This window comes from Panthera tigris, chromosome A1 (genome assembly GCF_018350195.1).
Source record: "Panthera tigris isolate Pti1 chromosome A1, P.tigris_Pti1_mat1.1, whole genome shotgun sequence".
NCBI classification, from domain to species: domain Eukaryota; kingdom Metazoa; phylum Chordata; class Mammalia; order Carnivora; family Felidae; genus Panthera; species Panthera tigris.
The window spans coordinates 195,083,506-195,199,292 of NC_056660.1; the positions used below are offsets into that span (position 1 = coordinate 195,083,506).

Consider the following 115,787-nt stretch of genomic DNA (forward strand, 5'->3'; position numbering starts at 1 on the left):
TCACCATTTTCACTCTACCTATTAAATTTACGTACCAACCCTAGAATAGTCTCTGAAAGTTCAAAATCACAGTGGATTTCCTCTCCCCACGTCTGCCCCTCCTGCATTCATCTAACTAAATGGCACCTGTATCCTTTCAGTTGCTCACAGCAAAAACCTTAGCATCAACCTTGACTCTACATGCCACATGCACTAAGTCAGCAAATCCTACCAGCTGTGTCTTCAAACTGTGACGTCACATGCTCTCCAATGTAACTCTCCTGGGCCAAATCACCATAGGCTCTATAAAACCCTAGGATGTTGCAGTAGCATCTAAACGGGTCTGGAAACCACCCTGGCCCCTGGCCCCACCTGTTAGTCCACGTTCAACACAGCAGCCAGAGTGAATAAGGCATTCTTCCACTTCAAACTCAAGGTTTTGAGCTTGGTAGAACAAAAAAGTACAAACTCCTTACAGTGGCTTGTGAGGTCCTACATGACATGAACCTACATGATGTGAAACCCCACTACTGCCTCCTTGAATTCATCTATTACTTCCCCATGCTCCCTCCACCCCAACCACGCCAGTTTCTGCTGTTGCTGAGTCACCCAGTCAGGGGTCTTCTCAGGGCCTTTGCATGGGCTGTTCCATCTGCTTGGAAAACTCCTCCCAGATATCTGTATAACTTACACTGTCATCACAATCAGGCCTTTGCTCAAATATTTCCTTCTTAGTGAGGCTTTCCCTGACCACCCTACTCAATGGTGGAAAACTGCCGTCCCTAAGCACATTTCCTGTCCCCTTGGCTACTTGTTTGCTTTTTTTTTTTTTTTTTTTTTGCATAGCACTAAACACCAGCATAATGATATACTTTATTTTCTGACACATGACACTAGAACATAAGCTCTGTAGTGCAGGGATTCTGTCTTTCTTTTTTTAATTGCTGTATCTGCAGAGCCTACAATACCTGATAGTAGGCACCTTAATTTGTTCTATTAATGTTATCCTTTTCCTTATGTATGTACCTGTTGATCTTCTAGCTTTTTTTTTTTTAATATACCTATGCCTCTTTTTTGTCATAAGCCAAATATCGTGCTTGCCTTGAGCATTCTTGTTCTGTTGTTTTCTCTACCTAGAATACTCTTCCTTCTCTGTGTGCCTTCTCTAGAATTACTTCCCTGCTCTCTCCTCCCATCTCTCCCTTCCTCTCATCTAGATGTGACCTTGATCCACAGCACTGTATCTCTTAAAAACATTTACCTCTTCCTTCTTTATGGGGTTTTGTATGTGTGTAGTTCAGTTACTGGATTGTAGACTCCTTCAGAGCCAAATTCTGGACCCCTTCGCATCTGTTTTTCCTTTATTTCATCAAACTAAAAACAATCAGAGCTGAGATGCTTGTTCAGTTGCTATACTTAACTTTGTTTATCCTCATTTTCTGGTGGTCAGGGACATCTACAGCAAAATGTATTTCACAGTGTGAGACACCCACACAAGATAATGACTTTAAGTATTAAATGAAAGTAACGTTAGGGGTGCCTGGGTGGGTCAGTTAAGCATCTGACTCTTGTTCTCACTTCAGGTCATGATCTCATTCTCATAGTTCATGGGATCAAGCCTGTGTTGAGCTCTGCACTGACAGCGTGGAGCCTGCTTATAATTCTCTCTCTCTCCCTCTCTTTCTGCCTCTCTTTCTCAATATAAATAAACGCTAAAAAAAAAAAAAAAAAAAAGAACATTAGGGGCACCTGGGTGGTTCAGTCGGTTAAGCGTCCAACTCTTGGTTTTGGCTCAGGTCATGCTCTCACAGTTTGTGAGTTCGAGCCCTACATCGGGCTCTGCACTGATAGTGAAGAACCTGCTTGGGATTCTGTCTCCCCCTCTTTCTCTACCCATCCCCCACTTGCATGCACACTCTCTCTCTCCCTCTCTCTCTCAAAATAAGCAAACAGTTTTTAAAAAGTAACATTAGGGGTGACTGGGTGGCTCGGTTGGGCGTCCGACTTCGGCTCAGGTCATGATCTCGCAGTTTGTGAGTTCAAGCCCCGTGTCGGGCTCTGTGCTGACAGCTTGCTCAGAGCCTGGAGGCTGCTCCAGAATCTGTCTCCCTTTCTCTCTGCCCCTCCCCTGCTCACACTCTGTCTCTGTCTCTCTCATAAATAAACATTAAAAAAAAAAAAATAAAAAGTAACATTTAATAGAGAATCAACCAGTGAAAAAATATTTTCCTCATGTTTTTATCCCTATCCTTCTGGTTAAATCAAGGAAAAAGTATCAATACTCATGTTTGTAACATCTAAACACTTCCTCTTCTTTTTTAAACCTAGGCTTCTAGTTCAGAGTCTGGCAGACAACAGTAGCTACTTACTTAAAAAAAAAGCTGTTTCATTTTCATTGTATTTGTTTTTAAGGCTGCATCTAAATATGTGATACTATTTTCCATTTACAGAAGTGATAGAAAGTTTCCTCTTAAACTTTATTTTGAAATGAAATCACTCAGGAGTTCTGCTTCTGCCCATGATACGGGTATCTGGAAAGTGTCACCCCCCGCCCCACTCAAAAAAGAAAAGGTGGATAGATGAGAAAGTCATAAATTTTACTGGATCTATCAGAGAGCTGATGTGGCAAAGCAGCCAAATAGCTTGAATTCCAAGGCGGGGGGGGGGGGGGCGGCGGGGGGAGCGGGAGGGACAGACCCCTCCAAGGAGAGATCAGACATGCACAGCATGGGAGGAAGAAGTGTTGACCATTATAAGCAGGTAAGAGGAAATCAACAAAAATCTTAAAGAATTGTTTGAACAGTCATATTTGGGCTAACAAAACAGTACAAAATCCCTGGGAGCCTAAAACACTCAGGGAGCTTGCATGCATTCACAAGCTCTTTCCAGAATCTCCACCAGGTATTCATGAGAAAGACCTGCAGGGAGGGGAGAGTGCTGGAGCTCTACAGGGCCTCCTTGGTTTGGAGGCCACAGAAGAGATCTGCTGCTTCTGTAGGAAAGGCCCGAGAGCCTGCCTCCTCCTGCCCAGGCCCCTCCCTCATAAGGAGAAAAAGGCCACTGGGGGAGGAACAGAAAATCATGTCTCCCCAGGGCACAGGTAAAGACCCACTGCTGCTGGGGCACGGTAAGAAAAAGCTTCTACTCTTGGGGGCAGAGGACAAGATTCAGTCCTGAGCCCCAAAAATCTATACCAACCAATACCATTAAAGTTCTACCACTGCAGGAAGGGCAGGAAACTCTCCCTGACAAGGCCGACTACAGGCACAAGTCACAGTTTGGCTGTCATAGACAGCAGGGGCAGGAATGTTAAGAAAAAAAACCACTCGTGAGGCCTGGCCACAAAGGACCCACTAAAGACGGAAGTTGAACTGGAACAAAGAACCTCCAACAAATTCCCAACTACCAACCTAGCAAGGAACTAATAACAGCTGCTGGGGGAAAAGCAAGGCCACAGAGACTCACCACTAAGGTTCGGGTGTGCAGGACAGCTGAACGCTAAGGATAAAATATGAACACTTGAGAAAAGTTCTTCAACCCCATCCTAAAGCACAAAATAATGCTAGAGGATACGAAATCTGTAATGCATGGAAGGCAACCATAGCAACAACAAAACCCAGACCCAGTTCAATTTCTGACTGGATTGACCAAACCCCACACACGTGGCCTGACAGATCTGCCCACTTCCCAGCATCTACCTCAGTCTACTGCTACATAAGCAATGAATGGCATTCAATAAAAAAAATTGAGTTACACAAAGAAGCAAGAAAGAAACAACTCATTTTTCACAGACAAGACAATAAGACCGTATACAGATATGACCCAGATGTTGGAACTATCAAGGATTCAAACTCTGATTGATATGTTGAAAAAAGTAGTTGAAAATATGGATAATATGTATGAACATGTTTCAGCAGAGAGGTGGAAACTGTAAGAGACAAATTGAAATAAAAAACAGGATCAGAGAGGAAAAATATCTTTTACAGGCTTATCAGTAGAATTGTCATAGCTAAGGAAATAATCAGGAAACTTGGAGATCGGTCAACAGAAATTATCCATATTGAACCACCTCCTCCTAAAAAGGGAGGAAATAACACCACAGTTTCAAGAGCTATGGAACAGTATCGCGTGGTCTGATATGTGTAATTGGAGTCCCGGATAGAGAAGAAACTAGGCAGAAGAGTAAAGAAATGATGTCTAAGAATTTGCCAAACAGCAAACGATAACAAACCATAGGGGCACCTGGCTGGTTCAGTCGTTACAGCACGCGACTCTTGATCTCTGGGTTGTGGTTTTGAGCCCCATGCTGGGCATAGAGTTTTCTATACAAAAAAATTGTTTTTAAATCTTAAAAAAAAAAAAAAAGATAACAAACCATAAAGAAGCTCAGCTAAATCCAAGCACTTTGCCTTACAGGAAAATATACACTTACCATATGATCAAGTAATCCCACTCCTTGGTATTTACAAGTGAAAACCTATGTCCATGCAATAACATGTATGTGAATGTTTATAACGGCTTTATTTATATTCACTGAAATCTGGAACAACTCAAATGACCATCAACTGGCGTATGGATTTTTTTTTAACTCACCCGGTACATCCAAGAATCTCAGCAATGAAAAGAACAAATTGCTGATGCATGCAACAATATGGAAGACTCTCAAATACTATATTGGAAGAAAAAGAAATCAGACCCAAAAGGCTATAATAGGACTCCACTTATGATTTTCTGGAAACAGCAGAACTATAGGGACAGAACAGATCAGTGCTTGTTAGGACTGTGTGTGAGGAGAGGGGAATTTACTTGGTCACGAGGAAACTTTTTGGAGTGATGAAACTATTCTATATTTGTAGTGAATATATGTACATATGTGAATATATGTAAAAATTCTATACAACTATACAACTAAAAGGTAAACTTTTACTGTACATAAGTTCAACCTGATTTTTTAAAAACTGTGGTGACTTAGGGGCGCCTGGGTGGCTCAGTTGGTTAAGCATCTGACTTCAGCTCAGGTCATGATCTCACAGCTTGTGGGTTCGAGCCCTGCATCGGGCTCTGTGCTGACAGCTTGGAGCCTGGAGCCTGCTTTGGATTCTGTGTCTTCTCTCCCTCTCTGCCCCTCCCCTGCTCGGGCTCTGTGTGTGTGTGTGTCTCTCTCTCAAAAATGAATAAACATTAAAAAAAAAACCAACTGTGGTGATTTGAACATAATAGGTATTTTAATGATACACTGTAAGTGTACAGAATGCTTGAATTCCTAAAATATTGGCAGTGCAGTAATGAGTTGTTCAAAAAACGATGTAACGATGCGTGTGTTGATCCATAAGACCCTTTAAGTTTCAAGAGGGAAAACACTACTATTGTCTTTGGATTTGTGGCTTCACCATTTATTAGCTACACTACCAGAAGAAGCAAGTTAATTACTCGCTCTAAGCCTCACTCTCCTTTTCTATAAAACAGGTACAATCACACTTGCCTAGAGGGTAGTGGTTTGCCAGATACAATAAGGATATCCAGCTAAATTTGACTTTCAGATAAACGAGTCATTATTTTAGTATAAATCTATTTGGGACATATTTATACTAAAATATGGTTTGTTGTATATCTGAAATTCAACTTTAGACGTTCTGTGTTTTTGCTTGTTAAAACAGGCAACTTTACAGAGTTTATTGTGAGAAATAAGACACTGGCACGTCAAGACGTTCGCCCAGCGTTTGGCATAATAAACGCTCCACGGAAGCTAACGCTGTTTGAATCCCATCCCCTCATTCCTTGCTTGTTCCTCTATTCCTTCGCTCAATTTTAAAATAAATCTATTGTATTTCGGCTCTTCTTCCTAAGCACGGACCAACTCAAAGAAAGGACCAAGGAAACCCACCAGGCCGCCCAATTGTTAAGCGAAGAAATTCCGGGCGACGTCATGACGCACGAGGCCCGCCCCCCAAGGGCGCCCAAGACGCATAAATAAGACGTCAACGGGCCGGGAACCAGCCTCGGGGCCTGACGGGATTGTGGCGGTCCTCTCTCCCAACTCGGAAGCCGCCACTGCCTCCAGACGCTCTCAAGATGGCGACTTCTCTGGGTTCCAACACCTACAACAGGCAGAACTGGGAGGATGCGGTGAGTATGCCTGCCGGAGGAGGACGGAGAGAGGCGGCGAAGCCGGGCCTCTTTGGGGCGGGCAGGGCCGTGGCTGTGGATCGGCCGAAGGAATTCCGGGAAGGAGCCAGCGCTGCGGCCTAGCTCGGCCAAAGCGGGAGGCTGGAGGGCGGCCCTCCTTCGGGCTTGGAGGGAGGGGGCTTAGCCAGGGTCCGGGACCTGACCCCTTCCTACCCCTGCCCTCTCCTCTCATTTCGAGCTGGTCTTTTTTTCCCGCCGCTTGCCGGAAGTGCAGACAGCGCCCCCTCCCGCGACCGGGCCCGTGCAGAACCTCGGGTTCCTGCCCTACCCTGTCCCCCACCCTCGCTCCTTGCCTCCCCTCCCTCCCCCTTCCCCACGAGTGTGGCTGAGATGGCAGGGTCTTCCGAGCCTGGCTTTCAACCGGATTTCCCACTTTCACCAGGACTTCCCCATTCTGTGCCAGACATGTCTTGGAGAAAACCCATATATTCGAATGGTGAGTAATCGCGTGTGAAACGAGAGTTCTTCAGGTTCTGTCATTGTTGTGTTACCTACACGCTGTCCGTGAAATGCTTCTCCTAGCCAAGCCAAAGCAATGATGCTCCTTTACTAACCCAAAACACAGGACTATTTGCAAAGGACTGTCATGCTTATTCTGTCTTTGGAACTCAGCGGCATTCCTGAGATCCAGGAGTCATAACAACAGCTAATATTTGTTGAGCATTTATCTAAGAGTGAGGTGTATTAACCAGGCAAATACGGTTTATGTTTTTTCGGTATGGCAAGCAAGGAGCAGAGCTTGGGTATAAATTCAGATAGGCTGACTCCAGGGACCTTAGCAAGGAAGGAGGAGAAACTTGGTGTCCTGATTCCTAATCCAATGCCTTTTGGCCACTGCACCTTGTAATCTGTTTAGTGTAAGGTAACCCCATCCTTATAAATAAGGGTAAAATCACCAGCAGTTAACATTTAATAATTAGAATAGGGCTGTGTTGTGATCCATCTCAGAGATCTTGATTGACTGTATACAGACTGTCTGCACAGGAGGGTTTAATAGGTGCCTCTGACTAAACTTTGTAAAATGGGGTAGCCATAGCTACGTCCTCCATGATTTGGGGACTGTGGACACTATTAGGAATTTTAGTTCTTAAGCGAGAACTTGGGAGCCAGAAGTGCGCGGAAGAGTTGTGGCAGTGGAAACATACATATTTACCCAGTATTAGATCCATAAGATTCTTAAGAGAGTATAATTCATAGCAGGTAGTTAGAATATATCTCTGTTATCCCCTGCCCGCCCCCCCCACCCCCCAAAAGAGGTGGTCCCCACATACACATACACACCTCATTAGGATGCCGGGGATCTGCAGACACATTTCTTAGATTGTATTTAGGGAAGGAGAAGACATCTAGTTTTTTTCTTTCTGTAACCTGCTGTTTTCTGTTTTTTTCTGTTTCAGACCAAAGAAAAGTATGGGAAGGAATGCAAAGTAAGCATGTCTGTTAAAGAGTAATGATTTGATTTGATTTTCCTTTTCTTTTCAATTTGCTGGGCTTTGAGCTTCTCCAGTAAAAGTCAATGCTTCACAGACTTTCGTGTATCATTTATGTACTCACTGACTGTTAGCTGTTTAGTGTGAGAGGTAAGAAAGTGAGGCCTTTAATGTAAAGGTTCTTAACCTGGCATCTGTGAATGGGCTTTGAACCCTCAGAGATGGTATACTGAGTGTTGTTGTCTGACCGTGCACATGAGGATTTAAATTTTTTTTTGACATTGATTTATATTTGAGAGACAGAGCACGAGCTGGGGAGGAGCAGAGAGAGAGGAAGACACAGAATCCGAAGTGGACTCCAGGCTCTGAGCTGTCAGCACAGAGCTTGAGACAGGGCTCAAACTCACGAACTATGAGATCATGACCTGAGCCGAGGTCAGATGCTTAACCGACTGAGCCACCCAGGAGCTTCCAAGTGAAGATTTTAGCAGAGGAGGAAGGTCATAGCTGTCATAAGATTCTTAAAGGAGTATATGGCATTCCCCACTGTCCCCCCAAAAGATTAAGGGTCATATGTTAATGATGGTTACCTCTAGTGTGGGGAGGACTTTGACTTTTGAGTATTTCATTTCTGTACTGTGTTAATTTTTTAACTCCTGGGGATGGGTGTGCTAAATGGAATCGAAATGTCAGATGGTGTTTAGACTACATGATTGCTAAGATCTCTTCTAAACCCTAGAGTCAAGGATCCTTTCTTTAAATCCCCTGTTGTTATTAAATCCCCTAGCTTGATTGGCCAGACCAGCATCAGGGCTCTTATTTTGTTTATTTTGTTTTCCAGATCTGTGCCAGGCCATTCACAGTATTTCGCTGGTGCCCCGGTGTCCGCATGCGTTTCAAGAAGACTGAAGTGTGCCAAACCTGCAGTAAATTGAAGAATGTCTGTCAGACCTGCCTCTTGGACCTAGAATATGGTATGTTTGCCCTAACAGATCTAAAACTATGCAGATGCAGGTGCCCTAGATGACAAATTAGTTGTTTTGTTTTCTACTTCTCACCCCATCTCCAGTTCTGACCCCCCTTTGGAGTGCCTTTTGTGCTCTGCTTCTCCTAGGAAGAGGAGAATCGTGCCAGGCCATCCTAGAGCCCTTCCGGACAAGGGGAGGAACTTAACTTAAGGAAAAGTTGGGAATTAATCAGGACTGGCCCAAGCCTCTCTGTACATCTGTGTAGCCAAAGTGAGGCAAAGGCATTGTTCCTATGGTAGATAATCTCTTTGCCTTGGGCTTCTTTCAAAATCCAAAGCTCTTTCCCACAATCCCTACCAGAAGCATAGGCTAATTGTGCTTTAGATTTCTGTGTTTTGGGGACTGATGTGCTATAACTGCTCCTATTTTAAAAGTAATTTGGGAGTGATTTTTTTTTTTTAACTACAAGTGACTTTTTGTTTATGAGAAAAGTACTTTTTCAGTAAGAGTTTCTACTATACAATAAAATAAAAGGGAAAATATAAGTTTATGTATGTTAAGAAAGTTAGCTGCTAATCAGAGTCCTGGTCATATATTGTTTAATATTATTTACTTACACGTTTGTTAAAAGAAGTGTTCTGGTTCTGGAATATAGTGACTCTTACTGACTATGACTATCCCAAGGATCTAGAACACCAGCCTAAAAATAACCTACTTTTTATGTTTATTTAAATAAATCCTATTCCAATAAAAGCTAGGTACTTCATTAATTACAGGTCAAATCTGACCATAACCAAAGTTTGTCATCTAAAAGATTTTCTTTTAAAACCTTCATTTCAAATATCATGACAGCTTAGGAATTTCGACAGTTGCATAGAATGCTCTTAGGTAGTTTTGGCCTGATGGTAATAAAGATTTCAAATAAAAATAAAGCCTCTGGGGACGTGTGGGTGGCTCAGTTGGTTGAGCATTGGACTCTTAATTTCAGCTCAGGTCATGGTCTCATGGTTCATGGGATTGAGCCCTGCATCAGGTTGGGATTTTCCCTTTCCCCTCTCTCTACTCCTCCTCCCCGCTCACTCTCTCTCTCAAAATCAATAAACATTAAAAAAATAATAAAGCCTCTGATACCTAGAAAGCTGGAGGAGAGAACAATGATGTTGTATTCTATGTGCATGTTCAATATGGATTTGTTTTAAAATGTATCTTGAGGTTTTTTCCTCCTTTCCTTTGTACCAGGCCTGCCCATCCAGGTTCGGGATGCAGGATTGTCTTTTAAGGATGATATGCCAAAGTCAGATGTCAACAAAGAATACTACACACAGAATATGGAGAGAGAGGTGTGCTGCCACTTTCTTGATGTAATTTTATATTTGGTAGAATCCTAGTGGATTGATACAGTCTGTGTAATTTACCTTTTGAACTTGTCGTCCCTCTGTAGATTTCCAACTCTGACGGAACACGGCCAGTTGGCATGTTGGGGAAAGCCACATCCACCAGTGACATGCTACTCAAACTAGCCCGGACCACACCCTACTACAAAAGGAATCGACCCCACATTTGCTCCTTCTGGGTAAAAGGAGAATGTAAGAGAGGAGAGGAGTGTCCATACAGGCAAGAGCTGAATTCCATTTTCATTATTTGCTTTTAGATAATTAGTCATCTAAGAAATGGGAGATGCTAGCTTAAACTATTTCTGCTTTAAAATCTACAAGTTTAGGGGCATCTGGGTGGTTCAGTCGGTTAAGCATCTGACTTCGGCTCAGGTCATGATCTCACAGTCTGTGGGTTTAAGCCCCATGTCGAGCTCTGTGCTGACAGCTCAGAACCTGGAGCCTGCTTTGGATTCTGTGTCTCCCTCTCTCTCTCTGCCCCTCCCCTGCTTGCACACACTCTCTGTCTCTCTCGAAAATAAATATTAAAAAAATTTGGGGCGCCTGGGTGGCTCAGTCGGTTGGGCAACTGACTTCACTCAGGTCATGATCTCACAGATTGTGAGTTCGAGCCCCATGTCAGGCTCTGTGCTGATATCTCAGAGCCTGGAGTCTGCTTCGGATTCTGTGTCTCCCTCTCTCTGCCCCTCTCCCACTCACGTTCTGTCTCCTTCAAAAATAAACATTAAAAAAAATTTTTTTTAATACATATTTTAAAAATGTAATTAAACAAGTTTATGCAATTAGTGTCATATATCTCATTTCTTAGGGCTATTAAATTTAGAAGAGCTTGATTAAATTGTTGTTTTTACTTGTAATGGGACTTTTACTCGTAACCAAGCCTTGGGAAACTAAGTTATTATGCCATATAATACGATGTTGACTCTAAAAGTTTCTGCCTGAGAAGTATGTCATGGTTTAAATCTCAGTGTGTAGTTGAAATCAAATGAAGGCCAGACCTCTAACAGGTATGTGAGTATGTTTCAGTCAAGACCGCCAAGCGTCTGGATCAGAAGTTCTTGATTGGGGGGGCGCCTGGGTGGCGCAGTCGGTTAAGCGTCCGACTTCAGCCAGGTCACGATCTCGCGGTCTGTGAGTTCGAGCCCCGCATCAGGCTCTGGGCTGATGGCTCGGAGCCTGGAGCCTGTTTCCGATTCTGTGTCTCCCTCTCTCTGCCCCTCCCCCGTTCATGCTCTGTCTCTCTCTGTCCCAAAAATAAATAAAAAACGTTGAAAAAAAAAAAAAAAAAAAAAAAAAAAAGAAGTTCTTGATTGGGTCTTGGTTAACCACACACCCACCAAAAAAAAAAAAAATTATCTATACTTTTTTCTGGGGCTGGTCCACAGCCTTAATGAGACTCTCCGTGGAATGCAGGACTTCAGGTTTGTTAAGAACCATTGCCCTAGAGAAGGGTAACCATGTTTTGATTACTTTTTGTTTTGAAGCAGAGTGTGCCAAAAGCATTTCTTTATAAGGAAAGTCTGTTACCGTAGATGGTCATTTAAATGGCTTTTAGGAGGCTGGCAAGTGTTTGTGTGATACAGTAAATCCTTTTGGTGTTAGCTTTGTTGTGATAATTATGTTTTGGTATGGCCATGGTTTCTAGTTCAGAAGGCATTTCAGGGTATATGTACGTAGCTACTATTGGGTGATAACCTGTAAATTCTTTTCCTTTGTTTTACCTTCATGTGTTGTTCTGTCTTGAACCATAGGCATGAGAAGCCAACAGATCCGGATGACCCCCTTGCTGATCAGAACATTAAAGACCGATATTATGGGATCAATGACCCTGTGGCAGATAAGCTTCTAAAGCGGGCTTCAACAATGCCTCGTCTGGACCCCCCAGAGGACAAGACTATCACCACGCTGTATGTTGGTGGTCTGGGCGATACCATTACTGAGACTGATCTAAGGTTTGTAGATAAAATTTTATGAGCTCTCTGCTTTTAACTGCCCTGAAATACTTTTTTGGGCAAAAACACAGGCAACAGGATAATTCTGTACAAAGTACATTTTTCTTTAGCCTCTCTATAGTTACGCTAATTAGTCATGCTGACAAGAATTTTTATAAACGTGTCCTTTCTCTTGCCAGAATAGTAATGTTCATCGGCAGTGCTTATAGTGCTTACCTGATCCTTCCACGTGATAATAATCACGAGATTCTATTTGACCTAATAGGCAAATAGAGTCTTTTAAATATGGCACATATCCAAGAATGATTAATTATGTCAAGGAGGGAGACGTTGGCAGTTATAAAACTCTCATGGTTTAAATTGTTGGCTTTTTAAAGAGATTTCTGTTTGCTATGTTTATATTATTCTTGGCTTGTATTTTGCTTGGCCAATGGGACATCTAGACAGATAGTGATGGAAATTACCCCTTCCAATTACCCACTTATCTCCTATAAGTGTATAACCTGCCCTTGGTAGCCTGTCTCCATTAAACCCGGTCTAAGTGAGCTAGACAGTCCCTACTGCTGGCCGACGCTTTCCCTGCTCCTCCCTTTTGTTTCATTGTTGTTGTTGTTATATAGCCTTAAAAAACTTTTTTAGAGGTGCCTGGGTGGCTCAGTCAGTTAAACGTCTGACTTTAGCTCGGGTCATGGTCTCGCGGTTCATGAGTTGGAGCCCCGCATTGGGCTCTGTGCTGACAGCTTGGAGCCTGGATCCTGCTTCGGATTCTGTGTCTCCCTCTCTCTCTGCCCCTCCCCCACTCACACTCTGTCTCTCTGTCTCTCAAAAATAAATGTTTAAAAAGATTAAAAAACGGGGCACCTGGGTAGCTCAGTCGGTTAAGCGTCTGACTTCGGCTCAGGTCATGATCTCACAGTTTGTGAGTTCGAGCCCTGCGTCGGGCTCTGTGCTGACAGCTCAGAGCCTGGAGCCTGCTTAGGATTCTGTGTCTCCCTGTCTCTCTCTCTCTGTCCCTCCCCTGCTCATGCTCTGTCTCTCTCTGTCTTTCAATAATAAATAAACATTTAAAGAAATTTTTTTTTTTTTTTTTAATTAAAAAACAAACTTTTTACAATGTTCTTGGCTCATGAGCTGCGGGGCTGAGTTTGCCAGCCCCTTATGGAGGGTTTAGGGTCCCTATGAAACCTGGATACTGGAGCCTCTATTCCTCCATGGAACAATCCCTGAGATGTTTGTAAACCTTTATTTACTCACTATTTTTCTTATACTCTCTCTCAGTAAGTAGTACCCACAGTAGGGCAGGGTACTGGGGGAATTACCTGCAGGTAGTTAGGCAGATGACCAGGGGGCCACCTGCCTTGTGTGTGAGTGAGTGCAAGAATGAATAATCCACTGCAACCTCCTGGGAGTGTCATTAACTCTCCTGTTTCTCTGCCTGTATCCCTTCAGAAATCACTTCTACCAGTTTGGGGAGATCCGGACGATCACCGTCGTACAGAGACAGCAGTGTGCGTTCATCCAGTTTGCCACGAGGCAGGCTGCAGAGGTGGCTGCGGAGAAGTCCTTTAATAAGTTGATTGTCAATGGCCGTAGACTCAACGTGAAATGGGGAAGGTGAGAATTGGGCTATTTTACGATGTCTTTATTGAGATTTTCAAGGAAGTGTTTCATTATCTGGGGGCTAGTATGCTTTTGGTGAGTGGGTTTAAGTCAATAGGACCGTTAAAAACAATGTTTCATTTCTCTGACACTTCTCTAACACTGTGGACATTGGGAGGATCCTGCTTTGGAAATTTATTCAGGGCTTTGCCGTTGTAATCTCCTTCGAAGGTTCTTACCTTTTGTGACCAGCTATTATAGGCCAAATATAACGTCAGGGCAAGAAAGATTGGATTTGAGAGTTTACAAATGCATTAGACCTAGTTTCTGCCCTCTAGGGGCTGGTTGTCCATGGAGAATAGCTAATTGAAGTTTGAAAGTGATGATTGCATAAGAGAGACTCAAGTGAAATACCCTGAAGGTTCAAAGGGAGAACATGTTTCCAGCTTGGAACCAGGAAGGAGCGACCCTTGTGGGTGCTTCCTGTGTGCTGATTAAGCACTGCGCCAAACACACATAGGTCGCTGCTTCTTGTCCTTAACAGCATTTCCAGCAGAGTTTGAATCCAGGTCTTTCTGGCTTTAAAACATTTGCTTCTGTCTACTCTGCACAGTGGCATTTAGGGGAAAAGAGTATTCTCTGAAAAGGAGGCAAGGAGCAAAGGAACTCTATTTGGAAACACGAGAAGCAGAGGTGTGAGAGAAGGTGGGACAGAGTGCTGACATTGTGTGTGTGTGTGTGTGTGTGTGTGTGTGTGTGTGTGTGTCTATCTGTCTGTCGCCCAGGTCCCAAGCAGCCAGAGGAAAAGAAAAAGAGAAGGATGGAACCACAGACTCTGGGATCAAGCTAGAGCCCGTTCCAGGACTGCCAGGAGGTGAGTGCAAACTTCCTGCCTACTGGGTAGCTTGCTGACGTCAAATGCTCACCCTGCCCTGCTGTTCCTCAGTGTCAGGAGAGACCCAGGCAGGTCTCTGGCTACTGTAGCAACTCTTTTCCCCCAGCAGGAGCCCCGGGCTTAAAGGAGGTAGAAACATCGTTGCACGGTCTTCTTCCCTTTGACTGTTGGCTGTTTTCTCTTCTCCAGCTCTTCCGCCTCCTCCTGCAGCCGAAGAAGAAGCCTCTGCCAACTACTTCAACCTACCCCCAAGTGGTCCTCCAGCCGTGGTGAACATAGCCCTGCCGCCACCCCCTGGTATTGCCCCGCCCCCACCCCCAGGTAACATCCATCTTCTTTCTTAGTAAATAGGTCTCATTTAGCCCAGGAAAATCTTTGTGAGAGTCCTGTCTCCACACCTCATTATCGTGGCTAAATCCTCTGAGTTTGCCCCGCAGAGGTTTGCAAGTAAACCTGATTTGTTAGGATCCCTGATCTTTCGTTTTTTTCCCTGGCCTGCCAAGGAGGAGAAGGTTGCCAGTTTTCTAAAGATCTGAGTGTGTATGATCAGAATGGGAGTTACTGGATTATAGTGATCTCTCATCAGTTTGTCCCCTGTTTGGCTCAAGTTACATTTGACTTTATCTTGGGGTGGCGGGGGCAGTAATAAGCAGTTCCAGGACCAGCACTTTGTGTAGCGCTGCTCTAGGAAATGTCAGTGGCGATCTGTACAGTGTAGGTAAGTCACAAATAGCCGGTTCTCCTGTGGCAGAGTTCCCATACTCTGTAACAAAGTCCTGGTTTCTGAACACCTTCCATTCTGGTATAAGGCATTGAGGTTGGTGGTGACAGAGTCTGGCATCAGCCTGGTTCCTTCCTCACTTCCCAAATCCTGATTGCATCCTGTCTGGTAGGCTTGGCGTGTTAGGCACCAAAGGCTCAGATGACATAGTACCAGATCCGTTTGGGTCCTGTGGAGTTTTCTTTTAACCTGGTCTTAGGGGAAAGCTTTCTAAAGCCGAGGAAGTACTACAGGTGGACATGCCTAAGCAAGTCTGTGAACTGACATTTTCTGAAGCCCCTTGTCAATTTGACTTACGGCTGGGTGGTTTTGACCTTAGAAAGATTCACAGGTTTGAAAGGTTGTCCAGGAAACGGCAAGCCTAACAGATTTGTCCTCTCCCATCTGCAGGTTTTGGGCCACACATGTTCCACCCAATGGGACCACCCCCTCCTTTCATGAGGGCTCCAGGACCAATCCACTATCCTTCTCAGGACCCTCAGAGGATGGGAGCTCATGCTGGGAAACACAGCAGTCCCTAGCACACTATCAGCACGCCAGGGCTTTACGGAAGAAAGGGCGTTTAAAAATCCCAGTAAATGAATCTTGGAATAAATATATTTTTTCCTTCCTTTGTAGTTTCCGTGGTAGCTGAATGTGTTCAGATGTGGGCAGTCGGAGAACGACAGCCATGCTTTCCTACACGTGTTCCAAGGATTGATGGACCTCAAATAAGCTGCCATTAACACATCTGGTTACTACTATAACATTGCTAATAAAACTCAATGCCTGTTCTCCTTACTTGTATGGCGAACAAGCGACTGGGTGAATTGGAATGTCTAACGGAGTTACCATCCCAATTATATGTTCATTTTGTATCTTTTTTGGGGGGGAAAAATTGACCTGCGGTAAGATCTTTTTGACCATTTTTATGTCCATTGGGTACTTTTCCTTTTTATCATCTGAGAAAAGATTACTAGTACTAATCATTGTAGTGGCATGAGTGTGATTTAACACTTCGGAGGTCACGTTCTCAAGGAGACAAGTAGAAGCCAGCACCCAGCACAGCCCAGATCCTTCCTTACCTCTCCTCTCCTCATTTATTACTAAAGGCATCTGGCGGCTAGTTTCACTTCTCTGCCCTGCTAAAGCAAGATGAAAACAAAAACCGCTTTTTAGTCCTATCAGTCGGATGGAAACACCGATGTGGAGCTCTGTGTTGTTGAAGAAATCTGGCGTCTGGGATGAAATGATTTTAAAGAGCTTCCCGTAAACCATGTGAACAAACTGTGAAGTGAAAGTGGCGGCGTGCGTCGGGCTGGAAGGCTGTGGCCCGCAGCTGGGACTGTCCTCTAGCATTCACCCTCGTGTGTCTTCAGCGTCTCTCTCCTCGTAGTCCCCTGCTGCTGGGCAGAGGACTCTGTTTGGTCTTAGAATGTTTGGATATAACTGAATTGTAGACGGCAAAAATAATTTGACGTTGTGTTGTGTGTTTTTGTTTTTAAAAAATTAAAACGGGTCAATTTTCCAAACGTTGTGCTTTGTCCTTTGGTAGCTCACCTTGAGGTCAGTAGCAGTTAGAATCAGATTATGTATAAATGTAAGTTTTTGGCTTTAGACTGTTCCGATTTTTACCTCTGTATCCATTCTAGGATGGGAAAACGGCCCAGGCCTTTTTCGCAAGTGCTTGTGGTTAGTTGTGAGGTTGGAGTAAGAGAATGCACAGAAGGCACTTGGCACGGAGCTGCCGGGAGGTGGTTGACAAATGGTAGCTTTCAAAAGTCACTGCCATATTATCCAAGTCACTTTAAAGAGAAACAAGCAAAAATCATCCGAAAGTCTATTTTTCCTGAAGCCAATTCCATGTCACTTGGGTAAACGATGTATTTCTGGGATGGACATAACCCATAGGACCCTTTTTTAACTTCTCTGGAGAAAATTGTTTTTTCCTCTAGAGAGCTTCCTCTGGGTTGCTTGCTTTTTTTTATTTTTATTTTTGTTTTTTAAAGATTTCAAAATTAATCTAGAAGGACTTAGAAGATTTGATTTAATTTCTCATAATACCAAATGTGAATCGGTGAGGGTACTTCCAAGTATTTTGACACCGTTTGGGGTAGGGTTTGTCTCTGTTTTGGGCCTACTTTTGAACCTGTAAAAGATTTTTAGCCAATTTGTGAATAAGATGTGGATTACGTGTAGTGTTTTAATAATGCCAAGTTTGATTATTTATATCTGTACATATATATGTATGTAAATATATGACTCCAATTGTATATTCTTTTCGAGAAGGAGGGGATTCTAAATTTTCTGCACTCTCTGGCTGTGGATATATTTTTTTTTGAAAAGCATAATATGCCAGCATAAGTTGAAGTGTAGAAGTGATGCTGTCTTTCTTGAGTAAATCAGAATTAAGAGCGATTGGATTTTGACAAAAACTCTTAGGTACTTAACCAACTCCGTTTCCTTTTCCTCCAGGGCACACAGCTGGGGGTGCACTTGGTGAAAAGTAACCTTTGCCATTCCCAGACCAGGTCTGTAAAAACATCTCACCCAATCCCATGAATTCTTTTCCCATCTGGCTAAAGACACAGGAGGAGGATCCCTCCTCTGGAGGGAGGAAGATGGCAGAGTCACAATGGAAGGAGCCTGGGTTCCTTATCACTGCTTTGAGGAGGAGAGCGTTATGATGGGGGGAATTTTTGTTACAGTAAAGTGTTGAGACCTGGGGATTTATCTGTTACAGCAGCTAGTGTTACTCGAGTAACAGAGCTGTAGTTGAATCTCACCACAAAAAAAGAAAAACCCCATTTTTGTTGATAACGACTGTTGATAAACAGACGGGAGCCAGATGCTCTGCATTCAGATCCTCACTTCAGCACCTCCCAGCTGTGTGCCCTTGGGCACATTACTTAACCTCTGTCTCCTGGTCATAATGCCTCCCCTCCCAACCCTTCTCGTTGCCTGTGGTATTTTGGGCTGCTCCCCTCATGGAGGAGGCTCAGAAGGCACTGCATCATGACAACTAAATTAAGGCAGTGACTGCCCATGGGGCAAAGAGTGATGTGACAGATGTTTTAGACAAGTCAGCGAGCCACCACTGTAACCTGAAATAAATGGAAATAGAAGAGTCAAGGATGACACCCCCCCCCCCCCGCCAGGTCCCTGGGTTGGTCAGATGGGTGGAAGGGTGCCTTTTCCTGACCGAGAATGATGGTTAGGGGAGGACAGTGAGGTTGGGATGTAGGGGTAGGAAAATGAGTCCAATGTGGGGGGTTGGTAAGTTTAACTGGAAGACCTATGGAACTTCCCAGCCCAAAGGGAATCGGAGCTAAAGAAAGACCCCAAGATTTGGGAGTTGGCAATGAAGTAGCATTTGAAGCTCTGTGTGTGGAGTGAAATCCTGCAGGATAGGGATATAGAACACTAGTTCTTAAACTTCAGTATTTAAGTTCCTGCACTGGGTCTACACAAGTTGGTGAGGCAAAGACCACCCTCCAAGAAACACTAATATGAGATGAAATGGTTTTCTAAGATTAGAAGAAGCTACCCTCCTCAGAGATCCTGAAGTCTTTGTATTCTCCCTAACATTTTATTATAAAAATTTTCTAACATACAGAAAGGTTGAATTTTACAGTGAGCAGTCACATATCTACTAACCAGATCTACAATTAACATTTGGCCATATTTGCTTCAACACATACCTGTCTATTCCTCCATCAATCTGTTTTTTATGCATTTCAGAGTAGAGTGAAAACAGCATACTTCACCTTGAAGCACTTAAGCATTTATATAATGAACTTGAGTTCAATATTTGTAGATTTTCTAGGTAAAATTTATACAGATCGAAATGCACATATCTTGAATATGCTACTCAAGAATTTTGACGTTGTATCCATCTATGTGACCCAACTCCCTGTCAAGATGTAGAACATTACCATCATTCCAGAAAAATGTCCCCTGTTCTCCCTAGTCAATACCCTGCCCCCATCAATCTCCAGAGGCAACTACTGTTCTGATTTTTTTCACCATAAATTAGTTTTACTTATTTTAGAACTTTACATAAATGGAATCATGCATTGTGAACTCCTTGTATTTGGCTTCTTAACAACATGATGTTTTGGAGGGTCATCCAGGATGTGTATAATTCCTTCTTATTGTTGAGTAGCATTCCACTGTATGATTATACCATCACTTACCTTCCATTGTATGATTATACCATCACTTACCTATCAACTTTTTGCTATCATGAATTAAAGCTGCTTTGGATATCCTTGTACACTTTTTTTTTTTTCTTGGTGAATATATGTTTTTATTTCTCTTGAAATAGAGTGGACTTCCTGGATCACAATGCTGGTGCCCATTTAGTTTTAAAGGAAACTGTTGGAACTTTTCCCAAGATGGTAGTACCATTTTACATTCCCACCAACAAGAGTTCCAGTTGCTCCAAAACATCACCAAAGTTTCACATAAAAAGTCTTTTGACTTTTAGCCATTCTGATGGGCATATTGTAGTATTTCATTGTGGTTTCAGTTTGCATTTCCTTTTTAAGTAGTTGTTGGTTGTTTATAAATAATTTCTTTTTTTTTAATGTTTTTATTTATTTTTGAGACAGAGAGAGACAGAGCATGAGTGGGGAAGGGGCAGAGAGAGGGAGACACAGAATCCGAAGCAGGCTCCAGGCTCCGAGCTGTCAGCCCAGAGCCCGACACGGGGCTTGAACTCACAGACTGAGAGATCATGACCTGAGCTGAAGTCGGACGCCCAACCGACTGAGCCACCCAGGCGCCCCTGTTGGTTGTTTATATACCTTCTTTTGTGAAGTGTCTGTTCAAATATTTTGGCCATTGTTACTGGGTGTCTTTTTATTAACTAGTTATAGGAGTTTTTAAAATATATGTATGTTCTAGATGTTAGTCCTCTCTCAGATATATGTTTGCAAATACTTTCTTCACATCTGTGGCTTGCCTATTAACTTTCCTATTGGAAAGATGATAAGCAATTTTTTTTGATGAGCAGAGATTTTTTATTTAATGAAGTCTCATTTATTGTCTAGCATACAAAAAACATGTATTAGTTTGCCAAAGCTGCTGTAACAAAGTATTATCAAGTAGGTGGCTGAGCCAACAGAAATTTATTGTCTCACCTTTCTGGAGGTTAGACATCCAAGATCAAGGTGTTGGTAGAGTTGATTCTTTTTAAGGCTGTGAGAATGTGTTCCAGGCCCCTCTTCTAGCTTCTGGTGTTTGTTGGCAAGCTTTGGCATTTGTTGGCTTATGGAACTATCACCCCCTGTATCTGCCTCCGTTTTCACATGGTTTTCTCCCTGTGTATACATCTACTGTTTCCAAATTTCCCCCTTTACAAAATAAGGACACCAGTCAGATTGGATTCAAACTCACCCCACTGACTTCATTTCTTCTTTGTTGAAAAGCTTTTCCTTTGTTAGGTCTTCTACATTTCCGTATACATTCTAAGATCAGTTTGTTAATTTCTACAAAAACATAGGGCTATGACTGGGATTGTGTTGAATTTGTAGATCAATTTGAGAAGAATCGACGTCTTAACAGTACTGAGTCTTCCAATGCAGAGCACGGCACGTGTCCCCGTTGCGTGAAGTCTGCTGTAAGTTCTCTCAGGAGCATTTTACACCATCAGCGCACAGGTCTGATGCAATATTCGTTACATTTATCACTAAGAATTTTGCGATTTGCTCCTATTGCAGCTGGAATTTTAAAAAACGTACTTTCTAATGATTTCAGCTAATATATGAAACTGAGTGGGTTTCTGTATATCAACCCTGTATCCCGTGACCTTGCTTAGCCTCACTCAGTATTTCTAGTACCTTGCTTTATAGATTCCTGTGATGATCTATGTAAGAATAATATCTGCAAATATAGACCAGTTTACTTATTTATTCCCAATCTTCATGCCTTTTATTTCTTTTTCTTTTCTTTTTTTTTTTTTTACTGAACTGGCTAGCACCTTGAGTAATATATATTAAATAGAACTGGTGAGAGTGGACATCTTTATCTTGTTCCCAATACTGAAATACTTCAGCATGTTACCATTAACTATGATATTAGATGTAGATTTTCTTTTGTAGCTGCCTTTTATCAGACTGAAGAAGTTACCCTCCAAATTCTCTGAGAATTTTCACCGTAAACAGCTGTTGAATTTTGTCAGTCCTTTTTTTAATGCCTCGTATGGTTTTCTCTTTCCCTACGCCAGTGTGGTGAATTACATTGATTCTTAAATCTTTTAGATTAAGTTTGTTTATTTATTTATTTTGAGAGAACAAGCAAGCTAGGGAGGGGCAGAGAGAGAGGGAGAGAATCCTAAGCAGGTTCCGTGCTGCCAGAGTGGAGCCCAACACGGGGCTCGAACCCATGAACCATGAGATCATGACCCGAGCCAAAACCAATTAAGTCACTCAGGCGCCCTGACATTGATCAATTTTTAAATGTTAAAGCAACCTTGCATTTCTGGGATAAACCTAACTTTGTCATAATTTATTTCTTTTAAAATTTTATTTTATTTTTTCTACTCTTACTGAGATACAGTTGGCATTGTATTAGCTTAAGGTGTACAATGTGATTTGATACTTGTATTTATAGCAAAATAATTATCAAAGTCAGTCCAGTTTATATCCATTACCTCACATAGTTACATTTTTTCTTGTGATGAGAACTTTTAAGATCTATTCTCTTAACAACTTTCAAATATGCTATATTGTACCATTAACTATAATCGCCATGCTATACATTACATCCTTAGAACTTACTTAACTTGTAACAAGAAATTTGTACCTTTTGAGAAAGAATGAAAACTTGCCATTTGCAACAATGTGGATGGAACTGGAGGGTATTATGCTAAGTGAAGTAAGTCAGTCAGAGGAAGAGATATCCTATGTTTTCACTCATATGTGGAATTTGAGAAACTTAACTGAAGACCATGGGGGAAGGGAAGGGGGAAAAATAGTTTCAGAGAGGGAGGCAAGACATAAGAGACTCTTAAATACAGAGAACAAACCGAGGGCTGATGGGGGGGGGGCGGGGTAGGGGTGCAGGGGAGGGGAAAATAGGGTGATGGGCATTGAGGAGGGCACTTGTTGGAATGAGCACTGGGTGTTGTATATAAGCTATGAATCCTGGGAATCTACTCCTGAAGCCAAGAGCACACTGTATACACTGTATGTTAGCTAACTTGGCAATAAATTATATTTAAAAAAAAGAAAAAGAAATTTGTACCTTTTGACCACCATCACCATTTGAAGCCCTATGACCCAACATGGACATAATGTATCATAACATATATCTATATATGATATCTATCTATCTGTATCTATATATCTATATATAGATATATATCTATATCTATCTATCTATATACTGTTTTTTGTGTTTATGTTCATGAGAAGTATTGGTCTTGAATTTTTTGTAATGTCTTTGTCAAGTTTCTTCTGGCCTTGTAAAATATGTTTGGAAATGTTACCTCTTCCTCTATATTTTGAAAAAGTTTATGTAACATTGTTATTAGTTTTGTCTTAAAGATTTGATACAATTCACCAGTGAAACCATCTGGGTCTGGAGTTTTCTTTTGGGGATTTTTTTTTCTTTAGTTTTAAAACTTTATTTTGGAATAACTTGAGGTTTACCGAAAAGGTGCAAAGATGTACAGAGAGTTGTTATTCTTTACCTAGCTTCCCCTAATGGTAATGTCTCACATAGCCATGGTATCTTTGTCAAAACCAAGAAATAAACATTCGTATAGTACTATTAACTAGACTAAGTCTTTATCTGAATTTCACCATTTTTCCCTCTAATATCCTTTTTTCTGTTCCAGAATCCAACCCAGTCTACCACATTACAGAAAAGTACTGGTGAGCTATTTTGCAGCCTCTCTTGACTTGAATTTGTCTGATGTTTTGTCGTGATTAGCCTGGGGTTATAGATCTGGGGGAAAATATCTCAAGGAGAAGTGCCCTTATCATGTTATATCATTGATGATGTTAACCTTGATTACTCGGTTAAGGTGATGTCTTCCAGGTTTCTCCTTTGTAAATTTACTGTTTTTCCCTTCCTATGCTCTATATTTTGGAAGCAAGTCAGTAAGTCCAATCTATAATCAATAGGATGGGTTTTACATTCCACCTCCTGAAGGACAGGTTTCTACATACATTATTTGGAAGTCTTTTGTGGGGAAAAAAGAAGACTTGTCTTTTCTCTCCCCATTTATTTATTTATTCAATAATTTATTGTGGATGCATGGATATTTATTTTTTCTTCGAGTTTATAACTGTTTATTCTGTAGATTGTCTTTTCACTGTCTTGATAGTGTCCTTTGATGCATGGAAGTTTTGAATTTTGTGTATTCATTTTATAAAGTGTTTCATAGTAGTTAAAAATAGTGAGTATTCGGGGCGCCTGGGTGGCGCAGTCGGTTAAGCGTCCGACTTCAGCCAGGTCACGATCTCGCGGTCCGTGAGTTCGAGCCCCGCGTCAGGCTCTGGGCTGATGGCTCGGAGCCTGGAGCCTGTTTCCGATTCTGTGTCTCCCTCTCTCTCTGCCCCTCCCCCGTTCATGCTCTGTCTCTCTCTGTCCCAAAAATAAAAAAATTAAAAACGTTGAAAAAAAAAATTAAAAAAAAAAAATAGTGAGTATTCTCTAATTTGGCAGTGCAGTATTCTACATTTTAATTTTATTGTACAAATTTCCTATATTCCCTACTCTGATAACCAATCAATAATTAAAAGAACTGTGTTAAATCTTCCACTATGACTTTGGTTATATCCTTATGTAAGGATCCTCTTTATCACAATAATGCTCTTTGAAAGTCTCCTTGTCTGATGTCAATATGGCTGGAACACATTTCTTTGGGGTAGTATTTAACTGGTTTATCCTTTTCCATTTCTTATTTTACTACTGTGTCGTAGTTTTAGGAGTGCTGTTGTGAAAAGCGTAGAGCTGGAATTACTTTTGACTTAAACTGTTATCTTTAAATTGGTGAATTTTACACATTTACATTTATTGTGATAACTGATATATTTGAATGTATTTATACTACCTTATATCATGTCCCTTTAATTGCTGGTTTGTTTGTTTGTTTGTTTGTTTTTCATCCTTCCTGCTGTCTATTGAATTGATTTCTCTGCTCACCATTGCTTCTTAGACTCTATACTTTTATTCTGGATCCTTCCTAAAGCATGTTCTTTTGCTCTTTCAGAGGTTAGTGGGAAATTCTCTCACTACTTATTTGTCTAAAAATGAATTTGTTTTGCTCTCACTTCTTGAAGATGTTTTTCTATTATGGCTGTCATTTTAAATACTCTTTGGTAGGTAACCTAGCTTTTGTGTTGGGTAATTTGTAGGCAATATCAACTTTTTTGAAATTTCTCTGTGACTTTGGAGTTCTGCAGTTTCACTACAATGGTTCTTTAAAAAATTTTTTTAATATTTTATTTTTAAGTAATCTCTACACCCAACATGGGGCTCAAATTCATGACCCTGAGATCAAGAGTCATATACTCCACCAACTGAGCCAGCCAGGTGCCCCTCACTACAATGGTTCTTTTTTTTTTTTTTTTTTTTTTTTTTGACAGAGAGAGAGAGTGGGGAGGGACAAAGGGAAAGAGAGAGAGAATCTTAAGCAGACTCCATGCCCAGTGCAAAGCCCAACATAGGGCTCGATCCCATGATCATGAGATCATGACCTGAGCCAAAATTAAGAGTTGGATGCTTAATCGACTGGACCACCCAGGTGCCCCATAATGGTTCTTAAGTGTGGATTTAATATCCTTTCTCATGATAGGGTGAGAATTGTGTGAATTTATGTCCTTTTATCAAATCTGAGAAAACCCCAGTCATTAAAAAAAAATTTTTTTTTAACGTTTATTTATTTTTGAGGCAGAGAGAGACAAAGCATGAACAGGGGAGGGTCAGAGAGAGGGAGACACAGAATCCAAAACAGGCTCCAGGCTCCGAGCTGTCAGCACAGAGCCCGACGCAGGGCTCGAACTCACGGACCGCGAGATCATGACCTGGGCCGAAGTCGGCCGCTCAACCGACTGAGCCACCCAGGCGCCCCAAACCCCAGTCATTTTAAAACATTCTGGAATTCCTGTCAGTATTGTTGGACATTTTCATTTTATTCTCCATGTCTTTTAATTTCTCTCTCATACTTTCTCTTTACCTCTCTATGAAGCATTATGGGCACATCTGGTTCACTAATTCTTCCTTCAGTACATCTGATCTACCATTGATTTGTCCATTAACTATTTTTTCTTTTTCTTTTAGAGAGAGAGAGACAGAATGAGTGAAGGAGAGGGGCAGAGAGAGAGAATCTCAAGCAGGCTCCACACTCAGCACAGAGCCTGATATGGGGCTTGATCTCAAACTGTGAGATGATGACCTGAACGGAAATCAAGCATCAGATGCTCAACCAACTGAGCCACCCACGCACCCTTGCCCATTACCTTTTTAAAAAGAGGGACTGTTTTGGTAAAACCTAACACATGTACAGAAAAAGTACATAAAACACAGACGTACAACTAAATATTCTAAAGTGAACACCTATGTAACAATCACCCAAATTGTAGCAGAAATTGTCCAACTGTCCCCAGAAGCATTTTATGTGTCCCTTTCTGATCACCACCCTCTCTTTCATCCCGAATTTAACACCATCCTGACTTTTACATTAACACCTCCTTGCATCAGCAAACATCTATGTTTGTATCTTCCTTCCTTTGCTTTTGCCATTTTGTTTCCAAGGTGCATTAGTCTCTGGATGTTACCTGTAGCTGCAGCTCACCTACCTTCACAGCTGCAGGATCTAATGGCTGCTTTCCCGACATTGTGGCTATGCTCCGTCTGTGCCATTTCTATATCACTGTGCGATTTTATTTATGTAAGGAACAAAACAGCCAAAAGCACAGAATTTTATGTGAATGAGCAAAGAATAGGATTTTATATGAAGGGCTTCCTAGGCCCACAAATTACATGAAAGGCTAAATGGCCTGCTTTTTCAGGATCGAAATTTTACTTACTGTTGAATAAAGGTGCAAAATACAGAATAATGCACATAGTATGATCCCATTAAAGACATATTTTTGTACCTATGCATCCATGTTTCCTATGCATGTTACCTATGCATCAAGTATACCGGTTCAAGTAATTCTAGAATTCTACAAGGTCCACACTGTTACCAGTGGTTACCTCCAGTATGTGGGAATCAGGCAGAATGCAGGAGGCTGGGAAAGTCTATCTGTGTGCGTGGGAGGAGCTATGTGGGCAAATCTTTTCACATTTTATTTATTTATTTATTTATTTAAAAAGCTTTCTTTCTTTCTTTCTTTCTTTCTTTCTTTCTTTCTCTTTCCTTCTTTCCTTCTTTCTTTCTCTTCCTTCCTCTTTCTTTCTTTCTTTCTTTCTTATCTTTCTTCTTTCAACAACATCAGTGAAAGTCATATTATCAGAAGAAGAAAGAGTGAGAATTTGCTTTTGGGAGCAGCCGGCTCCGCTAGGCTCTCCTCTCCTGGAGCTGGGTGGCAGCCATCACCCTCCAGGACACAGCAGAGGCAGACACTTTAATGGTTGGTTTTCAGCTCGTGCAAACATGGCTTTAAACAGCAGCCCCCAAACTCAAGACAACACGTTAATTGCAAGCAAGTCTAATGGGCTGCTGGCCCCTTGAGAATGTGTGGGGTGAAGTAGAAGTCCAGAACAAAATGCAACCACTATCCCATGCACCCTGGGAATTAGCTGGATTTCTCACCTTCTCATCTCCCCAAGAGAGGGAGTCAGGGAAGAGGCAGAAGGAGGCGGGGTGGGGGTGGGGGGTTGGGGGGGCGGTGAGGAGGTAATTCATGTCCAGAGGGAAGCCCTGCAGTGATCAGAGGCTTTCCTTCAGGCTTAAGCTTTACCGACCCCAATGGTCTCTCGCAGACAACTTCTCAAGCTGCATCTGCTACAAAAACATCTCTTCCAGTCAAGAGCAGGGGCTGCACGGAATCTAAGAATGACTGAGAGCTTCTTAGGTATGTGGCCATCACTGTGCTCGCAACAACCTTACACAGGGCTTTTCGTCTTGCCCTCGTGTTACAGGGGGGGAGAGACAGCCTCACCAATGAGAAATGGCTTGTTCAAGTTCACACAGCTAACAGTAGCAGTTCATCTGGTCTGACTACCCAGCGTGCACTTTTTACCTCTAAACCCTAAGGCGGGACACCATGCTTTGATGATTTCAGAGTGAGTGGGCGTTGGCCTGGCCACCCAGTGCAGTGAAAAGGGAGAGCCACTAGAATTAGACAGATTCCCATTTTAGCTCTGTCCCTGAACAAGCTGCTTCTTTTGAGCCTGGATATCCACATCTGTAAAATGGGACCATACCTTTTCCTCAGGGTTGTACTGAAAATAAGAAATAGGACATGTGAAGAGTCTACTACCAGCCCAAGCACTGAGGCACCCAATAAAAAGCAGCCACCAGCACCATCGTCATCATTGTCCTCCCCATCATCACTTGAACTGAGAGGCACTCCTTTCTTTCCTTTTCCGAATGACCTAGAGCACAGCCCTTGAACTACCCCTGCTGGAAACTAGGACATGACTTACCCTGAGGCTTGCTCAGGATGGTGAGCAGAAGGAGAAAAGAAAGAAGGAGTCCTTATAGGTGCCCCACATTGCACCTGTCTTAGAAGGTGGCCAGAGGCGTGCCCCTTCTTTCCATCCCCATGGCCCCCTGCCTAGTCCAGACCTTGTTCTCTGTAGGCTTCCTGGCTCCCGGCCTCAGTCCTCTCCAGTCTTTGCCCCACTTAGCAAGACCCATCACTCCCCAGCTTAAAAACCGCCCCCATCTCCTTAGCAGAGTGCGCCCCACGGTGGCCCTCACCCCTCCAACACAGCCCTCTCCTTTCTCCAGAATACCTCCACCTGTGCACAATTCCGCACTTCGCATGTGCTGGTTTACTCGGCAGGAATGCCCTCCCCATCACTCCCTCTTCCCGTGACGGCTCTCACTCCTCTTCTGGGGTCCCACTCAAAGTCTCTGAGAAGTGGCCCAGAACCCCACCCCACACCCAGGGGTAGGGACCCCCTCCTCTGCCTCACGGCACTTTATTCCCCAGTTAGTATACTGTAGGGAAAATTAACACGATTTACTGCTTTCCAAAGCTATCTTCCCTACTGTCCTCTCTTCCTCTAGGCCACGGCCTGGGCTTATTCGCCACACACTCTCCCTGGGGCTGGCAGGGTGTCCAGTGCATAGTAGGTAAGTAGCAAATGTTTAGCACATGAATGAGGGCCAACTGCATCTCAATAAAAGGAAAAGCTTTCTAGTTATCAGAGTTATCCACAGGTAAACAGGTGCTAGTGAGCTCCCTGTCGCCGGAGGAGTGTAAGCTGGAGTACACGAGCAGGGAGGGGTGGTGGCATGGATGTGAATTCATTGGTGGCTTGGATTCCTAAAGACACAAACCATGGACGAGTTTCACTGGAGTCTCCTGGGAGTGTTGGTTACTAATAGAGATTCCCCGACTCAGGAGATTCTGATGCTGCAAGTCTGGGGCAGGCCAGAAATCTGTGTTCAAAACATCATCCCCGGGAAATTTGGAAACACACCCCATTTAGGGACTGTCCCCAAGTCTTGGCTCCAAGATGTCACCCGGACACCAAGATAAGGGAATTGAATATTCAGGCTGGGGCTACAGGTCCTCAGATTCGGGGAGGTTGCGGACCCAGCCCTGGGCCACTCTGTTGAAGCTGGGTCTGAGACGGAGGAGTTCTAAGCCACTGATGAGCTCCGGGACGAAGGGGGTGCCTGCCCTGGGAACAGTCTCCCCAACCAGGGGTCCTCCAAAGGGCACCGGGGTCCTGGGGAGAGAAGAGCAGCAGAAGAGGTGGGCTGTGTGGGAGAGGGATGGCAGAGCACTGACATGCGGGTCACGATGTGGGGCCCCCTCCGTGCCTCCCTCCATTTCCCCACCTATACCAGGCTTTGTACTGTCTTTAACAGGTTTCTCTGGCTCTGCCCATTCCCCAGTCTCCTTCTAGTGCGGATGGCTTGTTGCTTGGGAATGGGAATGAAATTTTCAAAGCTAGAATTGGCTGCTCCCAGACAAAACTCTAGGTACCCCTTAAGTATTAAGCTCCAGAAGCCAAAAGAGCTGGAATGGGGTTTTTCCTTGCTCTGCTCATCTCCCCTTAGAACAGGGGAGAATTAGAGAGGGGAGAGAGGATTAGAAAGAGCACTGAGAAGGGCCCCTGGTTGGCTCAGTTGGTTAAGCAACCGGCTCTTGATTTCAGCTCAGGTCATGATCTCATGGTTTGTGAGTTCAAGTCCCAGCTGCCGGTGCAGAGCCTGCTTGGAGTTTATAAAAGAGATGCACCATTTGTCACCCATAAGACTGGTAGGAAGAAATAATTTGATAAGGGGGCAAAGTTGATGAGGCGGTGGGGGCAAAGTTTCACTTAGATACTGCTGGTTGGAGGGTAAATTGGTGCTGCTCCCTTGGAGGACAATTTGGCAGGATCTTTTTCACCTAAACATGTGCAAACTCTGTCAACCAGCAATTGCACGTGTGAGCATACGGCTTAGGAAGGCACGTGCACAGACAAACGGATACAAGCAGTGATTGGTGACAAACCAGAAACAGCCCCTATGTCCACAGCAGAGAAATGGACAAGACAAATGTATATTCACATGGTGGAATACCATACAGCAGCTTAAAAGGCATGAAAAGATCTGTTTGTATTATGTAGGATAGATTTCAAAAGCATGCTGTTGAGTCAAAAAGGCAAGCAAGTTCCATGATGAAATACAAAGTATTAAAATGCCCACTATACATAAAACAATCCCATCCCCTATCGGAATGTAGCTGCTGGTAGAAAATGATCTGAAAACACACACCAACCTGACAACGGTATTCCATTTGGGAAGGGAACTGGGATTGGAGGATGGTGAACAAAAGGCCCTCTATTTGTAGTGTGTGTGTGTGTGTGTGTGTGTGTGTGTGTGTGTCTTTATTTAAGAGAATATAAGTATGTTATTTTTAAACTTTTTTCATTTTAAGACAAGTTAAAAAGCATTGCTTGTGTAGTGTTTTCCTCGAAGCCCGGGACCAATGGGAATGGGGGAGTGTTTGCCCCCCGGGGGTAGAAAGGCAGACCGCAGGCCAGGGCCTGGGTTCCAGCCAGTATAGCATTTCTGCCCGGACCACCCCGGCTGTGGCGGCAACAGCCAGGCCCTGTGGGAACAGGCTGGGCAGTTTCCAAGCTGCACAGGCCTCACGATTCGGCCCTTGACTAGAAGCCCAGAGCCCTGGATCCTGAGCACAGCTTGGCCACCAACACTGCTGTTCCCCCCCTTCTTAGCCTCAGTTGGCCCTTCTGTCTCAGACGGGGCCTGGGCTCAGGGCCCCCGAAGGTCCTCCTTCTGCTGATGGGAATGTGCTTCAGCCTGTCATAGCTGCAGTGTGAGATAGATGGGGCTATGACTCGACTTGGCCAGCCTGGAAGCCGGCGCCCGGGACTGAATGTCTGCAGAGGGTTTTAAATAGCTGGGCAGGCAGGAGCTGAGGGCCCCGGGAGGAGGGAGAACACAGTCTCGCCTGGCAGAAACCCCAGAACGTCTGCCAATGGCTCGTGGCTCACACGGTGCCTGTTGGGCACAATTCTTCCTGTAGGGGCCCTCCTGGCTATCAGCTGTTTGAGGGCAAGCACCTCCCTTCTGAGCAGTCTCTTTTCAGTGCTGGTCACCCCCAGTTGTCAGACGGTCTCCGCATGTGGTCTGGGCCAGAAGAGCTGGACCTTGGCCTCCTCCGGTGGACCCTCCCCTTTCTCACTTTAATGCAGCCAAAGCCAGAGGAGCATTTTTCAGAAATAGCATCAGACTGAAGAAGCCGACTGCAGTTGAAATGCATCCCCCAGCCCAAGGCCTTCCTCCAGTGCCAGACTCCTGTCTTGACTCCTATGATTTGTCTTTGGGCCCCTAGGTCAGCACACTAAGTTTATCCCTTTCAGTTCTCCCTAGTAGCTTTTCCAACCATCATTTCAGCCTGTAACTACTACTCCTAATACCAATAGCTACTGTTTATTGACAGCTTATTCCTTGCTAGAAACTTTGCCTATGACTTCTCATGCCAGCCTCACAACAAACTTATGAAGAGATTCTGTAATGATGCAGACGGGGAAATGGAGGCTCAGAGAAGTTAAGTCACTTGCCCAAGGTCACACAGCTAAGCAAGGAGTCTGCATTTAAGCCCACGTTGAGGCCCCATGCTCTAGATAGTACAAGCCACTCTTCTGTGGCTCTCACCTCTGCTGTCCAACGTTTCACTGCCGTCCCCCACTCTGACAGAGCCTCAAGCCATTTCTAGACCTCTTCCAGACCATTGATGAACATGAAGAAAAGGCTGAGCTGATCTAGGAGTAATGAGATCCAGGGCCCCCACCTAGGGAGGATATCCATCAAAGGGGTGGCACCAGGAGTGCGGGAGAATAAGACCCTGGGCTCTGGAGTCAGACTAACCCAGACTTGGATCCCAGCCCTGCTCTTTGCCTCGTGACTGTGGGCAGGTTGTTGGTGTTCCTGAGTGGGTCTCTTCACTGGCGAAATAGAAAACACTGAGGCACGTCCCCAGCCTGTTGTGTGCAGAAACCGAGATGTGTGACACATTCACCCATTCACTCCCTGTACATTTACTGCGGACCTACTATGTGCTGAGGCAAGAGTTCTACCGAGTTCTAGCAAGAGCTCAATCAACGTGTAAGTGTTCAGATAGAGCTTGGCATGTCCAAGGGCTTGGGAAATGCAGCCACTACTGTGTTGTGCCAGGCACCTGCACCCCCTAGGGACCTCTCCCCAAGCTGCCCATCCATCCTTACTTGTTGAAATTTCGAAACTCGGCAGGGCTGGGGGTGTGACTTCTGCCATTGCTCTGGTAGTCCCGGTAGCTGATGAACTCCTGCCAAGGACAGCGGTAGCCCTTGGGGATGGCCGTGTGGTTGAACTTCTCCGGCGGGACGCCCTTCAGCGGCTGGGCATAGCCTGGAGGTGGAGCAGGGCGTGTGGGAGGCAGGCAGGCTGGGGCACCCGGGGGGATTTTCTCCCTCTGCCCCCACGCCCGCCCACCTGGTGGATATGGTTGGGGGAGGGAAGTCTGGAGCTGGGGTAGAGGAGTGGGAGGGATGTAATGCCAAGGTTGCGCCAGCAAAGGGGACTGAGGCTTCCCCACCCCTGGAAGCAAGGAGGACCGGCATCTCAAGTCGGGGCGTAGACTCTGGCTGGCTTTGTGACCTTGGGGACGTTGCTGTGCCTCCCTGGGCTTGTGTTAGATCTGTGGAGGGGCGTGGGGGGTCAGGGAGGTGGACTAGACAGCCCTCTGGGCACTGTCCCTGCTCCACCCTGGAGCACTGCCACACTTGGGTCCCCCAGCCCTGGTCCCAGGACCCGGGGCTGAACTCACCTGGCGCCAAGGCGCTGGGGCTGCGGGGGCGTTCCGCAGGGAAGGCTGAGGGCTGGGCCACCTCGGGGCCCCCGGGCGTGGCCCGGAAGATGTGGAGCTCAGAGCTGCAGCTCTGCCCCTCAGGGCCATTGGCAACCTGGGCACAGGAGCGGGCGCTCAGAGGCCGCAGACTGGCCTGAGCTGCCTGGCTCCTTCCCCCGAACTCCCCCATTTTCCCAGGGGCTCCCTCCACGCTCACCTTCCCCTGGGCATGAAGGGGGCCGGCCTCCGCTGTTCCCGCTGTTCCCGTCACCTTCCCCTTGGCGCTTCGGTCCACCAGCTGTGGGCACAAATAGACCGCAGGGAGGCTCAGTGGGGCAAGGATCCAGGGTTGTCCCAACACCGAAAAAGGGAGGGGCGCATAATCTTAGCGCCCACATCCCGGGGATGTGGGGTAGGGGGGATGAGTTAATAGCGTAGAACGCTAAACTCGGTGCCAGGGACAGGGAGATGGGCTCTATATGTTAGATGCTATTCTAATATTGACCCTGGCCAGATAACCTTCCTGAGTCTGTTTCCTTGTCTGTGAGATGGAAGTACTGATGATAATATCAGCTCACAGGGCCCTATGAGCATAAAATGAGATGATACATGTGAAGTGTGTGGCTAGCGCTGTCTCAGGCACCTCGCGAAGGTAGGTGTTTTGTCGTCTTTACTCTTGTGCATCCTGTCACATCGTCCCCTCTCAGTCACCCCCTGTCTAGTCCAGAAATGGAGTGGCGTATGAGTGGAATGTCCCTGAGCGACTGAAACTACCTGCGGACTCCTTGAAGCCTGAGGATAAGCCGTTCTTGTCTCTACCAGCAGACTGTTTTCTGGCCTTTTCCTTCTTCTAGAGGCAGGAAGAGAAGGAGTTCTCTCTCTTAGGTTCTCTCTCCGTTCTCTCTCTCTGTGTTCTCTCTCTGAGGTCAAGCCCAAGTCTCATCTAAATCCTGCTCACTGCCAATTCAGCCCAGAGCACTTTTTGTAGGAGCCAGAGTGCCCTCCTCACCCCACAGCTCGCCCTGCCCGGTCCGCTCTCCGTTTTGCGTCTACGGAGAGGCGCCTAAAGAGGTAACGCTTTTCTAGGATCACACGGCAAGTCAGGGGCTCGAGCCGATGGGAACGTCACAGCCTTTCCAGCTGGAGCTGGAGGGGCTCCCCGGGGGCCAGAGGTCTTCATCTGACTCGCTGCTTGGCTCTAGGCTTGGCTCTAAGCTCACCGAGCCTCAGTTCCCCGGTAAGCACGGTGGGGGCTAACTCACCGCCCTCTGGCTGGCTGGAAATTCAAAGGTGAACCTCTGTACCCGGCGCTGTCTCTTCTGGAAGAGGAGGGATCCTCTGTTGTTGCGTAGCGAGAGCTCCTCCATCATCAAGTCCTGGGGCACACTCAGCTTCTTGCCCAGGTCCAGCAAAGGGACTGCTCAGAGAGGCCAGAGGGAGCTCTTACCACCAAACCCTCAGGGCACTCGGGGCTGCCAGCCTCCAAGTGACCTCCTCTGAGCAGCTCCAGTACCATGCCGCGGAATCTTAGCCCGCCTGGGGGGCAGAAATGAGCTCGCCGAGTTTAATGTGCATGTGTTTGACACCCAGTGAAACTGAGTTCTTCCAGATGTTCTCTGGCCATTTGTATTTTTTCCACGGATGTCCTCGGCAGCTCTTTGCCCACAGTGGTGGGAGCCGTGAGACATGGTCAGATTGTAGATATCTCCTAACGGTAAGCCATGGGTGTGAGCCATGCGAGGGGAGGAGGGGTACTTTCCGGCCTGAGCCACTGGCAGGAAGGCACAGCCGCTCACTGAGGCGGGGAGGGCAGGAGGAGGGTGAGAGGGGGCAAGATCAGGAGTTCAGTGTTAGACGTCTGTTCGTTCAGTTTTAAAATAGCCTTTTATTATTATAAAAATAGCATATATGTGCATTGAAGAAAGTTAGGAAATACAGATATAAAGGGGAAAGAGAAAAATGTCATTTCTATCACCTGGAGATGTCCACTTTTAACACCTTGGTGTGTGTCCGTTCATATCTTTTTTTAAAGACTACCTATTCATGTATGAGTTTTCAGCCAAAATGAAGTCATAGTTATACAAGCTTTGTGACTTGGTTTTATCAGTTGAAGATCTCCACCTGTACACACATGAAAAGATACTCAGTCTCACTCATGATCAGGGGAACACAAATCAAAACGGTAATGAGATATCACCTCACACCTGTCAGAATGGCTCACACGAAAATCCAGGCAACAACAGATGTTGGCGAGGATGCGGAGAGAGAGGATCTCTTTTGCATTGTTAGTGGGAATGCAAGCTGGTGCAGCCACTCTGGAAAACAGTATGGAGGTTCCTCAAAAAACTAAAAATAGAACTACCCTACGACCCAGCAATTGCGCTACTAGGCATTTATCCAAAGGATACAAAAATGCTGATTCGAAGGGGCACATGCACCCCCATGTTTATAGCAGCACTCGCAACAATAGCCAAAGTATGGAAAGAGTCCTAATGTCCATCAACTAATGAATGGATAAAGAAGATATGGTATATTGGAATACAATGAAATATTACTCAGCGATCAAAAAGAAAGAAATCTTGCCATTTGCAATGGTGTGGATGGAACTAGAATGCATTATGCTAAACGAAATAGGTCAGTCAGAGGGAGATAAATATCATGATTTCACTCATATGTGGAATTTAAGAAACACAACAGATGAACATAGGGGAAGGAAAGCAAACATAAGATAAAAACAGAGAGGGAGGCAGACCATAAGAGACCCTTAAATACAGAGAACAAACTGAAGTTGCAGGAGGGGAGGGGGGAGGGGGATGGCTTAAATGGGTGATGGGCATTAAAGAGGGCACTTTTTGGGGTTAGCATTGGGTGTCACATGTTAGAGATGAGTCACCGGGTTCTACTCCCGAAACCAAGACTGTATGTTAACTAACTTGAATTTAAATAATAGTAAGAGATCGCCACCTGCGCGAGTGAACACATTTTTATTTCACACAATCCCTAATCCATATTTAAATCCCCTTAATTGTCTGCAGAATTGGGCATATAAGGTTTGAAGAACCTCGACGACACCCAAACGGAGAAGCCGAGGAGGGCACCAGATATGTGAGCCTAGTGCTCACGGGACAAACTGACCTGAGATACAAATTGGGGCATCGTGGGCCTACAAACAGTATCTGTCATTGTCTTTGTTGTTTGATGAAGACTATTACATTTGCTTTTTTTCTCAAAGTTAGGATGAGTCGTCGTAGCCATGGAGAGGGTTTCCAGGCTACCCTTAATGGTTTCAGAGCCCAACAAACACTGTTACACCCTTCCCAACAAGGGAAGGCTTTTGGAGGCAAGGAGTGACAGAGTGGTGAGGGCACTGACAGGAAAGGGATACGGGGGGGACAGCGTGGCCAAAGTTGTCCATCTCTAAAATCCGATACACGGAGGTTCGTGTTCCAGCTCTATAAACGGTATGTAGAGCCGGAAGGCTGGATGAGATCACTGGGGATGTGAGAATGGGTAAAAAGATCCCAAGCCTGAGTTCCAGGCCTGCCGCATTCAGACGGAGGAGGTGAGGAACCAGCCACGGAGCCTGAGAAGGGGAGCCTGGTGAAGCAGGAGGAAATCCAGAGTGTGGGGCCCTGGAAACCAAGTGATGAAAGTGTTTCGGGGAAGATGGGTTGATCACGAAGCCACATGCTTCTGCTTAGTGAGGAGGAGGAAGGCCGAATACTGGCCGTCCTCTTTACTGTCATGGGGTTTTTATTGGTCACCCTCACAAGAGTAGTTTCCATGGAGTATTTGGGTGTGAAAATCTTACTGGAAAGTGTTACGAGAAAATGGACAGGGGAACATTATAGCCACACCACGAGCAAGCAATGAACCAAATCTAGGATGTGGGACATTTTATAGGGCAGCTGGCCTGGGTTCTTCAAAGGAGTGAATGACATGGGGAAAAAAATAGAAGAAGACAGGGCCGGGAGGGCGGGGGGTAGGGTGTAGATTAAAAGAGATTTAAGAGACGCGGCCACCAAATAAACAGTGGTCCTTCTTTGGATGCTCATTAAAACAAACTAGAAAACTGAAGAAAGTTGATGCTGGCACTGGTTACCAAGCCAAAGTTGCTAACAACTTGAGAGAGAGAGACAGAGAGAGAGAGGGAGAATCTCAAGCAGACTCTACACTCAGCACAAAGCCCAATGTGGGGCTCAATCCCACCACCCTGGGATCATGACCTGAGCTGAAATCAAGAGTCAGATGCTCAACTAAGACACCCAGACCCCCCTCTTTTCATTATTTTGGATGCCTCCTGAGCCTGATGAAATGACAGGCTCTTTGGGTTTTGCTTTGGACTCCAGGAATGAAAGGAGGGCCACGGAGATTTGCACTCTCTATTTTTGTGTGTTTGGAAATGAGCTTAATAAAATGTTGAAGACAGCGAGCGAGGAGGGGAGAAAGTATAGACAACAACGTTGAGGAGTTATGCTCTACAGGACCCGAGGCATCTGTAGAGTCAAGAGGTGTTTGTCTGTTTTTAAGAGGGAGAAGTAAAAGCATGCTTTGTGGCTGATGGGAAATTTTGACAATGCAGTAGAGAGAGGGCAGAATGGAAGAATGTCCTTGGGCAGGAGAGAGGGGCAGGGAGGGTATCTGGTGCCCAACTGGAAGGGGTAGCTTCAGACACGTGCACGGAGAGGTCAGCCACCATGTGGGGAAGAAAAACAGGGAACGCCGAACAGAGGTTCCCTTTTGGTTCCGTAATTCTCAGTGCAATAGGAAGCAAGGTCATCAGTTGGGAACGAGGATAGGGGAGGAGGCATTGGGAGTTTGGGGAGAGAGGTTGCCAACGTTGTGTAAGAGAATAGTACCGGACGGGGAGACAGGCCTGATGTGGCCACCAGGCGGCATCGAGGCCAAGGCAGGTGCTGTGATTCATTCCACTCGATGGGATCCAAACAGCCTTTTTAAAAAAGGAGGCTGATGATTTTTTTCATTCTTTCAGCAAATAAAGAGAGCGCACCTTTTACATGTTAGGAACAGAAAGAGATCCATTGTAGGGTAAGAGAGGCAAAAAAGCAAGTTTCAGAAGAATCTGTATTCTAGGATTGCACTCATATTTTAAAAAAAAAGTACTGTTGATGCACACATTGAAAAATCTGCATGGAGACGTGCCAAATATTAGTAGTGACTACATACAGGACATAGGAAGAGGAGGGCTGGAAATCACACTAATTTTTAACGAGAAAAGGTACTGCATACTTAAAAGCATGAAAGACTATTTATACCGAAATATATAATGAAAAGTCCCCTGGCATCATACTGTCAAATATTATCCAGATGAATTGACCTCGACAGTAAAAAAAAAAAAAAAGTTACAGATAAAATCAATTTAAGGAAACAATTCTATTTCTAGGCTCTCATTCTTAGGGAGAAAAGTTGAATAAGCATGCCTGAAGTTATGTATACAAGGATGTTTATGGCAGTGAGGGTTCAGATTGTGAAAACCGGGCATCAGTGTTGTGGGGGTGCTGCCCAGATGTCCTTTATCAGTGGCTCTGTGTCACAACTGGCCCCTTCTGCAGAGAGCTGCCTGGCTGAGCAGAAGTGCTCACAGCCCCCTCGCTGAAGGCAGGGTGAATTCTGTGGACTCTGGGGGCCTGGAGCCCCCACAAGGTCAGACTGAACCTGGGCTACAGATGAGCCCATATCCTGGCTTAGCAATTTCCCCCACCCTATTCCCCTCCTGTCATTTCCCTCCTCCTGAGAGTCCAACCTCAGTAAGTCACTTGCTTGAGAATCTTCAACTCTGTTCCTAAGGGTCCAACCTGAGATGAGCCTTCACGACTGCCAGTAAGGTGTGTGTGTACCAATATGCTGAATATGTTATGTGCTGGGGGAGCAGGGGGAGGGGATGGAGAGAGAAATCATAGCAGGAGGGAAAGAAGTCTCTGGAACGCTGCTAGTGGAAAAAAAAAAAAAAAACAAGCTAAAGAACCCAGCGTATAGTACTTAGCCCACATGTATTTGCGTTTATATAAATACGTTTGTATATGAACGGAAAATGGATTTACACAATTATGCTAACAGTGGTTATCTCCAGATGGTCCCATTACGAGGAACTTTCACTTTCAAAGTCATTCATGTCTGTTTTGTCTGAATATCTTATAAAATGGATGTATTATTTGTACAACCGTGTAGTAAGGAAGAGGGCTCTGGAGACAGAGATCTGGAGTCAAATCTCAGCTCTACTGACTACTACATCCATGATCACCTAGCTCCTCTGAACCTCGGTTTTCTCATCTACAAAACAGGGACAATAACATCTAACTTACAGAGTTGTTGTTTATGTGTATAACATAGAGCATAAAAGCCCTTAGCACTGGATCTGATGCAGAGTCAGTACATAATAATGGTAAGTGTTTTCATCATCATCACCTTACAGTGCTGTCTTCTGATGGTGAGACTATGAGATTTTTTTTTTCTTTCTACTTTTCTTTGGTTTCAGAATTGTCTTGCGTTAATACCCTAGCGATAGTCAACAACGTATACATTTCCAGTCTGGCATAAATGACATGTGTCCACATTTGGGGGGGCCGCAACTACTTAGACAAAGGGGAAGATAAAGCATTGCCTGGTTCTTCTAGTTAGAGCATCAATACCTCACCAAGTTGGCATATTTTAGCACTTGAAATCATGAAGTTAAAAAAAAGAAAAACTTGATGCCAACAAAAGGAGGCAAGAACACACAAAACAGGTTAGGACCACTCACATATAAAGTCATACGACATGGTTAGGGGAGCCTGGGTGGCTCAGTTGGCTAAGCGTTTGACTTCAGCTCAGGTCATGATCTCACAGTTTGTGAGTTCCAGCCCCATGACGGGCTCTGTGCTGACAGCTCAGAGCCTGGAACCTACTTTGGATGCTGTGTCTCCCTCCGTCTGCCCCTCCCCTGCTCGCGCTCTGTCTCTCTGTGTCTCTCAAAAATAAGTAGAACGTTAAAAAAAAAAAAAAAGTCATTCAACATGATTAAATACTTCTTAGAACCCTGCACGGGGCAAAACCGCAGTGGTGTCGATTGATGAGGGTTTACCGGAGCTCGGTTCACTGTCCGCGTGCACCAGGACACTTGCCTGAAAGGTGAATGTGTGGCCCCCCTCCAGGTCCACTGAATCAGAATCCCTGGGGGAAGGGGCTGGGACTCTGCATTTTGAACCCGCAACACCACTTCACTATCATTCACACTAAAGCCTGAGAGCTAGGACTTGGCTGAATTCATTTTTTAAAATACTTGAAATGCCCTGACGTAGGCCAAATGAACAGACTCCAGAATTACGCGGAGAGTTCCAGAAGGGGTCTTCTATGGTGATACACATGTGTTTTAGATGATTTCTTCATTGAGTGAGCTGGCTTTTAAGTGAAATGGTCTGAGTCACCCTGGGGAGCCTGCTCTTGCCAGCCTGCCTTACTCTCCCCGCCACCTTGTCTCTTGCCACAGGGGCTCGGTGAGACCCACAGTTATAGGAAGCAAGGGCAAGTGTACGGGGAGCTTGGGGCCACGGTTAGGCTGGATCTGGGACCAGAGCCCTCAGTGCTCAACTCGGGGCTGAGGTAAGGACTTAGTTGGGCCCAGGGCCCAGTCTAGGGCATTCAATCTCAGCTCCTGGGTGTGTGGGTGTCAGGGCAAGGCCCCTCCCAATGCTTCGGGAAACTTCCCAGCCCAAGTGGCAGATTCCACAGGCACTCCCTCAGGGCTGGCCTGGAACTCACACCTGTTTGCCCGGGCCTCGGGCCAATAGGCCTGCGTGGCTGCCCTTTGGGACCAGGAAAGGATGGGGTCAGAGGAACCCACAAGGGCTGAGTCCACCTTACCTGGTCCAGTGAGGTCCCCCATGGCAGCCATCACGGGCCCCTTCTGCTCCTTAGGGATCATCCTGTGGAAGAGAGATGCCTGCAAATGAGCCAGCCCTCCTCCATCCACCCCCAGACCTCCTCTTAGTCCCTGCCAGACCTCCTCTCAGTCCCTGGTCCACCCAGTCTCAGCCCTGAACCACCTTGGTCCACCCTAGTCTCAAGGAAGGGCTGTCTGAGCTGGAAAGGGCTTTGGGGCCTCTGTGTACAGAGGAGGAGACTGAGGTCCAGGGAAGGCAAGGGAGGTGTGAGAGGCCACACAATGTGCTTCACAGGTTGTCAGGGAGGCACTCTTTCTTTAGGGGCTGATCTCTGGGACATGAGGGGTAGGGGAGGTGGGGGTCTCAGACCACTGTCATCCACTCAGATGAGCTTCTAATCAGAGGCTGAAAGAAGATGGAAGTTTAAGTCAGGGAGAGGGGGGTATGGATGGGTTGTCAGTCTGGGGTCTACAAGCCTGGTCCTGTCCTTTTATCCCCAATACTTGGCTCGGAGGCTTGAGGGCACAGGCTGGTCCAAGGAAGCTGAGAGACCCATTGCCCCCCTTCCCTATGCCCCATCCCTCAGCTGACTTACAGGGGGCTCTCTTCTGCCTCACCCCTTCTCTCTTTCCTCCTCCATCTCACCACCCCCCCCCCCCCAGTTTGCATCTCATGGGACTTTCCAGGGATCTTGGAGGAGATTTACAAACAAAAAGAGATCTAGAGCCCCAGAGGATCCCTGCAGGCTCCAAGTCCAGATTCCCTGATTTGCCCCCAGGAGAGAAGGCAGAGCCCTTGAGGCCCCTGACACACTACCCACCCCTGTGCTTTGCTTCCAGGTTTTTCTACACTCCTTCCTTTGGAAAAAAGTCTGCCTCTATCTATACCCCACACTCACACATGGCCCCTGGTCAGTGGGCACTGAACTGGGCAACCTGGAGTCCAATCCATGCCCCTGACTTCCTCTGTAACTGTGTGCGAGTAGCTCTCCAACTCTGTGCCTCAGTTCCTCTTATGTGCCCTTATTACATAAGGAGGGTGGGCTAGATCATGGGATCCACAGATAGACTTTGGGGCATCCATAACCGCCCCCCCTGCCCCACAAACTGTGTCACACATGAGCATGTCTACAGGCTTTTGGGGGAGGGCCATGAGTTAGGGGAGAGTGCTCTGACCGTGACCACTCAGGAGTCTACAGTGCACGGGTCTGTTTCTTGATAAACACTCCCCTTACAGACAGGCACGGACATTGGGAAGGGCTCTCATCTTACAGACACGGACGCTGCTCCCTTCCACAGCCTAAAGATCTTGAAATGCTGTGCAGAGCCGTCACCTATGCCCACCTCGAATCCCAGCCACCCCTCCTCATTCAACCTAAAGTGGCCTAGAGCTTAGAATCCCTCCGCTCCCAACTCAGGCACTGAGCTTCCTTGAGGCCCCCGGTTCCCCAGCCCCTCCGCAGGGCCCTTCCTCTGCTTGGGGGCCAGGGCTCATGCTCTCTGCCTACGCCCCGAAGCTCCTCGAGCTCCCCTAAGATCCTGGTACCTGAGAGATGGAACCGAAGTGTGCAGGAGGGAGGGTCAGACTCTCAAGATTAGCACCTCTGTCAGGAAGCTGAGAGCTGAGTAGTCATGTAGGTGTTAGTGGTCCTCGGTCCAGTCCGAGCCGGGTGTGCCCTTGCAGCCGGCTCTGGCCTCAGCTGAGAAGAATCAAGAATCGTTCCTGCCTTGTCGTGGCTCACAGCCTTATTTCGGGCTGCAACAGGATCCAGGGACAGATGCTAAAAGCACCAGGCCCCAGGGAAGACAGGTGCCCCGGCAGCAGGCCCTTGCAGACAGAAGGGCTTGCACACACACACACACATATGCACACACCAAAGTCACCTGGAAATGCTGAGAGTCAGTTGCCAGTCACTTGAGCTTGCTAATTGTATCTTCAGTGCCTAGAACGGAGCCTGATAGGAATTCAATAGATATTTGTTGAATGAATGAATGGATGGATGGATGCTTGAATGAATGAATTCTCCCCTGATATCTTTGCTTGACTTGTTCATTTCTTCTTTCCTTTTTTCTTTCCTGCCTTTCTTTCCTCCTTCTGCTCCCTCCCTCCCTTCTCTCCCTCCCTCCACCTTCTCACATTCTCTAAGTCTCTCTCTATGGAGTGCAGATAAATATGGCAGGGCTCTGTCCTCAAGGAGCTCAGCCAGGCCCAAGTCAGACCCGTAAACAAGCCTTTGCGCTGCATGATGGGAAGTGCTCTGGGAGTACCCAGGGGAGGGTGCCACCAGCTTGGCCTGGGGGTGGAGGGGTGGGGAAGGCACTTCCCAGAGGAGACATTTGATCTGGGCCTGGAAGGCCAGTGGGAGTTCAGTGGGCAGAGGGGCACGGGCATTGCAGGCGGAGGCCACATTGTGTATAACAGTGTCAGGGGTCTTCAAGCAGAGCCAGAACTTGCCCCCAGCGTTGAGAGATGGGTAGGGTGGGGCTGAGAGATGAAGCGGACAGGTGGGCCAGATCACAGCAGGCTTTTCAAAAGGAAGATGTGCTTTATAAAGGGCTGTTGAAGAATTTGAAACAGTGGAATGCCGCGGTCAGATTGGCATTTTCCAAATATATCTCTGGCTGCTAGGTGGGCAGGGGGCCAGACTGGAGGCGGGAAGATTTTACTGTGCTCAGGTGGGAGATGGGGAGGCTGCACAGGGGTAGGAACAGAGCCCACGGAGAGGAGAAGGGCCTGAGGGGTATCTGGGGAATCATCAGGTCCTGCTAAGAGACTGGATGTGGGGAGCGAGGAAAACGCCACTCTGGCTTGAGTGACTCGGAAAGGTAAAAGGGGAACAGATTGGGGTGGCGACAGATGCTCAGCTCAGTTTGGGATAAACTTGATTTGAGGTGTCAGGAATGGGAATCACCAGTAGGAGACTGCGCCCAGGAGGGGCTCCAGCTGAAGATAAAGATTGGGTCATTTGCAGGGAAGGGTGGGACCGGCAAGGACGTGCTGGGCCCCGGGGTGGCCAGCACCTGTACCCATGTGCTGGGACAGACTATCCAAGGGTGCGTTTTTTTTTTTTACATTTATTTCTGATAGAGAGAGGCAGGGCACAAGTCGGGGAGGGGCAGAGAGAGAAGGAGACACAGAATCTGAAGCAGACTCCAGGCTCTGAGCTGTCAGCACAGAGCCCAACGCGGGGCTCGAACTCACAAACCGCGAGATCATGACCTGAGCCAAAGTCGGACGCTTAACCGACTGAGCTACCCAGAGGGTGTATTTCTGACACACTCATAGGAAGAAGCCTGGGCTCTGCTGTGGCCCGCAGGAGGTCCACGTTCTGCCCCTTAGGATCCTGCATCCAGCCTCTGCTGGGAGCTCCTAGAGAGGAAGGAGAGGGATGTTCCCAGGGCAGGCTCGGCCTCACCTGGGAGTGGGGCCACAATCCCCTTCTCTAGACAAAGGACACCCCCCTCAGGTGAGAAGCACCCAGATAACCTGGGTCTTGAGCTCACTAGGGTTATCTGGACTCACATGGGATCTCTTGTAGGGGCTTCTCTCCCTGCATGGAGCCCCAACCTGCCATGAAGAAACAGCCCCGGAGCACTGGCCCCTGACCTGGTTTGGCCCTGCCTGCTTCAGTGACAGTGTCTTGTGGTGAGGGCCTGGGAAATACCACCCTGAAACATCACCTAGCCCAGCTCATTCTGCACACACAGGGAAGCTGAGGCTGGATAAGGAGTGGCCTTATTCAGGGTCACCCAGCTAGTAGATGACAGGATCAAGATTTCAACCCTGGGACTTCATCTATGGCCTGGAGTTTTTCCATTGTTCCCCATCTCTCTTCATGGCCGCTACTCCCCGAGCTCCCGTCCCACCTGTATCAAACATTCTCATCCACCCAGAGCCCCTTGGACTGTTCCATGGGGAGAAGGGAGGGGCTTTAGACACAGCCGAAAATGACACAGGAGGCAGAAGCATACAGGAAGCATTTATTGAGGGCCAGAGATGAATTCTACAGGAGGCAAGAGGCAGAACACAGGCAGTCTCTAGTGGGTTAGAGAGGATAGGGGCTGGGAGAAGGCAGTGACAGGGAGAGAACAGCCAGGAGAACTGAAGCTTCTCAAGGCTGCCTCCTGCTGGTTCTTTGGGGGAAATGCAGGCAGAAGTGGATTTGCTATGCTTTGGCATCAGCCAGGGGCCCAATAGTGTCTTTTCTCTGAAAGAGGCCCTTAGCCCCAGTCTCCCATGCTACAAGGAACCCTGAAACAGATGGGGACTTTGGTAAATGTGGTCACTCATCATTGACCAAGCAGGAGCACCCTTTTACCTTCCCACTGTCAGGGCCTATGTTCCCAATCCTTAGGCCCTAGGCACCCTCTGGGATCACTCCTTTATTCCAAAGCCCCCCTCCCAACTCTCTCCCACTGTGGCCCAGCTTTCCCTAGCCTCACTTAGGGGTTCCAGGTCTAACATCATCTGATGCGTGGGTAAGTCTACCTCTAACCCCAAATCACACTCACTCCCTCACCTTTAGCCACATCCTGGTGTCCTTTCACCTGCATCTCTTTGATCCTCAGCCCATTCCAAGCCCCACCCCCATGCTCCCCTGCTCTTAGTATCCTGAGGCTGAAACTATAGAATTCAACCACATTTCTCCCATGCCCTGACCCTCCTGGGGATTGGAATGAGAACCACCAAGGTTTGAGGGTCAGGCCAGGGCCTGCAGCCAGGCTTCTCGAGGTCACTGGGCATCGGGCACTAGCTAGGCCAGAGTGTAGTGGGAAAGAGATGGGGCAAAGCGGTGCCCATTATCTGGGCAGGATATGCATACTGGGGCCTAAAACTGAAGCATGCGGTATTTCCTAAGGAGCCAGAAACACAGGCAGACTCTAGTCTAACCCTTCACTCACCCACCCGTTCTCATCTGCCCCCAAATGCTGCCTAGCCAATCCTCTGCCGCCAATCTCCTTCCCTTCCTAACACCATGGAATGCATTTCAGGACTGGGAGAGCCCTCAGAGGTCATCTGAGCCAATCCCCTTCCTACTAGAATCTCCTCTATGCATCCTGGCTCCTGCTTGAATACCTCCTATAACAAGGAACTCTTGCCTCCCTCTTTCCAAGTGGGCAACCTCAAACTCAGGGCCATCAGGTAAAACCACAGGGTAGTGGATAGCTCTATATCAACTCTTCTCTCCCCAGCTCAGATTTTAGCCCAGAACTTTCCATGGAAGGGCCCAGAAAAGACAGATGGGCTGGAGGCACCTGTAGCATGCCTGGACGCCCAAGTCCTGGGGCTGGGGATAGAAGTCATCCCCTTACAGCTCTCCTCTCTGGCAGCAGGTAAGATGCCCAGGCAGTCTGAGCTGAGGTGGGGAAAGCATGAGAGGGATCTGGGAGGAGGGATCTTCCCATCTCTTGTCTCCAGAGGGGCCCGGCCGGGCACCTTGAGCTGGCCTGGGAGACCTCTCTAAAGGTCACCATGGTAAAAATAGAGCTTGTCTGGGAAGGGATGGAAAACAGCTGCTCCTGCCTGGGACTTGGTGCCAGGGAGGCGGATGGTCAAGCCAGGGCCTGGACAGGGAACTTAGGCCTAGGATCTTCTGAACACACCCCTCGTTTGCCAGACTCCAGAGAGCAGAGGCAGGGAGGGAGGGAGGAATAGGGAGCCCCGGACTGCATGCAGCAAGCCCAGGGGTCCACATGCACAACACCCTACCTCTTCCAAGGCACGTGTGTGTCTGTGTGTGTGTGCTGATGGGAGGGGAGGGGGAATCTAGACCTGTGAAGATCGCCTTGGCCAAAGGCCCACTAAACAGATGGGAAAGCCCAGGATCGGACAGAGCAAGGGTCTTGCCCAGGGTCACACAATGACTGATTCGAATAAGGGCCAGAACCCAAACTTGGATCACTACCCCAGCCCCAGGCCCAGAGCTCTACTCCCCTGACCCCTTGTCCAAAGAGGCCAGGCCTCCTGGGGATGTGGTGCCAGGAGCTGCCAAGCCCCACAACTCTTCTTCTGGCTCAGCCCTCCCGGGGTGGGGATGGAGCGGGAGCGGGGGAGGCTTTAGGTGGTGCAGGAGGCCTCGGAGGGGAGGCTGCCACGCTTGAGCCTCAGGCTGCCGGTCCACCCGCGGGGACAGATGTTGTAGCCGAGGATGCCGGGCGACTTAGCGCCGGAGTCCTCGGAGTCGAGGGACACATCGGAGTCTGTGGGCGAGCGGCGGGAGGGGAAGGGCCTGGGCGGCGCCGGCAACGGGCTCCGGGGGCTGGCGCACGGCGAGGGCCCGGCGGACAGCGGGCTCCGCGGGATCGGGGAGAACGTGGCCCCGGGGGCGGCGACGGGGCCGGGCCGGGCGGGCTTCGGCGAGCGCAGGCGCGGCGGCGGCGGCGGCGGTGGCGGCGGTGGCGGCGGCGGCGGTGGCGGCGGCGGCTGCGCCCCGGGCGGGGAAAAGGGCCGCAGGCTCTCGGCTCCCGCCGGCCGCGGGGAGGCGCTCTTGCGCCGGGCCGCGTTGATGATGTTTCGCGCCAGGAGGGCCTGCAGCTGGCGGCTGGGAGGCCGCGCCTCTGTCTCAGGTCGCAGCGGGGACACCGAGCGCTCGCTCCACGAGGGAGACATGGGCGGCGGCGGCGGGAGCGGCGGGGGGCTGCTCATGCTGCTCCCGCGGCCCGGCTCCCACGGCCCCGGGCTCACCCAGCCGTCCAGGCTGCTGGGGGGCCGGGAGGCGCCCGGCGTCCAGGGCGGGGAGGTGGGCAGGCTCTCCCGGCGGTCCTGGGGAGAGAGCAGAGAGGGCGGGGGCAGGCGTTAGTGCTGGGGTCCTCTAGACCGGGGTTTCGGGAGGGACCGAGTCTGGGTTGTCCACTGCACACAGTCGGGAAGCCAGGCCCCCAAGTCAGGGGAATAGGGCCTGCAGTAAAACGCAGGGGTCCCGGCTCTCAGCCCATGCTGCCTGTCCCTGCGCTCAACGGGGAGGCAGGTGAGCGGTGGTGAAGAACGCTCGCTCTGGAGACAGACCCCTTTACTTACTACTGAATGAACTTGGGCAAGTTATTTCAGCCGCGGAAGCAACCGGAAGCCTTCGGGCTTCGGTTTCCTCCTCTGTAAAATGGGGGTATAATACCAGCACTAGAGTTAGGGGGTTGTTGTGAGGGTTACATGAGATAACTCGTGTAAAAGAATGTTACATGTATTGGAAGATGCCCTGGAGGAGAGGAAGGGCTCAGGAGGTGTTAGTTACCCGAAAGAAATACTGGAAGGATACACCGGAAACTAACCAAAGTGGGTCTTGGTTAGGAAATGGGGCCACCGGGGTGGGGTACACAGCCACGGGGGTGGGAGTAAAGCTCTAGCGTATTACTTTCTATGTAAGATTAGGTTTCTGAAACATATGGTTGTATTATCTATTTTAAAATGTTAAGACAAAAATACTGATCATTATCATTAAGGGCGTAGGGAAAGACCCTCTTAGTCCCAACCCCCTTGTCAGGTTGCCATGGTCACCTCCGAAGTTTTCCCTGGATGCCCCCAAGCAGGGAGGAAGTTCCCAGTGACAGATGGGGACACCAAAGGGAGTTGGCTCATTCTGCCCTAGACGGCACACTCCCCCGACTGGACTTCTTGTCAGCATGGGGTAGGGGGTGTGGATTTGGTGGGGCGGAGTTGGTGAACATCTCTGAGGTGATAAAGCACGGCTCTGCTGTATACTATTGTACCTGTTTCCTACCTATTTAAGGACCCTCCAGCCTACAAGTTTCAGTCTCATCCTGTATCTCTCCTTGGATCCTCACAACATCCTGATGAGGTGGCTGGCATTATCACACCCATTGTACACACCATCTGAAGATGAAATTCAGAGGTGTAAAAAAACTGCCTGCTGTGTTCTGTCCCACCAGGAAATGTGTGGGGGTGACCACCTCTTATCCAAAGGCTACACCATGCTTAAGCGGTTGGAAGCACTGGTTTGGGCTTTGGAATCCATGCCCAGCTTGTATCTGCTAAATCATCCAACTCTTCGTCCGATCAGATTGCAGCAGTAAACCAGTCCACTCAGCCTTCAATCCAACCCAGATTCACCAGCAGTCATTCCTCAGAGTCCAGACTTAGCCAGTCCATTCAGTGTCTTCTACTCAATCAAAATCCAGACTCATTCAAAAGATCCAGTCTTTCACCCAATCAGTAACCCGCCACAGCCAAGCCAGTCAGCCTCTCATCCAATCAGAATCCGATTTCTCCCAATCAAAAGGAAGTAATAAACTATGTTTTCTCCATCCAATGCAGCAGCTACTAGATGGGCTGACTCAGAAGGGGGTCCCTTAAACCTAAAGAAAAATGTTGTACAGCCGTCCCAATAGGAGATTTTTCATGGGATAGTAATGCTGGAGGGGCCCTTAGGGACCTCCTGGGGACATCCAAGACCCCAATCATCAACTTGGAAAGTTAAAGCTCAGCGTGGGATCCACCCCTTTCACTCCCAGGGTCGGAGTTGTGTATATATGAGCCAGAGACACTGGGAGCTGTTCTGGCTGTGACATATCCCAGGAAGCTTTCAGTTAGCCCAGCTGTGGGAAGTGGGGCCAGGAGTTCATGATCCCAGCCCATCAACAAGCATCCAGGGCTCTGCAGCCAGGAGAAAGGCGGGCTAGGGCAGGTGGACTTATCATACCTGTCTGAAATCTCTAAGGGTTATGTCTGCCTTTGGTGGCCACAAGGGGAAGGCTTGGGCCAGCAAGTGGCCCTAGCCTGACTTCCCAAGCCTGGGTTGGAATGTGGGGCAGTGGGAAGCAGCTCCTCACCATTTGGAAGAAGGCCAGAGCCTGACCTCATCGGAACTGCCATGTCTGGGTACTGACTCTCTGTGCGGGGGGCGGAGGGGGGAGGTGGGGTGCACAATACAAAAAAGCTGTGAGAAATCAGGACTGTTCACTTTCTGACAAAGCTCTCAATGCATTACATAAGCCAGAACTCCCTGGAAATGCACATGGGTGAAGATTCAGAAAGAAGCGCCCACTTAACCCAGCCCCAGCCCCATCGCAGGGCATGTGTGTGGGGTGAAGGCTTGAACAGAGTCGTCAGACAGGAACCATCAGAGACCAAGCAGAGCTAGCTCCCCGATTGCCTTCTGCAATCCTTTCATTGGACGCAAGGCAGACTAAGGCCCAGCCAGAGGTGAGAGGGGTTGTCTAAGGTCACACAAGGAGTCAGGTATAGATCTGGGACTACAACCCACTTCTGACTCTTGATGGCAGTTTGCTCCTCTCCACCAGGGGCGGAAACTCTGTTTTCAGGAGCTAGGAGGTGACAAATATGGGACATTGCCAGATTAGATAACAGGGAGAGGAGGAGGGGGCCTGAGGGAACCAGAAAGTATATGCTCTGGCTCAAGGCATTTAAATCCCACTTTTAGGGGCTCCTGGGTGGCTCAGTTGGTTAAGTGTCTGACTTCACCTCAGGTCATGATCTTGCAGTTCATGAATTCGAGCCCCACATCAGGCCCTGTGCTGACAGCTCAGAGCCTGGAGCCTGCTTTGGATTCTGTCTCCTTTGCTCTCTGCCCCTCCCCCGCTCAGGCTGTCTCTCTCTCTCTCTCTGTCTCAAAAATCAATAAACATTAAAAAAATTTTTTTTTTAATTCCACTTTTAAAGAACTCAAACAAACATGGACTGTAAGGGGCTATGGGTCTTCCCTATGCTCCACAGCCTTTTTGGCCAAACTCTGAAGGAAGGAGAAAACAGAAGAATGTGATTTCCACAGGACTATGGTTCCCTAAGTGCTGACCCAGGGACGAGAGAGAGGCAGCCCTTGCCTCCAAGCCGGCACACATCTATACACACGGCAGATCCAGACACGCAGCGGATTCAAACAGTACTCAGAGACACGCCACACGGTAACTGGGTTGTCCCACCCCACCTCCCAAGCCAGAATCGGGAAGGAGAGAGTCCTGACCACCAGCCAGGGAGTGCGGAAGAAAGAAAGAAGCAAGACAGATTTGAGGCCGAGTGTATTGAGAACAGGAGAGAAAACAAAGTTGGGGGAAGAGCTCGGCCAGCCTGGCCGCAGGAGCTGCAGGATGGAGGGTGGCCTCTTCCACTGCTGGCCCTGGCGGGGGGGGGGGGGGGGGGGGGGGGGGGGGGGGAGGGTAGAAGGGAGCAGGGTCCAGGGTAGGGGCTTCGCTCTGTCCTGGGAGGGGCCGGGCACGAAGAAGCTGAGCTCACTTACGACTCCCCCACGCATGCCCCCAAAGTTCTGGGCAGAATGAACTCACTAGGAAGGCACCCCCTGTTCCCATGGAGACGAGCCCAGAGCTCACGAAAACTGCAGGCTCAGCCCAGCATGGGCACCGCCTCCACCACCCCTCACCCCGCTGGGGAGCCCAGAAATAGGGCTGGGGAAGAGAAAGTGGGTGGTGCTCGGCCCCCAGCCTTGGGAAGCTTCCACCCGAATTCTGCCTCTTGCGTCTGTATTCTCTCCCTGCCCACAAAGCCTGGTTTGGGGGCTGCATCACATCAAAGGTGTCAGAGGTGGTGAGCATCTCACACTACCTGACTCAGCACCCTCACGATACGGGGAAACTGAGACCCAAAGATACACACGGAATTAATCTGGTAGAATCCAGATCTCTTAAGTGCCGGCCCTGTCCTCAAAGCCTTAAGGTCTCCTCCTCTGTCCCACTGAGCTGCTAGGCCCCTGCCCAAGCCCCTGCCATGCTTCTACTGTCTCTAGGCCACCCTGAGCCTGTGCCGTCCCAGCCGAGGCTTCTGATCCCCTGGCTTCCTGAAGCAGCTCGTTGCAGCCACGCCCCAGGACGCCCTTACAGACCTCTCATCTCCAACGGTTCTATGGCAACAGCCCATTTCCCTCCCCATCTCTTTCCAGGGGACTGTCTTATCACTTACAAGGCCTTTCTCTCGAAGCACCAGCCTATCCCCTCAATCCTCGAAGACTGTCATAGCTGGAAGGGCCCTGACTATATAAATAAGTGGGGTGGGGTGGGGGGCTCTCTCACTGCACACTCACATCTGCACATCCTTCTACAGGGTTCCCCTTCTCTCAGGGATCCCCCGGGACTTCGCACGCCCTAGCACACTGAGGGCCAGCCAGATGGGGTCTGGGATGAACTGCTCTAGCTATCCCCAAAGTGGAGCCAGGTGTTTGGAGAGGGCACGGAGGCGGGTTGAGCAGAGGGGCAGGAAGAAAAGCATCAGACAGCAGTGGCAGGCTAAGTCCTCGTCCAGCAGAAGAACCCACGAGAGGAGAAAACGTGGCAGCCGAGGCAAAGCTCTCTGAAGCGGCGGAGAGGAATCGGTGTCCAGAAGGCAGAGATGGAAGAGAGACCTGTGCAGGTAAGAAGCCAGCGACAGGCAGAAAGACGCCGGGAGCTGGGGCAGCTGAGGAGGCAGACCCTTGGCTGGCTGGTTGCACAGAGGCACTGGCAGGCTGTTTGCTCCAGAAGCCCGTGTTAGGGTCCCCTTCTAGGCCATTCCCCAGCAAGACGCTGGCATCCCTAAGGCTCACAAAGGCCAGAGGAAGCCCCCCAGCCTCATTTCGGCCTGCCAAGGGAGTTCTCTCTCCGTGACCCTCCCTGCTATCCGGTATCGGACTGCAGATCCTTCAGACTTGGAGTCTCATGACCCTTGTGGCAGGGAAGGAGGAGCTGCAGCCCAGAGAGGGCTTGCCCAAAGTCACAAAGCTAGCTGGTGGCAGCATCAGCCTTTGAGCCCTGGGTCCCCATACTCCTGACCCTCAGCTCTGTGCCACTTCCAGCCACATCTGCTCTCCATCCAGCCCTCGGAGAGGGGACCCTGCCAGGCAGTGGGATCCCTGCAGGGTCCGTTACTTGAAGCAGAAGGAAGGCTTCCACACCTGAGCCTCGATCCCAGCATTCCGGGTAGAGAAGGAGGGCCTGGGGGCCTGCTTGGCTCGGGGAGACCACGCCCTGGAGGGCGACACAGGGGAGATATCACTGCTGTAGGTAGGGCTCACGGCCGTGGGCTGGAGGCCATCCTGGCCGGGGGAGGTGTAGAGGCCCGGTGAGGAGCGGGAGGGCCGAGGCAGGGCCGGGGATGCCGGGAGAGCGGCCTTGGGCAGGCTGGGCACCAGGTCCAAGGAGCTCGGCTTGGCGGGCGAGGCGGCTCTCGGAGAGACCTTGACGGGCTCCTTGATGGGTGAGAGGACGAAGAGAGACTGCCGCATCTGGTAGGCCGGCTGCTTGGTGGGCTCGGGGCGCAGGACCCCATTCTCGGGCAGGTAGCCGTGGTAGAGGGAGGCAGGCGGGGTGCGAGCTGGGCTCCGGGATGCCACCCGGAAGCCACCAGGAGCATTGGTGGAATATTTCCAGGACGAAGGCAGGGACATGGTGGGTGAAGGGCAGCGGGCCAGTTCGGTGTGGCCGGAGGACTCGATGACATACTTCTCCATCCGGGACTGGCGGCGGGCGTAGAGCTCGGCCCCCTTCCCAGAGGCCTCGGACAGGTTCTGGTTGGGTTTGGGCTTCGGCTTGGCCTGGACGCGCGGAGACTTGAGGCATGAGGCCCACTCCGGGAGGACTTCCTCGGCTGCCCCGGGGCTGACCCTGTCCCGGGGTGCGGGCTCCTGCTGGAAGTTGGAGGCCTCGGCCCCCAGGGCAAAGGGCTCCTCCTCCACGCCCGCCTCCCCCTGGTCCCTCTGCCTCCGCTTCTCATCAGCCGTCTGTACCAGATCCAGCAGGTCTGGGTTCGGGGTCACCTTGGGCTTCTCTACGAAGGTGAACATGGATTTCCGGCTGCCCCTGCGGGCCATGGACTCCTCCAAAATGCCTGTCTTGCTGGCCGGAGCTGCCTGGCCCTTCAGGTGAGAAGGCTTGGGGTCAGAGCTGGGGTAGAGGGCAGAGTAGGATGGGGGAGACCTGCCCCGGGAAGCCAGGGGAGCCGTGGACAAGGTTTCAGCATAGGTGGGGGGTGGGGTGAAGTTCCCCAAGGGGCGTCTCTCCAAGGCAGGGCTGCGCTGTGCCACGGGCCTCCTCTCCACCATGGGGCTGTGGGGCATCACATGTCTCTGTGGCCGAGGGCTCCTGTCTACCACGCTTGAGGGCTGGGGAGCCCGGGCCTTCTCCCCGAGATGTCGTCTCTCTACCATGGGGCTCCGTTCCACCTGGCCGGTGCTCCCTGGAGCCTGGATCCCGAAGGGCCTGGCGGTCCTGTTGACCACTGATGGGGGCTTGGCCAGTGTGAAGTGGACCTCACTGTATAGCTTGGTGGGCGTGGGCGTGGCTGCCCATCCAGACGGCTCAGGTTCCGCTGACACCGCTGGGACGCCTGGCTGCACATCGATGAGCAGGCAGCTGGACGAGAAATCTGGGGCTGGGATCCCAGAGCTGGAGATGGGAGTAGTTTCTCTGGAGAAGGTGTTGGTGCTGGTAGGTGGAGCTGACACCTTATCGATGAGGAGGGTGCTGGATTTGACCTCTGCAGCCGGCTCGGGGGGCTGCCCGCTGGCACACGGGGTGCTGGGTTTGGAATCTGACACCGTGCCATTGGGAGGGAGCTGGCTTTCTGAGGGCTGCTGGCTCTGCGGGGCGACAGTGGCCGGGGGGTTCTGGTTGACGTCTGTGTGGTCTGCGTCTGGCAGGCTGTGGTTGCTGTTAGAGGCTGGCGTGATAAGGGTGGCGCTGAGTGAGGAAACGTTTTGGTTGACGTCTACAGCTGGGCTGTGGGCCTCAGCCGCGGGCGGGCTTGGCGGGGTCTGCTGGGTTTCTCGGTTCTGGGACAGGTGCAGTCCATTGGCTGTCAGCAGGGCCGCGTTCTCCTTCAAGTAAACCACCAGCGGTACCTCCTCCTCCTCGCTGGCCACCTTCTCCAGGTGCCGCAGCAAGCTGGCTTTCTCTGAGCACCCCTCCATGCTGTGAGCGGGGACCCCTGTGTCAGGGCTCTGGCGGTCGCTGTTCCTTGGAGGGCCTGGCTCAGGGGGTGAGGTGGGACTCAGGCCGAGCCCCGAGGCGTAGCCCACAGGGCCGGCAGGGGGCACTCTGAGGGACTCCTGGCTGGGCTTCCGTTCCCGTTCCCTCGGGCCGGGGTTCTCCAAGGTGAACTGGTTCACCCTCTGCCGACGCCTGTTGAAGAGCTGGACGCCTCGGGAGTTGGAGCTGGGCGGGGTGGTCAGCTGTGCCGCGATCTGCTGGCTCCGGGCCTTGGCCTCTTTCAGATCTTTCTCAGTGAGGCTGGTGCTGTGGGCCAATGCTGTTGAGAGGGACAGAGGTCCAGTTAGCAAATGGGAATGCAGAACCACGGGAGCAGAGACAGACAGACAGACGGCCACCATGCCCCTCCTACAGATGCTCTTTTCCTCTGGGATTTGCTCTTTACTCACTAGTCCCTGGAATCCCCTCTCCTCAGAAAGATCCCTGACCCAACAACCATCATGACCCAACTCAAAGGCCACCTACCTGTGGGAAAACCTCCCCTGATTACCCTTTCAGGGTGAACCGGCCCCTTATTTGGCTTCTCCCTGAAGGTTATTGATACTGTACTTTATTAAATTCTGCAAGAACACCTCACCCTAGCAGGAGAGGCCACACTACATCCCTGACCCATTCTCTCCCACCCTCTCCACTCACTGGGCTCGGCCCTGCTGGCATTCTTTCAATTCCTTGGAAATGCCAAGGTTGTTCCTGCCCCAGGACCTTCGCACTTGCTCTTTTCTCTGCTTGGAATGATCTTATCCCAGATGGAATACCATGTCGGTTCCTTCTTGCCATGCAGGACTCACCTGAATGTTCCCTCTCTGGAGGGGTTTTCCTCTCTAATCAACTCTCCCCTCCCCTATCCTATCCCTTTGTCTTATTTCCTTCATGGCATTCACCATCATTTGCGATTATCTTCTTTACACATTTCCTGGTTTATCATCAGTCTCCCCACCTAGAACATCGGCTCTCAGGGGGCTATGTGTGACCTTGCTTGACCTGGTCATCATTCTATCCCTGGCCCCTACAATAGTGCCTGGCATAAAGCGGGCACTCGGTAGGCATTACTGAATGCATGAATGAACCCCCAGGACATTTTCTATGTGCCTGTCTTAGGGGCCTTTACGCTTTCACGGCATAGTCATTTGCTAACACTAACACTTCCTCTTTTTAGAATAGGTAATACACTCACATGGGCTGAAAACTGAGAAAAACAAAAAAGCGTGCGGTAAAAAAATGTCCCTCCGCCCCTGAGCATCCACACCACAAATCAGGTAACCACGGTTACTAGTCTCTTCTTATAGAGTTTCTTCCCATTTTTATTTCCATAATCATTTTAAAGTTCTCATATTTTAATATCATAAAAGTAATACATTGGGCTAATTTCAGCAGCAACCGTACTGGAACGTTGCATTAGTTTATTCTGTCCTCGTAAGAACACTAGGAGACCAACATTACTTGTCCCTGTTTTACGGAAGTGGAAAATGAGGTCCAGAGGCTGTGTACGTAACTCACCCACAGTCACACAGCAGAGTGGCCAAGCAAAAGTCAGCACCGGTTCCCTCTGGGCTCACAACCCATGCTCAAGATGCCTGCTCGTCCCCAAAGTTCCCTTTGGCACCTTGTAGGGTGCCACTACAGGAGACAGAGTCAGTGGGGGACAGGTTCAGTCTAGGATTGGAGTCTGGGGCCCGAGGTCGGTGATCAGGCTGGGGTCAAACCCTGTTAATCTGTAAGTTCACTGTAGGCAACCATTTCTCTTCCAATCCCCAGAGCCCAGGTGGCACACCGTTGGTGCTCAATTTATGCTTATTGAACAATGAATGAACAGATGGACCACTGGGAAGATGGATGAGATAGCCTGTGGCCAAGATTACCAGCTCAGTCAGTGGCTGGGAAAATTCCTCCCTCCGTCATCCTCCCCCAGCCCTCCCTACTGTGGGAAGCTAATTAGTTCTGGAGGAATCTGACCCTGCCCTCCCTCCTACCATGCCCTCATTAGCACTGGCCATGACATGCTGAATGGGTCTCCAGGGACAGTCTTTCTAGGCATCCTGCCAGCGAGGCTCAGAATTCACGGACTCCCAGAGCTGCAAGGGCCCTTCCAGAGGAGCTATTTGACCACCACCCCCATTGTAGAGGTGAGGAAACTGAGGTCCAGAGAGTGACGGCGCAGAGGAGAGCTCACACTAGGGTCAACAAAGACGTCCACGCGGAGCAGCATAGCCGAAGAGGTTCTCTGGCCCCAACCTCCTCCTTCCCACCTCCCATCAGGATCTGGCTCCCACCCACACACACCCGTGCCCACCGGTCCAGGACAACCTGCCCCATGTGTCCCTGACGCTTGCCCCCTTCTGGTAGGGCTCCTCTCCTGCCTGGATCACCCCATCCATGAAAGACGAGGGATTTGCAGGTTGGGCCAGGCCGCTGCTGCCGTGGGTGCGGGGGGCCGTAGGTAGGGGCGAGTCAGCCACGCAGCAGGGCCTTGAGAGGTTTCGTGGCTCACGCAATGTTCGTCTCCTCTGCCCTGCTTAGCAACCAGGACTCCTGGCCCAAGTCCGGGCTCTGCCATTTGTTACTTGTGAGACCTTGGCAAGTTACCACACCTCTCGGAGCCCGCTTCCTTGACTGAGAAGAAGTGATAAGAGCACTGACGTTAGGGCCGGGAGGCTGCGATGAGGTCACGAATGCCAGCACTGCTCGCTGCCATCAGGCCCAGTGGACAGGGCAAGAGGGCTCATGCTCCCTGGGAGAAACTGCTCGTTGGTGACCCTTCTCTACTCCCTGGAGGGGTCAGAGCTTTTTCTAGCAAAGGAGACTCACTCCACAGATCGGGATCCTGAGAGGGAATGTGACTCTCTCAAGGTCACACAGCAGGGCATTCCAGAGTTATGGAGAGGGAGGGATTATTGTCCCAAATCACGGGACCTTGGAATCTCAAAGATGGCGGTCACTAGGTCCAACTGCCCACATAATTCCTGTGTCCCCAAAACCATGCCCCTGAGTTACAAGTCTCTGTTTACATACTCAACCGACAAGGAGCTCACTACCCTAAAGAGGTGCCTTCCTTACATTAGTGCTCCTTACATTAGCTCCCGACCTCTGGACACGGTTCTGTCCCCTACTGCCACAGATTTTTCTTTCCAACCTGACAGTCCTGCAGAGTCACAGATACAAATCATATCCCCCTGGGGTATGGTCAGGATAAACACCTGTGTAGCCCCAACAACGTTTCTTCCGCCACAATTGCTAATGTTGATTCTACATATTATTTAATTTCCACAACAACGCTATGGAAGCGCGAACTATTATTATCCACCTTTTAGTGATGAGAAAACCAGGGCTCAGAGAGAGAAAGTGAGTTGCCCAAGGTCACAAAGCCAGAAAGTAGTGGAGCTGGTTCACCCCCGGCTCTGCAAGACTCCAGACAGCACCAGGCTTTCTGGCTAACGGGTTCCCACAGTGTGAGGCTCACGGAAAGTGCTTCATTGTTTGAATAATCCAGACCTCCCAATGTCCCTGCACTTTCCTGTTTTTCTTTTTACTTCTCTGCTTCCATCCTATCCCCAGACTGGTTCTAAAGGCCGCCATGGGTTTAGAAAATGCTCAAATGTGAGAGCATGAAGGGCCCTTGGGGGATAAGCTGGCCTGGGAGGCTTCTCGAGAGGCTTCGAGAAGAGTGGGCCTCGGGCCAGGACCTGGTCTGCTGACCCCCAGGCTGGGCTTGGAACCTCCCCCGCCCCGCGCTGCTGTTCTGGGACAAGAGGAGGGCAGCAGAAAAGGCCAAGGGGTGAGAGAGTCCAGCCTCCAAGGAAGCTCCCGTACCCCCACCCCCAGCCCGCAGTGACTCCACGGAAAAGGAATCCGGCAGGAGGCTTGGGCAAGACCCTGCCAGCAATCCAGATGATTTCTGCCACCCTGCGCAAACCACGCTGAGAGAAGGGGGCTGGGCCAACCCCAGAGTCCCCCACTTGCAGGGCGCCAGGGAAGGCAGGTCCATGCAACATTCCCCAGACACAGGAATTGTTGCCCCCCGCCAAGCCCCAGCCAGCCAGGTGCAAGACGGTGCTCCCTGTTGCTAGAGAAGCAGGAGGTAGCCAAGGGCCATAGGGGGCAGGTATCTCGCTGAGCCCCCCATCTGCCTGGCTGCAGCCTGTTCCTGTGCCAGCCATACACCCCCTCTTCTCAGGTTGGGGTGCTGGCCCTTGAAAGACCTACCCTGGACATTGGATCGGGAGCTCTGAAGACAGGCCTTCAGGAGAGGAAGGAGTGAGGGTAGATACAAGGAAGAACTGCCTGGGGTCAGGAGAACTGGCTCCAACAGGGGTAACTCCCTAAGTGTGTTGGGGGACAAGAAGCCCCAAGTACAGCTGTCAGAATAAGGGCTACAGTGGCTGCTGCGATCAGGCAGCCCTCACTATACCCCGGGGGGTCGTGCCGCACACTTTACACACATTACCCTATTCAGTTCTCCCCCCAAACTCCGAGAGGTAAGCACTGACATGCTCCCCAATTTGCTGATGAAACTGGAGCTCAGAGAGACCTGTCGAAAGCCATACAACTTGCAAATAGCAGGGCTCGGATCTTTCCAACCAAAACTCAAAGTCTGGTTGCAGAGTCTCATTTCTTAACCGTTCCGCCTTTCAGCCCCAGACTTTGGGTCCAGTGCTCTTGGATAATGGTCTGCAGAACCGCCTGTTTCCTCATCTCATGATCGATGTCCCCAGCAGTGCCCTCTCCCCTGTCAGCTGCCTAGAACAACCCATGCATCCTCTCCCTTCTGCCTGTCAGGAGAAGAGCTGAGAAAACTCATTCTTACTAAGGTAGAAATGACTGCTAGGAGATGAAAGTCCAGGGGAGTGGAAACAGCATGGTATTGGGAGTCAGGAGACCTAAGTTCCAGTTGTGCTCAGGCAGGGATAAGCCCTTTCTCCCACCCCTGTCACTTCTATAGGTAGTTGCCTGGTCTGCTGACCACCAGGCCTGTCTGGACCTAGGATCTGAAGGAAGGAGGGGGGGCAAGGGAAGGGAGGCCAGAGCAGAAGGTCAGGACAGGGAGAGAATTCAAGGAAATGCTTCTTCACACGGCTGCCGTCAATGGGAGTATCCAGGCCCCAAGCAGGGTGGAGTGGGACAGGGAGCCAGAGGTGGGAATAGAGACTGGCTGGAGGCAGCCCATTGTGGACGCCCGGGAGTCTTGGCACTGGGACAGGTAAACAGGCTGGGTAAACTGCCCCCTGCTGGGGTCAGGAAGGAACCAATGGCTGGCTGCACAACCTCTGGCTCAGCTGGGGGCAGGAAGATGAACTGGGCCTGAGTAATGGCCTGACCGCCTTGCCAGCCCCTGCCCCATATCCTCCGGGCTGAAAGGAGGAAATGACACAGCCTCCATTCCCTAGGGAGTTCTCCATCCACGCCACAGTCCCAGTGAGTGCAACCTGACTGAATTGTGGCAGACTGCCAGCCCTCCTCTCAGGAGGAGAATAATTCATACTAAGGTGAGGAGGACTGCCAGGACATGGGAGATGCATAAGAACAGGGATGGGAGTCCCAGACCTAGCTCCGGCCTTGCCACTGACAGGCTGGCAGAAGTCTTCACATGCCTCTTCTCTCGATGCCCAGAGGGGAACTGAGACCAGAGAGGGATGCCATATGCCCTAAGTCACACACCCCAAACCACAAAGGCACCTCCGAGTGCTCATCTTACTCACTCCAGCTGGGTCCTCTCTGCAGCCCAGCTTCCCCCTGGATGCTGAGCCGGCCTCGGTTCTCAAAGCCTCCGGGAAAGGCAGCCAATTGCCTCGCTGACAAAGAGAGGAAAATCCCACATCGAAGGCAACGGAGAAGCTGGATGTGACTTCTCTCCTCCACAGATGACTCAGCCCAGCTCTTTATCAGGAAAACCGATTTTGCAACAGCTTTTTAAATGGCCTCTCCGCCCCCAATCTCTCCTCCGCCAATCTACCCGCCCCATGCTGCCAGATTCATCTTCCTCTGCCTGGCTTCACTCACTTCTCTCTCCTGCCCCCCCAGGATGTGGAGGGTCAAACAGCAAGTCTTCATCCTGGCATTCAGGGCCCCCGACACCAGAGCCTGCCTGAAAGCTTGCTAACCTGCTATCTGTGCCCTCAGCAACGGCCAGAGAAAATCCAATGGCCCGTGTTTCTCATGCCCACCCTGTGAGTTCCTGCCTCCCCTATGTGGTTTGCGCCGACCCCTCTACAGGAACCCTTCTCTGTTTCACATCCTTTGTACACGCCCCAGCCTTCCCACCTAACTGGAATGCCACCCCTTCCTCCAAAAAGCCTCCCCTGACCCACCAATGTATTATATGCACCGCTTAATAACCTCATCACTTTGCATATTATTCATAGGAGTGAGAATTACCCTTCAGGGCATGCTCACCACACGCCAGGTCCTTGCTTCATTTACAGCAACCCTCATCCCATGTTAGAGAAGAAACCGGCTCAGAGGGGTGAAGTGACCTGTTCAAGGAGGCGCAGCTAGGCAGTGGCACGATCAGAATTCAAACAGGGTGGCCCAGCGCCCAGTCCAGGGCCTACCACGTGGGTCACATTGCCCCCTTCCTCCCAAGGTCTTGCTTTGCAGCAATCACAGTCTAGGTTTATTCCACCCCCCATCTCCCCCCCCCCCACCCCCTCACCTCCTGAGACTGCAAGAGTCTCCGGGGCAGGGCAGGGGCCTCAACTGCTTCACTTCTGTATTCCCCCTTGTTCCCCGTACTTTCCATGAGTGCTGGCAGAATAATGACAAAGTCAATGGGGATGACAATAGCCAACGTGTGAGGAGCACCAGATGCTGCTGAGCTAAGGGTTTAGCATATATTTTCTCGTTGAACCTTCACAGCAACTCAGAGGGGAGGCTCCCTAACCTCTGCTGAGGAAAATGAGAGCCACAAAATCAGAGAACTCACCCCCGGTCTCCCAGCCAGCAAGGGGCAGGCAGAGCTGAGTTGGAGCTGGGAGTCTGATTCCAAGCCCGGGCCCCTCCTTGTGAAGAGCTCTGCCTACAAAGCACACTCATTTCCCCCACCCACGGTTCCAGGCCCAGCCCTGCTGCCACTTCCTCCAGGAAGCCCTCACCAATCCATCCAGACTCCTAGATCAGTGCTCCACCTCTGCTCAAGCTGGCCCAGGGGCCTCAGAGCAGAAGGGGGTCAGAAGAAGCAATAGGTTGAGAAAGCTCAGGAACCCAGGCCCAGAGGAAGCAGGCCCGGCCCAACTCCTGGTATCTCCCTGTTGGAAATGGGCTGGGATCAGGCAGGGCTGGTGGCTGGGTTGGGGGGGGAACCTAAGAAGAGGGCTCTCAAGTGGGCATGGGCCTCAGCTGGCAGCTATCCCCTTAGGCTACGGGCACTGCTCATTGCTGGACTTCTGCTGTGGGGTCCTCTGCCGAGGACTGGGAGCCACCACTTCTCTCCTGCCTGCTCCACTGGACTAAACACTCATCTACAATTCGAGTTTTAGGGACTCAGAAATGGTGACCCAGAGAGAGTCAGGTTCAGCCCCAGGTGCACAGCAAACTGGAAGGGACTGGTTCACAGAGAACCAGGCTCAGACTCAGGCTCCCACCTCCCAGTCCAGCCCTGGTAAGCCAGGCCTGCCCGGCCTCGGCCTCCATCATCCTGGCCCTGGGAGCCTTAGGAGTACAGAAAGGACTGCCACACCCTGTCCTTCCAGAGAAAATGTTTACTCCAGGAAACAAAAGGTAGTGAGCTGGGGGCGGGGGTGGATGGAGATAGTTTCCCCTAAATTGCCTCTGCCAGGGGTGTGGTGGGCCTAGGCCATCTCTGGGTCTCCAGCACCCAGCCCAGGGCCTAGCACGCTGGGTCTTGCATCGAGATGCAGCCCTTTCTCTTGGCCCTGTAGCAAGCTGGGGCTGGAGAGGCCTCCATCCTGTCTGGAGGCCCCCAGGCTCAGCAGAGGCTGCCGCTTGGGAGGGGTTCAGTAAGTGTTGAGGAAATAAGTGACTGAAGGATGATCCCTCCCACAGCCCAAATCACCTTCCCAGTTTGCCCCACCATTCATCCGGGGAGACAGCCTCTAGATCTCAGATTCATCTAGACTCTAGATCATAGATCTAGAAGATCCTGGAAGACCTTCTTGGATCCTGGAAGAAGAGAGGAGAGAAGGAAGGAGGGAGGGAGCCACACCTCTGGGGGCAAAGAGGGAGATGAAACCTCAAATCACAGCGTTAGACCTAAGAGCACAATATTCCATTAAGTGCTAAGAGAACACAGAACCTAGAAGAGAGATTAATTAGGATGAAGGAATCCGGGAAGGCTTCCCGGAGGAGGTGGCATATGCCCTCCATCTTGAAAGATGGAGCTGTGGGGGCATTCCAAGCAACGGGTCAGCCCAGCAGAGGCTGGAAGGCTCAACGCCACCCCCACCCCACGCCCCTCCACCATCCCTACCCCAAGTCAAGACCAGATGGAAAGGAAGAGGGATGGTCCCAGGAGAGTTCCTCGGAACTGTGTATATTACAGGGCGCATGCCCGGGACGGGAGGCACCGCGCCACTTCCCCGGGGGGCCTCCGGGTGGGTTACATAACCGCCCTCCGCCGGGGCCTCGGAATCGGCCGGGGACCCTTCTCCGCCTCTGAGTCCTCAGCCATCTGTCTGGGCCGCTTCCCTCTTACAGAAGAGGCCGCTGCAGCGAAAGTGAAGGCCAGCGCCCTGTGGTAAATTCCCCACATTCCTTCCTCACAGAAAAATAAATAGCCCGGGAGAAGGAACGCAGGAGGAATGATAATGACGGCAGGGCTCAGTGGTGGAGACACAGAGCGGGGTAAACAGAAAGGAGCCGGAGCGCCCCGCAGAGCTCCCCAGCCTCAGGGGACCGCTGCCTGTCCCCTGGAGGCCGCCTGTCCGTCTCCTGTCTACCTGTCCTCCGGAGGCTGCCGGTCCCCAGAGGCATGATCATCCGCCTCCCCTGGCGGCTCACTGGGCTGTTGCCAACGCTCTCGGGTCCCAGGCTCGCTCACACTTGCCAAAGAAGGCCCTGGGAATCCCTGGGTCAGGGCAGGTGACAGCTGAGGGCAAGCTTGTCAGGACAGGGCTCCCCTGGCTTTTACCACTCAGGCTGCTGTCTACTGGGCACTTCTTACGTTCCAGGTATTCAGTTTTAATATCATCCTTACGTTGTTATGTTGTTTTATTTTCTCTCTGCAAGCTGTGGCCTGGGGGTGCGGTTGAACCCATTTGACAGATGAGGAAACAGGCTCAGAAAGGTTTTGGGGAATCGCCAAGGTTATTTGGCCAGCGAGTGCTGTGAGGCCTCGGCTCCTGCCTCTCACTCCCACATCCGTTCAGCCTGCCTGCCCTTCCCAGAAAGCCCTCCTCTACCAAGTCCAGCCAGAGGTGCGGCCTGTGCGCCTCCCACGCCCTGTGCGGCAAGGCGTCCCGTACCGCTGGCAGGCTACTTTTAGTAAGTCACCTCACCTCTCTGGGTCGCAGCTTCCTCATCAGGAAAACAGGGATGATGAGATCTGCTTTGCAGAGTCGCTGCTGAGTACATGAGCTACAGCAGTGTGATTCCTACAGTAGAAACTACTGTGCACACCTGAGGGGGATTTAACTTCAGCCTTTTGCACAAATCCACCTGTGCATGACTCTGCTGGGCTCAGGCTCTGTCTGTCTGTCTGTCTCTCTCTTGTCCTCCCTTCTCCAGCCCTCTCTGGGTCTGGTCTTGCTATTCTGCTCGCAGTCAGACACAGCCCAACTTGCCCTCACCCTCACACCCCCTCCTCCCCCAGCATCCTGTCTGCAAGGGCACCCCAGTGTCAATCTCTAGCTAATGTGCTGTGGCAGAGAGAACCAGGTTTGAAGCCCACGTTTGCCTCTTGCTAGATGTAAGTGTCCAGGCCGCCCTGGAGTGGCCCCAGATCCAAGAGTCCTACAAGGGAAGGTGCAGCCAAGGCTGCTCCCACCTCTCCATGCACAGCCCCACAGCCTGGAGGGCACTGTGGCCCTGGGTGTGCTGGAGGCTGCTGACCCTGCCATGCCCCCTATGCCATTCACCAATTACTAGGCCGGTCTGGCTCCCCTCCAGCAGGAGGATTCTGCTGCCAGAGGAGAGGCTAGATCACCCAGCGCTGCCCTCCCCTCGTCCCTCAAACTACAAAGGCAGTTTAGAGGCAAGTCTAGTCCAGAAGACTAGAGGCCAGGAGGTTTGGTATCTGTCCTGTCACAATTTGGGTGAGATGCTGGACTAGTTCCTGACCTTCTTTGGGCTTCAGTTTGTCTGTGTGTTCCAAGAAGGGATTGGGCTGGAACAGTGATTCCTAGAGAACGGTGCCCCTATACCTCCAGTGGCAGCAAAAGGATCTAAACGGTACCCTGATAATCTGAAATCTTAAGAGTTATGTAAATTTCACATGTGTATTGGCGGAGGGGTATAATGAACACGTCAGCCCTGTGAAAGGCATATTACTGCTTAGGGAGAGGTAAAAGTAGATATTTCAGTAATGAAAGCTAGACAATTTAAAGGAAATAAGCATAGGTGGTGCATGGACTCATTCATTCAACAGATATTTACTGCACACCAACTAAGGGCCAGGCGCTGTTCACAGCCAGGAAGAGTAACAGAGATCCCTGTTTGCATTCTGGTAGGGGAGCAAGATAATAAATATATGAGTAACTATACAAGTAAGTCAGAAGGTAAATGTTATGGAAAGAAATAAAGCAGGGATAAGACATCAGCCGATTGCATGGGGTGGGGAGTGGTCTGCAAAGGTAAATAGAGTGATGGAAGTCACTGAGAAGTCACGCCTGAGTAAAGAAGAGAAGAAGGTGAGGGAGTGAGGCACGTGCCTGTCTAGGAAGAGAGAGCAAGCAGAGGCAACAGCTGGTGTTAAGGTCCCGAGGCAGGCTCGCACCTGGCAGGCTTGAGGACGGTGCACCTAATGGGGAGGTGGGGCACGGATGGAGAAACCAAGCTCTCTAATGGCCCTTCTACCGCCGCCCTTCAGGGTCTTAGGGATGCCCCTGCATTGCAGCCATTTGTGCACACACGTGCACGCACACCCTGCAACGCACGCATTCTCAATAGCTTCTTCATGCTGGCCAGAGCCTAGACTGCAGCCGTACCTCCTCCTGCTTGCTTCACACCTGCACTACAGGGGGGAAAGTGTGCGCAGGCTCGCCTGCACACCCACACACAGGGCGGGCAGACCCTGCCCATGACCTGCAAGCACTTGCAGTCATGCGGGTGAGAGGCACAGGTCCTCAGGTGGCAGGCTGGCACGGATCCACACGCAGCAGGCATACGCCTCGTGGGAGGGCCCATGCGTTTCTCTCCCACCAGCCCGCCCGGTCTCCAGGTGACTGAGCTCTCAGACAACCCCTGCCCAAAGGGCACGTGCTGCTGTAGAATGTGAAGTGCACTGCTGGTGGGTCACATTCTCTTCTCCAGGCTCTCTGCAACTCGGCCATGGTTTCCTCTTTCTAGGGGTACATTAAAATCTACCACCTGATACTCAAATGTGCCAGTAGATTTTGTCACTCCGAAGAATGTCGCCCTTTCTCCCCATACTGCAATTAAATGGACAAGCCATGTAAAATGCCTCGGGGAGCACTGTAAATGCCACCAGCTGCTTCCAGCACCATTGCCTGTCACAATCCTGGTCCCTGGCTTCATCCTTTGAGGTTGCTTGGGGCGGCGGGGAGGGGCAGCTGAAGAGTAGGAAGAAAGGGCCAGACTGGGAGCCGGAGGTCTGGCTTTCAGTTTCAGTCTGGTCTCCAACCCATCATGAGGCCTCGAGCACATCTCCTCTCTGGCCCAGATCAGAAACCTGTAGGTGGTATAGGATCCCTCGGGAGGTGTATCCCAAATGCACATTCCTGGGCTCCACCCCAGACCCAGACCACAGATTATCCACATTAACAGTCCCCCTGAGGGGTTCTGAAGCAAGACATGTTGGGGACCCACTGGGCCTGTGATTTTATAAACATGTTTGTGGGAGTGAATTGACATATGGGGAAATGCTTGGAACACAGTTGGGTACCTAGCAAGACCCCATAATGTCAACAAAAAACGCACTTAAGAAAATATATTCATTTACGGAATCATACGCCAACCCTTGAACACGCACCCTTTTAAAGTTCTACCAGCACCTTCGCATCCATCAGAGACAGAGGCAGAGCAGGAATTGTTACACTATTTTATAGATTAGGCACCTGAGGCAGAGAGAGACCAAGGGGCCTGGCCAGGATCTCCCAGAATCCAGGTCTTCAGCTCCCAGACACAGACCTTGGCTCAGTCTCATGAGATGTGCCACCCTGGGGCCTTATCCCTCATCCCCGATGGTTCTGATGTCCGGCCCACAATGCACCTGTCTTTCCGCTGCAGGTTTACGAAAACTCTGGACACACATGACTTCTCACGGTTCACTGAGAACAGGACAGCCTCAGATAGTTGAGTTCCTTAACTAGCCATAGTGTTGCTCTCACTGGGCAGGGCAGTGGCCTTCCAAAGCCGTAATGTTACATGCTACCATTTGACCTGGTGTGGTCCTTCTCTTCCCGTCAGCCTGAGTTCAAACCCCAGTTGAGCAGATCACTATTTGAGCAAGTCTTATAAATGCTGCCCAGTCTCCTCCTTTGTAAAGGGGTCTCCTAATTCCTACCCTGCAGGGTGAGTGTGAGGGCTAGGTCTCCTATGTGCTAAGCACCCGGTTTCAGGCCTGGCACAGAGGCTCCTGTGATGACACAGCACCATTAACTCATAGGCTAAAGTGTGAGTTGCCGGAGGCAGAGACTCTGCCTCATTCGCCAGGGTGCCCGCAGCTACTGCGTGTAATACGTGCTCAGTAAATACGTGCTGAATGAATGTAGAGATGATATCTCCAAAGCAACTCAGTCCTCGTCCCAGCTTACCATTCTATTTCCTGACCCATCTCCCAGCCTGGAGGCTGAAGGCACTGAGCAGGAATGGTCAGGGACAGAAGGGATGGGTTATGGGTCATGGGAAGTGCCCCCCCTTCTGCCAAGGCAGTGACAACAAGCGGCATCCGGGGAGGGCGGTGTTCTTGGAGCCCTGAATGTAATCCTGTTGACTCAGAGGCATAAATAATGCACTAGCATGTTCTCTCCTCACTACCCTGTCATGCTAAGAATAGCAGCAGCTACCCTTTCAGGAATTCCACAGGGAAGAGAACAGGACACCAAGATGGGGACGAGCAGGGAAAGACGTCACTAGGCTGTGGATGGTCAAGTGCCCTCCTTCCAAGCCCACCTTCCCAAATTCATAAGACAAAGGACCCTGGAGGTAAGAGTGGAAAAGGCTCTTAGAGGCACCTGGTCAGGGGCTCTCCAGGGACAAGGAACAAGCACCACCCCCACCCTCTTCCAGGTCTCTTTTCCTCCTCCCTTCTGATGCCCATCCTAATACGCCCAGGCCTCAACCACCCCTCCACACTCCTCCCCTCCCTATTCATGTGAATAAATATAGAGTGGGTGGTTCCTCTCTTATGGGTGGTTTCCTATGTAAAACTTCAGAGAGAAAAGAAGATTCTATAACTTTTAATTTAAAAAAAATTAAAAAAAATTTTTTAACTTTTATCTATTTTTGAGAGAGAGAGAGAGACAGAGCACGAGCAGGGGAGGGTCAGAAAAGGACGGAGACACAGAATCTGAAGCAGGCTCCAGGCCCTGAGCTGTCAGCACCGAGCCCAACACGGGGCTTGAACTCACGGACCATGCATGAGATCACGACCTGAGCCAAAGTCGGACACTTAACTGACTGAGCCACCCGAGCGCCCCTAATTAAAAAAATTTTTTTAAGTTTAAAAGTGACTGACCTAGAACAGTGCCTCTCAAACTTTAATATACATTTAATATAATTGCTCAGGGATGTGGTTCAAATGCAGATTCAGATTCAGGAGGTCTAGAGTGAGGCCTGAGAGTCTGCATTTCTAAGAAGCTTCCGAGTGGTGCTGATATTGCATCCATGGGCTGTACCTCGAGCACAGAAAACTAGAGTATTTCCCTATGATGCAGACGGAGAAGCTGAGGCCCAGAGAGCAGCAGGGATGTGCCCGAGAGCATACAGCAGAGCTGGGCTCAGAACACAGGCCACCTGACTCCTAGGGTTTGGCCCTGAGGGGCTTTGGGGTTGGAAGGTGATGCTTGGTGTGGGGCAGGGGACAGACAGCAGTGACAGGCAGTCCAGGGGCAGGGCTCCATTCAGCCACGAGCCAGACCTCCTTGGGTCCACGGGCTCCCACAGGAGTAAAAGGAAACAAGAATTATCCTGAACAGAGGCACTCAGCTGGAGTGAGTAGCTAAGACCCTGCTCTCAGCAACCTGCATCTGGGCCCTGATGGGCCACCAGAACCTTGTGGAAGGCACGATGCATCAGGCAGCCATTAAACTGAGAGGATGAGCTGGCCTGATGAGCACTGTGCGTTCAGGTGTTGGGTAAAGCAGCTGGCGGAGTGCTGAAGGCCCCCAGGGCGGCTCTGCCAGGGTGCAGACCCACGGGAAAGAAGACAGAAGGCACGACCAGCCTCCCAGACCAGCACTGGGAACCGCTCCTCCTTCCCAGGATGGGCCTCGGACCCCTTGGCAGGCTCCAGGCCCTGCATGACCAGCCCTGCTGCCCCTGCACCCACATGCCTCAGCAGCGCTCCTCCTCTCCCCCCCATTGCCTCCCCGCCACACACTCAGGGCGGCGTGCTGGCCCTCCTTCAAGTGCTCAGACAGGGCCCAAGCACTTCCTCACCCCAGGGCTTTGGCAGTGGCTGCTGCTTCTGCCTAGAGCCCTTTCGTCCTTACCCTCTCTGTTGTCCCTTTCTGGCCACACTTATCCTTCAGGTCTGTTTACGGGTCTCAGGGAGGGCTGCCCGCCCTGGGAGACTGCATTCCTCTGCCTGTCCTCCAAACTCTCATTACATCTGTAATTCCATTGTATCTTTGAAGCGTCAGTCTGCCCTGACTGATGGTGGTTAGCAGCCCTGAGGGCAGGGACCTTGGCTGTCATTGCTCCGCGCAGTCCCTGCCTCTGTGTGTAGGCCACGGCTGGGGCTCCATAAACATTTGTTGACGGGATGAGGGAATAAATGGATGAAAACACTGCTCACGTCACTACTGCAAAGCCTCCCACCTCCGTGGTTTCTGGCCCTGCTCACCCTGAATAAATTGTACAGGACTGGGGTTGGCAAGATCATCTGCCTCTAGTCCTGTGCTCTGCCACTCTCCAGCTGAGGGGGCCTCACAGGTCATATCACTCTCCGAGGCCGGTGGGTCTCTCTCTAGCGCTCTTTTTGGGTCTAAATGGGCGATGGCATCTGGCAAAGGCTTTGGAAGCTATAAAGAGCTTTAACTGGTAGCATTACTCTGTCTGTGTTTGAGGCCCAGAGAGGGAAAGAGCCCCACTCAAGGCCACACAGCCAGTGTGTGGTGACACCAGACCCCACAGGCACAGCTTAAAGCCAACAGCTAAGCTTCAAGCCCACCCAGGCTCAGTGAGAGCACCATCTGCCTGGAGGCTGGGCAGGGGTGGAGGAGGGAGAGCATTCAGCCTCAGGCCCAGAGCCAGGGTGGGGTGGGCGGAGCCCCCAGCGGGAGCCCTGAGTGGGGCCTGGCAGCTGGGCATGGGGGAGCCAACTGGCACAGGCTGGGTGGTGGCATGCTTGTTCCCCATGCGCGTGACAGTCTATTTTTTAATCGGCACCCTCCCCACCCCCCAACTCCATGTGCCCTCCCAAAGGGCCCCATATCAGGAATTGTGTCCTGGCTAAGCCACCTTGGGGATCAGTGGGAAGGTCCCCAAGTCCCATCTCCTCTTGGAGCCCACAAGTACTAAGCATCCCAGAAGGCAGGACAGCAGGGCTCGGGAGGAAGAGGACCTCCTACTCGTGTGACCTCTGGCTGGTCCCTGGATTGTCTGACCTCAGTTTCCCCCATCTGTATAGTGATGGGAGGCATGCCAGACTCTGCAGGAGTTCACTACAACGCAAGCTCTTGGGATTCACTCGAGCTCCATGACACTGATGATGCCCATTCGTCAGGTTCTGGCAGAGCCTCCGTGCCCACAGCCCTCCCAGGGTACACTTGATCCTCCCTGACCTACTCACAGGGGAGGAGGGCAGGTGGGGAGAACAGAGGCTCAGCTGGCTCAAGGGCCAACCTCAGAACCCCAGACCCTAGACCTCAGGTTCCTCCTTCCAGAACCTGAGGGACAGAGATGAGGAAGATCAAAGAGGAATGCTGTGTGTTCTTAAGCAGGTGGCCTGGCCTCTCTGAGCCTCTGGCACTCCATCTAAAACAGGAAAGATTGTGTTGTGCAGAAGTTAAGTTCCCAGGATTTGGAGCCACACTGCCTGGGTTTGAATCTGGCCACTCACCAGCTGTGTGACCTTGGGAAGCCCACTTAACCTCTCTGTGCCTTAGTTTCCCATCTGTAAAATGTTGATAATAATAGTATTTACTTCATGGAGTTGTTGACATGTAAGGAACTTAGAATGTCCTTGGCACATAGTAAGTAACCATAAATAGTAACCAGTTTTCAAGAACTTTGGTTTTTATCTGTCGAACATTCTTAGTCTCCAAGAGATTTTATTCTAGAAGATTAAGCATAAGAGTCTCAAGTCAGCTTACTCTCCTGTCTGTGAGGCTCCTCCAGCCTGCCCCTTCCTAGTCCCTCCTGTTGGCCCCATGTTTTCGGTGTCTGCTGAGCTCTTTCACCTCCATGATCCCCTCGCATCCTTCCTACCCCATTTCATAGCAGTTCAGAACCCAAGCCTGAGCCCCAGAGGAAATAAGTGATTTGTCCAAGACCACCATCCAGTCAGCTAAGACTGGAGGTTCAAGTATTTGTTCCTGAAGTGCGGTCCAGGCCCTTTTCCACTGTGCTGTGCCCGTCCTCCCGCCATCAAAACCTGTTCCTGGCCAAACATCAAAAATTTATACTGAGATGTGAGTCTTGAGCTAGAGTCTGTCTCCTCAAAGGCTTGCTAGTTTAACAGAGATCAAAACATGACCATACTATTTAATAAGTAATACTTACCTTTTTTTTTTTAAAGCATTTACCATCATTTAATTTCAAAACAGTAAAGACAGGGCTTATTATTTTTTCTATTTACCGATGTGGAAACAAAAGCCAGAGAGGTTATATAATAGGGTTAAGACCTCCCAGCCAGTCGGGAGTGGAACCCAGGGGTCTAGCCACCGTATCCGTGTATCAGCCATGCAGGAAGCAGGTCACATAGGAGTAGACTGAACTTTGTTTCACCTGCTGCAGCCCTGGGAAGCTGGACAGGGGAGGGGAGGGGAGTCACAGTCCTATAAGACACTGCCTCACCAAGTGGAAAAGATGAAGCTAGGAGGCAGGAATTTCAGGCAGTGGCCAGTTGGTAAAGATTTCATTCTGGAGAGAGAGGGCTTTTGTAAGCCTCTGGAATTACAGGGCCTGGAGGCCGTCCCCACATTGATTCCCCCTCTGGCCACACTGGGTAGCGATTGAGCCCCAGTATCTAGGGACAGTTCACAAAGGACTATGAGCTCACACATACACAGGCCTAACTCAGCAGAGCCCAGCCACTCCTCTGACCAGAGCACAGGCCTGTGGCTCCTTTGGGTCTGCAGCCTGAAGCTGTGAGGGATGAAGGCATTTTCATAAAACCTAGAGCCAATGGCCACCCCACCTCCACCTCAGCTCCTCGTGTAAACCATTTACTGTCCTTTGAAATACCCTTCCTTCCAACCAAATCCCTCCCGTATCTCTAGATCCAAGTTTTGGAGGTACCTCCTCCATGAAGCCAGCCATGACCACTCCTTCAAATAATACTCAGGTCTCTACTCCAATGGAGTGAGGGAGGCCTTCCCTAGCCACCAACACAAAGTAGCCCCTCCAACTGTTCTCTATCTTAGCAGGATGGGTTAAAATAAATAAATAAAAATTATATATATATATATGTATACACACACCACTTTTATCTACCTGAAAATACCTTATTTATTTCTTTGCTGTTCTTTTTCTCGTCTATCTCCCCAGTTAAAATGCAAGCTCCTTGAGGGCAGGGACCTACCTTGTTCACTATTGTAACCCTGGTGCCTAAGAACCCACCCCATCTCGTTGCTATCCAGGGACACTGAGGTCTCCATAAAGAGCGAGGGATTCACGCAAGGTCACACAGCCAGCAAGCGAGCAGCAGAGATCAGCTTAACACCCAGGTCCCTGCACTGCAGCCCAGGGCACTTGGCCATCCCCACCCCCACCCCAGTTGACCCTCTGCTGGCCTATCTTGTCACTGCCTCCACATGACAATGGGGGCCAGAGCCTACAAATCCTCCACCCGTCCACTTCCCTGGGGGCCTGCAGTTCCCCCAGCTAGGCAGCCCTGCCTGCTTCCCCCCTTGGTCCCTCCCTTCCTGGCATCAACAGCTCTGATGAGCTCATGTCTGGAAGCCTGGGAGCTGCCCTGAAGGAAAAGGTGCCTCCCAGGCCAGGCCCCTGGGCCTGCAGGTGTATACAGCTCCCTGGGATGGCAGCGCTGGCAGGTGGAGGGAGTGTGCTGACCCAGGCCCAGTCCACCTCCCAGAGCTGAACGTAGGCTCAGGGTGACAAGTGTCAACCACGGACACAAGGCACGGGGTGACAAGGACATATAGAAAAGTTTCCTCCTGCACTCCTCCCATTTTTCCAGATGCTCCTCTGCCCCTCGCCCCTCCCCTATCAAGGAGCTGCTCTGTCCCAAGAAAAGGGGGCTCTGCTGCCTTCTACTCACAGAACTACCCTGGGCAGATCTCATCCCCTCTGCAGCCTCAGTCCCTCCAACTCTAGAATGGGGAGATTAGATCAAGTGCTGACCCAAGACGCTAGGGCTCAGTTGAGCCGCAGGCACCTGAATGCCACAGTATTTTTTTCTTTTTTTCACCTTAGGGGAAGGGCAATAGCTAACAAGAGAGGGAAGGGGCTAAAGGCCTTATTTTAACCATTAAAGCTGATTCCAATCACAGCTTAATTTAGGTGCCAGCTTAATTTGGGGAGGCGGGGGGGGGGGGTCTAGCCACCCTGCAGGCCACCCTGAAAACAGTGGGAGCCAGGTTAGCACAGCAGCAAAACACTTGCCTTTTGGAAGTTCTCTGAATATCAAAATAGAGTGATTCTAGTCCGTTCCCCTTGTACAGATGGGGAAACTGAGGACCAGAGAGGAGGAAGAACCAAACCAAGATCTCATATAGAGACAGAGGCAGGGGACCCCACTCCAAAAGGCATTTTCGAACTCCCTTGAGAAGTCCCATCCCACTGCTTGAGGTAATATGGTGGTTGGTTTGTGGCTCCGTCCCCCAGCGCAGGATGGGGGCAGACCTGGGGTTGGTGACAGGCTGGTGGGCACCAGCACGACTTCCAGTCCCTGACCCCAGCATACCCTAGTCCCTCTGATCAGTGTCTAGCCTCACCCTACACCCTGCAACATGACAGGGGTGAGGCACCCTCTGACCGCCCCTCCACCCAGCAGGGTCACCGCTGTCTCTAATGCAGCTGTCCCCTCAGGGGTCACTCTGCCCACCCTCTCACCGCAGAGAGGACAGGGACTCGCCTCCAGATCACACAGCAAGTTGGTTTATTCCAGTGCCACTTGTCAGTCAGAATAGGGTGGGAGGTGGGGTGGTCTGGTGCTCTCCTGCTCACTCTTGTCCCTTGTAGACAACCCAGACATGGAACACAGGGGGCCCTTGTCCCAATCTAGGGTAAGCCCATAAACTGGGGTGGGGGTAGGGAGCAAGGGAGACCCTTCCCTCCACCCCCCCCCCCCCACCCAGAGTCCTCAAAGACGTCTTGTCAGGGCCCGGTTGGAGCCCCTGATCCACAGTGCAGTGGTTAGGAAGGAACCCCGCCCTCCACTCACTTCACCTCCATGGTCTCTCACCTTGGCAAACTGAGGAATGGTCGGGGTGTTGTGAGAATCTGCTGTAGAGCCCTTAGGACAGTTCCTCCTCTGCCCCCAGGCGCTCAGGAAGGGCCTCGATTTCCCCAGGGGGTCCTGCCGGTGGTCCCCGCGGCGGGAAGGTCCCGCGTCCCCGCAAGCCTCGCCCTCTCGGCCAGAGCACTGCGCCGCCGCCCCGCCCGCGGGAAGTGGGACGCGAAGCCAGCACACGCCGTTCTGCTACCCCACGGGCGCCCATGTTGGTCAACCCGGCCCGAGCCCAGCCCGCCTTTCCCAGAGCCGGCTAGGGGGTGCAGACCCCTCGGTCTGGTGCCCACCCGTCGGCCCGCGCTGCCCCGGCCCCCGATGTGCTTGCGGGTTGGGGCTCGAGGGCCGGAGCCCCAGCGCAGCCCCGATAAGTAGCTTCACCGCGTCGGGGCGTCCTCCCGCTCCGGGGCTGCTCGAGAGCTTCGGGGTTTCTCCAGCGCCCCCTCCCACCCCGCCCCACGGTACAGATGGGGAAACTGAGGTCCGGAGTGTAGCAGCGACTCAGCCAAGGTCACCCTGTGCGCGGGGGACCGGAGCCCAAATGTGCCACCTCCACCTGGGCGGCACAGGGAACAGCACAGGTGGGAAGGGGCGAGGCCCGCTCGGCACCTGCACCCCCGCCCCGCCAGCGCCCCTCACTCACCTCCAGCCGCCGCGCGCGGTCCCCGAGCTCACCGGCGCCGTCGCCTCCGCGCACCTGGCTGCGTCCGTCAGTGCGCCCCGCCCCGAGCCCCCCGCCGCCCCCGCCCCCGCCTCGCGCCGGGCGCCCCTTCCGCGTCGCCGCCGCCGCCGCCGCCACCTCCCAGCGGGCTTCTCGGGGACCCAGAGCTGGGAGCCCGGAGCCTGGAGGGCTGGGCGGGCGGGCGAGCCGCGCTCCTGCCGCCCGCTCCCCGGGGCCCTAGCGCCGCCCCGCCCGCCGCCCCGCCCCGCCCCGCCCCGCCCCCGGAGGTGCGACTCCCTCCCCCGCGGGCTCGGCCCCGGGATCCTGGCGGTCTCCCTTTTCGCCCGCTTTCCTTCCCTGTGCTACACTCTGCTGCCTTGCTGTGTCTCTGTTTCCTCCTCCTTTTTTTGTATCTCCAGGTCGGTCCCTAAATCCCTCTGCTTTCATTTCACCCAGTTCTGTCTCTCCATCCATTTCAGCTGCCCCTCTTCTCCCCCCACCCCATCCCTCCAACCACCCCTCTTTTAAATCTTGGTGATTCCGGCCCCATAATTGACACCACTCCCACCTCTCCAGCCCCTTTCCTTTCAGATCCAGATGCGGTGCCCCTCAGGCCCATCTTCGCTCCCCCTTCTTAGCTCTGGTGATTAGAATAACTGTCTACCTTAGTAGGACTTAGGCAAACGGGGACTGAGGAAGGTCGTCACCTCCCCGCTGGCCTGGGGCCATCCCCTGACTTCACTGGTAGGTCAGCAATAGGGATGCTGTGTGGCTCCTGAACTTCGGTTCCCCATCTTTTTATTGAACTAAATGCCATTTAGACTGAGCTCAGCAGAGCCCCATGACAGTGGTCGGTGTGCATCAGAATGGGGGGGGGGGAGGAGGGGGAGATGCTGTTAAAAGCGGAGATTCCCACATTCTAGCACATCCTCCCAGTGGTGAAGAGGCAGTGGGCTTGGAAACAGTACTGGTAACAAGCACCCTTCACACTCCCACCAATTTTGAAACAAAAGTAACTGCACTTGGAAAAATGTTGGCCTGGGTTTTCACCAAAGTTTCCTGGGGTTCCAAGTACCCCACCCCTTCAACCAGGGTGGTTCCACTTTCATTTGTCTTTCATATCAAGGTTCTGTGTTTAGACTCCTGCTAGAGGAAGTTAGCCATGGGCTCATGTAAGCCCACCCCACCCCACCCCACCCCACCCCACCAGAGGTTCTGTGAAACACTAAGCTGCAGGTGGCCTGGGTTTGGGACATCCCCTGTCCCCAGTGGGCGGGCTCAGAGTGCGGGAGGTCAGGTGACAGAGAGGCAAACCCTATCTGGCTGCTCCCATCTCTCTTCACTGGTTGGCCTCATGGTCTGCAGAGAATTCCTCTGCCCCCACGGCTGCTCTTGTGCTGGGGCCACCACAAGTGGAGGTGGGAAACATGGAGAGAGAGGGTCCTGGGGACTGGCACCAGGCAAGGTATTGCCTGCCTTGTAAGCCCATGTGCTAGAAAAGTGGCTATAGTCCAGCCTGTGGAAAACCAGGAAACAAACTGTGTGGGAGAAAGAGAGAGAGAGAGAGAGAGAGAGAGAGAAAGGGAGCGAGGGAGGGAGGAGAGAAGCTAGAATTACTGTGTAGGTGGGTATGAAAGAGAAAGAGATGGGGAAGAGGAAAGAGGAAGGAGGACAGAAAGTGGTTCAGTCTGTACGTAGGTGTTTGATGGTGGGTGTGCAAGAGTGGATATGCCTACAGGAGAGAATGTGTGCATGCAGGAGAGATTTTAAAGTGTGGGTATGTGAGCAAAAGAAAATGGAGAGAAGAGCATGCTTTTGACCTGTATCTGAGGAAAGGAATATGTGTACTGGTATGTTTTCAGGCGGGACTGTAGCTGTGTATACAAATCTGATACATGTCATGTGTCACAGGTGAAAGGTAGGCATGCCTGAGTGAGGGGTGTGTGTGTGTGTGCTTGTGTGTGCCCCACGTGTGGATAGGTAGGTGTCTGAGGGCATGTACATGCATGCATGTGTGTGCAGATATGTGATTATATACACATGCGTATCTGCATAAGAACATGGTATACATATGTCTGTGTATGCACCCATGGGGGTGTGAACATGTGTGTGGGTGCACGGGTGAGGTATATGTGACCCTGTGAGCCTTGCTTCTGCACCATTGCCCTCCTATTATGGTCACTATGGAGTGTGGGATTGAGAGGGGGTGTGGATGGCATCCTGCCCAGCCTCCTGCTCTTTCTACCTTCTCTCGCACAGGCCTAAAGAGCAGGGATCCTGTCTTTGGCCCAGTAACCACTGTCAGCTCTTACCATGACCGGGGGTTCCTCTGCCTCAACCATAGAAACATGGTCGGGGCAAGGTGCATCTGACAAGCCAGATCCACACCTTCATCCCCACCTTAGAGGCTCAGAGCAGTGTCCATTCGAGTGGGAAAGGCCCCCAAGCCCTCTAGATGGCCTGGGCCCCCAATGACAAATGGCCTGGAGAGGGGGGAAGGCAGCTCTCCCAAAGCCACAGACGAAGGAGGGGCTGGATCAACAGTGGGTCCCAGGTCTCCCTAAGTGTATCCAAGGGGGAGGGAACGTGGCTTGGCAGAATCCCCCACCATCCTCCAGAGCCTGAACAACCTTTTTCCAGCCCTAGGTGGGTGGAAGAACACAGCCTGCTGCCTTGTTTCCATGGAGACAAGGCAGCACAGAAGGTGGTTGAAAGCATGGGCCTAGACCTCCTGGGGTTCAAATCTCCGCTCCTCCACCCACAGGCCTGAGACTCTGACAAGTCACTTAAAGTCATTGTGCCTTAGTTTCCTCATCTGTGAGGCAGAGATAAGAAAGGCATGAACTTCCTAGGGGTGTTTAGAGGGTGAAATGAAGTGACCCATACAAAGCAATTAGCACAGCGTGTGGCAGCTGAACTGGGGGGAGGGGTTGGCAAAAGCCCTGGGTTCCAGCTCTAGCTTCTCACCAACTTACTGCGTGACCTGGGGCAAGTCTGTTACCATCTCTGGGCTTCGGAGTCTCCTCAGGATTATCTACACAATCATCTCCATGAGCCCTGCTAGTGTTGACCAGCTGAGACTTTGGGGTGAGGACGGCAGCCATAGCTCAGGGCTGTCTTGGTGAGCCGTGGACCAACTACCACCGGCGGAAGCCCAGCCGTGAGCCTTACGCACTTGCCTTCTCATATCTATTCTCTCACGTTGGCAGCAGCTGACGGCAGGAGACTTGAGCCGCAGGCTGCTACCCCCATCATCTCTCTGCACCCCCTGCTCCCCTAGCCTGCCAAGGACCCCGTTCTGCCCTGCCCAGCTGGTACTCAGGCTTTAGAGCAATGGCACCACGTACCCACCCACCCCAAGTGGTGGGTGCCCAAGGCCGAAGATGCCATGACCCATACTTAAAGCTGCCAGGGAGCACTCAAGGGAGGCAGGTATAATTGCGGAAGGACGGGTGTAATTGTCTGAAGATGCTTATATTATAATCCTTTGGCGGTACCGGGAGGAAGCTTTAAAAGGAAGCCCTAATCCACTAATAACCTGGCAGCCCCACAGGCCTCTTCCCTCCGGATCTCCAGGCAGAGAGAAAGGACTCTAGCCACTCCCTTTCCCGAGGGAGCAGAAAGGCCAGTGTGGGCTCTGACGCACGACCACCCGGATTTCTCCTCTCCTGCGAGACCCAGATTCCTTCCTGCTCGCACCCGTGAGAAGACTTCCCTGAGACATCCTCCTGAGGTCACTCCTGCGCCCTCTGTCCCCAGAAACGGTCAGGACAGAACTGGAGACCATCTGGCTGGACGTCAGAGAAAGAAATGAACAGGACTGTGAGGAAGAAGACCGTGATCATAGTCTCAGCTCCAACACTGACTGTGTGACTTTGGGCAAGGGACTTGGGTTTCTGAGCTTCAGCTGTGTCACCTGTAAAAGGGGCAGAGTGATACCTGCCTTGAAAGACTATACGGTAAGATCGACGAGAATGAGGTACTAAGAAATGACCTAGCTCTGTGTGAGAGGCCAACAGGATTCATTAAATGTGGCCCCTCTCCTCCCTTCACCCATGGTCTCTTCCACTCCAGGATCTCAGCAGACAGCACACTCCCCTTGTAAATCCAGAATACAGCGATGGCTAAGAACAAAGTCCCATATTCAAAAAACTCCGTGGTTGAATCATGGCATAGCAGCTTACTAGCCAGGAGTCTTAGATAAGTCACAAGGCACCTACGTTCTTTGAACCTCGACCTTCTCATCTGTGTAATGGAGATAATCATAGTATGTCCCTCATGGGGATTACTGTGAGGTTGAGTGAAGTGATGTATATAAAGCTCTTAGCCCAGTGGGCTTAGCACATAAGGGCTTAACAAATAGTAGCTGTTATACTGTGGAATTGAGGATTATTTTAATTATTATTAACATCTGTCACGGGAATCACCTAACACTTCCAAAACACTACCCCAGTCTAAGATCACTGAAACCTCATAATGGCTCTGTGAGGTAGAGAGGCTCCTATTTTTGTTTTATTTTCACAAATGAAGAAATTGCAACTCACTAAGGGGAAGCGATTTGCTGGGGTTTGGCTGGTTCGTATCAGGTCCAGAACCAGCACCCACGTCTCCTGACCCTCAGCCGTGGTCTGTAAGAGGAATAGGAGGAGGTCCTGGGGCTTTCAGGCTCTAGGGGACCCGAGTTTGGGCTACTCTGGTGTGAGGGCCCACCTCCAAGTTTAGGGCTGCTGGGCGCTCCTGGGGTCCTCCTTCTTCTTGCCCTAGATGCATCGAAGACATCTCCTGGATCCTGCCCAGCTTTCTGTGTGACCCAAGCATGGGGGAGTTGGTGGGGTGTGGGGTGGGGATGGCCATGGGGGGTGATCAGAGCCTGGAGAGAATTATTTCAGAAAAGAGAGTGGGCGGGACGGCTGGTGCGATGCCAGCCAGGGCGGTAGCAATGCCTGCAGAGAAATGAGGTGTTCCTTCAGCTTCCTGACGCATTAGCCCTCCCAGGCCTGTGTCCCCCACACGCCCTGTGCCCCCAGGATCTGCTGGCAGCAGCTGCCTTCTGAGCAAGCATAGCCTGGCTCACGTCCTCTCCATCTGGACCCACTTCAGTGTTTCCATGGGCCCAGGCAATGGAGGTGATTCAGTGCGGGTTTCCCTGTCCCGCCCTGCTCTGCTGGCTCCTGACTCCTGCAGCCTATAGGAAAATTATCTCTCTCCCTCCCTTCCTTCATCCCCCTCTCCCTTCCTTCCTTCCTTTCCTTCCTTCTCTTCCTTCCTTCCTTCCTTCCTTCCTTCCTTCCTTCCCTCTTCCCTCCTTCCTTTCCTTCCTTCTCTTCCTTCCTTCCTTCCTTCCTTCCTTCCTTCCTTCCTTCCTTCCCTCCCTCCCTCCCTCCTTCCCTTCCCTCCTTCCTTCCCTCCTTCCTTCCTTTCCTCCCTCCTTCCTTCCTTTCCTCCCTCCTTCCCTTCCTTCCTTCCTTCCTTCCTTCCTTCCTCCCTCCCTTCCCCTCTTCCTTCCCTACCCCTCTCCTGTCTTTCTTCCCTCCTTCTACGTTCCTTTTTTCCTTTGTTCCTTCTCTTTCTCCATTTGTTCGTTCACTCCTTCCTTCCATCCAGTGAATACTGAGCTCTTCCCTATACACTGTCCTTGGGTCCTCACTTCAGCCCAGGTGACACGGGTCCAGCTTTTGTCATCTCTAACAGATGGGAAACTGGGGCCTGGGTGAGGAATGTGGGCCCAGCTCAGTCACCAATATGCCGAGAGACCTGGAGCAGTCTCTTCCTCACTCCGGGCCTCAGTTTTTCCATCTGTAAAATTAGGAGGTCAGCTTGGATCAAAGGCTTCAGTCTGTACCTCAGAAACCCCATGAGGGCAGCAACCATGTCTGCTTTGCCCGGTGCTGTGTCCCCAGCACCCTCAAGTAGCCGGCACACTCAATATGTTCAATGAGAGGCAGTCCTGCCCCTTCATTGCCTGGAATCCAAGGCCATTTGTTGCCACGAATGATTCAGGGCAGACAGAGTGAGGGATGGACTTTCGTGTAACCAAGCATGATATCAGGGCTTTCTCTCCCTGCCTTCTCCCGTGCCCCCCTTGGCAGAGAAAAGAGTGGGCATAGATGTGGCATGGAATCCCAGTCTCCCCTGTCTCCCCACAGTCTGTGGGACTGTGACAGACTGTTATGGATCATGGGAAGATATTGTCAGGAGACCTGTTGGGGTCCCCAGTGGGCTCTGGCAGTCCAGGGGAAAAGGGACGTGAGCTTACCTGGTTTCTGGGCAACCCTGGGCCCCGCGCTGCGGCTGGGGCCGGGGCTGGTTGTCATTACCAGCTGAGCCTTCACCGTGCTCCCGTCCTGGCCGGCCTTGTTATCATGCTGGGACCCCCCTTGTGCTTCTCTGGAGTGTCTGGGTGCCTGGATGCCCAGGGCCTTGGGCAGCTCTGCTGCCCCCTGGGTGGCCCTGCAGGCAGAGCTGTCCCCATTCCTGCTGGCCACCCTGTCCTCATCCAAGTTCGTGAGCCCTGCCTCTCCCTGAAGGCCCTCCTCACCGCTGCTCTCCTCAGCCTCCAAGGCCAGACACCTGTAGCTCCCATCAGGGATCCGGAAGGTGCAGGGAGTGGGCCTGTCTTCGCTGGGTCCCAGGGGGGCAGGTGGGAGGTGGGGACCCAGCATGGTGCTGCCTCTCCTTAGAGACGCACAGAAGTGGGGGCCAGGCCGGCCACCTGTGCGAGCACACGTCTTTGCTCCTCTCCGGGGGTCTCTTCTGGCTCTCTGCAGCTTTCTCTTCTTCAGCCAACTCACAGAGCTGCAGCAAGGTCCAACTGTGGGGTCCTCCTGGGCTGGGTTGGGTGGTGGACCCCCAAGCCCTCCTCTCAACCTGTGTCTGGTCTGTGAGGCTCTCCTTCAAGATGATCTATCTGCACGGGGAGAAAAGAAACAGCAGATGAGACCGTATGCTGGGTGTTCTGGGCTGAATTTCTGAGACTTGTCCACCTTAAGGTGGCCCTGAGAACTGGCTGGGGTTTGGAGGTACAGGTCTCACACACCCACAGCCAAGTCCCAAGCTTCAGTCATTCGACATCCCAGATGTTCACCATATCCTTATGCCACCGGACACTTTATTTGCTTACTATTTTCCACAAATCAACTTTAAATAACTTAACTCTATCACTTTAGACTTATCTTAAGCCATAATCGCAGGAAAACCACAAGTATGTCATGCTAAGTCATTTCCCCCCCTAAGACCCATTAAATAAATATCTAGTTATTTAAAAATACTTAACTGGGCACCGCCTAGAAAACATTCTTTCACATGCCAGAAAAGGTACATACACCACAGGAATCACAGGAGCCGTGGGGCGGAGGACCCAAGACTGGGGCCAGGGGGTCACAGAAGAGGCTGTGTGCACCAAGGGGGACGGGGCAGCAGTGTGCTTGTGTGCCCAGGCTTTGAGCTAGAACCCCAGCTCAGCCACCTGCCTAGCTGCCCTCTCTGAACCTCAGCTTCCCTGTCTGCAAAATAGGAACTGTACCATCCCCATGGAGGACTAAGTGAGAAAATACGTGCAGAGGACTCAGTATGGTTTTCGAGACGTGTTGGCTATTCTTTGACTTCACAAAAACGTCTTGAGCTTTTATTGCCAGACAACATACAATGGGGGATAAAGAAGATATGGTATTCTGATTCCTGAAGCCTTAAAATCTGGTGGGGGGAGTGGTGAGTGATAACAAGAACCATAATAATAACAGTAGGATTATTTATAAATGTTAACAGTGATGATGGCTTCGGAGCGAGGGCATGTGGGATGCGGAGAGGGGTGGGTGGGAGAGGAACCTGGGTGGGGAGAACTGGCTGGCCTGGGAGGCAGATGGAGAGTGGGTGTGGAGGAAGAGGGAGGAGCCTAGGCGCAACCAGGTTTGTTGCTCTGGTGACGGGTGGGGGGGGTGTGATTTCGTTAATAGAGATCAGGAGTCCATGTCCCAGGAAGGGCAGGTAGAGCTTAAGATGGCCAGTGGCCACGTACACTGGGAAGAAACCCTGGGATTTATAGATCTTGGTTAACAGATTCCACCTCCGCTTAGCGGTGTGAACTCGGGCAAGTATGCACACTCCGAATCCCACTCGTCCTATTGCAAAATGGGGAGAGAAGAACCCCCCGCCTAACACACACATACACACACACTCACCAACACACACACCCTGGCTGGCCCATGGATAGTGAGAACCCTGAGTTGTGAAAGTCTGGACACTGGTGACCTCGGGGCTTACACTGACCTTACCTGCTGTGGTACTTGACCTGGAGGTCATGCCTCCACCCCCAGACACCCTTACCCCCCCCCCACCCCCACCACCACTGAGACCAGCAGGCTGGGTTAAGGCCTTGGCTTCTTGGTTGGAGCTGTGCCAGGAGAGTGTGGTAGGTAAGAGGCAAGATAAGCACATTACCTGGCCCTGGGGCAAACCAGTGCCAACTAGGGAAAGGCCAACAAGCATCAGGATTGGAAAGATAACAGGCACCTGTTATAGCAGCCGCAGCGGAAGGGAAATCAACACAAAGAAGCTAGCCTTCTGCCCAGAGAAGAACGGCCACTCACGGTATTTGAACACCTACGCCATACTGGGCCATTGGCTCAGGTTGTGGAGATAAATCATCACCACCACCCCTTGAGAGGGGTACTGCTATCTCCTTTCAGAAGTGAGGAAACTGAGGCTCAGATAGCAAAGTGACTTCTGCCTAAGTCACACAGCTAGTAAGTGACAGGGCTCCATCTGTCCCCAGCTCTGACACCTTGACCGTGATGGTGGACACAAAGAGAAGAGATGGCTCCAGGGCCCTTCCCTCTCCATGCTTTTTTCGAACTCACCAGCTGCTGCCAGATTTCTGCCACTAGAGAGTCACAGAATCCTAGAATCTCACGAAGAGCCAGTAGAATTCTGAAAAGACCTAACTGGCCACGCGACCTTGGGCAGATGCCTTTTGTACTCTGGAGTCCGTTTGCCCAAAGGCACAATGGCAGGGTTGAGCCACATGATGCTGGAGGGTCCATCCAACGTTGGCATTGCAGGATGCCATGATTCTAGGCCCTTGGAGCCCCCCTCCCCCGTCACCACCGCCACCCACACCATCACAGAGCCAGATGGCAACAGGCAGGAGTGGGTGTGGGGGGCAGGGCTCTCCCTGACACGCCACAGGGGCCTCGCCTCGCTCTATCTCTGCTTCTGTTTTGCTGTATTTGACGGTGGCCACGGTTTCCAGGAAAGAAGAGAGAGGCGGAAGAGTTAACTTTCCGCCACCCACACAAATATTTTTGGCCAGCGTTGTCTTCACGCTGCCAAGCCAGGAGGGAGGGGTTGGCAGGAGCACTCCAATTCAAGTCTCCCTCCTGAGGAGGGAGGACTCCCAACCCAGCTGGGGGGCCTAGGCAGGCCCCTTGCGGCCTGAGCCCTGGAACACCCACTGAGCTCAGGAGGCCAGGGCAGGGGCAGGGTGGTCAGGACCCACAGCAGTAAGGGCAGCTGCTGCTTACTGAGCATCTGCTAGTGTGTGGCCAAGCCTTTTACCTAACACTCCTGGGGGGCGGGTGTGTGAGTGCTGTCTACAGATGAGGAAACTGAGGCAAGAAGAGGTAAATTCCAAATCCAGAGGCACACGGGTGGTGAGTGGTAGAGCAGGATGTGAATTCAGCTGCTAGGCCCTGTGCTCTCACCCTCTGCTCTCAGTGGCTGCCGACTTAACTCCGGAACCCCTGCAGGGGGCCTGTCTGTGTGGGCACATCTCCAAATGTGGGCAGGAGAGAGCCAGTTCCAACCTTGGCAGAAATATGGGGTGGGGGGGTCCTCTAATGCCAGCTCCCTCAAATCCACATCCCTCATCTGGCCACAGGCTCTAAGGGCACGGAGGCTCGGCAGGCAGGGCCGACGCAGAAGGCAGCAAACCTATTGTCTTCTTCTCCGAAAGGGCAACTCTGAGCCCAGGGCCGGGAAGGACTCACCCAGGTCCTACGGCAGGTCAGATGCAAGTCTTGTACTAGGACCCAGGCATCCAGGCACCTGCCTCCAGCTAAGCCCTGCTCCACCCCAAGGGGTCAATTTCCTTCCTCCCTCCCCTGACCTCCAGGAGTCCAAACAGGGTACCGAGCTGAGCTGAGCATCAGATGCTCTATGGTCCCCGTGCATACAGATCTGAGGGGCTGCCGAGACCTCCTGAGAGTGGGCCCAGGGAACATAGCCTTGGGAACCTCATGTTCTTCCTGCTGTTCCCTGTGTGATGAGGGAAGGACACTGGCTCTTTGGGATCAGATCGGATTCAAATTCTGACTCCGGCATTCGGTGGCCGCCTGACCCTGGGCGAGTCTCTTCATATTTCTGAGCTTCAGTTTTCCCAGCTGCAGAATGGGTTAAAATAGGGCCTATGTCCAAAGGTTGTTGTAGGGATTAGTTGGAAAACATAGGCTGATTCCTTCACTCAGCAGGGAATGAAGGAGCACTGCTGTATTCTCACCTGCTGGGCTCTAGGGATGATGGACAGCCAGGCGAGTGTGCAGCACTGACCTCCCCTGACTCCCCTGGCCTCTCACTGGCCTCCCCTGACTCCCCGACTGCAGTGCCCACAGCCTGCTTTGTGGCTTCAGGGGAAGGTAGAGGGAGTGAGGGGTGCGGAGGATCCGTACATTCCAGGGGTCAGAGCATGGAGAGTCAGTTTTGACTGTCCCAGTGATTTAGTGAGTCATGTTGGGGAAATCAGAGGAGCTGATTCTATAGTGGGGACATGGAAGCAGCAGAGAGGGGAGGAGCAGCCCAGGAAGACTGGACCCTCATTCCTCTGAAGGACTTTTTGCCCCGGAAGTCTCCACACCTGGGCTCCCCACCTGCAGTCTCTTCCTGTCTCCACCCTCTATGGGGTCTAGTCCAGTCTTCTAAAGCCCAGCTTTGAATGTCTTGCTCGTTTGCTCAAGGACCCTCCGTGGCCCCCCATTGCTCACAGAACTTAAAAAAGAAACAACAATTGCAAACAAAGGGAAAGGCAGATTCAGAGGCAGATCTCATGATTCTTGGCTGAGGGGAAGGAAGGAGGGCTTCCTGGGGATGATGACGCTTCAGTTGGATTTGAAGGACCTTGGTAGGAAGTGCTTGGCATTCTGATGGATGGAAGAAACCATCCATCCATCAAGGCCCAGTGAAGGCAAGAAGGCAGGCCGATTTGGGGATGAATCTGGAGAAATATGTGGGCCTGGAGAGGCTGAGGCTAGGGTACGTGTGGCAGGGCAGAGGGAGGTAAGGCTGGAAGACCAAAGTGTGACAGGCTTCACTTGCCTGGACTCTCTCCTCCTGGCTTGAGAGGTGATGTAGAGGGCGGCCCTATGGGACTAGGGGAGCTACTGCAAGGCCGAGTTCTTGGGGTGGGGCTGGGAGGAGAGGATGGGTGGCTGGAACAAGGGCTGGCGTGCAGGGATTCCTGCCAGAGGAACATTTTGGAGCAGTTTCCTCAACACCTGGCACTGCGCCAGGCACATAACAACAAAGATAATAGTTGATGTTTATGACGTGTTTACTATATCAGGTGCTGTTCCAGACACTTAGTGTGCAGTAACTCATTCCCTCCTCATCACAACCCTATAAGGAGGGTGCTATTATTATCCCCATTTTACAGATAGGGAAGCTGGGCCTACGTGACTTGCCAAGCTCACACAGCTAGTAAGTGGATGAGTCAGGGTCCATCTCCTGATAGTCTAGCCCCAGATATCACTCTTATCCATAAGCCTGTACTGCCTCGATAGTGTAATTAATACTGAATGAATGAATGAATGAATGAGAAGGAAGGAAGGATGGGAGGGAGAGAGGGAGGAGATTATCTCCAACATCTGGTACATTGCCTGGCACAGAGTAGCCACTCAATAAATATTTATCAAAATAATGAGTGCAAGGTGACCAAGGCATTAGCTTTATGTATAGCCTAGGGGCACAAATGGACTTCTCCTGGGGAAAGGGGTAAGTCAGATCTGGTGCAAAGGGCTCATCTGCCTACCCACCCCTGCCCGATAGCACCTCAGCATCAGGAGTAGTTTGGGGGGTAGTGTCTGGCCCATCCAGAGCTGAGTTCCCCCATCACTAGGAAGAGATCTTCTGTTGTCCTCAAGAATCTGAGCTGAGAGTATGTTCCCGTCTTAGTGCTTCTCTCCAAGGAGGGGATGGGAGCCCAGGTGCGGGGTTTCTTCCTTATGGTTCCAAAGGGGGAATCCCAAGCCCCCCAACCTCTAGAACAGCTGCGCATGAGGAAGCCCAGCATTCATGATTATCTTGCTTTATATTCTTGGAAGAGTCACTTCCTTCCAGTGGGGCCTCAGTTTCCCCAGCTGAAAAGGCCTTGGGCAGAGTGGTGGTGGGGGTATTCACAGGCAAGATTGAAACTATCCCTGAATTCACCCTGTCCCGTCATTTTCCAGGGATTGAAGTCAGCTCCAGAGAGATATGCAAGTAGTGGCCACACATTACTGACTGACCCCTCCTTCCAGTGCTGCAGGACAGATTGACCAATCCTAGCCTCCTTCCTGCCTGCCTCAGCCTCCAGCTATCACTGCCCTGGCTGCCCAGCCTGCTGTGACCTCTCTTCCTTCCTCCCTACGTCTCTCCTCTCCTCTGTTCCCGTCCACCTCCTGGGGCAGATGGAGCCAGGGTCCAGTGGGCATCACGTGAAGCTGGGCAGGGCAGGGGGAGTTCAAGAGGCATCAGGAAACGATCGCTTGGCAGGAGGTGAGGCGCTGGGAAGAGGTCCCCAAGCTGGGCTCACTGGGTGTTCTCAGGAGAGATGAGTGTCAGCCAGGCCTCAGTGCAGCCTCACAATAACTGGGCCAGTCACATCGTCTCCCTGAATTTCAGTTGCCTTCTTGGGAGAATGGCTACTCAGTCATTCATTTATTCATTCATTCATTCGACACGTACTCACTGAATGCCAGCTATGTGCCAGCGGCTATTTTAAGCACGGGTGGTACACAGTGAACAAAAAAGAAAAAAACCCTGCCCACGTGAAGCTCGCATGTTAGCTGGGGTGGATGGATGATAAATAAATAAGAAACTATGTCAGATGGTGATAAGTACAATGGAAAAATAATTAAGCAGGAAAGAGAACCAGGGACTGCGGTGTATTATTAGGACAGAGAAAACAGTGATATTAATGTGAAAAACCTTGACAGATGCCATTCTGTGTTTTTATGGCATATGTATTTCAAGTTCGCAATTACGTTAAATTCTCATATGCAATTATAAATACATAAAATCAACATTAGGTGGCAAACTCGGGAACGTAAGCCTGCAAACCTCTGGGAGATTTATTTCTTATGCTAATCTTCTGATTGTGCAATTGTTCATTTCATCTTATGAACACATCTGCCGTTTAGGGTTGAGTATTTTCATAATCCTGGATATACAAATATGATTTTGCATATTAGCATTATCTCTTTGAAAAACATTGTTTTCCAAATTCATTAAACAGAGTGTATGTCCTCAGTGTAAAACACCTGCTATGCAATGAACTGGAGGATTATAATGATGATGTCATAGAGTTGTGAAGATGAAGTCAGGTGATGTGCATAAGTACTTGATGAGATGCAGCTATTGTTAGAATTATTTTTGGCAAGGGGTGAGTGGGGATATAATCAGAATAAAAGCTACCATTTATTGAATATTGACTATGTGCTGGGCACTGAGCTCATACATTATAGCAATTGTGATCTTATTTATTCCCCATAATAACTACCTACTAGTGGTAGGCAGCAGCTACCTACTACTGTTCCCATTTAACAGATGGGGAAATAGAGGCCGGGAGTATGAGTCTACCCATGATTCCAGAGCAGGAAAACAACAAGCCAGGACTTGAGGGTGCCTGGGAGCTGAGCTGGCCATCTGGAGTTTCTCTGAGGGTCAGTGCAAAGAACCCTTCATACTGGCCACGGCTCTGCCATGCCCTCTGTGACCTGCGCCACATGTTTCCACTCCCAGGCCTTGAGGACCCACAACCGGACAAGTACAGGGCTGGGCTTGGGGTCTCCAAGTGCCCTTCCAGCTCTGGATCACCCATGAATCGCAGCACCCGGGATGCTGAAGGATTCGAGCCCGTTCCAAATGGACTTGCCAAATCCAGCCTGCTCACAAAATCAGCCAAGTCCCATGCACGTCACATCTATTTCTGCCCTGCTGGGTTTATAAATATGTGGGCCAGGGAACCAGCTTCGGCAGAACCGGAGAGACTGAAGTCATGGCTATAAATACAGGACCAAGGCTTTCTGGGGTCAGGTGGGTTTGCCGCAGGGTCAAGGCCAGGCTGAAAAACCACACCCCAGAGGTCCTACATGCAGTTCTGTCTCCTGGCAACCCAAGAGAATGGCGGCCCCAGGAGCAGGGACTTGCTCAAGGCCACAGGGGCAGTGAGAGTCAACGGAGGGCTTGGAGCACGGGTCTCCCGGCTCTGAGTAGAGGCTGTTCCTCATGCCACCTACCATCCACGCTCATAAGTGCCCCCTCACCCCGCCCTGAGGGGTCACCTGGGAGAGCCCAGCTTGCACAAACACATGATATTATAATTTAAGTTTATAAAATAAGCTTCTACTGGGGCGCCTGGGTGGCTCAGTTGGTTGGACCTCCGGCTCTTGGTTTCGGCTCAGGTCATGACCCCGCGGTTCGTGGGTTCGAGCGCCACGTCAGGCTCTGCACTGGCAGCGCGGAACCTGCCTGGGATTGTCTATCTGTCTCTCAAAATAAATAAACTTAAAAAAATAAATTAAGCTTCTTACGAACAACATACTGCTTTTTATCTGTGGGATGTATTGGGGTTCTTAAATTTTTCATTTGAGAAAGTTCTATGACTAAAAATTGAGGAAATTACTAACGATACCTACCTCCCCCTCGATGGGACCCTTCCCCATGCAGGCAGGGGGCCCAGCCACGTGCTGAAGCCTGCCATCCTGACCCAACAGTCACCTGTGTGAATTTCTTCCCAAGTCTGCACTCAGAGATATCACTTTGATAGCTCAAAATTGGCCATGGTGGGAGTTGTTAACACTATAGAGATGGGCGGGTGCTACAGATCAGGTTCCCCTCCCCTCTGCCATCCCCCCCCACCGGCCACCCCCCACCCCACCCCAGAGAGCCAGTTGTTAAACATTTACCAGCACACTACTGGTTAAGACCATAGCTGGTGAATCCCTACTGTGCCTGTTTCCTGGCTGGCTGAACTTGGGGGGCCAGTTATCTTACCACTGCGAGCCTCCATTTTTCCATCTGTAAAGTGGGAGCCATAACCACACCTGCATCATACCCACTGTGAAGGCTAAATGAGCTTGTACCCCTAAGGGTTAGCACAGCGGTTTCCAAACTTGTCTGCACGGTAGAAGCCCCGAGGATTTTTTACACACGCCAGAGGCCCAGCCATACCCCAGGCCAGTTCAATTACAACCTATGGGGGTAGGCACCACTGTACTATTTTGAAGCTTCCCAGGTGATTCCAATATGCAGTCAGGGCTGGGAACCACTGGCTCACATTGCCTGCCTCTTTGTATGTGCTTAGCAGCTATCCAGGAACCAAGAGAGAGAAGGGGGCAGTGATGGGGGCGTTTGTTTGTTTGTTTGTTTGTTCTATTTAAAGGCCCAGTCTGCCTAAAGTGTGCAGGAGATGGTGTTCCCAGGGACCATGGAAGGAGGGCCTTTGCCTTCTCCCTTCCAGATGTGCTCTTGGACCCCCCACATGCTCCACAGCAGATGGGCACAAGCCTGTAAACCCCAAGGGGGCCTCACTTCCTTTGGTACTTAGCTGGCCAGCCAGGAGATAGGCAGGCCCCAGCCGGGCCTCTCCCGCCCTTCCTAGAGACAGTTAGGCTGGCTTTTCTCAACCCACAGGCCAAGGATCCACGAAGCTTGGCTTAGCCTGGGAGACAGCAAGCTGCTGGCTTGAAAGACTCAGATTAAGAATAGAGCTATAAGAGGCGATGCCAAGGGCTTGGGGCCTCAGCCCAGCTTTTCCATGGACCACCACCAACGAAAATCAGTGGCAAAAATAATCATAAGAGTGGCCAATATGTATTGGATTCTTTCTATGCACTAGGAGGTACCACATAAGCACCTTGACAGTCTGATCCAGGGGATGCTAGCCGCGTGCGTTACTTGCATTTGAGATGTGGCAAGGTCAGACTGAGAGGTACTGTGAATAAAGGATAGCATCGGATTTCAAAACTCTCATCCCGAAGAAGAATGTAAAATGTCTCACTGATAACTTTTTAAAGATTTATTACATGTTAGGACGATGCTATCTTGGTTTTAAATAAATGTGTTATTAAAATAAATTCCACGAGGTTTTTTTTTCCCCCACCTGCTTCTTTTTACTTGTTTAGGGTGGCTGCTAGGCAATTTGAAATGACATGTGTACTCATGTTATTTCAATAAACGGGGCTGGCATAGAGGTCAGGAGGGCATACTGCCTAGGGCCACAGTCCTGGGCTTCACATTCTATTCTGTATTCTGCCACTTACCAGCTGTGAGACCTTAGGCAAGTTCTATAACTCTGTGCCTTGGTTTCCTCATCTGTCAAATTAGGATAATAATAGTACCTACCTCTTTTTTTTTTCAAAAAAATTTTTTAAGTTTTATTTATTTATTTTTGAGAGAGAGACAGAGAGAGTGAGTGGGGGAGGCGCAGAGAGAGGGATAGAGAGAGAGTCCCAAGCAGGCTCTGTGCTGTCGAGCCCGACGCGGGGCTCGAACTCATACACCATGAGATCATGACCTGAGCCGAAACCAAGAGTCGGACTCTTAACCGACTGAGCCACCCAGGCGCCCCAATAGTACCTACCTCTTACGCTTTGGTGTGGATTCAGTGTCTTGGTACAGAGAAAGCGCCCATGAAAAATCAGCTATCAGGGGACCATGTGGCACACAGCTAAATGATTTCCTTGGATTATCTCATGCCACCGTAGGGGCTGAGCTCCCTGTCACTGGCAGTGAACAAACAGAGCCTGGAAGACTCCTTGGCAGGCTGCTCTAGAGGTAGTCAGGAAATTGAATGTGGGTCAGGGAGGCATTGGATAAAGTGGTCTTTGAAGATGGCTTCCAGTGCTGACACTGCTCTGTGCTGCTGTCTTTCCCTTGCTTAGTGTTTTCCATTCATCTCTTCTCTACCATATCCTTTTCATTCAACCCAACTGAATTTTCATTCAACCCAACGGAATATAATAAGCATTTAAAGGTGCCACCAGGGGTCAGCCGGACACTGGGGGGTGAGGGGGGTGGGGACCAAGGTAAGCAGATGGGGCTCCTGCCTTCAAGCAGTCCAGCATGGGCAAGAGGACATGAGGCAGTGGCTTCGATATTTATAACACAAAGTAGGAGGGGACAAGGGCTGTGAGCAGTTACCTAGCCTCTTTAAGCCTCAATTTTCCATCTGTAAAATGGAGCCAATGACAGAACCACCTCCTAGGACTTGTGAGGATTACATGAAATCATATGGGAGAAGCACTTAGCACCATACCAGGCACAGGGACAAGTCCAGGAAGTGTTGGTCATCGTTCTGGTCCCACAAGCGCTGGCACAGTGTCAGCTTTGCTCACTGCCATTCATTCAATCATTCATTCAGCAAGCACTTTTTAAACATGTGCTGTGAGCCAGGGCTGCTCTGGGAGCTGGGAGTACAGCGGGGACAAGTCTCCCGGACTTGGAAATGCTGAGGGCAGGGCATGGTAGGACACACGACAAAGTAGTAGTTGAATAAATAAGCCAGGTAATTGCAGATCATGGAAAGCACTCTGTAAGGGATAGAGGGACGAGGCACGCTCCCTGCTCTAGTGCAGGAGCTGTCATCCCTAGGACCTACTGTAATGCCTGGCACCTAGTAGGTGCTCACTAAATGCATGTAGCACAGATCTCAAATGAGAGACACGATAGGATGTGGGAAAGGGGTGGACTGGTTCCGCCTGGAAACTTTCTCTGACGGGGGTCGGGGGTGGGGAATCAGATTGTCAGTTCATCAGCGACCTGGCGGTACAGGGAGGTGGGCACCTAGGGTTGGAGACCTGGGTTCAAGCTAAAGTTATGATCTGCCATCTCCTGTGAGCCACTGACTTCAGGCAAGCTGTTTCTCCTCTCTTGCCTCAGTTTACCCCTCTGTAAAGTGAAGAGGTTGAACCAGACACTTGCCAAGAGTCCCTTCAACTCTGGTAAGTCTGTGGATCTATCTTACCAAGATTCTGTGTCTTGGGGGCACCTGGGTGGCTCATTCGGTTAAAGGCCTGACTCTTCATTTTGGCTCAGGGCATGATCTCACGACTCGTGAGATCGAGCCCCGCACCAGGCTCTGAGCTGACAGTGCGGAGCCTGCTTGGGATTCTCTGTCTCCCTCTCTCTCTGCCCCTCTCCCACTCAATTTCTCTCTCTCTCTTTCAAACATAAATAAACATTTAAAAAAGAGAAAGATTCTGTGTCTTGATCCTGGAGGGCAGGGGGTGGGGGAGGTGTTGAGGCCGTGAAGCATGGAGAGACCTGGCTGGGGGAGTGTGCCCAGGCCTCCCTGGGGACCCCTCAACTTCAGCCCACCTGTGGAGGGAGCCAAAGGCAGGAGACACTGGTACGCATTGGCCGAATAGTGGGACTGGGAGAGAGCTAAAGCCCCCATCTGATTTTTGAATTGCCTTTTCCTCAGGGCCCTGAGCCTCAGCTTGTTCCCTTCTGGTATCGGGGGCCTCCCTTTCCCCAGGGACAGCTCATTCAGTCTGTCTTGAGCACCCCTTTTCTATAGAGGTGACATCTTCCTTCTAGAAGCCCCTCCACCCTGCCCCACGGATCTCAGCCCCATCGTCTTGAGTATGACAGAACAAGTTCAGCCCTGTTTTCTATCCCTTCCCTCAAGCTAAATCAGTCCCTTCACACTATTCCACACGGGACAGAATTTTCTGACCCCCCCCCCCCGCCCTCATCCTGTTCACCCTCCTCTACTGTCAGTCCGGTCTGTCAGACTCTCCGAAGGGAACGGACCCCAATATTCCAGGAAAACCAAAGCAGCACAAACCATGGCAAGCCCATCACCACCTCCACTTCGGATACTCTATCATGATCAGTGCAGCCTGGCATCAAACTGGCCCTTTCGCCTTCTTTCAACAGCGGTATCTCTGCTGGGTCGTACTGTCCCCAGGGATCCCAGAGACCTCGCTATATAACTACCACTTTCATACATCTCCGGCATCCTGTACCTGTGCTGTGGGCATTTCGAGCCCAGGGGAGGACTCCGATATGTATTTCGGTTAGTTTGACCCTCTGTGGAAAGGATTCTCAGGGAGTGGTGGAGTCAAGATACAAGAAAATCATAGTCACCACCGACGCCTCCCCCCACCCCGTCCGGCACATACACGCACATACAGGATGAAATAAAATAATGGACGGGAAACGTGTTTTGTCAACAGTTATCCAAAGCTATCATTAAGGAAACTCAGAACACACTGAGGCAAGGGCTGGCGGGCTGAACAAGCGTGAGGTGTGGGGCACTGGAATCCCAGGGCTAAGAGAGAGGAGGGAGGTCCAGTCTTAGGGGTTGGGGCGGGTGGGGGAAGGGGAGCTTGGGCAGAAGGTGCTAAAGGAGGAGGCTGGGGGTGCCGAGTCTAACGCTGCTAAGGCTGCGGATGCGATTCTTTGTCCGTCTCCGACCCCCGCCTCTCCTCTCCGCTGACGCCTTGGCTCGCACACATGGAGGCACCACAGCCCTGCTGCCTCTGCGCTCTGTCGCCAAGGGCAGGACGCTTCCCTTCCCTGGGCCCGAGGAAAGGGCAGTCTCGGGGTGCTGCTTCACACGGCAGGCACGGTGGGGGTGAAAGTGCTGAACGCGGTGCCTGGAGCAGAGCCACAGCCCAGTGCCCGCCCCCCCCCCCACCCCGGGACAGTGTGGGGCAGCGCTTGACTGATGGGCCCTGTGCTCCGGGGACCTGCTTTGGCGGGGGCCGGGGGCGGGGGGGGGGCAGCGGTGGACAAACTGCGTGACGTTGGCTGAGTTACTTTGCCTCTCTGAGACTGGTTTCCCATATGCAAACCAGGGCTAATTACGGCGCCCACCTCATCCGGCTGCTGTGTGGATTAAACCAGTTCATGAAAGTAAAGGGCTTCAAGCTCAACAGTAAGTACCCGGTAAGTGTTATTGTGGTTGCAGTGAAGGGCTGAGCCAGGGGTTCTAGAAACCCTCCAACTCAGCACCTGCCCTCCAGCCGGAGCTGCTGCACCATGTGCGTGTGTGTGTGTATATGTCTGTCTTGTGTGTGTGTGTGTGTGTGTGTGCATATCTATCTGTGTGTGTATCTGTGCATGTGTGTGTCTGCATGTGTGCCTGTATCTGCGTGTGTCTGTGTGTGTGTGTGTGTGTGTGTGGGAGCGCACGCGTGTGGGGCGGCTGTTGGAGTCTGTGCAGTGCTGCTGGGAGTGGCCTAGGAGGTGGCTCCGCCAGACCAAACAACCCCAGTGCTTCAAGCTCCAGGCTTTTCTCTGACTCTGTTTGCTTTCTTTCTCTCCTTTCCGGTTCCCCTTTAACTGGTTCCTGCTTCCAGTGAGCAGAGCCGGAGGGAGGCCCTGGCAGGGTAGGTACTGGGCCCTCCCCTCCCCCTCTGCATGAGGTTTTCTAGACCCCGCTTCCCTGCCACAGCCCCACACAGGCCCCTTTCCTGTCTGAGGCTCAGTATCCCGGTTCCCTCCTGTAGGAAGCTGCCCTACTCTCCTGCTGGCAATGCCAGCGGAGAGCACTGTTACCACCCACCCACTGCCCGGGATTGGGGCCCAGGGTTCCTCCAGGAGGTGGTTTTGGGAGATCTGAAACCAGCCCCCAGAGAGGAGCCTTCCTGAGGCTCCCTGAGCTTCTGACCACCTGGCCTTACTACCTATAAGGGCTGTGACGCCACCGAGGGACCAGAAGGACTATTTGGGAGCATTTGAGGGGCAAGGGACCCTGAGGCCAGCCATGCCCAGGCCTCAGGCCTCCAGGGTTCCATTCAGCCAGGTGAGTATCCACTGAACACTTACTACACGCCAGGTTGGCTCACTTGACCCCCACCGACGCCCCACGAAGTAGGTGCGATCCCTGCCCCAGTTTTACAGATGAGGAAACTGACAGAAGAGTTAAGTGGCCAGCTTGAAGTTACAGGGCCAGTAGGAGCAGGGCCAGGCCTGGAGCCCAAGGCTGGCAAAGAGTTAGCACTCTCCCCTCATCTCAGGGCAATCACTCTTGGTCTCGTCCTTCCCCTCGTGAAGTGGTGATGACACCCTGCTCTTAAGTCAGCAGAGTCACTGCCAGGCCCGACACCTTTGAGCTACCACTTATTGGGTGCAGTGTGTGCCGTGGCTTCGGTCCCATCGTCTCAGGCATCTTCATGACAACCCATTTTACGGATCAGGAAAGTACAGCTGAGAGAGGTGCAGTAACCCGGCGAGGTCCCATAGCCGCAGCAAGAACGAAGCACAGGTCCACCTGACCGCTTTTCTTCCTTCTCTTTTTTCCTAACCCCACAGCAAGCTCCAGCTTTCCTTTGCCTGAAGTCGATATCGTCACCGGTAGACCTGTGTGTGACTCTACGGGGAAAGGACCTTGCTGCCCCTCCACGTTCTGCCTCTAGCAAACCCAGGAAAGGGAAATCAAGGTGAAATCTAAGGAAGGGGGGACGCCCAGGGCATCACTGTGGCTGGGTTTAACTCAAATCCTCTGCCTTCATTGGAACCCACCGTTTAGCACAACAAGGGTTACGTACATAAGTGGACCCTGGTCGTATGAAAAGTTCCATCTGCTAAATGGGAATGTTTCTTTAGGAAGGGGTTGCTCCTTAAAGCCCATTCCTCCCAACTAAGCAATGCCAACGCCCACTCTCTGCTCAGGCAGACCTCTCTATGACGATGCCCAGAAAGCTGGCCAGTGCAGCATAAAGCAGTCCTCTGTTTGCCCTTGGCCTTGGGTGTAGCCTCTAGCAGTTCCGTAGGACGCACAAGGCCGCTGAAGGCCAATTGAAATGTGATAAGTTCTGTAAGCAGGGACTGTGCCCCTGACCCTGGCCAGCTGCTTCTCCAGGATTTGAAACAGCTGGTCTAGGCCGCAAGGGAACCTGGTCCCAAGGACCAGGTTAACTCCTGGTTAACTCCTGGACCAGGCTAACTCCATGTGGCCCACCCCTGCTCCAAGAAGCCCAAGCCCAAAACTCTCAAGGTCTTCCCCACACCCTGGAAAGCACGCCTCTAGAGGAACAAGAACCTTCTAGAGGTAGAAGGATGTTGCTCCCTCCTCAGACAGAGCTACATAATTACTGCAGCCTCGCTAGGAACAATGCCTCCTGAGCCTGGTGTGGACACTGAGGCCTTGCGGGGGCAAGGAGCCTACCCTGGGCTCCTTCCTCTTCACCTGCTGCCTCTCCAAGAAGGGGTCTTGATTTGCGCCCCCACCCTCCCACCCAAGGAGGCTGCTCACATCCTTGAGCCAATGTGTGGTGCCCTCTGCCTGTTGCAGGATGAGACAAGAAACACAGTCTCAGAAGCCCCACCCCCTGCATCCTCCCGGTGCACCCCTCCCAGGGGGTGGTCCTGGGTTGGCACATTAAACACAGCCAAGTAGCCAGGGAGCCAAGGCTGAATGGCAGGAAAGGCTGAAGCCAGGGTGGCTCCTCGCCTACCCGCCCAACCCAGCGATTCAAAGCAAGGCTGAGGCCGGATAAAGCACTTGAAAATGTCAGTCAGGGAACAATCTCTTTCCCAAACTCCCTGCCTTTGACCTTGGGCACCCAGCCCTGACCTTGGGACGGGCTGATCTTTTTCTCAGCTCTGCTGACTCCATCCCCAGTCCCTTCACACACACACACGCATGCACGCACGCACAAGCACGCACTGTGACAACTGGACTTTTTGCTGTAATCACAGAATTACAGAACTGCTCATTTGCGGGGCCAAAAAATGGTTTATAAGCAGATCACACTGGGTCCCAGACAGTCGGAACCAACATTCTTCTGAGCGTTTAAAATGGTAAAAGCGTCAAGAAAGCCTGTGGCCAAAATGAACAGGACCCCAGGGACCATCGGGCAGTCCCCAGCCTTCATTCATTTGAGCAGTTTGTAACTTTCATCTAATGTATCTTTATGTATTTTTTTCCCTAATGTAGGTGAAAATAACACACAAGCCTCGTCAAAATGAAGATTACTAGTCCACGTGGCCCCATCTCACCAGCTCCCAGGGTGGCACATACCGCTTTGGGAAATACTACCTTGGCCCAAACTTGCCATTGTAGAGATGGGGAAAACTGAGGCCCAGAGAAGGGAGGAGACCTGTCCAACATCCACAGCAAGTGGTGGCAGGTGGCCACCACCAGATCCCAGAGCCCTGCTCCCAGAGAGTCTTACTCCTTAGGGAGAGAAGACCCCGGACTCAGGTCACTGAGGCCCCCAGGTGCCCCCGTTTGCCAGAGAATCGGAGTGCAGTCTCCAGCCTTTTCTCCAAGGCCTCGCCCTTGTCCCAGTTGTCCTCTGACCCCTCCTGGAGCTGACAGCCCCCAAGCCGCCTCCCTGATGGTATGGGAAAGCTGGCCTTTTCCTTGGGATTGGTTTCCTTATCTTCCATGGCTACAGCGAAGATGCCATGCTCTTGGGCATGAGCGCTCTGAAAAAAGATGATGACAGATATGGGAGAGGGGGTTGTTAGCTCCTTGCTCCATGCCTCAGCCTTTCTCTCTGGGAAATAGGTACAGGTTTGCGGGTGTGAGAAGGCTGAGCTGGGCTAGAGGGAAAGGAGCGAAGGAGGATGGTGGCCATGGGGGTGTCCCCGCATGGAAGGACCGGCACCAACTCAGCTGGGGTGTCTCCTCACCCCCCGAAGACCCTCCTGGGAGGCAGCCAGCAGGCTCCCAGGCTCAGGGAGATAGGTAGAAGTCTGCCCAGGCCTCTGGCCACAGGAGGCCAAGAGGGAGGCCAATCTAGCCCTGTGAACAGGGCCACCATCGACCTGCAGACACGCTCACGCGCACACACTCATCCACACGACACGCACACACACACAACTCAGACATTCACGCGCGGTTTTTGACGCACTCTCATTCGCGCAGATGCAAATGACCCCAACCCTTCCTACCCCCCACTCACCCTGGGCACACAGCGGGGCCAGCCTGCCTCTTTCCTCCCCCCCCAGTCCCAAGCCCCAGGCCTGGCGGCGTCTCTGTCCCGCTGCCTGGGAGACACATGTGGTTTCAGTTAGCAGCAGAACGGGCATTTCCGTCCCAGACAGCCGGGCCCTGCCAGGGCCCCGGCCCCACAGGCGCCCCCAAGAAGGACCACTTCGACCCCCACTCCTCCACTGGCCACACCAGGGACCCCAGAGGGCCCTCTCCCCAGGAAGACCCTGTTTTCCTCTCCCAAGGTCTCCCCCTCACCTGGAGCCAGAATCCGCACCCACTCGCTCAGGGACCAGCTATGCCCGGGGCCTCCGGCCACGACTGCCAGCCTGCCTCCTCGCTCTCGCTCTGTCTCGGAGCAGAGGCTGAGCTGGATGGAAGGAGGGCAGGGTGTCAGGGGGGCGGGCGGGAGGGAGGGGAGGGGGCGTGTGGAAATGAAACTTTAATAACAGAGCCCCTTTTGTTTCCGAGCATATGGGATATTTCATACATACTGAAGACATTAGCCGTCTATATTTTTAAGGGCTCCGGCTAAAGGATGAATAAATACAGCCCATATTCCACTCTGCAAACACGCACATGCAGAGTGCTCGCTTCTGGAGCATTTCAAAACCCAAAGAGAAAGCCCCCAGTGACACCGGACACTTAAAAATAAATATGTTTCCAAAACCTCCAGCTTGCCTTGCCCCTCTTACAGCCACCTGGAGGCCGTGGGGCTCCTTTCCTCCTGTCACCCTCCCCGCATCCTCTCTACCTTCTACTTCGGAGTAGGGAAGCAAGGCCCTGGAATCCCGCCTCCATCCTAGTTCTCTTTCCCAGGACCCCCTAGCCCCCTGCCCGCCAACCCCCAGCAGGATCCCAGTGTGTCAGAGTTCCAAAAAACCTTGCAAATCTTTGTCTTTTTCGTTTCAGAGAAAGGGCACCAAGGCCCAGAAAGGGGCAGAGACTTGCCTGAGGTCACACAGCAAATCAGGATCTTGAGCCAAGGGGCAGTGCCTTCTTCTTTCAATGGAAGGGATCCCCAGCTTCCCCACCTCAGGCTGGGGGTGGGGAGACCCCAGTGCCCCAGAGGGAGGGCCAAGGTATGGGCTGGGAGAGTGCCCGCCTGCCTTTCCCACTGGAGTGCTGTTCTGGGCACCCCCCCGCCCCCCCAACTCTGGGCACTCATCCAGAGGAGACGTCAGCAGGGCTGGGAACTGGGCCGGCCCCAGGAAATCCCCTTCAGGCCGGCAGATCCCAACAGGCCTGGAGGCCTCAGGTGAGGGAGACTCCCTCCCTGACAGCTCGGCTCCCAGTCCCTTGTGCCCTCCATCTGTTCTCCCAGAGGAAAAACAGGGGCCAGGCCTTGGCCAGAAATCACATGGCAAGATGACAGCCGAGTGGAAAATTGAACCGGGTCTTCAGACCCTGTGCTTGTTGGCATGCTTTGCTGGTGAGCTCTTCCCCAGCTCCCCCTACTCAGGGCCCCTTCCTCCTGGGCTGCAGCACCCCCACTGATGTTTATTCACCCTCAGCGGTGGCCTCTGCTCCCCACTCCTGTGAGAGTTCACCAACGGTCTCACCATCCGTTTAGCTGAGTAATCTACACATAGCAAGTGCCCAGAATAAATGTGGATGATGGATCATGATGACACTGACAGTTTATGTGATGCTCTGAGGCCCGCGCCAGGCATGGGGGCTCTGACAGTTACTATGAGACAAGTTTCCTCCCTCCCAGGGCTTGTGGAAGAGAAAGAGCATCCCCTGTGGCAGACAGCTCCACATTCAGGGGAAACTGAGGCCCAGGGAGGTTCGGATGCTTCTCCAGGCCACACTAGTGGTAAGTAATGGGGCTGGGCCTCCAACCAGGATTCCCTGACTCCAGAGTCAGTGCTTAGAACCCTCTAGGGGCTCACTCATTGCCTGAACCCCACCCTGGCCCCAAGACTGTGCAGTGCTATGTTGTTCTTGAATGTCTCTGCATTTAATAAGAATCAGCAGGCAGAGCACCCTCAAACCCTCCATGGGAATGGAGAATTGATGCAGGAGCTGGCGGCCTGGGGTTTTGGCCTCACTGTGCCACTAACAGCTAAGTGAGGTCCCTTCTTTAAGGACACAGCTTTTCTCCGCTGTAAAGTGGAGATAACCATTTCACTGAATTATGAAGATCACATGATATAAAGGATGTGAAGGGCGGGGGGGGGGGGGCTTTGCCAAGTACGTGGTGATTTTCCCGTCTGGAATTTCGTGCTGTGGATAGATCTTGGCATTAAATGCTGTCTGGGTTCCAACGGGCCCCGACTGGCCTCCTTGCCAGCCGGTGGCCCTCACCATAACCTGCATTAGCCCCCAGAGTCAGCTTCCTGAAGAAGGCCTTGTATCTTGCCATCTCCCCCACCCACAGTGACCCCACAGCAGCTCCCCCATTGCTCCAAGGCAGCCAGTGAGTTAGAGGTGCATTCAAGACCCCTGGGAACCTGGTCCCCACCTGAGCCTCCCCACTCTTTCCCAGCCCAGACCCTCCACTCATGTCAGCCCGGCATCCTCAGGCCTCGGGAAGCTTTCCTGCCCCCGAGTGATCCAAACTAGTACTACCCTCACTTCTGTCATCAGCTTACTGATGAGAAGGGCCTGCGAGCTTTGGTGACAGCTCAGAGGACTTTTCAGAAGGGAAGCTTCATGTGAGTTCTAGGCTGGGTTCTGCAAGGTAGGAAGGTTTCCAGGTAAGTGAGAGGTTATTGTCTTAATGCTAATTATTTCACAAGATAATAACGAAGCGGCCATTCATGGAGCACTTTACTCTGTGCCAGGCACCGTGTGCTCCGTGCATTGCCTGCTCGTTCCTGACAACCGGACAACGTTTTGAGGCTGGTGGGGAGGCTAAAGTCTCTGCCTGAAGCCCCCCACCTGTCCATGGCAGAGCTGGTATTCAAGCGTGGCCTGCCCACCTCCAGCTCATGCTCTAAACTGGCTTTACAGGTCAGTGTTTTCTATCCCGACATCGACAGGGTCAGCCCTTGGGGGAGTGAGATTTGGCCTCGGACTTTTCATTTTCCGCAGAGCAGAGCTAAGCTCAGCGCTTTGTTCTTAATTGGCATCAGGGAATAGTTGCCGGATTGAGATTCCGGTGAGATTCAGTGATGGAAGGAGGCAAGGCGTGGGTGTATGTGCGTGCATGCACTATTTCCTCAGACTGGCGAGCCCAGCCTAGTTCCTGCGGAGCCATGACCATGGTGGGTCACCTGGCGGGCAGTAGGCACTCTGAGTCGCGATTCCACTGCCGATAAGCATGACTCACTCTGTTTCCAATCCTTTTGGCAATCTGGTGGCCCCCGGCTCCCAGGAGGTTACTTTAGTATTGATAGGCACAGCACGCCGAAGCCCAGATCTCTTGGGCTGGGTGACCCTCCTGTGTATGTGGATGGTGAGGGGTAGGGAGGCTCAACGTACAGGAAAACAGTTCTTTAGCGACGGGCTCGGCATAAGAGGTTTTAAATGCAGACTTGAAGAAATAGGAAACTCCAAAGCCCACTGCCCCCCACTTACCAACTTAGCAGAAGCCACAGGAAGACGGCAAGGATCACCTTAATTTCCCAAGGAGGGATTCCTAAGACACAGCACTGTACCCCCAACCTTCACTACTACAACCTTGCAAGTAAGCACCAGCCTTTACCATCCAGGCTCCCTGCTAGGGATCGGAAGGGAAAGAGAAGCCATAAGGGTTACCAGCCTTAAAGATTCCATGGCTGGACACTTAGCCAGACCAGCTGGTCTAAAATTCAAACACCATCTTTCTTCACCCTCTAGCCTTTATATGCTGATTCAGGTCTTGAATGGATAGGGAGCCTGAGACAGAGCAGGAGGTGATACCCCTTCTGGATCCCCAACTCCCTGTTCATCAGGACACTGCCCCCCCCCCGGCCCTGTCCCTCCAGCAGCCCCAGGAGGACACCCAGGCTGTGAGAAGGGTGGACGATACATCCAGGAACCCTCATCTCTGGGAGAGCAACCTTCACCAGGGCCCCCTCTGACACATGAGCCGTCCTGATCAGATCACCGGTAATTGAGTTGCTTTGGGGGGTAAATTCCATCCAGATGTGCAGGGCGGGGTAGACTTCCTGAGCAGAGCAGGGGCGGGGTACTGATACATGGGGGCCATGCAGCCAATGTGCCAAGCACCCAGGAGGCTTGGGTTAGAACATCATCTTGTGAACAATACAGCGTAGAATTTTAGTGTCAGAATATGAGTCCAAACCACGCCCCCCCTTAGCGGGTAGTTGGGGAAACTGAGGCCTGGAGAGCCTAGAGAGCAGAAGAGACTGGTCCATCAGTGACTAGTTGGTCCCAGATCTCCTGTCTGGTCAGATCTCTTAAGTCTGGGAGTTTTTAGATGGAAGGAGGTAGGTCAGCCTTTTCCCTAGAGTTTCCCATCAGTCCTTAGATTAGGAGGTCAGCACCCAGGGTGTTGACAGAGTAGGGAATCTTCAGATGGGGAAAACTCTATTCACCTCCATCTTAAACCCCCCAACCAGAGAGAGTTGTGTGTTCCATTTGCAGGGATTGGGGGGGTGGGGAGCTTGGAGGGAGAAGGCTCCAGTGACAAACCCATAAATAACATGCACCACCCCACGCCGCACCCTGCCTGGTCCTCGCTGGTGGTGGGAGAGCCTGTGGCCTGGCCCTCTTTTCCCAGGGGAAGCCCCTCCACACTTCTCTCCTTTGACCTCCTCTGGGCTACATACCTTCTTGGCTCCTTTGGGCTGGCTTACTGGAAGGCAGGAAGAGGCCAGCCAGCCGGGTGGGTTGGCGGTAGAGGGGGTTGGGGGGGGCATGAGAACTTGGAGAGAATGAGAGGAAACGAGGGGGGGGAGTGGGCTGGGGGGGGAGATTAAGAAGGGAATTTTTTTCCTCCTGCCTCATGTTTTGGCTGCCTTAGTGTGAGCATGTCTAGGCGCCTTATCGCAAAGGCCAGCATAGTCTGCACGAGAAAGAAAATAGTGTCTGCAGCGGGAAAAATTACATCTTGATAAAATATCCCTTTGGCGTGGCATTGTGGGTCTCTTATCAGCAGGCGGCTGGACCCCACATACCTCTTGTCTGACTGTCTCCAGGCCCCTAGCCCCCTCTTCTTCTTCCCCCTCCCTGGCCCTCTACCCTGTTTCTTCCTCAGCAAATGGCCTGTACTGAAACTGTGGGGGAAGTCAGGAGATCCAAGTTCTAGTCCATCTCTGCCACTGATGCTGTGTGACCTGGGCCAGATACCTTTATCTCTCTGGGCCTCTGTTTCCCTTTAGTAAAGGGCAGGGAGGGAGGGGTGGACTAGATGGTTTCTAAAGAGCCTTCCATCATGAACACTTTGTGATACTGACATCCTCATTCTTTGTGGTTCTATGTGTTATGAAAATTCCCAACCTCCACCCGAACGCCATCATGCTAAATGTCTCTGATAAAAAAAAAAAAAAAAAAAAAAAAAAAAGTGCAGGGGCACCTGGGTGGCTCAGTCGGTTAAGTCTCCAACTTCAGGTCAGGTCATGATTTCACTGTTCGTGAGTTCAAGCCCCTCCATTGGGCTCTGTGCTGACAGCCCAGAGCCTGGAGTCTGCTTCGGATTCTGTGTCTCCCTCTCTCTCTGCCCCTCCCCTGCTCGCACCCTGTCTCTCTCTCTCTCTCTCTCTCTCTCTCTCTCTCTCTCAAAAATAAATAAACATTAAAAAATTTTTTTAATGCAAATCCCTTTCATTTCCATTAGCCATGGGAAGCTCTTGCCTGAGCTTGTGCCACTGAGAAGGGGGTCCTGTGGCCTGTGCCTCCGAGAAGGAGGGGTCCCTCTCAACTCCACCTGAGAAGTCCAAGGAGAGCACAAGGCTTTCTGGGTTTCTTTGTTTTGTTTTGTTTTTATATACAACAATTTTTTCCCACAAAATACTTCCTACATAGAAATCCATGTGGAAAACAGGTAAGGGAAGCAATCGTGCCTGGTCTGACCTGTGCCCTCATCCCTTGCACTCCGAGAGGGTACAAACCGCCAGGGTGGCAGACGGAGGTCTGGACACCGCCACAGGAGACTGGCTCAGCTGCCTCCTCACTGTGTGAATTTGGAGGACCCCTTCCTCTCTCTGAGCCTCCATTTGATCATCTGAAAAAAATTGGAGGGGTAGAGCTCACCACATCCACCTCACTAACCACCAGGTTAAGAGATAAACTAAGCAGGAAATAGGACAGTGCTCTGTAAACTCTCAGAGCTTCTTATCGTTGAGAACTTGGGAGTCTCAGAGAACAGGAGGGCTTAGAGAGACCATTTATCCAGGTCCTTCCTCACGCGGCTGGGGAAACTGAGGCCAAGAGAGATGGGCAGGGACTTGGCCAAGTTCACGCAGTGAGATAGCAGCAGAAACAGGAACCAGAAGGGAGAGCCCGGGAGGTGGCAGGACGCCCGCCTTCTCTGACCATCTGCCATCTGTGAGGAAGGCCTCTCCGAAGGCCAGGGGGCGGACTTGTTGGTTTTTGGAGACCTTGCCCAGCTTGAAGATTCAGTATGAGCCCTCTGAGCTTTCCCCCTCACTCAGCCTCCCGGCCCTAAAGGGCAGGGCCAGGAGAAAGCCCCTTTGTGTAGCAGCCAGGCCCCGGCTCTGACTCGAGTTTTTGTTTCCTAAAGACCTTCTCCCTGGCAGAGAAGCCCCATTTGCACCCCCAGCCCCACCCAGCCAGCCTCCCCCACTGCCTTCTACACCAGCCTCAGGCCATGAGCCTTGGCCTGCTCGCAGGACTCCACAGAGCACCTCTGTCCTCTGGCCGTCCGGGTGGCAGGGTGTGGGCTGACACACGTGTGAAAGTCTGCAGGATGGAGCGACACAAGGCCAGGGCCAGCTCAACCGTGTGGGGGGGGGGGAAGGGGGGGACACCTCCTTTCTCCCAGCAGGGATGGCCCCTCCCCCATATGGGACCTCACTGATCACCTTGTGTTGTCCTGCTTTGTCATTCCAGAGCCACGTACTGCCAGAGCGGGCAGGCCCCTTAGGCCACGATTGTCACACAGGCAGTTCCCAGACTGCCATTGTGTTTGTCCATTACGCTGCCCATTTTCCCTGCTGACCCCACACCCTGCCTAACACCCTTCCCTCAGGGAACTCCAACGGCCAGGGCACCAATCACTCAGAACAGGCACAAGGGGTTTTACCCATAAGAATAGATCAAGTTGCTTGCAGTGCATAAAGCAGAGCTAAGGCCCAGGAAGGAGAGGGGGCTTGCCTGAAGCCGCACAGTGAATTAGGTGCTGAGCAGGGAACAGAGCCCCGTGTCCCCAGATCTCCCTGCAGTTCCGCAAGAAAGACACTTCCCTGCCACCCTGGTGCTAGCCTCATCTCCATTCCCAGCATTCTCCACGCACAACCTCTTCCTAAGGATAGTACATAAGTAGGGCCACCCCAAGCAACAACCCTGTCCCAGCCCTAAGACATGCCCTTGCAAGTGAGGAAGTCAGAAGTCAAGCCTTAAGAGGTATAGTTCAGAGAGCTGGGTCTGAGTAGACTCCAGCGGGCTACCCTCATGACTCACAGATCTCTGAAGGACTGTCCTGGGGCAGAGGGGAGACTTTGTTCAGAGGGCCGAAGTGAATCTACAGAGACTCAGCGGGAAGGCAGATTTCTGTTCAGGCTAAGGAAGGGCTTTCTGACGGTCAATACCACCTAACTATGGAGAGAGATGCCTTAAGAGGTAGTGAGCACCCCGTCACTGGAGAAGTGCAAGTAAGTTTTAGATCCCCCCGGGGGTGGGCAGGGGCTGGGGGAGGTGTTGGAGGAGATGCCCTCAAAAGCTCTTTTGTGTCCTAAGTAGGTGTGATTTGAGCAAACACATACAGCCACTCATGCTCACAAGCCTCATTTCCTCAAACACATGCCCCTCTGTCCCCTAAGAGCAGGGTTGACTGCATCCCTGCGGGGTGTCCTCTGTCCCTGAAGTCCTGGGGTCAGTGGGGGAAGGGTGCGGCCCTGCACTCACTGGTCCCTGACTAGGACCCAAACCCCACACCTCTCTCTTCCTCATGGAGCTTTTCAGAATTTCACTCAAGTGCACAGCCACCTTCAAATCCCCACACTACTTTGCTGTTGCCTGCTCTAATCCCACCTTGAATCAGGACAGGTTTTCTCCAGATTATTTTTGGTGGCATAAGGATACTGCATGGAAATATCTAATCTCTTAGAAGTGAGGAAGTTATTCTGTTAAAAACTGTCTTCCATTCATCAAGGAGAGAATGGAATTTAACAAATAAAATACAGGATTCCCAGTTAAATTTGAATTTCATTTTTTTCCGGTATAAGTGTAGCCTATGCAACATTTAGTATACACTTATACTAAAAATATTATTTATTGTTTATCTGAAATTCAAATTTAACTGGGCATCTAGCATTTTTTTCAGACATTTTCTCCTCTACTCAAGGAGGCAGTCTTAGCTGGATGCTAGCCTGTCTTCCTGTCGCATTTGCTAAACTCATTTGTTCGTTTTTATCAGAGAGAGAGCAAGTCTCAGGCTAGCTAGAATTGAACGACATTGTTTTTGTTTTATTTAATACGGTTGCTCTGCATGGCAAGTGCTAGAAGTCTTCCATTTACAGTAGCAATATACAGTTCCTTTTCAAAGAAACGTATTCAAGTTTTAAAAAGGAGTCAATTTAAAGAAAAATGTCATATGAGTAAAATCACAGGCTAAACACAGATATGACACAAAACCAAGGTAGAACCCAGGGGACTATCTGAGAAGGTGCTTCTCCCCTTCCCCACCTGTGAGCTCCTAGGACACACAGGCGCCCTGACTTGACTCCTTCTTGACTTGGTCCCCCTGGCCCCTGGCCCCGAGAATTATCCAGCCTCCAGGGCAGGCCCTCGGGAGATGTGGGAGCTCAGTGGAGGGGGCATGTGTTGCAATTCTGAGGGAGAGGTTTTAGCCTGTCCTCCATCACTGAGGTCCCCTGAGCCCCTTTATATAAAACAGCCTCCCCAGCCTGGGCTCAACTTCAGAGAGGCCGTTTCGGCGGAGGCAGCCGCCAGGGACTTCTCAATGTGTTTCCAAGTCAAATCCAAAGCTTTTCAGCTTTGCCAGAAAACCAACCCCCCTTTCCCACCCTGGCTGCCTCCGGAGTCACGGCTACAGGGCCATGTCCTCCCAGACAGTTCTCCCCTGCCTCCTCCTGAGCCTCCTGGTCCAGACCTCATCAGTGCCCCCACCCTAAGCCTGGCACCCTGTTTCCATCCATCCTCACACCCTCCTTGGAATCTGAGGTGGGGATTTAGGGGAGGAGCAGAGAAGGATCTCATTCCCTGGAGGCAGTGAAGGCCCCAGCCCCTCCTTGGAGCCTGACTAGACAGGGGTGGGGTCTTGGATTAGCAGGGTTACTCCACACCAGCCCCCTCTGCTTAGAAACCCCTTTCCCACTCCTTGGTTGTCACCATCATCAACAACAACCATGGTAGGAGTATTCTTTTTGAGTCTCCGTATCAGGCACTATGCTAAGTCCTTTCAGGAATCTTCTCAGTTCCCTTCACAAGGACTCTCTGAGGTTGGAATTGTCATCGTCTTGTTTTACTGAGGAAAAAGTTGAAGCTCAGAGGTGTTAAGTAACTTGACCAAGGTCACATAGCTCAAAGGGACAGATCCCAGGATCTGAACCCCAACAAGGTGACACAGATACCACACTGCCCCTCCGGCCTCAGTTACGGGGTGTCGGCACCAGGAGGGTTCTAGGAAATAAGAGGGGGGTGGGGGGGGTGGGGGGGATGGGGGACTGAGAGACCAACAAGCAAAGGCTGCCAGGTTCTGCTCGATCACAGTAGAAATCCCCTTCATGGCCTCCCCCCATGTCTGGACACCATCTGAGAGGGAGCACTTCACCAATTTGTTGTGTGGCCTGGGGTGGCCCCTTGGCCTCTCTGGGCCTCTGAATCCCCTTCTGGGCTCTATCACAGGGGCCTTGGTCTCTCCACTCACTCCACCCCCACCCCACCCCCCACCCCACCCCCACCCCAGGAGCCTGGGGTCCCAGCAGGAGTGGAGCTGGGGCAGCACATGAGGTAGGGAAGGCCTGGGGACCATCGCAGCTTGACTCCCCTCTTGATCCTCAGCAAAGATGCTTCTCCCCGAGGCGGAGGCAGGATCGGCCCAGACATCAAAGGGCCTGCACGGCTGGCGCTTTGATGGGAGTCTTGTAAAGTAATAGGAAACATGAGGATGACACTGTGCCCCGGCCCAAAGCACAAGACTTGGAGAAATGAAAAGAAGAAACTCTTGGCAGCCTTCTGCACGGGTTTTGGCTGAACTCGGGCCCCTCACAGCTGCCGACAGCCTGTCCTCTCCCCACTAGGCTGCTTGTGGCCGCCGTGGGGGATGCGGGTCCTGTGCAGGGCTGTGGGCCTGGGAACCTCTCCCCACGGCAAAGGAACACATCCAGTGGGGCCCCTTCCTCCCAAGTTCCTCGAGGCACTGCAGGGAGCCGCCGAGCCCAGAGCTCACAGGGGCTCCAAGGGAATGCACACTTGAAGATCCTTTAAGATCTTAAAGGCCCCCCCGGGGCACCTGGGTGGCTTAGTCTGTTGAGCGTCTGGTCAGCTCATGATCTCACGGTTCATGAGTTCGAGCCCCGCATTGGACTCCGTGCTGTCGGCTCTGAGCCTGGAACCTGCTTCGGATTCGGTGTCTCCCTCTCTCTCTGCCCCTCCCCTGCTCACACTCTCTCTCTCTCTCTCTTTCTCTCTCAAAAACAAATACACATTAAAAAAAATTTCTTTTAAACGCCCCCCTCGACCTTGAGACCTCGTGGCTCATGAACAGGTACCTTGCTCATTCCGCCCCCTACCTCAGGAACCACTGCCCGGATGCTGGAAGCCTGTCATCCCCCTGATCAAAACTTGCAGGGAGCAGTTTGGTGATGTCTGCTGAGTGCCAAGTGCTTGTACCCTTAGGCCCAGTGATACCACCGCTAGGAACCTATCCAGTGGGTACCAGTCCGTGTGCCCACAAGTGGATATGCACAAGAATATTTCATCCCGGGATGGTTTGTGGAACCAAAAGCCTCAACAAAATTGTCCGTAGTAGGGACTGGGGAACGAAGGGCAGAGTGGTCACACAGTGGAGCAGCACACGGCAGTAAAATCCACGCGAGGAAATGACCCGAATGTGGACGTTGCAGCAGAATGGTGTGTGTGATATGCTTCCGCTGTGTCAAGAGGAGGGATGGATACATTGAATAAATGTAGCCTAGAAGATTGCTTCAAAGATACAAAAGGCCCAGCAGTCAGGGTCACTTCTGGGGGAGGGGAAGGGAAACTTAGATTTCACTGAGCATTTGGTGGTACCCTTTCCTTTTTTTTTTTTTTTTTTACAATGAGCGTGCAACATGAATTTTTTAGTGTCAAAAAAAAAAAAAAGAAAATGTGAAAGCCTTAACAACAGCCAAAAAAGTTTCTCTACTTTCTAGAGGATAAAGTCCAAAGGCTTCAGCCTGGCTTTATGGCCCCAGGAGTCCCTGTGACTGCCACCCTGGCCTCCTCTTCTGTCCTTTGCCCCCTTCCTGCACCCCACCCCATACCTCTGCCACCGGGTCTATCTCTTGTTTCTGTCACACACACACACACACACACACACCAGAATCCCTTCTTCCTCTGCCTGCACAGCCCTGTGTCTGGGGCCTGAGAGTACACTTAATGCCTGCTTTCTTCTGGGGCAGAAAGCCCCCTTCCTAGACAACACGTACAATCCCTTTTCCTCAAGGTTGGGACCGACAGCCCAAGGCTGACTCTGGTGGGGGTTTCTCCCCAACTAAACACACCTCTCCTCAGCTTCGGGGGCTGGGCTTACAGGGGTCCAGGTTGGTGAAGAACTTCCACACAAGGCATGTGGAGCCAGAAACCCACCGAGGGGCCCCACAGCCCCCTCCCTGAGAGTGCAAAAGCACGCCCTGAGATACAGCTGATGGCCAGGCCAGCTCAAAGGGACATGGAGGCTGGTCTTGCCCCTCCAGATCTGGAGCCTCAAGTGCCCTCTGCCCCAGGGGCCTGGCATCTGCTCCGACAGCTCCACTGGGCTTTCGGGAAGGTGTGGGGGGAGGGTATCTGTACCCAGGTCTGGCCAAGCCCAGGGAGGCTGGTCTTCCCAAGAATGCAAAGAAAACCCTAGATTTTGTAACCTTTTCTTCTAAAGAGGAAACAGAGAGGCCCATTGACTTGTCCCAGGTCACAGAGAGACTGCGGAAGCGACAGGACTGGAACCTGGGACTTTGACCCCTTTCCCAGAGGCTCTTTTGCACAATGGTCAGAAAACAGGGACTTGGGGTCACCTAACTGGTGATCTTGGGCAAATCTACTTCACTTTTCTGAATCTGTCTGCTCATCTCTTATCACAGGGAGTTGAGTTCTGTAATTTCTCCTTCTAATTTTGATGCTGAGCCGTTTTACAAAATGCTGAGCATTTTGATGCAAGTGTATAATGCAGTTTTTAAAAGTATCGGACTTTAGCAGCCTGGAGTTTCATGATTATTAATATTCTTAGAGTCTAACATTCCAAACTTCTGCCCACCTATGCTTTCATTCATGTATCTGTCCCTCTACCAATCCATTCATCGACTCACCATCCAGCAGCCATTCATTAACACGTCCTTGCACACATTCACCCTTCTGCTCACCTATCCATGCACACACACACACACCTGCCCACTTACCCATTTGTTCAACAAATAGCTCTTGTGTTTTTACTATATGCCAGAGCCTGTGGACATTCTGGTGACCATGAATCACTCACCTCCTGCCCTCTCAGAGCTTACAGCTAGAAGGGGCACAATATCAACCAAATAATCCCACAAATGAGAACATAATTACAAACTCTGCTAGGAAAAGCCCCAGTTCTAGAAGTGCTATTCCAAAGGAGTTTGACCGCACCTCCGGTGTGTGGTGGGGGCCAGAGGGCAGATACCAGGGCAGCTTCCCCAAGGAGAGGCCACTTGAGCCGAGACCCAAAGGAGGAGGAGTCGGTTAACCAGAAATCAAGGTGGGAAGTGAAGGGTTGTGGGTTAGAAGGTTCCTGACTTAATCACCCACTGGCTCTACCATAGCGCACTGGGTTCTAACTCCTATGATTTGGGGATCTGACTGAGCACATCACAGCGCTGGGCTCAGCTGCCCTGCCCACCCTAGAGAGAAGCAAATGGCGGAAGTAGCGTTCCCCTTCTCCCTTCTCCACTTTCCAGCCTCTGCCCAGGACTCACCTCTGCCAGCCTGGCACGCTGGCCTGCAGCTGCCCCGGACACCAGGAAGCCTGATGCCAGTGGGTCCCGAGGAGCTTCAGAGCCTGGTTCCTGCACCTGACCTGGCAGTGTCCCTCTCCAAGGGGTGGCACAGTCACTAGGGGCCTCTTGGCTCCTCCTTCCATGGCACCTGGTTAATGACACCAGGGAGAACTTTGCCCAGCTCAGGGCTTCCTGTGGTTTCTCTGGGGCCAATGCCGCACAGTCCCCAGGAGCACTCCACACCAAGGTCGAGGGCCAGGCTCATCTATTAGCTCCTTCAAGAAAGGATCTGAGGTCAAGAGGTTGCTGGGCTCCCCTCAGATTGATCTGTCTGTCCCCTTGTGAGCTAGGGCTCACGGGTACCTTGACTTCAAGCTGGGCCTACTTCCCAGGATGCTCCCCTCTCTCCTCCTATCCTTTGATTTATTTTTTTATTGTTTATTTTTTATGTTTTACTTTACATCCAAGTTAGCTGGCATGTAGTGGGGAAAAAGATTTCAGGGGTAGATTCCAGTGATTCATCGCCTGTGTATAACACCCAGTGCTCATCCCAGCAAGTGTCTTCCTCAACGCCCCTTGCCCATTTAGCCATCCCCCTCCTCCCATCCTTTTAAAAGCCTGCTCAAATCCCAGCTTGCCAAAGCCTTCACGTGTCGGGTGCCACAGCCCCTTCATCACCCAAGGCAGTGCAGACTCATGAGAGAGCTTGAGTTTTGGAGAATCATGCCTGGGTTTGAGTTCTGACCAGCTGTGAGTCTTGGTTCCCTTGCCTGTTAAAAGGGGGAAAGATGGGAATGATAATACCTGCCTTATTGGGTTATCAGGAGGAGTAAATAAGAGAAGGCATATAAAATGCCTGGTGCCATTGTTGCTACAGTTAGTGTTCAGACTGCTCTGAGCTCCTGCCACGTATACAGAGCACAGCACCATTAGTCCTCCCGGTGGGCTTGTCTCCCCAAGAAAAGCTGTGGCCTTGACGTGGGAGACGTGGCTGTTAAGTCTGACTCTGCCGCCCACTCCTCGTGTGACCTTGAGCGAGCCCGTCCTCTGGGCCTCATACGACCGACCGGCTGAACCGTCGTCAGTCCCTGGAGGATGGAAACCGGGCTGCTCTCCCTGCTATAGCCCAGTGTTGACCTCGGGGCCAGGCACAGATAAGTAAGTCCTCAAGGCTGGCTTGAGCGGGCAAGGAAGGAGATCGAAGGGAGATGAAGCCGGGGCAGGGGAGGAGGGTAAAGGGAGGAAGGGAGGGTGCCGCTGCCCTTGTAGTTCAGAAACGCAGGTCTGGGGGAAGCTCTGGTTCTACGTGAGAAGCCAAGAAGGTGGTTTACAGACTGGGTTTACTGTGTCTCCAGCTGCCAGAGTCTGGACAAGCCTGGTCTGTTCAACTGTGTACCAAGGGCTGGGTGAGACTTGGAGGCACTCATGCGGCAAGCGCTCCCTCGGCCAGGCCACCGGCAGCCTGGGCAGGAAGGCAGCCTGCAGGGAGCTGGGGTGGGTCAGGGTGCATCCAGTGGCGGGGAGGGGGGCTGCCACTGTGTGCCGAGGGCGGGGCTCCTCCACTCCCCACCTCTGTGACCTTAGGCAGGTGACCTGCTCCCCCTCCTCTGTGCGGTGGAGCTAATGATCGTGCCCGCTACTGGGGGCATTAAATGATGCACGGGAAGAGTGCCCACCACATAGGAAATGCTCAATGAATGTGTTATTAAAATCACCGTTATCCTGTTGTTACTACGGTGTATCTGAGTGTGAGGCAGAGGACCGTAGGCTTCAGTTTGCGTGTGTGTGTTTGTGAAAGGGAAGAGAATGCTGGAATGTTGTCCCGAGTAGCTGATGTGTGGGTTTGCGTGTGAAGTTGGATGAGAGTGTGTACACATGAACGTCATGAAAGCTGCCGGTTCCGCGCAGTTCACGGGATTCTTGGGTTCCAGGAACCCTTGAGAGGTCACCTCTAAGTCCATTCCCCTCCCTCCCCCCCCCCACTTCTCCAAGAGGTCACCCCTCAGGCTGCATTGTCACACCTCCTTCTCCCCGGGGACCAAGGAGGCGGGTCCTCTAAGACCCCAGCCGCGCGGCTGTCTGGCGGTAAGCAGACCCATCACTGCACAGCACTGTGCCTGTGGTAAGTGCTCAGGAGTGACGTCCTGCCTCTGTGCCTGCCACAGTCCCTACACGAAGTCACGGAAGTCCCTGCCGGCCAGGTGGGATTACAGAAGAGGGTGCTGTCATCCACGGACCACATGCACTGGAGAGAACTGTGATACGGGGTTCTCCCAGTTCGCAGGTGGGCAAAATGAGGACCAGACAGGACTTAGCCAAGTTCTCCTCAGTTCCAGTCCAGGACGTCCCCACTCCTTGGTGTCCTTTAGAGAACATTAGGGAAAGATGTGTCCCTGGGCCGGCAGTGACAGCCAAGTGTCCCCGCAGGTACCACCACCTTCCTCCAAAGGTGGGGGCCAGGCCAGGGTGGACGTGGAAGGCAGCCTCCAGCATGAAACACATGAGCTGAGTTGGGGGAACGAGGGCTCACGTGTGCAAATTAAATGGGTCCAGGCTTTCAGAAGGTCAGTTTCATTGTATGTCCCTCAAAGCCCCCACAGGACATATTCTTCAACCAACTGAGTTTACTTCTCGGAATTCATCCTAAGGAAATAAACTACATGTGAACAAAGGTGTAGGTACAGAGAGACTCGGTGCTACATTGTCCATTTGAGAGAAATTCTGGAAATTTCCCCAAAGCCAACGACATGAGGCAGCTGCACAATGAAAAGGCAGCCGCAAGGTCGATGTGGATCCACATTTCTGAATGTGGGCAGATGTTCACAGCGTGCTGCTGAGTGGAGGAAGGCAGGTTGCAGAGCTAGACGTGTGTGATGAGCCCACTTATTGAAAAATATGCATACATAAATATTTATATCCACAGACACAGAATATAAATAAAGAAGAATTTGCACCGTGTTAGCAGTTAATAATCATACATGGTGAATCTTGGGGGGAATGTTTAGTTCTCTTTTATTCTTGCTCCTTATGTATTTTTTCCTGTTTTCTTTTAATTATTATGTATTTAATTTTTTTTAACGTTTATTTATTTTTGAGACAGAGAGAGACAGAGCATGAACAGGGGAGGGGCAGAGAGAGAGGGAGACACAGAATCGGAAACAGGCTCCAGGCTCTGAGCTGTCAGCACAGAGCCCGACGTGGGGCTCGAACTCACGGACCGCGAGATCATGACCTGAGCCGAAGTCGGCCACTCAACCGACCAAGCCACCCAGGCGCCCCAATTATGTATTTAAAACCAAAATCATTAGAAGGCCAGAGACGATGGTGTGCCCTTTGCTACAATCATGGTT

General features: G+C 51.3%; 3 protein-coding genes and 1 long non-coding RNA gene across 9 annotated transcripts; 2 read left to right on the plus strand and 2 right to left on the minus strand.

The window, feature by feature from the left end:
- Nucleotides 1–5,949: 5,949 nt before the first annotated feature.
- RBM22 (RNA binding motif protein 22) lies at nucleotides 5,950–16,695 on the plus strand. The gene is made up of 11 exons (XM_007093398.2): nucleotides 5,950–6,105; nucleotides 6,548–6,601; nucleotides 7,563–7,592; nucleotides 8,437–8,569; nucleotides 9,803–9,903; nucleotides 10,005–10,177; nucleotides 11,709–11,909; nucleotides 13,359–13,523; nucleotides 14,294–14,382; nucleotides 14,593–14,724; nucleotides 15,575–16,695. Exons 1-11 carry the CDS (start codon nucleotides 6,052–6,054, stop codon nucleotides 15,703–15,705), a joined length of 1,263 nt encoding a protein of 420 aa, XP_007093460.1. The 5' UTR covers nucleotides 5,950–6,051; the 3' UTR covers nucleotides 15,706–16,695.
- Nucleotides 16,696–28,857: 12,162 nt separating this feature from the next.
- Nucleotides 28,858–40,561, minus strand: MYOZ3 (myozenin 3). Its single transcript, XM_042960110.1, has 6 exons — nucleotides 40,501–40,561; nucleotides 33,903–34,057; nucleotides 32,885–32,938; nucleotides 32,620–32,755; nucleotides 32,039–32,201; nucleotides 28,858–29,026 (listed from the first exon to the last, which is right to left on the minus strand). Exons 1-6 carry the CDS (start codon nucleotides 40,559–40,561, stop codon nucleotides 28,858–28,860), a joined length of 738 nt encoding a protein of 245 aa, XP_042816044.1.
- A 3,925-nt stretch (nucleotides 40,562–44,486) lies between these two features.
- SYNPO (synaptopodin) lies at nucleotides 44,487–99,521 on the minus strand. Of its 6 annotated transcripts, XM_042994207.1 has the most exons (4): nucleotides 99,446–99,521; nucleotides 81,305–81,955; nucleotides 52,372–54,722; nucleotides 44,487–47,282 (listed from the first exon to the last, which is right to left on the minus strand). In XM_042994207.1, exons 2-4 carry the CDS (start codon nucleotides 81,708–81,710, stop codon nucleotides 46,578–46,580), a joined length of 3,462 nt encoding a protein of 1,153 aa, XP_042850141.1. In that variant the 5' UTR covers nucleotides 81,711–81,955; nucleotides 99,446–99,521; the 3' UTR covers nucleotides 44,487–46,577. The 6 variants fall into 6 exon arrangements, with proteins under 6 accessions (XP_042850141.1, XP_042850167.1, XP_042850162.1 ...); XM_042994233.1 differs by lacking the exons at nucleotides 81,305–81,955; nucleotides 99,446–99,521 and adding an exon at nucleotides 74,343–74,361; XM_042994228.1 differs by lacking the exons at nucleotides 81,305–81,955; nucleotides 99,446–99,521 and adding an exon at nucleotides 61,380–61,427.
- On the plus strand, nucleotides 51,797–60,262 carry LOC122240879. Its single transcript, XR_006220626.1, has 3 exons — nucleotides 51,797–51,851; nucleotides 59,845–59,943; nucleotides 60,179–60,262. It is a non-coding gene; the product is annotated as an uncharacterized LOC122240879 (long non-coding RNA).
- Nucleotides 99,522–115,787: the final 16,266 nt, after the last annotated feature.

Excerpts from the sequence above, each read along its gene's own strand:
- MYOZ3 (XM_042960110.1), bottom strand. The coding sequence starts at position 40,561 with ATGATCCCTAAGGAGCAGAAGGGGCCCGTGATGGCTGCCATGGGGGAC. Across the intron at positions 32,939-33,902 it reads TTCCAGCCAGCCAGAGGGCG|CTGGTGGACCGAAGCGCCAA; the intron begins GTGAGTTAGCCC and ends TTGTGCCCACAG. Across the intron at positions 29,027-32,038 it reads GAGTTTCGAAATTTCAACAA|GACCCCGGTGCCCTTTGGAG; the intron begins GTAAGGATGGAT and ends TTCTCTCCCCAG.
- RBM22 (XM_007093398.2), top strand. The coding sequence starts at position 6,052 with ATGGCGACTTCTCTGGGTTCCAACACCTACAACAGGCAGAACTGGGAG. Across the intron at positions 7,593-8,436 it reads AGTATGGGAAGGAATGCAAA|ATCTGTGCCAGGCCATTCAC; the intron begins GTAAGCATGTCT and ends TTTGTTTTCCAG. Across the intron at positions 14,725-15,574 it reads TGCCCCGCCCCCACCCCCAG|GTTTTGGGCCACACATGTTC; the intron begins GTAACATCCATC and ends TCCCATCTGCAG.
- SYNPO (XM_042994207.1), bottom strand. The coding sequence starts at position 81,710 with ATGCTGGGTCCCCACCTCCCACCTGCCCCCCTGGGACCCAGCGAAGAC. Across the intron at positions 54,723-81,304 it reads CAGGGTTGCCCAGAAACCAG|CATTGGCCCACAGCACCAGC; the intron begins GTAAGCTCACGT and ends CCCTCTCAACAG. Across the intron at positions 47,283-52,371 it reads ATGCTGGGATCGAGGCTCAG|GACCGCCGGGAGAGCCTGCC; the intron begins GTGTGGAAGCCT and ends CTCTCTCCCCAG.